We start from the raw sequence: 133,911 nt of genomic DNA on the forward strand, positions 1-133,911 counted from the left end.
AAAACGGCTTAAAAAAAAAAAAAACGGTAAAAGTTCAGCTCTTTTTGTAAGGAACTGTAATGTATTGTTGAAGAATGCTTTAAAGCAGTTTAAGGGTTGTTTAATAGTGTCTAAAAGAATTTGGTATGTTTTTAAAAAAAAATGTATACGTACATTTTTCTACAACGCGAAATTTCGACTTACGCGAGGAGTCTTTTGGAACGCATCCCTCGCGTAAATCGGGACTCGACTGTATCTCTTACGCGATTCAAGATATGTGAAATACACAACATACAGTAAAGGAAGAAGACTTCATTTGCACAAGATTAGACCGTTTGTTTCTTTATAGACTCTTTGTCTTCAAGTAATTAGGGTACTATAATGACAATTCGGAGAAGAAGTCATTATTTTTAGATTTTTTTTTTTTTTGAATATAACTTATTCCCGTTTTTAATTTAGTTGCTAAAATTGTATGTTAAATCAAAACGTATCTGAGAAACACAATAAGTCAGAAGAGATTTTAGTTTTGGAAAAAAATAATGTTAGGGTAAATCTTAATGTCTTTTAAAAAGAAATCTTTGAATTAAAAATTTTCAATAGTTACAGCTTAATTACCCCCCCCCCCCCCCCCCGATCGTATTTCTTCCTTCTTTTTCCAAGATCGTCTGAAAATAAAAGAATCTCTCCTCCGAACCCCCCCCCCCCCCCAAATTCCCAACAAGAACATTACGGAACATCTCAAGTTTTATTTCCAGACCTTCAATTTCTCAAAATTTCCAGGGAAAGTCTCCGAACACCGTACAACATCGCTTAAAACTGTGCTCGAAAATCGTTTAAAATTGCGTTTTTGGAGCTTCAATTTAAATATTGCTGTCCCTAATGTTACCAAATATGGTCCTACAATCGCTTTTTTAAGTCTTAATTTTCAGAAAATATTCGGGAATATGCCCCCGAACCGCCTTTGTTTAATATCATCAAAAAAAAATAGGTTTTTTAAACAGCCGCTTTAAAAAAAAATTTAAGCGGGATAGTCTCTGATACCCTGTTAATATCATAGAATATTGTGTTTAAGGTTTTAGGGTAACAATTTTGAAAAAAATTCCATGGGCGCCGGCAGATTCATATGCAAATGGGTACACCCGCATGTAAATAATTTTTTTACTAGTTTTTTAATTTATTAATTTTTAGTTTTTTTTAAAAATTTAGTTTATTTCTTTTTATTTTATTTATTTCAAAGCGAATACGGAGATGTATTTTCATCTTTGATCAAGTAAATGACCTTCTAATTTTTACATATTTCTCTGATCACAATATTTTTGCACTTTTGTTATTTAGTCTTGCTTAAAACAAAATTAATTTTACTCATTCAAAATTTTCTGTTATTTAATTAATAAAAAATAATATTACTATTAAAAATATTAGATTAATACTGCTTTTTAAAATTTATTTATCTTGAAAAGCCAGGGGCAGAAAGTGCCACCCTTGCAGCCCGTTACACGTACTGCAAGGGAGACGTACTGCAGCGTCGGAAATTCGTACTAGACATAAACTTGAGATTAATAATTTTCGTGATGTACACTGGTGTCCAAAAGTTAAGCATAATTGTTATTTATGTGAGTAATGTGAGAAATATACATTGAAATAAGGGGAAACGTGATATGCGAGTGCAACAGGGTTACAAAATAAGGAAGCTACTCAAAAAAAAAAAAAAAAAACCGGTAATATTTATTTTTATCATCCCAAAAAATAGTTTAAATGAAAATTATGCATATGAGGAGTTTATTCTTTGCACAAAAATTTTTCTTTAAAAGATGATGCTGAAGTTCAATAGTGTGTATGGCCACCTCTGACTGCCAGGCACGCTGCACAACGATTACTCATACTTTCTATGAGGTGGTGGATGAGTTGTGGGCTTAAACAGTTCCAAGCATGCTGGAGAGCTCTTTTTAGCTCCGGAGCAGAGCTTGGCGGGGGCGAATGGGCTGCAAGTTGTCTCCCGAGCATATCCCAGACATGCTCGATAGGGTTCAGATCAGGGGAGTTCGCAGGCCACGTCATTCACTGGATATTTTCTGATTCGAGGAAGTCATCGACCACAGCTGTTCGGTGACATGGCGCGTTATCGTCCATGAATATGAACTCAGGACCAACAGCACTTCGAAACAAGCGAACATAAGGCTCAAGAACCTCGTCTCTGTATCTTTGACCAGTGACTGAGCCTGTCTCAAAAATATGGAGGTCGGTGCGGCCATCCAACATAATGCCCGCCCACACCATTACTCCTGCTGACGCAAAGTGATGTCTTTCTTTTATATTTTGCGGTTGGAAACGAGTCCCCTTTTCTCTCCAGATTGTTACCTGACGAGAATCATTCTGTAGAGTAAAGCGGGACTCATCACTGAACATCACATTAGCCCACTGTCCCAGACTCCAATGCCGATGTTGCAAGCTCCAGTTTGAACGAGCGCGTTTATACGTTGATGTGAGAGGAATGCAAACTGCTAGTCTTCTGGCATACATGGCGACATGATTGAGTCTCCTGTAAACAGTTTGCCTCGAAATTGTTGTTCCTGTGACCGGCACTGAGCGCCGAACCCAGTTCTCTGACACAGCTGTCCCTATGACGTCGAAATTGCCAGAAAACGATCTTGGCATGCGGTTGTGACTCTTGGTCGATCTGGTACTGGTCGGCGGGTAACATCTCCCGTATTTGAAAACCTCTGTCACAGTCTCGAGATTACACACTGAGGCACATTAAGAATACGAGACACTTCAATTTGTGATCGTCCAGATTCTAGCATTCCAACGTTTCTTCCTTTCGCAAACATGTCCAATTGGCGTCTTTGTGCCATTATTAATTCTGTTTCACCAGATCCAATGTTTCTTGGTACAGCAATTGCATGAAACGTGCCTGAACTCTCTAAAGCGTGCGAGCTGTCTTATCTACATTCCGAAACGCGCACCTAATTCGCGCATGACACCATCGACTATATTATTTTGCATAAACATATTGTTTCTTCTTCAACCAATGAATCTCTATAAGTAACTTTATATAATTTTACGAAAATTTACAGATTTTTCTCGCATTTTATGAATTATGCTTAACTTTTGGACACCAGTGTATTTTGTAGCTTTTCCCTATCTGATTAGTTAAATTTTATTTGTGAAAGTCAGAGGTTGAAAGTGCACCACCCCGGTGGCAATCATGGGCTTAAACATGAGATTAATATCTTTCGTAATTTATTTATAGTAGTTTAAGGATTTTGTAGATTGTCCTGTGTTTAAAATGAATTTAATTTTATTAATTTAATACAAAAAATCAATTTTGAAAAGTTTAAATATTTTTTTTTTTTTTTTCAAAAATCGGGAGGGGGGATCCATGATCTGATCCCCTCACTTTTTCACGGCACGAGCCGCCACTGAAATTCCAGCACAAAAAGTTTTAAATGAGTACAACCAATATTCACTGAGATATGAAACGCAGCGTTTTGAAACTTACATCACTTTTCACTCGCCGTCAATAACACCCTGGGGGGGGGGGGGGGAGAATATAGTGGTTAACAAATGTTTAAAATTACATGTGTGCATAAGGTGTAATTTTTCAAATTATTCGAGGTTTTGTGGTGTGTTTTGTGCGTATCACGGCATAACATTTGCATTTATTTTTGAATCGCAATGATAAATATAAATAGTTCGTTTTTTAGCCTACTTTCCCAGTAAAAGTCAGAAAAAGAAGAAAAAAGCATGAAAAAAGGCTCAATGCATCTTAAAAATATCGCGAAAAACAAAAAAATGTCAAAAATAATTAAATAAATATCGAAAAATTAAAAATTGGAAAGTAGGGTATTGAGATGAGGAAAAATGTCGGTCTGTTTGTCTGTCCCCCCCCCCCTAATAACTTTTGAATGAATAGTCCGATTCGAAAAAAAACTTGTTTTTGATCGAAAGATCTCGGCGAGGACACCTCATTCCCATATTTTACTTTTTGATTTGAATTATTTTTTGTTCAATTTTGAACAGTACAAAAAAAACTTAACATTAGCGTCTACGGGGAAATTCAAGGCAATTCCGAACTGTGAGGCGAATTTGCTTCAAACAAGCTTTGTAGGAAAAAGCTTTTGATGAAAAGCTTGTATGTAAAATATCTTTTTGATTTGAACAATTTTCCGTTCAATTTTGAACAATAGGGAAGTTTTCGATTTTTAAATTTTATTTTTATATGATAGAGTAACATGTATGAACATCATAGGTGAAAAAATTTTTGCGATACGATAAGTAGTTTTTTTTAAATTAATTTTTAAAGTTCAAGCGCCTGTGACGTCAGATGGCATAGGAAGTGACGTTATGCGCCTTCCGGTAGGGCAGAAGCCGAAGGTCACACATTCGACTTCGAAGACGAAACGTATAAGGCTATCTCCTCGCATTTAACTCCTCGCGTTTCTGGAACATTAAACCTCTCATCCTCTCGGAAATATTCGAATATCCTCATTGATGTTACATGAGGAAGATTATTTAGATTGTGCTTTAACGAATCCGGTCTCCATAGTGTGTTCAAAAGGATTATTGAATTTCTAAAAAATATAAATATCAGCGCGCTCAAAATATTCCTAGCGAAAACAAGGGATCTTCGGCGGAAGGCTGCCCGTTCGCGCCCTGTGACGTTTCAGAAGCGCGCACTTTTGCGCGTGGATTTTTAAAAATTCATTAAAAATCAACCACGGTGTTTTAAAATTCGGCGATGGTGAATTTTTTAGTTTTGAGGGTCAATTAACAATATCCAATAGCCAAAATATGAACATTTAATAGGTTGCAACTTCCCTATTCAAATCCCTTAACAATAGCGCCTTCGGGGAAACTGAAAGTTAATGTAGATTCTGTACTTGAAGGCGGATTTATTTCAAAAAAATTTTGTTGAAAATAACTCTTGACCCCAACCTTCAAAATTTCACTCCGATTTAGGGGCACTTGACTCCGACTCCTGTGCCCGACAATTAATCGGACTCCGACTCCCCGACTTCGACTCTGACTTCGTAGCTTTGGCAAAAATTTATACACGGAGGACAAATAACTAACTCCGATTCTTAAATATTCGACTCCGACTCCTTTATCTCAAAATGAGATTGACTTCGACTCCGACTCCGCAGCTATGGTTTTAACTGTGAAATAATTATTGTTGATATGACTTGTTTTTATTTTTACGCTAAAGTTTCAATTTAGGTACTCAGTTTTTGGCGAATAAACTCGAAGTCATTTATGTTTCTACATAAAAATATGCGCAGACGATTTTTTTTTTTTTTTTTTTTTTTGACAATGAAAATTATTTTTTTAAGATGACATTTTATGTTTTTGGCAGCAGGGGAAAAAGACGACTTTTTTTTTTTTGATATGATGTATTTATTTTAATGAACTTATTAATTTTAATTATTATTTTTTCGTTTTGAAAGCTGTTAAAGATTTTTTTTTAATGGAAAAAAGTGTATTACCTGCTTTGTTTAAAAGTTGCTGCTATTTTATTTGTTGGTTTTTTTTTACGCATCTAATTTTTTTAGATGAGTGAGGAATATTTTATTCCTAGAAATAAGCTTAAAGTATTTTAAAAATGTTTGAAAAAATTTGCGACTTTAGCTATTTTTGAGAATATTGATCAGGTACTAGAAAGTAGTAAGGGTATACGGTAAAGTAGGCTCGTCTAGTTCTAGACAGAACTTCTTGTCTTACTTTGACGATCTGTCATTCTTATGAAAGAGCGATAAGTTCCAATCTCGTCTTCTGTGTGGTCCCTTAAAACTTTGAACTGGAATATCTCCTTGAGTTTTGGTCGCACAAATGTCAAGTTTTTTGTGTTAGATATAGTTTTCAATGGAGATTATTTCTCTAAATATTAGTTAGGGGACCTAGGGCAAGTATAAAAAGTTAAATTTCGTATTTTTGACTCATTTTTATTTTTGCTTCTAACTTTCAATATCTTAACTCTGCATCTGATTTTGAACATTTTGCAATTGAAAGTATACATCTAGGAGTAACGAAAACAAAGGTCTTGCAGGTTAAAAGGGAACACCTTGTACATTGCTATTACTATTCGCATAAATCCCTCTCCCCTCTCAAATTTATCGCCCTTCCCCAAAAAGCGACCTTTTATTGAAGAGACTTAACTCCTTTTAAAATAACTTGTCTGATAATTTCATTTGTAAATTAATCATCAAGCCCCCCCCCCCCCAATGGGTACGCCTGCTTTAGCTATTATTATTCGAATAAACTGATGGAATATTTTCTTTTCAAAGTGTCCAATGGCATTTCTCTGTAGCATATCTTAATATGCAGATGATGTAACTAGGGATGTGCCCATTGCCCCCCCCCCCCCCGACTGCCCCTTCAATTTAACCAAGTCCCCTCTTCCCTCAAGAATTGCAACCCACTAATAAAGACTTAAATTCTTCTAAAGTAATTTTTCCAAACTTTTCTGTCGTATAAGCTGCCTCATGATCCCCCCCCCCCCCCCCCGACACAAACACATGAGAATCCTTGCTGTAGCTATATTATTAGAATAAATTGCTAAAATATTTATTCACCAAGATGGCCTATGGCTTTTCTCTGTTGTAGATATTTATATAATAGGTTTTGCAGCCCCCCCCCCCCCAAAAAAAAATGTTGAATTTAACTACCTAAATATATCAATATTTTGAAAGCGATATATCGCGGTATTAAAATTCTGATTTGGCCCAGCTCTAGTGACAAGGGTAGTGGAGATGGGAAAAAGTGAAATGTAACTTTGTGATGGGGGGTGGGAGGGGTTGTATATGTTTTAAACAAGTGTGGTATAATTTATGGATAGCTCCTAACTGCCCCTTTCAATTTAGCTCCCCCCCCCCCCGAACCTATAGGTAACCCCTTCACTTGATACAATTTAATAACTTGTGGGATTAAAAGGAAGATATGTTTCAATTTTATGTTAGTTGGTAAGCAACCACTGTATATACACACTTTATTAAGCAGTAAGAAGCAATAAAGGATAAGACAGAACTACATGTAATACACCGATAACCTGGTTATCCCAAGCTTTGCCTTCAATTTACAAGTTGAACCACATTGTGTCTACGGACTCTCACTGGTGAGATAAATTTATTTTATCAACCAGTTTGTTGGCACTCTCAGCTTCAACGAGATGACATCTGCCTCCAGCTCGGTTATTCCCTATTCCAGACTGATAAGCCCATATCAAGGACGAAACTGCAATCCGGATGGGATAACTGAGCTGTCAGTATATTACACACTGAATTGTTTGAAAAAATCTTTATCTTTGTTTTTTATAAAATTTTAAAATTTAACAAAATTTCAGAAGTTTACATATCAAATTGCTCAAGAAATAATTCTAAAATTAATTATGCTGAGGAAAATTAAGCTGCATAAAATCAATTTCTATACATATTACTTATTTTTAAATTTTGAACAGAAGCAAACTCAGCTTTAGGAACACTGGCGTTTATTATTCTTAGAAACAATGTTTGTAAAAGAATTTTTAGGAACTTTTTAAAACTTTTGCAGCTGATATGAAATACACCGCCAGCTCAGTCAATTCCAGCCGAGGACTGCAGTTTCGTGCTTATTAGCACTCATCAGCCCGGCATAGGAGTGACTGAGCTGGAGGTGGAAAACCTATTAAGGAAGCCTAGTGTGCCAAACAAACTGGTAGCTAATACAGAATTAGCACTGACCAGACGAGTGACCGAAACAATGGTTCGGTTCAACTCGAATATTGAAGGCAAGGCAGGTATATTCAGTTTACTGAATATACAATATATAGTGCTAATAAGCACGAAACTGCAGTCCTCGGCTGGAATTGACTGAGCTGGCTGTGTATTTCACGTATTTCTGCCTTAGCCCTGGCACTAGGGCAGTAACTTACTGAATATTTTGCAGCTGATGTCAACTTGTGGGAATGGTTGACAATGAAGAACAAATAAAACAGCTTCAAGATAACTAAAATCTGATTTCTAAGAGGGAAACACAGTCGAGTGCATCATACATTGGAAAATGTCAAGTGCTTCATGACTGAAATAGCTTACATGTTTATTTCAAGCCATGAAAATAAACATGCAAGATATTAGACCTGAAAAAAGTCACTCTCTAACAGACAACTAAAGGACTTACTTTGGCAATTAACTAAAATACTCAACTGTACAAAGATAACTATTACTTTATTGATTCCCTCCCCCCTCCCCACCAAAAAAGTTTTATTAATTAATTTTTTTTTTTTATTTATTTCATTGCACCTAGGTTACCATGTGAAAACGATCCCAAGTTTCAAATAGTATTCTATTTCACTAATCGAGTTTTGAAAAAAGCCATTTTGATCAATAGATCCATCAGGATGAATTTCTGCATAGAGGGTAAAATTAGGGCATAGAGGGTAAGCTAATTTTGAATTCAGGAAAAATTACTACCTCAACAGTCATAGGCATTGGAATAGTTTACCGAAAGTAGCTTTGAAATGGGTTGAGTAATTTTAAGAAGGCTCTAAATCTTCATTGGGGATTGATAAATTGACTAGGATTTGTTTAGAGAAGATATGCACTAAATACTTGGTTGGGATTCAGTATACTGCATATTCGGCACACAAACCGAATACAGACAACTCTCAATAACTTGAAGTTTCAGAGGACCGGCTAAAACCTTCGAGTAATCAGTAGTTCTACTTATCAAAAATTCCTTGCCCAGCCATTTCAAGAATAATTTTTACTTTATTTCTCAGGAATAATGCATAATAGACAGATTATACACTTACAGATTAGATAAAATTAATATTTGTATATACTACATAAAAATATCTTTTAGAAAATATATTTTATTAAGATACTTTGAAAACAGAAGGTATTTTTGACTGCTTACCTTTTTTTTCTTTTAATCACATCTTAAAACGTTATGAAGTTTGTAAACACAATTTGAGAAATGAACGTTTTCGAATTTCTCCAGTAACTGCAATAAAATACCCACAAAATCCTTCTCCCAGGAAAATATTTCAAAATGATCCTCTTCATCAGCCACTTCAGCTTTGCTATCATTGCTGTTTATGAAACTTCTTACGAGTTCTTAATGCGCAATTTTAACTACTGTTTCTCTCATAGGCAGTTTCTGTCCTTAAAGCACGATAATTTAAGTCATTCAGAAAACAAAGGCTACTTTTTTACATTTTTGACTAAATTTTAAGTCACTCAAAGATAAATTGGCAGTTACATTTTTTGCTATCTGCTACTTTCTACTCGATTTTGCAACACTATGCGCATTAAGGAGCGCTATTGTAAATAAATTAATGCAAAAAAATTTGTTTTTCTTCTTTTGGCTGCCTTTTTATGCATAAAATTAAAATAAAACTTTAATAAATACTTCAACTTAAACGGAGCAAATTCAAGTTATATAGAGGCAACTTTGTACTGAAAATATTACATTTTGAGAGCGAATAAAAGCTTAGAGATTAAAGAATATTCAAATTATAAGTTTTCGAGTTATCGAGAGTCAACTGTATTTGGTTCGTCTGAATACTTCAATATTCGGCATCTGAGAAGTAAATAAATTTAAATGCTCCATAATTGGTTAACAAACACTTTTTACATTTTAAATGAAAGTTACTATACAATACTACAGTACAGAATTAATTCAATCTGTTATTTATTAATTTTATCGCATTCAAAGTAATTTTAATGTGTGTGGAATAAAACACTCTGATGTTAAATTTAAATTCTGTTGTTAAATCTTTTCAATTTTTAAAAATCTTATGAGACATTACATTAGCCTTACTATTACAAACCCATTCATTACTACTTAACTGATAATTTTTTATATAAAATACGCAGCTTAAACAAATACTTGGATATCAAATATTCTAATAGTTTAATGCATAAAGTGTTACAACATACGAAACATGAAATATTGTTTAAAAACAACCCATGTTAAAATAATCATTGTAATCAAAGCTTAATAACTCTTTGCACTTAAAGAGAGCGAGAGAAAAAAAAATTAATATGAATTTTGACATCTGGAATTCAAATTATGTTTTTTCGCAATTACGAGTGTGTATGTGTTTGTGGGTGTGTGTATGTGTGCTTGTAGGTGTATGTGTGTAGGTGTGTGTGAATGTGTGTGTATGTGTCTAGGTGCATGTGTGTAGGTGTGTATAGGTGTGTGTGAATGTGTGTGTGTGTAGGATATGGACGCAACCTATCCATTTATTGGAGCAGCATCGTGAGGCTGGTCGACGGTGGTGCAGCAGAGAAAGGCGGGTGGAAAATAAAATCATAGGAATTCAAAATAGTCAAATGAGAACAATAAGCAATGAGAACAATAAGATTGCTCAAAAATTTGCAAATATCTGGTAATGTTTGAATTTCATTCCTTAATTTTAATGATGATGCAATTTATCAGTTACCAAAGAGTTACAAAGCAGAAAATCAGTAAAAAAACTGTAATTTGTAATGATATTTTAGGCAACTTGGGCTTGTATTTTATGTAAGACAAATGCAATATTCTTTATTAATGACTTAACAAGCTGTCATGATTACCAGCTATCAAATCATACATCAGGAAGGAAATTATTTCTCCATGCAGATAAACATAAACCAAATGAGCTATTGCTATTTACAATATTAATTTGTTTTTGCTTTTGGAATGATTTATTTTAAATTAATACTAATACTTAATGTAGATAAATTTACGATGTAAATGTCAGTGCATTTTCATTTACCAATCCGGATTAATATTTTTCATTTTAAAATGGCATAAAATTCAAACATTGGTGAAAAAATAAATAAATATTTGGTTCGAATTTTAATCGAATATTGGGTATTTAGCAAAATATGGTATTTGGTGCATCTCTAGTTTAGATCATGTTGCTGGTCCTCATGTATTTGTATTATGTATATTTGTATCTATATATCTATTTTCGTATTCCTAAATTGTGCAAAAAGTACATTTTCTGTTCAAAATATAACTTTTTATATAATATACACTATATACATTTTTCATTCATAATAATGCAGATTAAAAGATGATTAAATATAATACTTTGTTACATTACATGATTTTCATTTTACAGAGTGAACTCATTTTAACCATTACTGAGCTGATCATTTAATAAGACATCTTCTGTTAAAATTTCAATTTCATGATTTTTTTTAAGTTGCTCAAGCTCTTCTTCTGTCGCTTGAATAACCTGGAAATCCCCATGTTCCGTATGAATGATCTATAAAATATACTGCCATTAGTTTCAGTTAGAAAGAGTTCAGTTTATTTTCTATTTTGTTTAAAGTTAATTAATATAATCGTGCTCCTTAAAATTCAGGTTAAAAAAAGAATCCATCAAGTATCAAATAATTGAAATACTTAGAACACTGTAAACCGGGGTGACCTAGTTTTCAAGTTTAGGGTCAATTAATTTTTTTGTACTTGCTGCAAAAATATTGGAATAATGAACATTTTGTGCTTTGGGGGAAGGCAAAAGGAATCGAGATTGCTAGTGCATTTTATTTTTGACTGACTTGATGCAGTTTTAAAAAATGAAAAACTGGGTGGGCAAAGCCACCCTGCTAAAAGGGGTGACATTGCGCACTTATACTTTTCATAGGAAAACACCTTCAAATATTTTGTTGGGCACGTCAACTTAATCAGGAGTGAAGAAAATCACACTCTCTATTAATTAGAAATATGTATTGAACAAAGGAATGCAGAAAATGAATATAAACATTGAAATGTAGCGGAAAATCGGGGGAAAAAGTAAAACACTCTTTTTTATACACTACAAAGCAAGATAGTAGTTCACCAGCAATGGCATTAGCAAAGATCAGAAAGATACTCCCTTTGGAGTATCTGCTGCAGTACAACTTTGGTATACTGCTTTCATGATACTTCACTCTGTATCGAAATATTATTAATTTAGCACCCAGGTCATCACTGAGATCAGTTTCAGGGGATCAGTTCTGTCGTAGTGTTCAGGTTGTTTTTCGGTGAACCGGTAAACAAGGATTCATACTGCTGATTGAAATAAGAAGATCTAGTGTTAAGACTGCCACTCAGCTCTTGTTTCGGGATATATTCTGACAGCTACTTTGTGAGAGATCTTTTTCGGGAAAATTCAAAAATGACTTAAACCAATCTCTACCTAGATGATTATTCCTGAACTTCACACACACTCTACTAACTCGAGACAAGTAATCTTTAGCAATGAGCTGCATATCCATTAATGACAGAGACATGTCCTAATCAGAGCGCTTGAAAATTTGTTTGATCATTTCGCTTTCCTCTGGCACTGATAGGCTTGTTTTCCACCCAGGTCGTTTAATGTTTTTACTTTGAGATTTCCCTATGTTATTCGGAGAATTTGATGCTTTCAGCCAAATAGACAACCTTGTCAAATCGACAACCCCAGCACACCAACTTCACAAAACGACTTGTCAAGCACAGCATTTGTCTATAAGACAAATTGGCAGTATCCCAGTTTCCATTATATCTGCATGGTGTTTTGCTAACATTGTTTGAAACAAATAGTAATACAGACATACACTGGTGTGCAAAAATTAAGGACGAAGTCGAAAAATTAGCATATTAGCTGAACGAAGAGGCAGAGCGGACAGAAAGACCAATCAGGAGATTAAGTAAGGTGATGTATGGTAGCACATGCGCAGATATGCAGGCAGACAGTGGCGGATGGGGCCGTCGGGCAGCCGGGCAAATGCCCGGTGGGCCGCCTCGGTTTGGGCCGCATTAAATCTTTCAATTGAATAGTACCAAAAAAAAAAAAGAAATTTTTTTTTTCTTCCTTAAAAAAACTAGTGAAAAAAATCTGTCGCCTAGAAGATGTGAAATCAAACCACTTTGCGACACTGGAAAATCTAAAATTGGTTCACTCATTTTTGTAAACGGATTTCAAATCTTCGTAAAAATCTTAGGAAGACCCTTGCCTTCTTTAAAAAAAAAAAAAAAAACTGTCGACTGTTATATGACGAAAGCCTTCTTTTTCTTCCCTTGTGGACCGGCCGACCACGCACTCGGCGCCAGACTAAGCAATCGATTAGCACCCCACCTCATTAGCCCTTTCATTGATGATAGCTGATAACCATTTCACGGCCATCTGTGTACAGGGTACGGGGGGGGGGGGGTGACAGGGACCAGTACAGGAACACTACTTGGGACGGGACGGCAAAAGGAGTTTTCCGAACGGAAACAGCTGTTTTTCATTCGAAGATGCAAAGAGAGAGGTATTTTTCCCGAGAGTGAAGCCTAAGGCTGAAGGGTCGGGATTGTTTCCTGGAATTCTTTTCCATAATTTTTGCTTTAGGGTAACTGAGGATTATACCACACCTACCACTTCCTTTTTTATGGCTTTGTGAATAAAAGGGATTCGCGCATTGTAACTTGTAGGCACTGGCAATCTATTTTTTCTCCAGTTTCGAGGCAACAGGACTGAAAAATGATGGAGTCATTTGCAACACGTTTTAGCTGTCATTAAAAATCCTTTTGAAGTTATAATGAAATTGAAATTCATTTTGATGATTCAAACAAAGGATTTTGAGAGCAAGTTTGGTTCGTAAAAAAATTTACTTATTTCTAAAACTTTTACTTTAGTTATCCGTTACCGCTTTTAATTTGTAAAAATGTTTTGGAGACTTTGTTATTTATACTATCATTTCCAGGGCCGGATTTACATTTTAGTTGAAAGCTATTGCTTATAACGAAAAGTTGTGTATTGTTGTTCCTAAAAAAAATGGAAATATACTTGAAAAAAAATCAATTTCATTTTCAAATGCTTGAAATTTTGCAAAAATGTGGCTACAAGCCTTGAATTTTAAAATTTCTAACAAATTGGAGTTGATAAGGGGGAGGAGTGCCAAAATATGTTAAATTCAGTGTGTGCTTCAATGTATGTGCGTCAAAGTATGCTTCAATTTTATTTCTTACTAAGAGTATAAATTATGAATTGTTCAAATGGGCAGTATATTACTCTCTTGCTACCTATTCTCTAAGTGTTGTACCCTATTTACAAATACAAATACAAATGTGACGACCAGCAACAGGCACTGGGCCCAGCTAGGCTGGTCCTAGTCAATTAATTAGTCCCCAATGAAGATCAATGGCCCTCTTAAAGCTATCCACTCCCTTGCTCATTACCGCCTCTTCCGGTAAGCTATTCCAAGTGCCCACGACCCTGCTAAAGTAGTAGTTTTTCCTGATTTCCAAGTTAGCCTGAGATTTCTTTTAAAGCAATTTATAGATAGGTTGCAGAGATGATTAAAAACTAGCTGTATCGAAAGTCCATGAGCGCAAGTAACAATGCATTATCCTTTCTCCTCCCTCGCTCTATTTCTCTGTCGACTGCCTCATCGATGTGTCGACCCCTAAAAAAATTTTACTGTGTTTTATCTCAACTTGCAAGAGTACATAATTTAAAAAAGTTTTGTTTGCCTACTTTTCCCCCGAATATTTTTGATTCCAATCTTCCTTTCTATGGCTTCAAACTGCAGAATTTTACTATATATATTTTTTTTTTTCAAAATTCCCTCTGGGGGAACCCCTAAATTGGGAGCCCTGCATCATTCTCTCGATGCTATTCCCCTTCTTAAGGGAAATCCAAAAAGGCAGGCAAACACACATTAAAAAAACAAACACAAAAAAAAGAAAGAAAAAAAGAAAGGAAGGAAGGAAGAAAATAATGCATAACTTTATGTGTCTCAGGGGAAAAGACAAATATAGAGCAAAAAAAGTAATAATAGTCATTAAAAAAAAAAAAAAAAAAAAAAAAAAAAAAAAAAAAAAAAACAACCACTTTAGCATTTCCTTTTTCGCCACCGACAAAGTGGTCCGGATTACAAAAAGGGCCCCATACCTGAAATAACTTAAGGCCCCGTCAAGTCTAAATCCATCCCTGATCATAAATGTTTTAGAAATAGTAACAAAACTGGCTTTATATGCTAGTCTATGTAATTATTCTTTTTAATATGGGATCTTCCAAACCACTCCTCTTGTTAATATTACCAAAGATCGTCTACAAACTGAGTTTAAAAAAAAAACTTGTAAAAGTTTCCAGGGGAGGGTCCCCCACCTCTCCTTTTCGCCAGCATCGTTCAAGATTGGCCGATTTTGATAAATAAGGTGTCATTCGTTTCGTAATTAAGACCCGGGTAACATAGGCTATATTTTTGCAGACTTCAGCAATAGGAAAATTTGATTTAAACTTATACATCCTAATTTTAACCAATTTCATTCCTTTCTCTTTTTAGCACGGGTTTCAAATAAATATAACAAAATCTGTAACCATTCTACGGAAAAAACATTATTAGGTAAAGAACAATTTAGGTGTTGATTATTATTATATTCTTATTAAGTAAGAGCAATCTTTTGTAAACTAAGTTGTCTTCCAGTTTGAGGTAATAACACTAATTTAATTTATCTTTCATGTGTTTCAAACTAAGATGCTTGCTTGCAGGTATATAGTGCTCAAACTATTGTATTATTCGTTTTCACCCGACTAAGGCAAAGTCAAAAGAAAGGGTTATGATTTTAGCAGTCTATGTATGTTTGTATTTACGGTTGTTTCACCGCAGCGTCAAAACTATTCATCCTATTTTGTTTTTTAATTGTAACCCGGCTAAAACAGGCTACATTTGAAACTTACAGTCCTGATTCTTTTAAAAATACCTTCGAAATTGAAGATTAGTCCAGTCAATAGGTAGAAAAAAACGGGCTTGGCTTACAAAAAATGGGGTCAAAGATTTTTTTTTTTTTAAATTTGTATATACTAGTGCCAATATGAAAGAACCAAGTTATCCGGTAGTGCGGTAGTCCGTAGTCGTGCGGTATAGTAGAACTATAGTTGAGAACGCACGACAACGGCATTTGAATTGAATTATAATGTTATTAATGTGAAAGTGACAGAGGATTTCAATAGAACTAAATAAATAGGAATATCTAACCTATCAAGTTACTGGTTTTACTCAATAGGACGATGATATTAGACAGCACCTACCTTGTTTCTTATCTTTTAGGGTTTTTTTTTTTTTGCCGTAGTCGGGTTTCAGTTTTTTAATCTTTTATTTTTTAGAGCTACAATTTCCGAGGGAGTGCTCCAAACCTCTTCTCCCCTACCGTTATAAAAGACAAGTAGAATGCATCTTTAAGAGTGCAAATTAGAAAAATTTCTTGTTGCGGGCCCTAGAATCACTCCTCCACGTCACATCACAAAAAGAGCGCATTGAACTCCGTTTTTAGCACTACAATTGCAGAAAAAAATCCGCCGGAAAACCCCCGAACCACCCTCCTCTGAACATTTTTGGACATAATGTTTGCGTTTTGAACGTTTCAATTTCGAAAAACGGGCGTGGGAGGGAGTCGCACCCGAGCGCATAATATTACGAAAGACAGTTAGAATACATTTCTAAGATTACAAATCAAGAAAAATTTCTTGGGATATGAACCGTCAAATCTCTCCTCACTCTAACATCATCAAAAAGATCGCCTAAAACTGAATTAGAGCTACAAGTTCGAAAAATAGACAGGTGAGCGACACCGAACCTCTTCAATCCTAACATTACCAAAGATCGTCTAAAATGCGTTTTCAAAACTAAAAATTTCGAAAAATTTCCGGGGCGGAGTTAATACTATGCTTAAGGTTTGTTCATATCGGCTTCCTTTTAAATCAGAAATCCCATACAGCTGCCACAGAACAAACAGTACTTAGAGAAATACCACTTTGAGACGACGATTATGCATACATTTGTTGAGAAAAAGGCTGAAACCTTCTCAATAATTTTTACTCTTATGACAAACTTGTGTCGCCTAGTAAAAATTCCTTAAAAAATGCTCTGCTGTGAGCAATAAGATGCTTTACTGTGTGTCTGTAAATTCATCGATCGGTCGATAAGATAACTTTGTTGCATAACTGTCCCGGACCTTCTAAGGCCCTAACAGCTGCCTGTAATAATAGTCTGTAGGGGACAATGAACATGTAAAGGCAGGGGTGGCGTAGAACCGTGGCTGCCAATTTTAATTTAGGGATGAACAAAGTAAAAAAGAAAGAAAACCTTCTCAATATTTAAAAAAATTAAATAGAAGTAACAAAATACCAAGTGGAATTCCCGTGACAAAAAATATTTTCTCAACAAAATTTTGAAAGAAAATGCAACCCTTGAATATTAAACCTTTAAATATTATTTAGGAACATCCACGGTTCTTTATTATAATTTACCTAACTAAAGGCAGCTGAAATTTTTCGAGACATTCTGACAAATTAAAAAAAAATCAACCAAAAAAGTATTCAGTACATAGTAAAACCCTGTGACAAGTTTTAATTTAATACAATGAATGAATAGCTGGATAATAATGGCGGTTTCATAGGGGCCGCCGAAGCATGTTTTAAATAGAAAAAAAGTTAAAATGCAGTAAGTGTTTGAATGTATAAGACGAAAGTAAAATAAAACTTTATTAAGATATTCTAGCTGGAGGATATTTAAAGTAAAATTAAGTTGGAAGAAGATCTGGTGTCCCTGAAAAGTACCACATCAGTCCAAAATGTTAAAAAATATTTTAACGAATCTCAAACTCTTTTATTTTCAAACAACTTCAAACATCAGGTTGGAAATTGAAAATTTCACTATGAAAAAAACCAAAGAACTAAAATGATCTCGGAAAAGATATACTGGGGGAGGTTTTTCCATAACATTTGTATCAATAATTTAATAAAAAGATAGAGACTTAGCAAAGAATGCGGAAGGGAGAGACATCCTTTAGCCTTACCCTTCATTTTACACCTCCAAGGTAGATTAGAAACGTGTTTAAAACTTCTATTTTGAAAGAGTGCAGGGGAAGTTTCTAAATCGGAACCCAGTCCCATCTCATATCGCCTATCATTATCAAAGATGGCCTACAATTCGTATTTAGAACTTCAAATTCGAAAAGCTTCCAGGAGAGTGATCACCCAAATCCTGCAGAAGTGCCTCCACCCCATCTTTAAGGATCATTTAAAATTTACTTTTTAGGACTACAATTAAGAAATTTTTCAGAGGTCATCGAATCTCTCCTCCCTCTTGTATCACCAAAGGTAGTGTGAAATTTCTTTTTTAGGACTTCAATCCCGAAAAGATTTCTGAGAAGAGCCCCTGAACCCTTGGTAACATCAGCAAATATCATCTACAACTGCGTTTTAGAATTCAAATTTCGAAAAATTACCGAATGAATGTCCCCGAACAGCTTCACCCACTAACATTACCGAAGATCGTCAAAAACTGAATTTTAAAAGCTAACTTAGAAAATTTTTTGTTCCCTACACGCTCGCCAGCATCACTAAAGGTCCTCTCAAATTTCGTTTTATGGGATTCAATTCCAAAATATGTCCCGAAAATTCCTCGCCCTCACGTCATTGAAAGTCGATGAAATAACGTTTTTTAAGCTTCAGTTTCCCAGAATTGTCAGTCCCCTTTACGTTATCAAAGAAGACCTACAATCCCTTTCTTTAGATTTCAATTACGAAAAAATTCTTGGAGAGCACCTTCGAGCCTCTTCTCTCCCAAACATTACCTAAGATCACCTAGAATGCATTTTTTAAGACAACTAATTGAAAAAAAATTCCCGGAGGGGAGGGGGAGGACACCGGATCTTTGCTCTCATTAACATTGTCAAAGATAGTTTAAAGACGTTCATCGAAATTATACGTTCTCTTTTCACGCGATATCGCGTGAAAAGTTCCTCATCAATCGTTATTGCACATAAGACCTTCAGATACTGACTTTAGGAGAGGGGGGGGGGGGGGTAGGCAATTGATAGATAACAAACTTTTTGAAGAACTTCAATTTCAAAAACCATAGCTCTCCCCCCAGAGATCGTCAATTGTCACCTAAATTGGCTCTTTGGGAACTTCAATTGATAAATTTTGCCCTGAAAGAATTCCTGAACGCCTCCCCCCCCCCCCCTAGTGTTTCAAGACAATGCTTACGCATACGTTTTAGAGCTCTGATTTTGAAAAGTTTTGGGGGAATTCTCCAAATACCCCCTCCCGCAAACATTGCCCAAAATCATTTAAAAAGTCTAACAATGCGTTTTTGAAGCTATAATTTTGAAAATTTTCCGGGGGAGTGCCCCCGAACCTCCCATCATCAGCAAGAATATTTATTTTTACTATGCAGGTGTTCTTATTATTGATTCTTTTTCTCCACATTCGTAAAAGCAGTTCTCCTAATTTAAATACTCAAATTCTAATGGTGACTCCCTACTAAAACTAGAAGATGTATCCGCTCTATCTTTTATATCTGAAAAAAAATAAATAAATAAGGACGGTGGGAGCGTCTCCTCTTCAAGGAGCAAGTCTTAAGGGGACCGGCTGGCCTGTAAATGCCAGGGCCGGTTCATGTTGCCCCATCCGCCACTGCAGGCAGACGTAATGGGGAAGTGTCTGAGTAGTATAAAGCATGTTGTCAGTGTAAGATTGCAAACTGGATGGCAAACTGGATGGTTTCTGGCAAAGAGATTGCACGCCGTATAGCAGTTAAAATCACACCGAGTTGCTGCCTCAGTGAGAAATGGCGAATAATCAATCTATTAGACGACATCTGGATGCTTTTACCCGAGGTCGAATCATTGGGAAGTTGGAGGAAGGCCACAGTGTGACAAGTGTGGCTGCAGAGTTCAGAATTGCTTACAGCATCGTTTCACAACTTGGGAGACAATTTCAAACTACAGGAACAGCTATCCGTGGGTTCAGTAGGGGTCGTCCACGAGGAACCATACTCGCAGATGACCGGTATATTGTCTTACAGGCCAGAAGAAATAGGCGGCAGACAGCGGGAGAAATCGCTAGACACACGACACAGGGGACTGGACGACCGATATCGCGTTTTACCGTGGCAAGAAGACTGCACGGTGGTGGTCTGTTTGCACAACGCTCTATACGGTGTGTACCTCTAACGCCTGCCCATCGGAGAAGAAGTTCTCTGTGGTGCCGGGAACACCGGAATTGGAGAGACAATGAAAGGGGACGAATACTCTTTACAGATGAGAGCAGATTCAGTCTGAGTAGCGATTTTCATCACATACTCATCTGGAGAGAGCGGGGACGCCGCAATCATCCCTCGAACATCATTGAAAGGGACAGGTATGGAGGTCGCGGTGTTCTCGTTTGGGGGGGCATCATGCTTGGTAGTTGTACAGACCTTCACATCTTCGACACAGGTTTAGTCAACGGGACCCCTTATTGTAACAAGATTCTTCTTCCATATGTGCGTCTTTTTAGAGGCGCTATGGGTCCGCAGTTCCTTTTCATGGACGACAATGCACCATGTCATCGCACAGTAGCTGCCGAACAGCTCTTAGAGAGTGAGGATATTGAACGTATGGATTGGCCGGCACGATCTCCGGATCTCAATCCCATCGAGCATGTATGGGATTTTCTAGGCAGACGCTTGGCAGCTCGTACCTTACCACCAGTAACGATTCGGGAGCTTCGATTGGCGCTGCAAGACGAATGGGCAGCAATGCCTCAACAACTCATTGATACCCTCATTCTCAGCATGGACAGACACTGAAACCTGCCTAGCAGTCGGGGAAGATCATATCCCCTACTAAAGACTGGATGTTTCTTGCTGGACACCCATCACAGGGATGTTTCGGCCTTCAGTCGCATTGCGCTCAATGCTACTTTTTCAATAAAGCTTATTTTTATCCCTCTGATTTCTCTTTTAGTAAGTGTTGCTTACATTACACATGTCCTTACGTATTGGGGATCTTACGGTATTAAATGCTTTGATTTGGAAAGCTTTTGTACAAAGTTATATTGAAAAAACCGTCTCGTCCTTAATTTTTGCACACCAGTGTATATTAATAGTAATCGTTCAGTTCTCGACCAAATTTGGCAGGGAGGTACTCAGGCACATGAGAAGGAACATAGTAGGGTTTTCAAACAACAAAACAAATACCAAAACCTTGATTTTTCTGCATCAGATAAAATGTGTTCCAATGTCCTAAAGTAATTAAAACTTTTCGTGCATTTAACTAATTTCAAGCTAAAATGTAGGTAAGTCTTCAGTTAGAAATTCATTGTTGATCACAGAAATTGTTGAACAATACTTGTATTTAAATTTGTAGTGTGAAGAAGATCATTGAGAAAAAAGATCTGTTGCCCTTTTTTTTTCTTGAATATGAACATATAAACTTTGTCTTGAGGCTTTTCCTCTCATGGGGAGATTTAAAATTGTTTGTTTTTTGGTTATTTTTTTGCGATCTGTCGGGGAAATTTTAGATTTTTTTTCTTTCAACTCTGATTGTTGAACATGCTTCACTTGACATGACTTTTATTTTCAAGGTAGCCCGTGCGTAAACCGGTGCGACGCAGCTGGTTTCTTTAATAAATATTTGCGTATGCTAATAAATTAATTTTCCTGCATAACATTTATTATTGATTCTGATCAGAAACTAATAAACAGAGATTTCAAAACTAATGTACCTATGGCTTTTTTGTTCAGTGAAAATATTTTACAAATTGTACTTCTAATAATAATTTAAAGTACTTATTCTGACTATGAGCAATTAAATCATTGTTTTCCTGGATTCAAGCCCAGTTAATGTCAATTTTGCTTGCTTACATTTTATTATTTACTACCAACCGAAAGAGCGCATAAATTTGCATACAAATTGAAAATTTCATACAGTAAATTTCATGAATATGTTCATGCTAATTTAAAATCTCTTTATTTGGAAAGAGAATCAATACAAGAAACGAGATGCAGCTTAAAAAACCCTTGTTGCAATACAGACTTTTCCATTATCCATAAATTAATTTTTCGTTGAAGAAAAAAGTATATGCTTATGAATTAGTTACAAACTAGAAACAGACGAAACTTATTTTCTGTTTTTGTGTTACTACTGTCACTAGTTAATTTAGATGAAAAAATGATTCTGGCACACATTTTCTGATGTGCAGTGGAAGGTTCTTGCCTACAAAATGTAGACATTTGTTGATTGAAAAGGAATCACTTATCTACTGCATGATGTTCTACCTAGTTAAGTGAGCGGCAGCAAACTGGTTTCCTATGTCTATGAATAGAACTTCATTTTTCTCAAGCGATAAAAAATAGAATAGTTAATTTATGGTTTTACTTATTTCTTCCTCATCAACATTGCCGTCAGCGGGAAAGGCAAATATCCAACATGATAAACAGAAAAAGTTTTTTTTTTTTAAATTCTTTGAAATATTTATATTCAGAAATGCAATTTCTTTTTCAATTGCAAAAAATGTAGTATTACAACGGTGCCAAACTTTTTGGTGCTAATCCATAATGTAACTGAATATGAACTGAGTTTGCAGCATCGACTTAGCAATTAGCACCGTCATCTAATGAATATTTAATGCCAAAAGTAAGATTGCCTGCCAAAAAGTGACAACAATGCTATCAACTTATTTATGTGACTTGGGCACATCTTTGCCTCAAGCTTTTCTCACTGAGACATCGTAATCGCTCCCTCCATTGAGTATATTTACTTTGAGGTAAAACCGTGTTCTCAACTAATGTGTCAACAACAAAACTAAATAAGTAAATGAATTAACTAAAATACAGCAACAGAATTACTAAACTTGATATGAAAATTCAACTTTGATCCTTAAAAAGGTTATATTAAATTTATCCATAGATTATAAATATTCTACTAATCTCAAATTTAAATTTTGCTAGACATAAGTTGTTCAAAATTATTTGCAGCGATGTTCTGTAAACTTCATAATTAGTTTTTGAAAACACTATTTGAAATAATATTTGTTTCTATCGCAAGTAAACTGTTTTCAGAATGTTGCATTCGAACTGTACTACTGGAGAAAAAGCAGGGGTTCCACAAAAAAAAAAAAAAAAGGGACATTATTAAAAGGGTGCCACATATCAATGAAATAAAGAAACCCTGCTTTATACAAAAGCATACCTGTGTTTGATTCAAACTTTCAGTAAAGTCTGCATTCAAAGAAACAAAGAAATCATTTTCGTGTAACGATTCATAAGAATGAGGTTCTTTTCCTGGTGAGGTTAAATTTTCATGCTCTTGCTTTTCCACAAGTGGAAGGGGTTTAGAATTGCAAGACTTCAAATTCTTTGGCTTCCCTAGTGAAAGATGTCTAAAAAATAAAAAAATTAATCTATTCCAGAATATAAGAAGTTTAATTACAAAAATGAATACTGCACAACAATGATTAGCTATACATATCTATAAATTGAACATTTAACAACTATCGAACAATTTAAACTCGAGCACTCTCTACCAACAGCAATTTTGTATCGTGATTCGTAAAAGCCCAGATGTCCACTTTCTGATGTGAAATTGTGTGTCAAATTGCTCCATGCCATTTGTCATCCATGCATTTAATTGTAGCACATGAAAGACTAGATACTATTTTAAAGATCCCATTAAATTTGCAAAAGACTAAGGCCTCTTATGCAGTCCCATTGGGAAAGTATTAAAGAAAACACAAACACACACATACAATATGGGCATTGGACCATTTCCATACATAGGACCTTTGCAAACCTTTGTTGGGCAGTGCCTGACACATATTTAAACTGTTATACATTTTTCGTTGATTTAAAATAGCATCTCTACAACATGATCCTAGGATAGTTGTAAGACTTAAAATTGGCAGTGGTGTCACAATCGGTAAGGCATCGGATTTTTTGCCTGATGCTACATGCTCGTGCAAATGCTAAGTATGCCAATACATTGAAATTTTAATTAACGCTCCTAAATGTAAAGTGTGAAGGAAAAAATTTTATTTTGAGTTTATTGAAAAATTCTGTTTAAGGATACTCTACTTCAGGACAATTTTTTGTTGTCTCTGGAAAGTCACTGTAGAACCACTGTCTTTACAAGCATATCTGGTATTATTGTATAAGGCTAAAATTGTAGCACAGGAAAAAAGAACAATTTGTCAAAAAACCTATTAAAAAACAAAATAAAAACCATGTTCCCAAATGGAAGCATGTCTGAAATAAATTTAAAAAAAAAAAACTTATTTTATGTGGATTAGATTACACATTGTTTAAGACTTGACATCTTTAGTTTGTTTTAGGCAGATGAGTTTTAAATTGATGCGGAAGCAGCACTTTTTAAACATATAGAATTTTCCTCTCTTTCAAAATCCAAACTCCTAAGATTGCAAACAACATGCAATGAACGACATTTTGGTGCGCTAATAAGCAATCTTGGGCCACTGGAGACATTTTTTTTTGGGATTGCATCCACAGCTCTTTCTCAGAGGTAAAGTTATTAAAATCACACATTTCAGAGCTCACTGAAAGAAGAGATTTTAGAAGTGACAAAGGAGGATGAAACCAACGAGGATAGCAACATCGATGACACACTACCAAATAATTTCACACTGAATGTTTTGAGTCATTCCTCTTGACATTGGAAAATGATCTTTCTGATTTGATCATGAAGGAAGATCTCGTTAATGGAAGTTACATGAGTGATCATGATGCATTGTTAATGCCATACAAAGAACTACAAAGAAAAATAGTTAATGACAGCCAAAAACTGTCATAACCAGTTAATTTTTTATAAACATATAGTTTATCCCATTTTTTCTTTATGCACATTCTGCATATGTATCAAAATAATTACACATTAAACTTATTATATATTCATCAATGGAGCCTAACCTCTGCTTTAACACTACAGTTAAATCTTATTTTATGAGATTTTGATTTATGCGGCATTTAACGGGCGTATCCCTCGCATAAAACGAGGGTCTATATATACTACAAGGGCCTAACATAATGATATTTTTCATATCTAAAGCACAAAAAAGCAACTTAAAAGACTCAAATGGCAGGAATCATTTGACCTGGTTGACTAATTACTTCCTTTTACAAAAAAGGAAGTATTGTATTCGCGAAAAAATTTTCACTCAAAAATCGCCCTTAATTTCCATTTTGCTCACCCCCAAATGAATGTTGAGTTTTTTTTTCGATTCGACCGCATGCGGAAAAGTGCCTAAGAATGTATAGACACGCGAAATATCCATTTTGACCATCACCGAGGTAATTACAACGACTTTTCTCGTGACGTCTGTATGTATGTGCGTATGTGTGTATGTGCGTATGTGCGTATGTGCGTATGTGCGTATGTGCGTATGTATCTCGCATAACTCAAAAATGGTATGTCCTAGAAAGTTGAAATTTGGTACATAGACTCGTAGTAGGGTCTAGTTGTGCACCTCCTATTTTGGTTGCTTTCGGGTGTTTCTAAAGGGGTCTTTTGCACCTTTTTGGGGGGAAATCATTGTTAATTTCGATGCAAACTCAAGTGGTGTTATAATTTGGCGGTCACTTGGCGATATATCGCCAGTCTTTTGGTTGCCAAGTTTTGTCGCCAACTTGGCGAAAAATTTGGCGATTTTTTTTATTTTTTTTTAAAATCTGCTTTCAATGTGGCCATTGCTAGTGATATTTAAAGAGTTAGAGAGAGAATCCCATTAAAATTGCAATAATAGGGAAATAGCATTAAATTGGTGTAAAAGGAAGTCATGTGATGCACACATCAGCTCGTTTTTGAAATGAAATGAGAAGAGAAACCTATACAAAGAAGCCAACCAAGAAAAATAATTTCTGTATACTAATCAGAAGTCACAATGAAGTCGAAACTTTTCAAGATCCAAAAGATGGAAATTCTTTTTTTACTCTCAAAAAAATTATTATTTAGGTTATTGAATGTTTGGTTTTTGGTCAAAAGAGAAATATTGAACCCTGAATGAGTAACTAACATAATATAACTTTCTTAAGCTTTTCACAAGAGCAATACCAAGATACAAGAGAAGAGGCTAGTTGAGAAATGAAAATAATTATACTTTAGCACTTATCAATAAGCTAAATAATTAACTTTCAAGTGCTAGCGATTTATGTTTATCTTCCCATACTACAAACTGCTCATAAAATTGATTTTGAAGCAATCATTCAAACTAGGGATGTGTCGTTCATGAACGAACGGGTCAAAAAGAACAAACTCTGAAAATGAACGAATCCATTCATTCACTTAAAAAATGAACGATCGTTCTTTTGAATGGTGCGCTGTTTGGAACATTGTATTGATGCACTTGTGATAAAATCACCTTTTTTTAAAAAAATTATATTCATCTTCAAATTTTTAACTTTCAATCAATCTCAAACTTCCTTTTTTCTCAGTGCAGTACAATATAATCATTTGAACCTTTTAACTTTCTGCTTTATTCATCACTTTTCTTTAATCGCTGCAGTTCATTTGCAATTTTGCAATGTATTCATTAGTAATGTTTTGTATAACTTGCGTGGGACATTCCACTTCCTGTCCCACGCATGTGCAAAACCTTTCTCACGCTTTCTGTCGCCAAAATTATTTCGAAAAATACCTTTTATCATTTTTCTAGCAAACTTTTGTACAACATCCCTATCAACTACCATCTATATTAATTAGGCTTTATTTTTTACTGATTATTTCTGTCTAATTTTTTTCCCCCATTTAAAAAGTATAGTTTTTTTTTTTGTTCTCATCGGTAGTATAGAATACTTTTATATCTCCCAAATATTAGGAAAGTCTTCTTTTTTAATTAAGTTGTCCTTTACTCCGGCTGAGCTGCCCATATCTTTGCTGTTACTTTTTTTGTTATGCATGATCATTGGCAATACTAGAATTATATATACAGCACTGTAGCTGGAAAAATTTAATAACTTAATTTTTTGACATGCTGAAATGAAACCTGCGATTTTGGAACAGAAAACGTATCATTTTGCAGCTGAGAAATATCTTACAAAATTAACTATAATTGCTTTGTACATCATAACCTGAATCAAGCTTTTTCATTCATTTTTCGGCATATTTTCTTACTTTTAGATCATTTTAGTAATTTTTCCTTCAAAGAGTATTACAGTCGAACTCACTTACAATGAGCACGAAGGGACCGCGATATTTGCTCGTTGTAAGTGAGTGTTCGTAAAAAACGGTTTCGGGAGAAAAAACATAAAAATGTATACATGCTTGCATTGTTATTTTTATACAGTACTAAAGAAGTTGGTTATTTGATTTAAACTGTCTTATTGTCTCTTTTTTGTTATTTTTTCAGAGGAACATGGAGTCCGAAAAATATCATTTGCAATCGGTGGCTTCAAAATAGTTTGAAGTCTTTCTGCACTTCCGAAGCCAAGTATGTCGAGTGCTATTTAACTTCAAATTCTTTAAATTTATCGTTTTGGTGGTCGCTTTCATTTTTGTTTTCCCTCTCTCGGAATAATTTTACACCTCCCTAATATTTTTAGGTGAGTCTTTTTTTGTTTTTTTTTAAAATTAAGTTGTCCTGTACACCGGCTGAGTTGCCCATATCTTTGCTGTTACTTTGTTCTCCCTTGACTTTCAAGCTGCAATATCCTCAGAAGTATGTCTCGTAAATGATAGCATTCTCTTCAACAAATATGCAATTTTTAAATGCTCTTCTACTCTATGAATTTCAAAAAAAGTCATTGTCATCACTTGTTCTCATGATTTATGTCTTATCTCTAACCTTCAGCTGAATTCAAAATGTTAATGGAATATTTTCAAAATTAGAATAATCTTTTCTGAGGAGGAAATCAACAAACATTTTATAAATTATAAAAATGTTGCTCACTTTAAGTCGGGTTTGCTCACTAAAAGTGAGTTTTTTTTCCCCATACATCTATCATTGAACCAATCAAATCTTTATTTCCTCGCTAAATCTGAGTTCTCATTAAAGATGGGATTGTTATAAGTGAGTTCGATTGTACTGATATAATGAAACAATTTGAACTTGCTTGAGTATGTTGTGCAGAGAGATCACATGCAACTTTTTCAAATGAACGAGCTAAATGAACGGATCAAAAGAATGGTTGATCTTCTGATGAACGGATTATTAAAAAGAATGACACTGCCCATCTCTAATTCAAACTTTCTTGCATTTAATAATTTATTTATCTTTCACCAATTGATCGTACCAAAACTATTTTCAAGAAATCAGAGAAGAGATGTAAAAATTAAGTGAAATTACCTTTCTTTGACTCCTTTACAAATTAAGGGCATTCCTTTATGTTTTCTTCTAAATGCTGTTCTACACTTAGAATCAATATTTTGTTTAATGCGCTGCCAATGCACATTGCTAATGCCAAACATGTATGTAACATGACCTGAAATAAATCAAAGAGTTTAATTTTTTAACAAAATATTTTGTTCATTATTTTATAAATTATTTGTTTATCATAAAAACTTACATTTAATGCCATAAATTTTCAGTGGGTCTAACTGCCTTTTCCCATGTTTTCCAGTTCCAGATATGTTAGATACCGCTTGAGTTTCACGATCAAATAAGTGATCCAACAAGGTCAAGCTCATTTTCTCAGGTGTTGTACAGGAACTGTTGATATCTTCTAATTCTCTACACAAACCACAAATTAAAAAAATGCTAGTACACAATAATACTCAATGAAATGATGTATTCAAACAATGTTTGAAAAATCATTCTAAAGTAAATCAATATAATTGATTAACAGATGGAAAAACAATCGATTTTCTACATGTTTATATTAAATTCTTATTAGCATGTTTTCGTGTTAGTAAGACATGCTGGTTCTGATCATAAGACACATTGCATACTTACCGCATATATGTAAGGCTAGATATGCATAATATACGTGAACATGTAAATATTGTTTGCAGAAAGTTTTTAGAATTATTCAGAAAACAATCCTCACAAAATATTTCTAATGAAAACATTGAAAAATATACACACACGCTCATATATTCATCACAGTAATATACACACATTACTATGAAAGATGAAAATCCGAGAATTAACATTCAACGGTGAAACATTGGAAATATTAGGTCTTTTGCCAATGTCTCTGCTACGTATGTGTTCACTTACCAGCCTTTTACTGTAAAACATACATATATACACACTAGGGGGGTACCACTCCCTGCTTGCTGTCATTCATTAACCCCGGGAAGCAGTTCTATTTGGATCGCTTCATGGTCTAAGCTCACTGCAGTTGTTCATTACATACCATATCACTATAGTCTAGCAAGTGTGGGTTTTACAACATGCTTATAAAAACAATATATTCCAGGCAATAAATTTTTTCAACCCTAGAGATATTGCTAAAATGAAACAATAATTGCTCAAAATTTTCAAACCTAAAATTAATGATTTTCCTTGAAGAACACACTGCCCAGAGGAAACAAAAACAATCAACAGAGCTGGATTTTTTTGAATATGATCCAAACATATGGGAATAAGGAGATGATTACAAACAGGGAAAGTAAATCCCTAGAAGTTGTAAACGATCATGCTGAACCTGCAGTTACTCTTATTAATGAATACAGTGGGTTTCTTACCCATGATGAAACACAACTACAATTTCTATTGCAAACTTGGAGGTGCTTGAGCTACCCCTAAATATTAAAACATATTGTTCAAACTTCACATACATTTCAAGAGACAACGTTTCTGGTCTTATTGGCCGTGGTCTAAAGGAAAAAGTAGACCACGGCCAATAAGCCCAATAAGCCCGGAAACGTTCTCTCTTCATATTGATGCTGGCCGGGAAAGTCTTAAGCAGTTTTTACATATATTGTTTTTACAGTAAATGTAACCAAATAAAAAGGGTGAGACCAGTAAAAATATTTTTTTAATGGCTCATAGGAGACACTTTATAATTTCACGTTTTGTTTGATCTATTGATGTAACTTAAACCTATGTTATATAATAACATAGGTTATATAGGAGTTAACCTATGTTATACAACCTCAAATATTATATCTTAAATATTTGAGCTCTTAGACAAAAACAAATATCATACCTGAATTCAGTGCACTAAATACATTCAAAATCGGGTTCCAAATATCCTGACACCGAAATATCTGTTGCCAGAATGCCTTTCATAAGACCAGAAATGTTTCCTTATTCATCACCATTTTTCATTTTAACACTATTTTTATAATCACTAAAAATACTTCTTTTCAAAAATCTTTTAACTTTCATCTTTCCATCCTTGCCCATAATTAAGAATAAGAAGAATATTATGAGAGCTTTTATATAAGTAACTAGAAGAAAAATACCAGATATATTCAGGGCCGTGCTGTCCCTTTGTGCAAGGTCATGCAGAGCACGATGGCGCCAGAGTCAAAAAGGTGCAGAGTTCTACCGATCAAAAATGCTCCAAATAGGGAGGAAAAATCTCCAATTGAAAAAATAAAATTGATTTTTTCGTTATTTCTAATGTTGGTGGGGAAATTATATTGTTCATTGAAAAAAATCAACCAGTCTTGCTTCTTATCTAAAAGGAAAAATTATTGCCTTTTTGTGTCTAAATGTGCTATTCAAAAGCAGAATTTTTTACACTGAAAATACATGATGCTGATTTATGCATCATTAGCATTTTTCTTCCTAATGTGGAGCCGTGAATGCTATTTCGGCATGTCTGTAGTACATAAGGTTGAGCATACCAGGCGAGCAGCAATAAATTTGCTACTCCCCATTTTGGTTTCTGCGATGAACAGGTTGTATTATAATTTGTGCAATATGCTCTTTTGTGATTTTTAACATTTGCTCCTGGTAATTCAACTGCTTCGTGTTTTTATACAAACAAAAATACGGTAAGCACATTTGCATATTATTTACTTGTGCATAACATTTATATATTGTAGGTAATAATTTAGGTTAACTTTTTAGTTCCGAAAAGTAACAACTTGACCACCGTTACTCAATTCCCCCTTCCCCTTCCTCACATCATTACAGATCATCCCCAATTTGAGGAGAGCAAACACCTTGCGCTCTAACAACATTATAATAATATAAAAATGTTTTGGAGTGCTTCAATTTCGAAAAATTTTGAGGAAGGAGCTCCCCTCTTTCATCACCAAAGAACGACGAAAATTGAGTTTATAAAACTACAATTTCAAAAAAAATAAGAGGGAGAACATCACATTCTTTCTTCCTAACACCATAATGAACGTCTAAACTTCATTTTTTCTGACTTTAACTTCAAAACATAGGAAGGGGGAACTAAATCTATTAGAAACAGTCCCTGAGCCCCATTATTTTCCAAATGGCAACAAATACGGTCTTTAATCACATTTTTAAGAAATCGATTTTGAAAAATATTGGAGAGGTTCTCAGAACAATTTCTCCCCTTTACATCTCTAAAAATCATTCAAAACTGCATTTTTAGAGCAAAAATTTCAAAATTTTCCAGTGGAGAGCCCCTGAACCCCCCTATTTGAATCTGCTTGCATTCGAATAACGTTAAACCAGAGGTTAACATTATTCTACGTTAAAACAGAGGTTTTATCACCTTTCTCTATGCATCTCTCTCTTTACATGCAATGTACAATATTATTTATGAAGCGTGTAGCTTCGAAAATTGGTTATCTCAAATTCCAATTTGGATGCAAATGTTTTCTTCAGTTTTTTTCAGTGTAATACTTAGGGAAGGCCAACAATCTCAGACAGTCGGAGAGTTTCAAAATGGTCTTCTAAATTGGTTTAAACAAAAGAGGAAAAGTTTTTGTGGTTCATATCTTTTTTTAACGACAAACATGTGAATTTTTTTTAAAGAATATCTTTTTGAGTTGCCTGAAAATATGACTTTTCCAGTTGTATGCTTCATATGTTCTAAAAAAAAACTGAGACGAAAGTAAACTCACACACACCTTCTCTCAGTTTTTAACAACCTAGACCTAGAGAGAGCGAAAGAGATGGACTTAACTGCTAAGGCATTGAAGCTAAGTTCACGTGGAAAATTTTTTTAAATCCCCCCCTAAAACTACTTTTTAGTTGCGCTGTTGTGCCACTGGTTTGTAACTGTAAGTCAATAGCGTCTATCAGTTTATTTAGAATAAGATGCATTTGGTATCTTTCAAGGCTATTTTGTAAGAAATAAGAACTTATTGTTCAATAAAGGTATTTAAATGTCCAAATGTACATTTAGACAAAGCACAAAATGTTTGCACACTTTTTAAAAAAGCAATTCAATGCCAAACGTATTCTTTTCCCTATTATATTTCTCCACCAAACTTACTCTAGGTGTTAACTAGATTTTCCTCAAACACCACTGCATAAAGGCGATGGAAAGACATTTGCACGACGGCGCCAATCAGGCTTGGCGTGGGCCTGGATATATTCAACTTTTTACTAACACATTAAAAACTATTTCTGCTGTATCATATTATTAACAATTTATTATCATACTTACAATGGAGTGATTCCACATCTCACACGAAGATCTGGATCATTAGGGTTACCAAGCCAACAACCATCTGGATAAGAATCTAATAAAAATATATTCCACATCAAAATTCTAATAAAAAACATTTGTTGAGATTACACTGCTTACTTGTTATATCATTAGTATCAGCTTTACTGAAACTCCTTTACTAATCGCAACACAATTTGCACATGCAGGCTTCTCGTTCTCCTGTTTCATTCGAAACATATTTTCTATTATTCTCATGGCAACAACCCCCCCCCCCCCCCAAAAAAAAAACAAGTTTTGATTTTTAATCAATTCAGAAGTTTGGGTGTTAATATTACATGATTCATCAAAAGACATACAAGTGAAATTCAAGGAATGTACTTCTTTCTTCTAAGTCAGGGCTTTCCAAACTGTGGTGCAGAGATCCTTGGGGGTACGCGCCAAAATTGGAAAAGAAAAAAAAAAGGTAAATGATATTAAAATATGCTTTGGCATCAGGGGGGGGGGTAAATAAAAATCCTTTGGAGGCAGCACAGAAATTGAATACCCCCCCCCCCTTGATGTTTCATAACGAAGTTTAATGACTTAATTTTAAATGTGTGTTTTTCAACTTTTTTTTTTTTTTAAGGATTCCTTCAGGTCAATGAATCTACTTCTAAGTACATGAATATTATGCACTAATATACTTTGAATGTGGATGGAAAACATCTTTAACGTGTCAAGCCATTTAAATACTAAACCCAATATAATGTCACTGAAATGCTAGACAATGAGCGGCTTTACTTAGGAACATTATCATAATGATTATAACACGAGGGCAATGTTATTAAATAAACCCATACCTCACATGAGTTTTTTTTAATTAATTTATCAAGAAAGTCATAACTTCATAACATATTAGTTTTACTGGAGAATTCAAAAACTACTTCTGTGTGAATTTCAAAACAGTTGCTGATTTGTTCTTAAAGCCATAATACAGTTGAGATAACATATTGATACTACATGCAGTTTCTATTAAAAATCATAGTTTTTCCAAGAAACTGCCAAATGATTTCTTTCATTTTGCATTTTTTATAAGTTGAAAAAGAAATCTATTATTTCACAAATAGGTTCCTGGATCAAAATGACTCTTTTAGGTGCGCCTACACTTTTAAAAAAAATGTTAATTATTGATTCCATCAAAGAAGAATTAGTGGACAAATTGCGATGATACGGTCCCTTGAAATCGAAACCAGTGAGTTCAATGTATTCTCTGGGCCTCTGACTCCAGTAATACTTCTTTAGCAAACAAAAATGTGTTTATTCAAAATAACCTGTGTGTGTTTTGTGATCTTTTTAAATAACTACGTAAAAAAAATGCAAAAGAAAGGTCAATTAAAAAGTAATAAATAAAATAGTGGAATTAATTCATCCTTTTCGGGGGGGGGGCATGCCCCCTCCCTAAAATCTGCTACAGTTTGGAATTTGAAAACAAGAAATGCTTGTCAAAAAAGAGTTAATCTTTCCCAAACTTTCTTTTGTGCTACTCCTTTATTTGCCACAACTTACAATTGTGAATCCATTTTTTTCACCTATGCAGCCACCAAAACTAAATTACGAAAGGGTCTAGTTATTAAATTTGACATTCGACTCCCAGATACCAAAAACCATACTCAATATTTTAAAATTGTGCTAGCTAAAAATTTGATGCTCAATCTTGAGTGTTTTAACGATTTTGTTACCTATTAATTTTTGCATGACCAATTTGATTTTGTATTCCAGAAATTCTAAATAAAGCTCAGTAAGTGTAAATTACTTACTAGGGCTGGCAATGTAGGAATTTCTACATCATGATGCATCGCCAACCTTACATTGCGATGCATCACAATACATTTTTTTTTTTTGGTAACACCAGCAAGAATTGTAAAAAAGAAAAGAAAAAAAGAAAAAAAAAACGAGTTTAAAGGGCAAGATAGCAAAAAAGGCGTGTTTTGAGATTACAATTAACCTATTTTTTTTTAATGCAAAATGAACTTATGGAAGCAATCTCTCCTTGCATTTAAAAGGGGTTCCTCAAAACACCAATACATGTGAATGCAATCTGTGTTTCTGTTTTGCTATTTAGCATTGTTTTTTTTTTTTTTTTTGGTGAATGATTATAAGCTAAAATTTGTTCATTAATATATTTTCCACTAAGAACTTAAAAAATTGCTTTTCCTGCCAATGCTGGGAAAAGTGAAGGTCCTTGTTCGCCTATGATCTTCCACACAAAGATGCCCAGAACTTAAATTTTTGGTTTGAGGGAATTTTTAATTTGACGAATGATACTTATTTTACCCAATGATAAAATACGAGCATGAACACAAACATGTATTTAATGAAAAGAGACATTAAACATCATTATTTTTAAATAAAGCAATTTTAAAATGCAGTGTCCAAATTTACTGAATTGTCAGAAAAAGATTGTTGAGTAAGGACTTTTTGGTAGGTCACAGTGACCTCCTGATCTCCCATCGGGACGCCACTGCTTCCATCAGCATTTTGAAACAATTAAGAGATTAAAACTACAATGATTGTGGACACATGTCTGAACATTGGAGCTTGGATTTTAGTCATTGAGGGTTTGATGGATCGGTTTAGAGAAAAATTCTAAGGCGGTTTACTGATGTGGGATGTGCACCGGTTTTTTGTGATGAATCGCTCAGCCCTACTACTTACCTAGTTTTTTTTGTAAATAGCAATGCTCCCTCTAATTAGTAATGATTAATTTAATTAAGTTCAATTACCTACAAGTATTTACGCACTAATAGCTAAAACGTTCAGGAAGCCCTGCTCTAAGTTAGAAATTAGTCATCCTAACAATAACAGAAAAACAGTGTAATTGATAAAGTTGAGGAAAATGTACTCATATATAAGCAAGTCATCTGGGATTACAGTCAAGGTGCAGTTTTACTACACAGCTAGAATTCAACAAATTAAGAGTCAACATATAATAGTCTCCATGCAGTTAGCCATCAACTAGAGATGGACAATGTCGTTCTTTTTAATGATCCATTTATCGGAAGATTGTTCATGTCATTGACCCGTGCACTGAACTAGTTCATTTGAGCAACTTCATTCATTTTAAACAGTTATAAGTAATCTCTCTACGAGACTTACTCTTGTACATTGAAAAATGTGTCATTGGTTTTGTTACATTCTTTCAAAGAAAATTAACTAAAACTGCCTATCATTTAGAAAATATACCAATAAAAATTTTAACAATAAATATTTGTTTAGGTTTAGATGTATAAAGCAACCTTAGTTCACTTAGTAAGCTATTTCTTGGTAACAAGTAGAAAAAGATCTGTTTTCGATCACAAAAGTCGCAGGTTTGATTTCTGCATGGTAAAAGTTTTCATTTAATTTAAAAAAAAACAAAAAACAATTGATTAAATGGATGTCATCACAAAAAGGGTATTTAAAATTAATCAAAACCAAAGTTTACAATCTTGGAAAATTTAGTTTCAGCAGAGGAATATGAATTACAGTGAAACTTCGATAAGTCGAAGTTGCAGGGAAAGTGAAAATAATTCGAGTTATCCTAAATTCGGCTCATCGAAAACGAAATGAAAAGTATAGAATTAAAAAAAATACTACCACTAAAACTCATTAAATTTGTAATAAAAACAAAAATTGACAGAATAATGTTTGAAGGAGGTTATATATTTACTTGACATAATTAGCATGTAATATAATTACTATATAAATTCAAGAGTTTGTATGGTTGGAAAACAAAATAAATTGTTAAGCTGAAACATAAGTTTTTACTCATTAAACAGAAAAAATTATCTAAAAAATCTGCAACCAAAGAGTCGGGAACATGTGTAGGGGATTTCATGAAAATGCGCAATACATCTGCTGCTCTTCTAATATTTTGATTAGAACATGATTTTATTTATATACATTCTCAAGTTCTTACTTCTCTTCAATACCAGAAAAGTTCTCTTTTTCACTCACGTATGAAAAAATATCTTCACCAGTTGGGGATTCTCAGACTTAAATTCTCTCATCAACAGCAACAAAATCCATAAAATATGTGCTAAATTGAATGTTGAATGTTAATTTTCTTCTGTAACAAAACTCTGCTCAATTTGTAAATTTAGTCTTTATTTTTGTTCATGCTATTGGTGGGGGAAACGACTTCGACTTATGGAGTTACATTAACAAGGGAAATCTAACGACGGTCATGAAATAAAATTTCGGCTTATTGAATATTTCGACTCAACTAAATTTGGCTAATAGAAAATAAATAACATTTATTCCCCATTCAGTTAGATGGGAACAGAAACTCACTTCGGCTAATCAAAGTTTCACTGTACTATTTAAAGATAGTATGCCTACAGAAAAGAAAAAAAAATAAAAAATCAGGGTTGTTTTAAGTTTAAAAGCGCGGAAAAAGGATCTTTTAATTGGCTGGAGAAAAACTGTCCCCAATGTTAAGACTAACTTGCTAACACTAATTTAAACATTTTCAAAATGCATTTAATTTCTCAGAGTGTAAAAGCACTTCCAGATACTAACAAAATAGTGTATAAAAATGTATTTCTATGTGCTTGACTGATAAAACTTAATAGTTAATAGAAATAATTAGAAATATCACAGTGAAGCATATGGCACAGATGAGAAAAACTACCAGAAATTGAAGTAATATGTAGTAGTAATATTATTGCTTACATGTGAAATGCTACAGTTCCTCCTTTGACATATTTTTCTTTTCACGAAAATACCCAGCAATAGTGTACCATCTTTCTTGCACTTGGTGTTTTAAATTAGAAATTCAACTTAAAACTTGAAAAGCATAATTCCTTAGAAATCAATGATACGAAGACGTCGTCTGATACGCAAGCCCACATGATTTGGTTTGTGAATATTTAAAAGGTTACCATATAGTTCAGTCTATTCTTATTATTATTAGTCTATGATTCTCTTCACTCTCATAAAACAAATTTATTTCATAGATTTTTTTCTTTTGGAATTGCATTGAAAGAAGTTACTGTTGCCAGTTTATCAAAAAAAAAGAAACTTTTAAAAACCTTAGCCTTAAAATCAATAAATAAAAGTTCTTCATTTATTGGTATATTTATTCTCTGGCTAGGCCACTCTATACAGCATGATGTGTTCCAAAATAATGAATGTGGGGTTCTATTAAGAAAAACAGACATTTCTTCAGAAAGTTGGAAAATATATAAGCCTTTAGCTAAAAAAAGGTCAACATTTGTCTCATAAAACTTAATTATCTACATAAAATAAGTACCTTCAGTATTGGGAAAGGTGTGAGTTGGAGCTTTACCTTCAACAGAAGTTGGCAGACCTGAGAAGAAATACGGACAATACAAAACTTAAGCTTGTATTTGAATTTTAATGAAATAAAAAAAAAATACAATAAACAGCACATTTAACTTCATTCATACAAAACAAAATGAATTAAAATATACCATGAATAAACAAGCTTTAAAAAAGTAATAATAAACCAATAAATTAGTTTAACCATCACAAATGTAAACTAAAATCATTATTAAAGTCAGTAAAAAAAGTAATTTATTAATTTTTTAAAACACAAGAAAATTAATCAAGAAAAAATGAAAAAAAAAAAAAAAAATCTTTGGATAGTACTTACTAATCACTTCTTTAAGAGAAGACTCCTTAATTTTCAATAATACATTTTCAACTCTTTCACCCAAAACATGGTAGCGAGAGCTGATTTTATCGATCTTCTTTTCTATGGTCTTTAGTTTGTTAATGAATGTAACTTGCATGTTTAAAAGTATCTCCTGAGAGGAAAATATAGGTAAGATTATTTTTTATGCATAACAATTACTGATAAGAGAAAATATGTAAAGTTAAATCAAATCATAAAATATATATTACTACATACGACGGCATAAAAGTAGATAAGCGGTGGGCTTTTGGTTCAATTAAAATGACTCCATTGCATAGTTAGTGAGCAAACATTCTTCCATTACTTTATTAATACTTAAAAAGGTCACAAATCAGATTTAGAACACCATTATAAAAACTGTTAGCCATGAAATAAGTCAGGGATTCTCAAACTGAGTGCTGCTAAGTGTAAGGGTTTTGTTGCAATTTCCTCCAGGGTTTGGAAGGATTATTAAAGAAACATATTATCCATACACAGGGTTTGCTGATATATATCGGTTGATACAGTAGGTGCCACTTAATGTGATCATGATTAATGTTATCAGAACCATGAAGTCCCGGAACACTTATTCAGGGTGTTCCCGTTTAACTTGCAAGACCTCTATTTTTGCAACCATTTAGTCCTAGATGCATACTTCCGAACACAAAAATTTTCAAAATCAGATGCACAGTTAAGATATTCAAAGTCTGCAGCAAAAAATAAAATAAGCCAAAAAATATGAAACTTAACTTTTTATGCCAGCCCAAGGTCCCTTAACTTTTTTTAGGGAAATGATTCACCTTGAAAAATAATTCCAACACAAAAAGTTTGACCTTAGTAATTAGTACGATCAATATTCGCCGAAATATGAAACATAGTGTTTTGCAAACTTACACCACTTTACATTCGCCACCAAAATCAGCTTTTGAGTTAAAATATAGCGGCTAACAAGGGTTTAAATGCATGAAATACACCGCCAGCTCAGTCATTCCAGCCGAGGACTGCAGTTTTGTGCTTATTATCATTCATCAGTCCAGTATAGGAAGCAGTGGCATAGCTAGACCCGACTTTCGGGGGGGAGGGGGGTTTCTTCTTTTATATATATATATATATATATATATATATATATATATATATATATATATATATATTATAATAATAATAATAAAAGTGAAAACTATTGAAAAGACCACACCAAAAGCCCGTAGATGCGCATGTGTACATTTTTTTAGTATTAAAAAAAATAAGAGGGGGGTGAATCTTACATACTTTGGAATGGGGTGCCCCAATTCCGATACTTGTGTCAAACAAAACAAAAGCAAAGAATTTTTTTTTTCAAAATTATGGAAAATTCAACTTTTTTTTTCTTTTCCCTCCATTTAATTTAAAGTGAAATTTTTCTAGCAACGTCTTGTCAAAACCAGTCTATCCAAATCAGGGGGAAATCAAATATCTGATGAGCGTGTTCCGTTCATTTCAGTGTGACTGCTTAATTTAGAGGCTAACACACATCTACAAAAGCTGGCATCCATGAAAGCTAATAGACACTTCCATTTCCGCCTAGAAACTGGATGTTTGACTTTCAATCTCATCGGTGGTCAGACTATAACAGGGGTCTGTCCAGGATTTTTCACAGGGTCCGTTTTTTGTGAAAAATCAAATAATTTTGTGAAAAATTAATTAATTTTGGAAAAAATCAAAAAATTTCGCCAAAAAAAAAATAATTTTTTTTTTTTTTTTTGTTAAAACGAAATTTTAGAACTTAGAGATGGCACAAATTGCATCAATTAAACTTAAAGTTGAGTGTTTTCCTCTTCTATGTCGAGAAAATCATTCTGGATTTTTTTTCTGACATTTGGCGGGGGGGGGGGGGGGGGGGTCATCGCTCTTTCAAGTATCAATATTTATCTACCATTCTACACTATGTTAAATTATACTAGATATATTTCTGTACAGTATTTAAAATAATTGTAACAAAAATATAAATAAATAAAATAAAATTCAGAATAGGGTTCAGCATTCAACTTTTTGACCCAAGACACTCTTAAAAAGCACAGAATTTCGTTCAAAACTTATAAATTCCGTGATTTTAACAAAAATAAAAAGATATTTCAATTGTTTACCTCTTAACAAAGCGCAATAATCATCAAAAAATCGAAAAATCGGATTCCCATATCGGATGCAAAGAGATCGCGATTCTCAAAGTGAAGGCATCAAAAGTATAAAAACTGCTTGTAAAAGAAATATTTTTGTTAAAATTATTTTAAAATTGCATTTTAGAGTCCTATGATAACCATTTCATTAATATCTGTGGACACAGTTGACCCAAAAAATAAAATAAAATAAACCATCTATTCAGCATTTTCATTTTTGACTCATAACAGAAAATGGAATTTTGCTTTAAAAACTTGAAATGAGAGTTCTAACAGAAATAAAGAGACTTTTCATTTATTTGAATCCTAATAAAGCGAAGTTAGCTTGAAAAAAGAACAAAATATGATTCTCATATCGGATGTTAAAAGATTGCATATTTCAAAATGTAGACATCTAAAGAAAAAACAAACGGTAATTAAAAGAGTTTATTTAAAGTTAACAGGGGTCGATCCAGGTTTTATTTTTTGGGTCCCCATTTTGTGAAAAGGCAAAATATTTTTGTGAAATTTCGTTATTTTTGTGAAAAAGCAAAATATTTTTGTGAATTTTCTTTATTTTTGTAAAAGAGACCTTCTCGTGATTTTTTTCTTGGAAAAGATTACATTAAAGCATTTTTAGCTGTCGTATCGTTATAGAAAAGCCCTAGACAGGTTTCAGGGGTGATTGCAAGTTCTTGAAGAATACCTGAAAGCTGTCAAGAGAAAATGCGCTGGGGGAGGGGGGAAGTAAGACCCTTAACATTTTATTCGTAATTTGACACATACATTACATTTATTGCTTTTTACAAATATACATATGCAAGGCACACTTTCTTAAGGTGAAAGTCTCACAACAGATTTCCTGTTTGCCCCTCTCAAATACTTTAAGAGCAATGAAAATTGCACATGTTGCTGAACGTAATGATAACTCCTAATAAATACAAAATGAACAGACTCAAAGATATCACATATTTCTTAGCACAGAAGTGAAATACTCATTAAAGATTCCATGCATGTGTTTGAAAAACTTAAAAGTAATTAAAACCCAAAATAATACTGCACCAGCATTCAGCATTTAATTTTTTGACTTTTGACGTTCTTGCAGAGTAGGTATTTTGTTTAAAACTTTGCAATTTAATGATGTTAATAAATATATAAGAAATTGTATTTGTTTGCCTCTTAACAAGGTACAGTAAACATCAAAAATGCGAAAAATTTGTTTACCATGGCGGATGTAAGGAAATCAAGATCTTCAAAAGAAATAAAAATATAAAAACAGCATGTAAAATAATTTTATTTTAAGTAAAGTTATTTTAGAATTGGATTTTGAAACTCAACACAAATTAATACTAAATATATATTGCGTAATCAAAGTAAAATTTAGGATTTTCCTGAAAACAAGCTACCAATCACAAGTGTCCCTCTCCCATCCCCCCTCTGACGCTCTCAAGCAAAAGCACCTCACGCAGCAAGCAAAAAGATAAGATGGGGGAAGGTGGAAGAGGCTCCCGCGTAGATGCGTACACATTTGCGGTTAAAAAATATTGTGAAAAGGCTGCCTTTTTATAAATTTTTGTGAAGGGGCTGCTTTTACGACGCGGAATTTTGTGAATGGGGCCGCTTTTGCGATGGGGAATTTTGTGAATGGGGCCGCTTCTGCGACACGGAATTTTGTGAATGGGGCCGCTTTTGCCATGCGGAATTTTGTGAAGGGGCCGCAAAGCGGCCCCAATTTGGCGCTGGATCAACCCCTGGTTAATCATCCTTGTTAGCATCGAAAAATCAAAACCCATATAATTTTCTCCCAAAATAACAATTAAACATCGCACCGCACCATAAAAACGCAAATATTGACAAGCTGGCAAAAATGATGAGAATATTTTCTAATCGAGTCATTATAAAGGTTCAACGCCAGACGCTAAGTGGTGATAATTTTGAAGTTGGTAACCCTATCTGAAGCGATCATATTTTTTCCTCACCCTTACTATCCCTTTGCAGTTCTAAGTTCATTTCGCAGATATATATTATTATTGTTTGTTAAATCATGAGCGGAGAAAAGTGCTTACCAATGCCTTTTCAGAAAAGTTTACAACAACACTGCTGCTAATTAGCTGTGATAAAACAAACAACCATTATAAAATACACCTCCAGCTCAGTTATTCCATCAGGAGCTTTAGGGCGGTAACTTACTACAAAACAACCATTAATATTTATTTGGCAGTAGCAATTATCGCTTGCAGGAGCATCGCAAGAGTGCCGATTTTTTATTTTTTTTTCTTTCAAAATTAGCCGATTTTGTATAAGCTGATTCCTCTAATTTGACTTAAAAAAAGGTTCCAAAAATTATTGGTTTATACACAGAAGTATGCGTTATTTTGCTTTCAGATTTGCTCTTTCAATAAACAATTTGTGACAGATCCGATCATGTTTATCAGAATTTTGTGAAGGGTCCGTTTTGTTTGATCCGAATTTTGTGAAAGGTCCGTTTTGTTTGATCAGGATTTTGTGAAAGGTCCATTTTGGTTGATCGGATTTTTGTGAAGGGTCCGTTAACGGACCCAAATATCCTCTGGCCAGACCCCTGTATAAAGATATTATATTTATAAAGATATACCTATAAAGATATTTATTTTTAATTTTATTAGCTGCTTTAGTACTTGCATAAATATCTATTTGAGAGAGCAACAGCAATTTTCGGGTATTATAAACAGAAGTCTTTTTTTATTTTCTACTTTTTAATCCGAACCAAGCTAATAGAAATAATCTAGATTCATCTGGTTTTTAAACATTTTATTCATGTAATGCTATGCAGTTTTTCTTTTGAATTAAAATAAAATTACCTTCAGAAGGGTCCGATGGGACTAACGCTGCTTTGCAGACTGTACGTTTTCTTCAGACGTAACTTTCTCTTTTTAGAGCAATCCTTTTCGTCATTGAAATTTTTTTCTTTGAGTTGAAAAAAGCTTGTTATCGGTCTTGTTCATTTCATTATGCAACAATTTTCACTTAGAATGTACTACTTTAAACAGACTGTACGTTTCCAAAAGAATACGCCGTAAATACTGGCTGAAGAATCAATGTGATTGCAATGGATATTCTGGTTAGCAAAGGTAGTTTTGACTATGACCTATGACACACATGAGACCAGACCAACGAAAACCTCTATCGTCTCGAATTCCGGTTATGCTATCATTTTCGGATTCGAAGCCCAATGATCTTCAAAGCAGCAAACAAAAACATTTTCTTCAACTCAGAAACAGAGGAATTGTCTTCAAGAGCTGAGAAGGCAGTAAATGCGTTCCACGAATAGGCTTTCCAGGAAGATTAACCAAAGGACAGTCGTTTCGAGCACTTTCTTGAAAGAAGAGTTAAGGGGTGAAATTCACAGGTTTGGCACGTTAAGATGAACATTAAAGTTCATAGTTAAAGGACATTCAAGTTAAAAGCCATTTCGCTCTGTTATCTGGATTAGTACTGTTCTTTGGTTGCTCTCTTTCTTAAAATTGTGATTCCTTAGAAAACCGAAATGATAGGAGTAAAAAGAAAGTATAAGTTTTTTTTCAAGTGATGAAAAAAGGAAAATCGTAGACTACTGGCCAAGTTACATTTGCTGCAATTGCTAACCTCAAGAAGATAAATAATGAATCCAAAAAAAAAATCAGGGACCAAAAAGCAATAAAAGACTTTTCTTGAAAAAGATATGCTTAAAGTTTCTTTTACTGTCAAAATGATTCCTTAAACTCGCAATAAAGCACTTAATAATGTAATAATAGAATAAATACCTAACAAAACTAATAAAGAGGAATTTTAATCAAGAGTCCATATTGTCTTTAGTATCGATTTCAAATTCTCACCATAATATTTCAAATTTCTATAAAAAGTTTCTTAAAGCCTCCGTAATTCAAAACCTCTTTATCTCGATTTTTTAATGTGAAATTCGAAATATACAGATTTGACTGTATGCAATATTCCCACTGCGCGGCTCATAAAATTAAACATATTTAACAATTAGCAGATTCTATGACAAAGAAAGGCTGCCTTAACAAACAATCTCATTTCTAAAGCGAAGTGTCAAATTTCACTCAATTATCAAAAAATTGTCGCAGCAGAGGGAGGCGTCTTTATTCTTGAGGGTCACTCATGGAGCAGATTTTCAATGGCATTGGGGGGGGGGGAGCAAAATGAATTTTTGATCTTTGTTACACAGAAAACAGTCGTAGTGATTTTTTTTCTTTTTCTTCTTTTTTTCTTTCTCTTCCCTCTTCTTTTTCTCTTTTTTTTTGAGACTAACGTTTCGGGGGGGGGGGGGGTTGTCCCCAAACCCCCCCCCTTAGCTACGCCCCTGATAGGAAGTGACTGAGGTGGAAAACCTCTTAAGGAAGCCAAGAGTGCCAAACAAACTGGTAGCTAATATAGAATTAGCACAAACCAGACGAGTGACCGAAGCAATGGTTTGGTTCAACTCGAAGACCGAAGGCAAGGCATGATATTTTCAGTAAGTTACCGCCCCATTCAATCTTCCGAGTTGAACCAAACCATTGCTTTGGTCACTCGTCTGGTTTGTGCTAATTCTATATTAGCTACCAGTTTGTTTGGCACTCTTGGCTTCCTTAACCGTTAACAGGGGAGGCGTGGTCTCACAGACCACTCAAAAAGTTCATCCGATCACCCCTATTTTATTTTCAGTCCAATTGAATGGTTTTTCCCAATATATTTTTGTTTTGTAATCTTGAACACCCCCCTTGCTTATCTTTAGGCAAGTGCATCTGGTTTAAATTTCATTGCATTCTTTAGAAGCAGTCTGTGAGGCCACATCTCCCCTACACATTTCGGCAGTAGTAGACATGGATCTTAACGTTAGAACCACATTTATAGGTTCATTTATTTTATTCGCGTTATGCGGAGGAGATGCAAAATATTCTAGATGAGGTTGAGATTTGTTTGAAATGTTCACAAACGTTAAGCAATGATATTCTAGGGACAATGAAGGCTGAATTATTCCTCAAATTACGACAAGAAATACTAATAGTTGAAGGGCTGTCAAAATTTTCCCATTATGTGATATAATCAATTTTTTGGTACTAAAATGTTCTGTATATATTAAACAACTAAAATAAAATCATTAATATATAATAGATTCATTTTTATTACATGTAGTAGTTATTTACTGCAGCATATCATTTTCTTGAAAAATCATAAGACTCTAGCAAAATTTCATCAGAAAAGATATATTGCAATTCAAAAATATTTTTCCCCCGTGCTAGTAAAAGTTTAAAGAACATCTAAAGGAAATTACAAGAATGTATCTTAAATACACGATTTTTTAAAAAATTGTAAATAGAGCTGTCTCTGATATCTCACGTCCCCTGTAACGTCCTACTTTTTCACCTCCCCTGTTACGAGTTAAGAGGTTTTCCACCTCCAGCTCAGTCACTTTCTATGCCGGGCTGATGAATGCTAATAAACACGAAACTGAAGTCCTCGGCTGGAATGACTGAGCTGGCAGTGTATTTCATGTATTCTGCTGTCTGATGGGTAGTAACTTACTGAAAAAAAAGGGTTTAAATGATTTGTGTGCAAAGAGTTTTTTCAAATTGTACGAGCTTTTTCAGTGTGTTTCTCTTATCATGGCATAACATTTGCATTTATTTTTGAATAGCAATGAAATATAAATATAATAGGGCTCGACCGATGGCATTTTTTGGCCGATGGGCCGATGCCGATTGTTGGCCGATGGTTCAAAGATGGCCGATGGCCGATTGTTTTCCTCCAAATGGCCGATGGCCGATGGCAAAAAAAAAAAAAAAAAAAAAAAATCAAACAGAAATAAATTGATAAGATTGTCAGGGATTTAAAGGATCATTGATTTATTTCACTTTACTTCCTTTCTACAAATAAAGAATTGTAATCACAAAAAAAAAAAAATCAGATTTCGACCTAAATTTCCATTTTACTATCACCAAATTTATACTTCACAAGTTTTTTCGGCACATCTGTACATACATATGTACCTAAGAACATATAGATAACCAAATATCCATTTTGAACGCCTCCTCAGTTAAGTATCGCAAATTCTCTTGTGATGTCTTCATGTGCGTAAACTTGCGTCACTCAAAAATGTTATGAAATAGTAAATTGAAAACTCATACGTACGTAGTATGATCTAAAAGTTCGAGGTCAAGTTGTATAAAACCTTACACTGAATAGTTCACATTACCGAAGCATATATCTATCTACAAAATAGCCACCTTGAACGATTATGCACTTCTGCCAACGTTCGTATAGCTTTTAGAAGCACTCCTGGAGCCATTTTTCGCAAATTCCTGTAAGGCCTCCTGCGCTGCTGCTTTAACTTCATTGTGGGGAAGAAGGCGACTTTCATGTTGAGGATGCACGGTTCGATTGGTCAATACTCTGATATGACAAACAAATAACATAACGTTTCATCGGACTTAGCTCCGTGTGACTTTTACCTGTTCCCAGCAAAAAAACATTTGCATAGACGCCGCTTTTTTCTGTCAGGAGAAGATGAAGCTGCATCATAGAAGGTAGCGAAAAGTGACTTCAAGGAGTGTTTCCAAAAGTTATATGAACACTGGCAGAAGTACATAGTCCCTTAAGGCGATCTTTTGAAGGTGGATGTGCTTCGGTAATGTGAACTATTATATGTAAGATTTTATACAGCTTGTCCCCGAACTTTTGCATCGTACTACGTACAATCTGTATAGGGTGTAGTTATGCTTCTCCGTTTTCGACTGCTGTATGATGAAAGAGAAAGAACAATAGCCAAAAAAAGAAGGAAGAAAAACAAAGAGACTGTTTAATAACCAACTGATTTGTTTTTTTTTAATTGAGCATATAACTAAGATTTCAGTAATGTTGTAATAATGTATGGATTTAGGTACACTAAACATAGTTAAAAAAAATTAAATTACGTTGTTTAATCATTCAAAGAAAAAAAAAAAAAGAAGAAGAAGAATAGAACTATGAAACCGTCAACAAATTACGCAATTAAAATGGAAAGATTGCACGTAGACATTTTTTAGTCATCAAATTAAACAAAAAAGAGATAGACAAGATAAATTACAATATTAAATCAAAATAGGAATATTTTTATACTTATTTAAAATTTATGAATAGAAAAGTTTGCATTTTTCATAAAAGCTATAACAGTGACATACATTCTGCTGAAAAAAAATAGCCATGAAAAGAGCAAGGTTCTTAAAACGCAGGTACAATAAACAAACTCAATATTTACACCAAGTTAATAACTGAATACATATACTACTTGATCTGATGTTTGCACACATAGTATTGAACAATTTGATTGTTTAATATTTTATGAAGCTTTACAAACAAGTTCAAATTAAATTTTTCAATTTAACAATAATTTTCTGAAATTTGAAAAATTGCATAATAGAAAATCCTTGAAACTTTTCTATAAAAAACGAAAATAACTTATTCATTGATTTTATATAAATACATAAAAATAGTTACTTACAACAGAAAAAAAATCAATCGCTATTAATGATGCAAAAAAGATGGCAATTTACGAAATATAGGTGAAACAAGTATGAGATATTATATAAAATGACATTTCTTGACCAAAATAAATAATCGCTAAATATTTAAGAAATGCTTGAAATGACGAGGTAGGGTTGGGGGGGGGTCATCCTTTGATTTTTGAGTAAATCACACTTCGGCCCCAACCTATGCCTCATTTTTTTTTAGTACAGAACAGCTACCACCAACGCCTCGGAAGAGTTTCTGAATCTACTTCAGCACTTCCGAAAAAAAAAAAAAAATCAAAAGTCCCTTTGATTTCCGAATTATGTCACCATTCAAAACGTCTTTAATAAATTTCTTACATTAATGCCCTAAATTCTTTCTAAACAATAGATAAAGTTTGAAAAAAAAATCTTCAATTTTATGAATGGTGTTAGTTTTAAACAACTCAGAAGTTCAACTAGAGTTTAATTTCAGAAATTGAGGGAGTGGGAGGAGGGGCACGCAAGTGTTCTCGGAAATTCAAAAAATAGTCGTAAAAATAGAGTTCAAAATAATCATAAACATTAAGCAGAAAACCCTTTCAAAACTTGCACCCGAGTTTGTTTTGACGTGCAATGGCGGATTTAAAATATAGCAAATGTTGCAATTGCCCGAGAAGCCCCATAACCATAGGGCCACCGAAGGAGTTACAAATATGCGAATGATAAATGTTTTACAACTTCTGTGATGCCCAAAATGTATTTCGACGGGTCCCAAACTTGTAACTCCGCCGAAGCGATACAGAAAAGACTGCATTACTGTGATTCATATTACAAATATCGAAAAATTAAAAATTATCGTTGGTTCAACGGGAATCTAATAAAATGACACAAAAATCGGTTTCGCCATCTCATATTTGTTTCCATGGTCTCCAATTCGGCAATATATCACCAAATGATCGTCAGTCTGAGACGCCATATTAGTTTTGCATTGAAATAAGTAATTAATAGCCACAAAAAATGAGTAAACAGGCTTTTCAGAACACCCGATCGAAAACAAAAAGGGAAGTGCACAACTGGAATGTCCGCAGACCCCACATACGAAACTTTAACCTTCTACAGATTATCATTTTTGAGTTATGACTTATGACAGATACATACGTACATCCTGCTGCAAGAAACAACGCAATAATTAACTTGTTTGGTACCTGAATGTAGTATTAAAAACTCTTCTGGGGATGACTAAAAATAGAAATTCATACTGAAATTTAAGTAACTAATTTTATATGAAAACAACTCCATTTACTTTGTATTAAAAAGTAAAACAGCAAAGGTCCTTTTTTTTCAAAAACATCGGCCAATTCCATCGGCTTTTCAATGTTTTTTAAGGCCGATGGGCCGATGTTTTCCGCAAGTTAGCATCAGCCGCCGATGCCAATGGCTAAATTGTTGAACCATCGGCGCCGATGCATCGGTCGAGTCCTAAAATATAATTGAATATAAATACACTTCGTTTTTTAATACTTCGACAGCCTGTTATTCTTCTGAAAGGGTAACAAGTTCCAATCTCATATTTTGCCTGGTCCCTTAAAACTTGGAATTCGAATATCGCCTTGAATTTTGGTTGCACAAATGTCAAGATTTTAGTGCTAGTAATATTTTTAATGGAGATTATTTCTCTAGGTACAGTCAAACCTCCATATATTGATTTTCCACATATGAAAATTTTCTATATATAGAAATTCCAGCAAATTACCATGTCCATTACATAGGAATATTGTTTCTCTATATAGAAAAATCTCTATATAACAAAAAAAAAAAAAAATAATAAAAAAGAGACATTCGTACATTTTTTTCCCCACTTTTGACTGTTGTGTCTCATAAAAAATGAAGGTTAGGGTAGAAAATTATGTTCACTAAAGGTAACTATGAAATTAAGGGTTTGTTTAGAAAGGAAGTTGTTCCGTTCTTAAATTGCCTCAAGTTTATTTCAAATCAGTTTACAGTAAAATCAGTTTCAAGTTATCTCTATTGTCTGTTGATTATCACTACCAGTCATTTTAACTTCAGTGAAAATGATTCAAGTTAAGTTGATTAATTTTTTACTTTTCTCTTGATTACATTGTCAAAACAAAAACCTCATAATGTTCACCTTAAAACATGAAACGGCATCAGTTGGTTTTTTTAGAAACTATGCAGTGCTCAGTAAATGTTTCATATTTATTTTTTTAATTATTAACTTTCATTTGATCCAATGCTCGTATAAGTTAGAAATTGAGTTTCAAATAAAAATTAGCTTTGATTTTAATGTTTTAGGAGATTTTTATGAAAAGCTAAGATCGTTTCTATATACAGTAGGCGCCGTTTAATGTGATCACTTTGGGACAAATACAATTTGATAACAATAACCGAAAAGAATCCAGGAGACACAAAATAATGATTTTTTTTTTCAATTAAGGTGCATTTATTTTGGCAACCTCAAATTAAAATCACAGTGACTCAACTAAATGCAATTTCAAATTATAAATTATTAAATTAACAGAATGGAAATATCTGAATTATAAAAAGTTGAAGCTAAATTATGCAATTTTTAATTACATAGTAAGAGGTGAAGTAAAATATGACCGTTTTCCCTGACATTCGTAAACCAGTTTCAAAGCACATTCAGCTTTTCTATCTTTTCCAGCATGGTTTTGCTTGTTGTTTAAATTTTAATTTAACTTCGCTTTGTTTTCAGTCTCGACACAATTCTTTAATAGTTTACAAAGCATTGGTAACAATGGAGGTCCTACATCAATGCCATGTCCAGCGACTGAATTTTTTTAGGTGCAAAAGAAAGTTTTCTTAGGGGGAGTCTGTGGCCACTGGGGAGGTGAACTTTCTGTAGCTTCATTCCTAGAAAAATTTTGAACTGCTATTGAAAACCACAAAATGCTACACAGAAAGTTAGTCTCGTCAGGGTTTGCTTATGTATTTCTGTTAATTGAGGAACAATAATGGGGGAAAAATTTAAAGTTTATGAAAAAGTGATAACAATAAACAAAGACGCTGATTAAAATATCCGACTTTTTTAACGTGTGTTAACATACAAGTGCTCTAGCACTTCGTTATTCTGATAACATTAAGCGAATGATAACATTAACCGTGATCACATTAAGCGGCGCCTACTGTATCGAATTTTTTACCGGCAATAGGCTACTTCCATGGGTGCCCAAATGCAAAATTGTAAGGAAGGGGGGGGGGGGGGGCTCAGATATCTTAGCCATGGAGTTTAGCAGGATATTTTCCCCATTGAAGCAAATTTCAGGACAGATTTGAGTCATTAAAATTTGGCATTTTAAGTAACTTATTCATTAATGGCTGGAGAAGAAATGTTTTTACATTTTTGCAAAGAAAAAAGTACTAAAAGCAAGGAGGTTCTCATTTCTAAGGGGGCGCCCTTGGCTACTTTGATATATGGAGGTCCGACTGTATAAGTTAGGGAACCTAAGGCCCATATAAAAAGTTAAATTTTGTGTTTTTTGACTCATACTTTTTTTTTTTGCTTCAAACTATCAATATCTTAACTCTACATCAGATTTTCAGCATTTTTGCAATTGGAAGTATGCATCTAGGACTAATGGCTGCAAAAATAGAGGTCTTGCTGATTAAATGAGAACACCCTGGTATTAACATGTACCAAAAAAGTTGAATACTTTAATCAGTAAAGTAAGACAAAACAACGTTAGAAGAAGCACAAATTTGCAAATTACAGCAGACACGTGTTTCGGCGTTACAGGGAACGCCTTTTTCAATGCAAAAAATAATGAGCTTATGGATGAAAAGACATCCGACAAAAGCCGTGAGCAGATAAGCATGCAGCTTAAAAGATAATTTTCAAATTTGTGCTTCTTCTAACGCTGTTTTGTCTTACTTAACTGTTCAGCACAAAGGTATTTATTTATCTTACTTTAATCAGTATCTTCATTTATTGCTATTTTTACATAAACTTTCAATTTTTTCTCCTTTTTTGTTCCTTAATCAGAAATGCAAAGGCAAACCTTGACAAGTAGCTTTCGAGAAAACAAGCTCCCTTCTTATCAGTAAAGCAGAAGAATTTTTCTTCCTGCTAAGTTACACTACAAACTTCACTCTCAACAGTCAAACATTGTAGCCATGGAGAAGAAGCGCAATGATTTACAATGCTTTGACAATTTAATTGTGATGAGTCAAAGAAATGCTGCAGACCAACTAAACATTTTTCAGTCATTACTTTGTAAGTTACTAAAAATCATGACAATATTGAAAACAAAGTAAATGAAAATTTAAAGAACAAGCAAAACCTTCATGGAAAAGATGGTGAAGTTGAATCTGCTTTCAAACTGTGGTTTACGAATGTCAGGGAAAAGGATGCAAGAGTAAACGGTCCATTCATGCGGTAAAAAGCTGAAGATCTTTCTTTTAAAACGGCTAAAATAGAATTTGTAGCATCGGACCGATGGTTTACTCAATGTAAAAAAAGAGCTATTCCATTTTGCTAATTTAGCTATTTACAGTTAAAACTGCATTTACTTGAGCCTTTGCAGCTATAATTCGCAGTTGTAAAAACAAATACAGTACAATCCTGATTTTACGTTTTCACTAGGACAAGTCATAAAAAATGTACCAAGCGGGAAAACATAAAATCACGGGTGGGGTTTATAATCTAAACACAGTGTTGAAAGATTTACACTTATCCAATGAACTAGGGGAGGGAAACGTGTAATATTATTGTTTTTGTCTCTACATACCATTTCATGCAAAACATGTTTATATGTCTAACAAGTTTCTCAAGTTTGCTCCTTAATTCGAATCCGCAAAAAAAAAAGTTTTTATGCTTTGCATCGTTTGATTAGCTGTGGGGACACCCTCATGTAGTCCTTCTTCGTCTTCATTGTTTCATTACTTTCATTAGAAGCGGACATCGAGTTCGATATTGAGAAAATTCATGACGTGATAGATGATACCAAAACACTAAATGGGAAAATTAGCTGTAAAATCAACCTTCGGAACTTCCTAGCAATTACGTAAGATACATGGAAACATTTTTCAACAAACATGTTTTATGTACTTTATGCATTAAAATATGAAGTAAATTAGTATGATATTGTTCAAGAAAGAAAAGTTACCTTAAGATCATTATCTTCCGTCTTTTGCTGTTTTGTTGGAGGCTCCATTTTCAAAGTATTTTCAATTAAAAACAGTGAACCAAAATAACTTTTAAGAAATTAAGTATGCTAAAATCATATCCAGCCTAAAAAAATTTAAATAATTTTACCAAATAAATATCTTAAAAACACTTAGGGAAAAGAAAAAGAAAGCAAATGATACAAAAATCTTTATTCAGAATCAACAAAGTTTTGCAAAATCAACAAAGATCTATATCAAGTCTCATTAAATAAAAAAAAAAAAATGCTTGGAAACAAGAGGCATTTAATGTTAAACAATTTGTTGCCCAGATTCACAATATGGGTTAGATATACACTCAAGAACATTGAAAATAGCGCCCCAAGAAAGAAGAAAGGTATAATTGCGAAATTTTGCATATAAGAAGAGTGACATTTGATATGCAAATGATCCAAGTTTGGTGCCAATGCCCATGACCGTTTACCTTACAGTATCAGTGCAATCGGGAAAAAGGTGCTATATAAACCAGTGCATAATCTAAGATTTATTAATGTTATGATTACATCCCGATTGTTGGAGAGCATTAATGAGTGAAGGATGCCAGGTCGGTGAGTTAGAAAACATTTCTCACAATTAAGTGAATTTGAGAGAGATTTGATCATCGCATGAAAATTGCAGGCTGGTCGACGAGCCGTGTTGCTGTCCGGGTGGATCGTTCAGAGTGTTCTGTTAGAAACTGTTGTAGGCAGTGGACATGAGATGGTACCCACGTGCAAAAAAAACGGGTTTGGAGCAACCAGGAAGTCGACGAGGAGAGAGGATCGAAGGATCGTGTAGCAAGCGATTGTGGATCCCACAGTGACTTGTTCCACCATATAAGCAGAGCTGGAGGCAGCAGTTGTTCCTCGAACAATTTCCAGACGTCTTGTGGCAGTGAATCTGCAGTCCAAGCGCCTTTTCGTACACTCCCTTTAACACCAAAACATAGGCAACTCTGTCTACAATGATGCAAGCCAGAGCGATGTAGGTGGTCACTGACTGGCAAAATATGGTGTTCAGTGATGAATCCCGGTTCATTTTATGCTCAGATGATAACCGCATACGGGTGTGAAGGTGCACTGGAGAAAGGTATCATTTAACCCATTCTATCACACGACAAACTGCCTGAACAGCAAGAATAATGGTCTAGGGGGGGGGGGGCTATTATAGCCGGTCCACTCTAGCTGTAGTACATGGAACCTTAAAGGGCCAGCGTTATGTTAATGACATTCTGCAACCATATATAGGGCCGTTCCTAAATGGTCTGCCAGGAGCAATTTTCCAGCAAGATAATGCTCGTCCGCATAAAGCTAGAGTTGCCCAAGAGTTCTTAAGTCCTTTTGAGACTCTTCCATGGCCAGCTGCTCCCCCGACTTGTCCCGTATAGAACATGTATGGGATCAGCTAAAACGTCTGATGCCGCCATGCTTCTCTGTGCAAGATTTAAAAGTGGCTGTTCAAAAATTGGGAGTCCATCTGTCTCAAGACAACATCAGACGTTTAATTAGCCCAATGCTGGTTCGTGTTGCGGCATGTATTGCAGCAAAAAGGGGTTCAACACTCTATTGAAGTAGCACTGTATTTCTCTTATTTTTAAGCCTGCATCTGTTTAATTGCATGGACTTTCGGATCAAGTGTATCTCTCACCTATATTATAATGTATATTAAATTTCACTTCAATTCAATGCTTCCTTCTTAGGGAGCTATTTTTAATGTTCTTGAGTGTACTTTGATTAGCACAGAAATCTGTGTGAAATTAAGAGCAAACTTTAATATTTCTTGTAGTCCTGCATGAAGCAGCAGAAAAAAAAATTATATATATATATATATGTGCTACTGTAAATAAGGAGGTGTTAATCAAATATATAAAGCATGTTTCATCTTATGACCCAAAAATAGCACTATTAACTTGATTATCCTAAAATTTTATAAAAGGTCAGGACAAATCATGATAAAAAATTTGAACTGCAGAACAAAAACAGCATTTTTAGAATCAGGACAAGCTTCTATAAATCAGTACAGTCATGATTAAAATCAGGACACCTGGACGTCCTAATCGTAAATCTTATTATAAACAGGCCCGGATCGGTAAGTTTTGTGCCCCCCTGCAACAAAATCTACAGGGCTCCTCTCCAGAGGTCAGCAGTGTATATTTATGACATTAATGTCTTAGTGCTTTTTTTTTCAATTTTTTCTGGAATTTCTTGGGCCATTGGGCTCTTCAAGAACATGGGTTCCCCACACTGCGGGTACGCAGATCAGGGCCTGGTTATAAACATATTGAAACATTGCCAGCAAGTTTTTTAAAAAGTGTTTTTTTAGTGAATTTCAAAAATTGATTACCCAGCAACCGTAAATGAAAAAATACTGTTGTTCAAAAAATATATTATGTACAAATTTAAGAGGTGAGAGTAAGATTTTTATAAGTTTCATGAAGATTTGCAATGGTCAGGTTTTCTGCCTTTATCAGGGTCTGAGGAGCTAAGCACTCAGCACAGCACTAAATCTTAAATTTGGGAAAGCCCTGATTTGGCTGAAATTTCCACAGAAAAATTTACTCCCATCCATCCTAAAAATTATGCCTAAGATTGCTGTCTAATGTTTGATTCACTCAGCCATTGCTTGCCACAAGAAATGTCAGCTACACAGTGAAAATTATTGTTGTTAAACTTCTCATTTAATTTAAGTGTGTATGATGCATCTTTTAATGACCAAGTTTTATTTATTTATTTTGAAATTATACATGGTCCTTGATAGAAATTTGCTACAGAGTAGAATTCATTAAAAAAAAGTCAGAATTAGCCTTTCATTTCCTTTTGAAATTTAGCTAAGACTTTTACCATTTGATTAATTTACTGGCTAATAATTTGAAATCGGTAGCACAAGCCCTGTTTATGCATAATTGGCTTCTAGTTTCTAGTTTAAAGTTTTAACCTTGCTTTTTATAATTATTTGAACATGAAAACTCATAACGGTATCTTTTTGAGCGGAGTAACACAAAATCAGGCCTGGTGGGGAAAAAACTGGTCCATTAAATGTTGAGTATCATGGATAAAGTGCTCAATAGTATAACACAGAAAACAAAGCAAATTTATTTAATGTAAGAAAAATATGGACTAACCCAGATAAGAAGAGCTCAACTCTTCAGACTTTTTTTTTTACAGTAAGCAGCTGAAAAACTCATTGTGATTTGTAACATCAGTAATCTCACAGAGAAATAGTTTGGACAAAGTAATAAATTAAACTCATATGTTTAATGCAAATTCATAAAAAATTTTAGGTTGCATAAATCTTCTCAGTAGTAACAATTTAAAATTGTTTAAAATTATATAGAAGTACAGTAGAACCTCAATTGATTGAGGTTCCTGTTAACCGAGCCGATAATGAAGTCTAATTTTTAAAAAGAATTTTAATTTAACATTAGTTGGAGAGTTTTCAATGTGAAAATAAGAATATTTTCTAGAAGTTTGCTTCTTTAAATGCGTTTTTCAATATTTCACTTGGCATTGTAAAAAATAAAACTTTTCTTTTTAAACTTACCAAGTTATTTTCTATTTTAGTTTTTAATTGTAAAACATTGCTTTTTACATGGTCTTCTTTATCTTTTAAAAATATTCTATTATATTTCAATTAATGCTTTTTGAAAATTTGAGATCCTGACAGGTTTTTTTATACGCAGTTTCTATCAACCGAGATTTCCAACATTCGAGGTACTAGCGGTCCGAATTAGCTCGGATAATTGAAGTTCTACTGTATATCTTTAAATGTTAATTCATTAATTCATTGTAAACATTTTTTATTGCATTACATAATTTCATTAAAATTTTTTTTTCTATATTTCTATAAAAGTACAGAGGAACCCCGCTATATAGCGAACCTAGGATAATATGATTCCCCAATTGTAGAGAACCTTTTAAACGGTCCGAACGACGATCATATATCGTTAATGCAATTTCAGACGCTTGTAACAATCTCCAAATGCAAGAGAATTGGTTATAATGATCTGGAAGTTTCTAAAATTTTGAGCTTTTCATCAATTGGTGATAAAAATGAGAAACACATTGTATCATTAGTAAACAAACCTGATTTCAAATATAAATTTACTTAAAACAAATTTTATTGGACAGAATTTTCGACTTTGAACCTATTCAATGAAGCTTTTTTAGATATATCACCTTTGGTATTTTCTAAACAAATCAAAAATTTTTGATGGTAACAACTTGACTGTGGAGTGTGGATTTATCTTCTGATGTTGACAAAGAGGCAGAAGATATTAGTCTTGGATCTTCAACTTGTACTCCAAATGCAGCTGTCCCAATGTTTCTTTTTTTACAACTGAAACTATAGATCAAAATATTGCGGATTGTTTGCAATACTTGCCTAAATATTGATGAAATATATTTTAAATCCAAAAGCTTGCAACCAAAAATAATTTCTTTTTTAAATGCTACACAAAATTTTTAAAGAAGGTAAATTTTTACAGTAAGTTCATTACAGAGTACAATATAATTCATAGCTTTAATTACTAATAGAAACATTGTGCTGTTGAGATACTCATTATAGAAGAATCTGAGTGAGAGAATTAAGACTTTTTTCTTGAAAAATTGGATGTAATAGTGAATTGTTGGACATAGCATTCCCTCAAGGCTATCAGTTGAGGGTTCGTTGTAAGCAGGGTTTGACTGTATTTCCACTCGGTGCTGTATCTACAATTTTTCTGAGCCGGGAGGAGTCCTGACCGCATATACCCATCTTTTTACAATTTTTTATAGCAAAGTTGCAACGAAAACCCCCCCACAGATATAGGGTGAATTAGCCTCCTCCCAAAATTTGCCACCTGAGGCCCTGAGAAACCCTGACTTTCTCCCTCCTAGATCCAGCGCTGAGTGTATTAAAAGAAGGTGGAGTCATACCTAAGGTGACCATAATTTTTTCCCTTAAAACGGGACACTTAAAAATATAAGAAACTACAGATTAAAAGAAAATGGCAGTAATTTTTTAGTTCATGTTTATCACAGAAAAAAGCAGAAATATATATACACATTAAGAAGCTGAATTGGTGAAGTTTTATACTCTTTATATATACATTTACTTGAGTATATTTAGACTTAATTTCTAAAAGAAATTTTTGGAGAACTGGTATTTTACAATTGTGCTAGTCTAAAAATCTTTCATTAGCAAAAATACCCTTTTGGAGGGACATTAACGCCAGAAAAATATAAAACATATATTTAATAAACATGTAAGTTTCTGTGAGTAAGTTATTGGTATGAAAACCCTTTGAAATGATTCAATCCAGGACATTTAGCTGAAACATTCCCAGGTGCTTCAGTCTGTCATTTCAAAAAACGGGATATTTCAGTCCTGCAGCTATTTGCGAGGACAATGGGTCAGCCTACTTGAAAATGGGACTTTCCTGTTTAAAACTGGATAGGTCACCTTAGTTATGCCTTGCAGATAGGAACATAAGATCTGATTAATTGATATTGATTGCAAACAATTTTGAAATTATTTTAAATCCAAAGATATACAAATGATACTCCATTAAATGAAAATAAAATATGCATATGTGCATGGGCGTAGCCAGAGGAGGGCAGGGAGTGGCATCTAACCCTCCCTAGAAGAGAACCTCGACACCCATGCTCTTCTAAATGTCACCTAAGATAATTAAAGGACTTCAATTTCATAAAAATTCCGGGGAAGGCCACATAACTACTTTTTCTGTCCTCATCTGATCAAAAATAGCATAAAATGTTTTCTTAAGGCGAGAGGAGGACTATAAGTTCAAGCATTTTCCAGGGTGTGCAGTAGGGATGGGGGGTGGGACTAAAACCCACTACAGTCGGACCCCCACATATCGAAATAGCATCTTGCAGGAAAAAAATTTAAAAAATAGAAACAATCTTAAGTTTATCATAAAAATCTCCTAAAACATTAAAATTAAAGCTAATTTTTGTGTGTGAAACCCAATTTCTAATTTATACGAGCATCAGATTAAATGAAAGTTAATAATTAAAAATTTAAATGGGAAACATTTACTGAGCACTGCATTGTTTATAAAAACCAACGTAACCAATGTAATGTTGTTTCATGTTTTTGAGTCAAAGTTTTCTGTAAGTTTCAGTACTTTTATTATGGCTTTCCAATTTTTTATAACAGCAGGCACTCTACCTTGTGGAAATACTAAATTTACCAGAAATGACATTTTTGCTCCTTCATACATCTTCATTCTTCGGCAGTTGAACTTGATTTGTAACATTAGGTGATTTAAAAACTCCAGAATGGAACAATGACCTATCTACACACCCCTCAACATTAGGGGTTCCTCATAAGTTTTGTAGCAACCTTTAGTGAACATAATTTTCTCCCGTAACCTTCATTTATCATGGGACAAAGTCTAAAATGGAAAAAAATCCTGCAAATGTTTCGATTTTTTTTCGATATATAGAGATTTTTTCGATATAGAAACTTTTTTCCTGTGTAATGGACATGGAAATTTGTTGAGTTTGCGATACATAGAAAATTTTGATATGTGGAAGTTTGATATAGGGAGGTTCGACTATATTTTGTCGCCCCTATACTTGCCCCTCCCTACGAAGAATTCTGGCTATGTCCATGAATGCATGACAAAATTATAGAGACGTACCGAGTACTCGGTAACTACTCGGTACTCGGCCTACTCGGCCAATTTGCCGAGTACTCGGTACTCGGCCAAATTCTGATCAGATACTCGGCCAATACCGAGTAGTTGCAAAACATTGAATATTGTCCAAGACAGATACTAAAATTTATAAAAAAAGAGCAAGCATTATATTCTGCAATCATTTACAATTAAAATTTATAAGTCAAATTTAAATTTTGAAAATAATGAAGTTTGTAATGCTTCAATGGAATAAATCTTTATTTTAATATCCCCAAAGTTAATAAAACTTATTTATTAAAAAGTACGCAAAAAATGTAAATATAGAAAATATGGAATTTTTATATTAAAAATGGATTTTTGCTACAAACAAAAATTAGTTATAAAAAATGTAGAAATACCTTTGCTTAAAAAATAAAACAACCTTAAAAGTACAGTGCAGGAACTCTGCAGACAGGTGTTTTGGCATTACAAGGAATTCCTTTTTCAATGCACAAAATGGGGGCTCGTAGATTTAAAGGCATCCGACAAAAGTCGTATTTTTTTGTTGAATGTCTTTACATTCTTTAGCTCACATGTTATGCACTGAAAAAGACATTCCTTGTAACGGGGGGGGGGGGGGGGGGAGAAACACGTGTCTGGAGTGTTCCTGCACATTTGTTTTATCTGCTTTTAAAAATTATTTATGTTTGGCAGATTAGAACTATAATTGATTGGTATACAGTGAAACCCCTCCTAACGGACACCCCTCAAAGGCGGACGCCCCTCTTATGCGGACAATTTTTAATTCCCCAGTTCCAATGCAAATAACATTATTAAACCTCTGTCCTGCGGACACCTCTATATTTCAGAAAAATAATTTGTCCTGTTAGTGTCCGCATTAGAGGGATTTTACTGTAATTTGTTTTAATTCCAACTTGATTAATCATACCTTTTATTTATTTATTTCTAATTTAAAAAATTATTTTTTTTTGTAAAATTTTTGACACAAACAAAATTGTATATATATAATGCGTAGTTAAATTTGAGCAGGAATTTAGTTTTAAAAACTATTATATGGACAAGGAGGTTTATACTACTATTCCAATAAGTTCAAAATTCATCACATGTGTGTCAGTGGTTCTTCTTAAAACATAATTGGTACTTGGAACTCGGCCGAGTAGTGAAAGGCCGAGTACTCGGTAACTCGGTACTCGGCCGAGTAATAAAAGGCCGAGTACTCGGTACTCGGCTACTCGGCCAAAGTGCTACTCGGTACGTCTCTACAAAATTATATTTGATCTCATATCAGATAACAATGACTATAAGACATAATGGATGCCATGAGTCAAATATATTTCCATAATGGATTTTTTAATACATTTTCACCATCAAAACCAGCAACTCTTTCATTTTCTCCCCCATTTGACCATAATATTTTTAAAAGTTTGAAAGAATAAGAAGAAACTTGGAGTTGAGCAATTTGCAAAACTTGGTTAAACCATGTGAGAAAGACTGCAGTGAAGAATAAAATATCTTCCCTTGTACATAAATTGATTTTCAGTGCTTCAGTACAAAGACACACTAAATGTTCAATGAATGCAACTTCCTCTTCTTTTGAGAAACTTAGTAAAGGACAAGAGAATAAAATTGCCACATGAAACATTTCTTCAGGAAATATATAGTCATCAAGAGCCAAGTGGGATTTTTTCAGTAATTTAACAAGCTGGTATACTAAATATGCAACAACAGGATTTCCTTCACTTGTAATAAAAGCTTTCTTCAAAATAAAAATAATTTTTCCGAGAATACATGAACGCTCTGTGCATGCATGTACTAATCCCGATTGCAAAACAGATGTTTGAATGTTTAATAAATCAGAAATTTGTGTGACGTTTGAGCACTCATTTAATAATGTCATTATCTCTAACTCAACGGCTGGGGGAAATACTGATAAAACGAGCACTTTTGAAGAGGAGCATATTTTGTTTGTCTTGTATAATTCAATCACTTCTTGAACAAATGAATGATATAAGGGAATCTCAGCGATATTCAAGGAGCGAAATTTATCAACAGCTATCAATACATTTTTTAAAATGGAAAAGGGTAAATTCTTGTGCACGGCATTTAGGCCAACTTTGCATAGAGTAGAGAATAAATGCAATGTGTTTTCGTCTTCTTCAAATAAATGAACATTTTCGACAATTTTTTTAATGCTCTTTATCAAAGTTAGCTGTGTATTCATCACATGAAGAAATAAATTATTACGACATCACATGTTTAAAATCTTATTCAATACACTAATCTCCATAATTGCTTCAGACACAATAGTGATCCACATTTTGAAAAGCAGGTACAACAATAAAAGTTCGTGATCACATGTTTATCACTAAAATAAAATAAAAAGTCCCTGCCTAAAATATACATGACGGTATCACATGTAATAAAGCAAATATTTTTCTCCACAACCAAAGCTACGTGGACATGTAACAACACAATAATAAAATAGACACAATTCAGCAGAATTTACATCAAAAATAAACATTATGTCATGTCTTATTTAGCTTTTAAGATAAATAATAAGTAAAATAAAGGTTTAAAGAAATTCACAATAAGCGCCAAATCATAACAACACAGGATCACGTACCTTCACGGATATCGCGATAATGGCGTCGTTTCTCGCTATGAAACGAGATTCCTGTTCCTGCTTCCGAATGCTTTTTTTTTTTTTTTTTAATTTTCGTTCATGTTGCTCCACTTGTCTAAGAATGTGTGACGATTCTAAATTCATAAAATTCTAATTTTTGATTATATGGAAGCAATAGTTTGCTTCGTTCCAGGGATGCCCACCTGTGTGTGTGTGGGGGGGGGGGGGGGTCATGTCGCATACGCCATTGAAATTTTTAGAGGGGGTTGTTTTGAGGGGTACTTTGCACTTTTTTTGGGGGGGGGGCTCTTGCTTTTTTGGAGGGTTGGGGGTCTTCGCGATATTCAGGGGAGTCAGGGGTGCCCAAAGCAAGGGCGCACCCCCCTTAATATAGCAAAGACTCCCCAAAAAGTAAAAAATAACCCTCTAAACAACCCCCCTAAAAATTTTAATGACACAGTCTGCGCCATGACCCCCCCCCCTAGGTGGACACCCCTGGGGAGAGTGCGTCTTTGCGCTTGGATGGGGGCGAGGGGGAGCACTCCTGTTTTAGTCAAACATCAATTCAGGGAGAAATTTAAATTATTGTCAGAATAAAAATCTTAATTCTTGAACCAAATTGCCTCCAAATCCGAAAAATGTAATCTAATTCGCCATCATCTATTTCTGATAATTTCCTTTATCGGGGGTGTTTTGAGGGGCATTTTTCTTTTTTGGGGGAGGGGGGCGCCCTTTGCTCTTGAGGAGTGTGGGCACCTCTGTCCTAATAATGTTAACTCTTTTCCCATGGACATTTACTTGTCAATGATATATTTATTTACTTATTTATTTTTTTCAAGCATCTTATGGAGCTTGAATTGAAATATTAATTTCCTATTGAATTTTATAATTTTTCAAAAAATCATATCAAATTTGTGCTACTTTTTTAATGCAAACAATTAAAATTTTTAATGGTTGTTTTAACAAATTCAGCAGTTTAGTATTACTATTACACAGCAATTCTATAAAGGGGTGGGAGGGGGACTTAAAAAAAGCGGTTTCCTTCTAGAGGTTTTTTTTTTTTTCTAGTTTTATGAAACAAACTGGAAAAATAATATAGGAGGGGGAAGAAGGAAATGCATCTGTTTTATATACTAAGCACAAGGCAAATTTTCTTTTTTCTCTTTTAGGTAACAAATGCTTGATGCAAAAACCAAAATCTACATAACTCGTATTAGCAGGACTTAATTTGCACATGGCCAACAAGAGGCCAAGTTAGCCTATTCACAATCCTAGGGCTGGCTCGAAATAGCATCAGTTTTATGGGATGGGACAGAAAGCAAACTGACAAGAAGTCAAACTTGACTCCTGGCAGGCCTGGATTTACAGCAGAGCTTTTGGTCACCAGTACCAAGGGCATTTTTAAGGAGCCCGGGTCAGAGGCAGATATAGAAATAATTTTTTTATGTGTGAAGGGAGGAAGAGGAAATTGAAAAGCGCACCCCCTCCCCTCATAAATTGTTTCATAATGAAATTTTCATGACTATCTTTATATGTTTTTTTTTTTTTTTTTTGATCACTCAAGGGGAGAAACCAATTTAGACGGGGCAAAAAATTAACTTTTTTTAATGTCATAAAATGTTGGTAAAACTATTCAAGAATTTGCCAACATTTCAGTGAAAAATTCCAATTAGTTTGGATGCTATAAGCACTTAAAGTGACTGGCTAGATTTGAAAACATTCACAGCATTTTTTTTCTCTAAAAAAGAGTTGTTCTCAAAACAACTTTTTTTCAACTGGCGGGCATTCTAGCTCAAAGAGCTATAGACCAATTCTTCTGAAAATTGATGTTAATATTCTTCATTCAATTATACTCTTCTTGTTATAAAGGAGAGGTTTTTTAATTACAAACCATAATGATTATAACAAAAGGGCAAGGTTATTAAATTAACCCATACCTCATTTGAGTTTTTATCAATTAATTTATATTTCAACTGTTTAATATTATGTAATTGCCACCAGCCTTGTCTAGTGGTCAGAGAAGTCTGACTGCGACAGAATGGTCCAGGTTCGAATCCCGGCTCGGGCATGGACTTACTTTCTCTCTTTTGTCTTTGTCCTTTCTTTGTGTGAATGTGTTGTTATGCTGTGAATGGTTGCCTACCCTATAAACGGGTTCTTATGGCATGTGTGTACTGTAGAAGACTTCACACCAAATTATGGTACAGTTGGAAAAGTGAAGCAGTGCACCCTAAATTGCCAGTCTAGCTGGCACACGACAACAACAACATTATGTAATTAAGAAAATCATTCATATACATGACATAAAAGTTTCATTGAAAATTCAGAAACTATTTCCTTGCAAATTTCAAAGTTGTGGCTAATGTGTTCTTAAAACCATAAAGTTGAGCTAACATTTTGATACTACAAGCTGTTATATTAATATTATAGTTCTGCCAAGATTATAGTTTTTTACCATGTGATTTCTTGCATTTTGCATTTTTTATAAGCTGAAAAGAAATCTAATATTCCTAATAACTACCTGAATCGAAGTGAAGTACGTACTCTTTGAAGTACGTATAGGCATTTCTTTTTTAAATCTTAATTCTTGATTTCATTAAAGAATTAGGTAACTTTGACTTCATTATGTTCCCTTGAATTCAAAATCAGTGAGTTAAATGTATTCTGCTGCTCTGGCCTCTGTCTACAGTCAGGGCCAGCTCTATTAGTTTTGCTGCCCCATACGATGTTAACAAGTGCTGCCCACCTGATCTTAATCACGAGTGCCCATCCCCTAGGAGCAAGGGCGCACCCAACATAAATATTGCGAAGACCCTTCAAAAGCAAGAGCATCAGTCAGTGATAAATAAATATATTTAATGCTTAACTACTTATTATTCAACTTGAAGATTCTTTTGAGATATTTGGTTTTAAGATGACAACAAACAAAAGCAATTAGTATTTAGTTGCATTTCAACATTTTTCAATTTGTTGTTCAGAAGTAGAGAAATAAGGCAGCTAAAGATGTGAACACATCAATTAGATTGCTATGTTTGAATTTTAATTTATTTTTATACTGTATTCAACACAGTCTTATAAACAGGGGCATGCACAGAAATTTTGGAGTCTGTCACAAATGACTTTTCCAGGCCCCCCTTCATATTGTTTACCCCTACATTTCACGCCTAGTTTATAAAATATTGGGTCCCTTTCAGGCTTGAGCCTGGGTCAACAGGTGTCCCTTATCCCCCTATGCACGCCCCTGCTTATAAATGCTACTTATACTCCATGCCAGGGATACAAATTAAGATTTCCAAGCATCCATGGAACCAATTTAACTCTCATTTCAAAGCATGGATTCATACCGTTATGTATTTTTTAAATGTTGGCCTAATAAAATGAAAAACAATGATACAGTTGAATTAGCTTGTACATTAATATGAGATTAAAATAGATAAAACAACTGAAAGTATTGCATTTCTAAATACAACTCACACTTGTCCTGAAAAGTGCATTGTCTTGCACTTATGCTTGCTTCATGGTTTGCACAGCAGCTGTATTCTTTAGAACTTTTGGTAATTTTTTTAACGTGAAAATTATTTTTCATGCAAAAGTTTTAAATTAAATACTAATGTGACAACCCACAACAGGCTCTGGGACCAGTTAGGCAGGTCCAAGTCAGTTTATTAATCCCCAATGAAGATCAATGGCCCTCTTGAAGCTATCTACCCACTTGCTCATAACAGCCTCTTTCGGTAAGCTGTTCCAAGTACCCACAACCCTACTAATGTAGTAATTTTTCCTACTTCCCAGGTTAGCCCGAGATTTGAATAGCTTGAAACAATGACTTATCGTCCTGCTTCCCATGCAAAAATTCAACCCATTAACACTTTTCATTTTAATAAATTTGAACAACTGAATCATGTCTCCTTTGCTCCAGGCTATATGTATTAAGCCTTTTAAGTCTGCTATTATAATCTAAATCTTCAAGTCCTCTTACTAGCCTAGTAGCTCTTCTTTGAACCCTTTCCAATAAAGAAATACCTTTCTTGAGATAAATAAACCAAAACTGAACTACATACTCCAAATGCAGTTCTATCTATCTTCTATATAAAAGCAGAAAAATCTTCTTAGATTTGTTTGAAATAAATCTATTGATTAACTATTAATACCGAATAGGAAATGTAATAACTGAAATATAAAAAACTGTTTTAAAATTTAATATCAAATAATGCTGCTATGTTTGCAAAGCAGGATATAGGAGTTTTTAACTATGAAACTATTTATTTACTTCAGAAAATTTGTGCAGTTTATAGATAATTGTTATAAAGGTTGGCAATTTAAAGGTACTCTACTTTAGTCATTGGTTTTTAAGAATATGAGTTATTTTGTTTAAGAATAAATCACAAGGTTTAAGCAGTTGTTTTCTTTTCAGTTTATAATAAACTTTAACCCTAAAACTTAACGTGTATCAATTTTATTTATTTATTTTATATTTTATTTATTTATTTTGTCGATTCTAAAGAAAATTATTTATGAAATCAACAAAGAGTGATCTTGTGCAAGTGTGACCAAATCCACATGTCAAACACAAACATTCTAAAATTTTTGGATACTTTTGCATTTACTTGAAAAAGAGAGACTTTTATACTTTTCTAACTTTAAATTTATAAAATGTTAATTCTAACACATGCTGAGTATATTTGCTACATCTTTTTACATACATAACAAAGTCTCACTAGGTATTGTTAAAATAACTAACTAGTGAAAGAATGATTTTTTGAGCTTCATTCAAAACAGGGGAACAAAAGTCAAATCAAGTTTAGGCTCATGTTATTCAATTCAAGAGAAAACTTTCTCTTAAACTTTTGTTAAACACTTAATTTTAGTTCTGATTGCTAATTAATAGTTTTATTTTTTTTTTCAGAGAAACCTCCATTCGTCCACCTCTCTATTTGTTATGGTCCTACTCATCATTTGAAAGTATCCTTTGTTATTCGGACAGCATCACTTTATTACTGGTCGAGCCACAGGGTGGCTTCAATTCAGTCTCATCATTCCTTTCGTATGCTACACACCATCACGCAACCTCGGAAATTTTGAGCTTTTTTATTGCTATTTTTATAAAAAATAGTGCAGCCATAGATTAAAAAAAGATTAATGATTCAATGGGTCTAAAAATGACTAGGTATTCAAACTGCCTTTTGGGACAATTTGTGTACGAATAGCAAGGCTCCACTGTGTTTCATTGCAAGCAGCATTGAATTATTTTGAAAGTTAATAAAAAATTTAACTGTTACAAATAAGTAAAAAATATGTTTATTAAGATATAAAATTACACATAAGTAAATATATTATGTACATGATTGAAATAAAAGTATCAAGAAACCTCTTCATCATCTAGTAAAAAATCTTTAATTTCATTCTTCATTTTATCTCTGAAATAGAAAACAATTTTAAATTGTTTGCATTAATAACTTTCAGAATACAACAATTCAAATATGCAAAAAGAAAAAAAAGAAGAATTCAGAAGAACCACATATTTCAGTCAAAGTTGCATAAAATAAAAAAATCAACATTGATGAAAATTTTGGAGACTTCGCATGAATAAATTTAACAACAAAATTTTGTGTAAAAGGGATTTTTTAAATTGAAGTAGGGATTTCTTAAGCCACCATGGGACCTGAAATCTACAATATTTAGGTAATTTCTTTTTAAAAACAGTTATAGTTGATTTTTTCTTACGCAAGATAATTCCTTACAGCAAGTAAAAATTCAGAAAAAAATTGGGGATGTTTTAATGAAATTTTGAAAAATTAAAGTTTCAAAAAAAAAAAAAAAAGAGGGGAATGTAATCAAAATGTTTCAAAAAAGATCGGACACTGAATTTTAGTATTTCTGTATAAAAAGATATTTTTTCGGCAATTGTGAGAGTTACACTGAAGGGATTTTTTTCAAAATTCTAATAACTGAAAAATTCCTTTTCAGAGAATTATGTTGTTTTGATGAAAATTCTGGAGACATTTACTTCATTAGGAAGCTTGCGAGGAGGCATAAAAATGAATCTGGAGAGTTGGCAGCTATGAAATTTAGACACTACTTTGAAATACCTGTGATTTTCTGACCTGGGTGATTTTTTGTTGGGACTTTTAAGAAATATAAAACTTAGGGGAAGCTGCTGTACCTATGGACAAAATTTGCTTTTAATTTTTGCTGGTCTCTGTTAATGGTTAAATGATTGGTAAATTTTCTGGCAAAATCTACAACTTATCATCTAATTTGGCAATTATTGTCAGGTGATAATTTCAAAGCTTTCAATTGCAATTTTTTTTCTTTAAACTAACCTTTTTTATCCATGGGTACAACACCCCGTCAACCCCAGGGACCGGGATCATGACATGACACAACACCCCAAAGTCCCCCGCAACTACCATTTTGATGGTTCATCTGTTTTAAATGTTGGGGAGTTCCCCCGACAAATGGGACTTTAGAGACAGTTAAACGGACAGGGGTCATTGTACCCATGGACGTATAAAAAAATAAATAAATAGGTCTGAGGAACTCAATACATTTTCATAAGCCATTTTATATTGAAATACTTCAAATATCCATTAAAAATAACACTAAACAAAAATTCCAACTGAAATCAAACTTAGAAAAGAAAAAAAAAGTTTTTTCCCTTTTTAATACTATCCTTAATTTTTAACATTAGTGAACTCTTTAAAAGAAATTATTACTCAAGAGAGCCTAATATGTTTCCAAGCAAAAAATTACCTAGATGACTTCAATTTATACAAAAATTGAATCCTTAAACGAAATTAGCCCATACAAAAAAACTCAATTTATTTTAACCCAACAAAACCCAGAAAAGTTAACTTCAAATGAAAACAGCTGGGACTAACAGTCTGTTGGTCCTACGACAGGTGGGGTAACTTCAATACTATATCTCAAGTCCTACTTCAAATTCATCATTATTGTTCAAAGTAAATTTCAGAAGTTGATGACAAGGCACCATTTTGAGGTACTTCACATTGTAAGAAGACTTAGGTAGGCCCAAGAGCACTAAAAATTGCCATCCTTGGGTACACATGGTTATGTGTCCTTGGGGTAATTAAAGGTGTGCCATTTAGGTTTTTTAAGACTCACATCAGCGCAACCACAGTTTAACAATATTAAAAATCAGAAACAACACCTTGAAAACATAGGGCAACATGACACCTATAACGATAATGAATATTTCAATCCACAACGTACAAAAAAAAAAAAAAAAATTGTACATGTTCTTTTCACTTAGATCCTACTACAACCGAAAAATTGTGCTAGAATCTTACTCATTTATTTGATGGCATTGAAACTTCCTGACATACTGGAGAGGGCTGAGACACACATGTTGAACCTCCCATCCAATCTCTCTCGACAATACTTGGAATTTCCCAACCAACGCCATAGGTACAACTGTCTGTGGGTACAGCAGCTTCCCCTATTTAATTATTCTGAATATTTTAATAGAGAGCTTTTATAATTACCTCATTGGGTACATTGCATCATCAGTAAAAGTAATTGCAGCCCAGTGAGAGGGGGTGCAACCAGGAGCAAACTAAACCCCCGAGGGGGAAGCATAAATTATGTAGCCGCTGGCTCCTCATTAGTGGCAGGTTTTCAAATTAAAAAACAGAAATCCATCCGTCTAAAATAATCCTTGCTGTTTTCGGGAACTTTTGTTTTTTAAAAATTAGTTTTTCTTTAATGGCACCGCTGTCATTACATTCATTAGGATACCTGCCAATCTTTGAGAGAAAAAATTCGGAAGAATTTTTTTTTTATCTTTAACGCAAAATAAAATCAAACAGGACACCTACACTCTTTACATTTAACACAATATGAAATTAGTTATGAATTTCAAATCAACTGAACTTTCTTTCATTTAGTAAAAATTATTTGCATTGCTTTCTTTAAAAGTTTGGAAATAACGTTCACTCATCTTAAAAAAAAAGAACGAAGCAAAAACAGCACAATGGCCTAAAACGCACTGACGTGTTCTGTAAAAGTATCGTTAGTGCCAAAATTGGCGAGATACAATTTTTTTCCTACAAAACATTAAAAATCCTGAAGATTTAGCTCATATAACCGGAAAAAGACATGAAAATCTGTAAAACTTTCTGAAAATCAGGAAGGGCTAGACAAGTATACATTAGCATCAGTGGTGCACACAGGAAGTTTTCATGAAGAGGAGGGGTGTCAAAGGTTCATTTTCATATCATATGCTAATATGCAGCTAAACATTATTTTGCTTTTATTGATTGTAGGTAATAAAATACAGTGAAATTAGATAATTACATAGTTAACATTAGTTGATGAAATTAATTTTTATCAACAAATACTTAAGGAAATTACCAGTATACTCCAAAATTTATGAATTTACTTTTCTCATAATTGAAAAATAAAAACTAGAAATAAATTTTAGTCCTAAATTTATTAGTACTTATATTATAGTTACCTATGTGTTCAATTATTTTATGAACTACATATAGGTATATAATTAGAATTAATTGGGGAAAAAATCACAGGTGATAGGAAGGGTCTGAACACCCCCCTTGTGTGCAGGGGCATGCACAGGGAGAGGGACATCTATTGGTTCGAGCCCAAGCCTGAAGGGGCCCAATATTTTTAAAACCAGAGGTGAAATATAGGAGTAAACAACATGGAGGGGGTCCCGGAAAAGTCATTTGTGACGTGCTTTAAAATTTGCGCACCATTGATCAACATATATTCTGGTAACTATTGGAAAAAGTGGATGTTTACATTTTTTTCAGCATATTTCATAAGTTTCACAACTTGAGTTGTATTAGTACAGAATGGAGCGTCTGAAGAAAGTAGCTAATAAAAGAAATTCAATATTTATTTTTAAATTTTTAATATTCTATTTTAATTTTAGTTTCACTTATGAACAAAATTCATTTCACAAGATATAATAAACACGAAAAAATATAGTACAACTGCAGGGAAGATATCAGCTAACCTTTTCACTGGTTGCCTTGATATTACATGATAAAAGTTTTCCTTTGCAATCTGAAAATATTTAAAGCAATAAATAAATGGTAATTTTACAATAACATGAGCATGTTTTATAAAAAAGGACAGATAAGAATTGTAATGATAATTTCAAGACTCCAACATTTTCAAGAGAAAACAAATATGAGTAACTGGAAACATCTTTTATAATCCTTAATTCAAGATATCAACTTTATTTTTATTTATTTATATTGCGTAAAATGAGCAAACCACATAAAGGATAAATAATTCACTAAATACTTTTTTCAGTAATAAAACTACAATCTCTTATTTAAATTAAAATATTTACTGCAAAATTTTTTTATTTTATTAAGTTAATAGTAAATGAAAGTAATAATAAAAAGAAAACTTACAAGTTTTTTGAAAGAGTTAGAACAGCCATGACACAAAAGTACAAAATCACTCCTGAAAAAAAAAAAAAAAAAAATGAAAAAACTACAAAAAAAAGTTATTAGCCTCAATGACGAATAACAGTTACAGTCAGTGGTTGTTCCCATAGGGTGTACTCCATATACGCCGTAAACTCTCAATTTTTTTTTTTAGACATATGGCGTATATCCTCAATTTTCAAAAATTTTCATTTTATGACATACTAGCAGTACCCGCACAGCGATGCCCTTACTAAAAATTTAAAGGAAGTTTGTTAAATAAAAAAAATTCATGTCCCCCCCCTGATGTGAAAGGATCACCTTTCTTTAACTAAAATGCTTACACACCTTTTCAAAAAAACCTATTCAAGTTTATTTGGAACTTAAAACTATTCGCCAAAACATTAAGTTAAATTTACAGTTGCTTTAAAACTCTTTAGCGAGTGAGATGGTTTCTACTGCAATTTAAAATGTTTTTTAAAAAAAGGCATCAAATAGTACCTTTCCAATGTTAAATAATAAAGCAACTCTATTGTTTATTGCCAAACTCGACCAGCAACCCAGTAACCCAATTGCAAGCGTGCGAAGCAAACTCCGATTAATTAGCTATACCAACAAAAGAAAAAAAAATCATGTGGGACATTCGAAAATCATCGTCAGAAAAAAAATTAAATTCTGACATTTTAAATTTAAATTATGTTTTTGGCAATCACGAGTTGCGACAGGACACTACTCATTGGGGTTATTATTTCTAGAAACTGCTCCTGTCTCCCAAAGCCTGCCTTCCTCCTGAGTGGTTACGTGTGTATAGGTGTGTGTGTGTAAGAATATGGTGTAGATGCATGTACTTTGTATTGGCGTGTCAGTTTGCAGGAGTATGTACAGTTTGACCGCGGATTGTATGCAATTTGGCAATCTGCTAAGTAAAGACTATTCCATCTGAATGAATCTAGCAGGGGAGAAGGGAAAATAACGACGGGATTTTGATGCACGCCTTTTATAATGTCACTAGTGCCTTATCCATTTATTGCATTCTCTAAAATAAAATAAGGGAAAACAAAAATAGTTACCATGGAAACAACAGAAAGAAAAGAAAATATTTTCATTTCATTCAGGAACGTAAAAGCAAAATGGTGAGCTCAAAACTTTGTTGTGAATAAATAAATCAATTAATTTTTTCCGTGAGAATATAGGTCAAATATAGTTTAGATTTAAAAAAAATGTTGCTGAGAGCAAATTTTCATTTTTACAAAACTAAGGCTAAATAATAGAGAGGCAAAAGTGCATATCTGTAACTAATCAACTAACGCCTCTATAAACTAATAGATACGTCCATTTCCGCCTATAAACGGGATATTAGCCTTTCCATGTAATCGATGGTCAGACAGTATGTGTGTAGGACATGGACGCCACAGTCCAGGAGGAATGGATTCCAGTGGACAGTGCTGCTAGTGGACGCCCAAGACCAAATAAGCAGCACCTGCTGGGGCTGGTGGACGGCGGAGCTGCAGAGGCTCCCTGCCCAATCTGAAAAAAGGAACCGGAACGTCGAGCATGGTCAAATGAAAACAATTAGCAATTGTGGTTGCTCAAAAAAGTCGTATATTTCATTCAGTTAAAAAAAAAATCGAAAGTTTCTTTGGAATTCAAAACAATTTTCCAAAACATTGAATTACATTTACGGTTGCTTTAAAACAGTAATCCTAGACTGGATTGCTCAGTGCCTAAGCACCAGGCAACCACTCAACTGGAACAAAGTTCTTTTGCGAGTGAAGCAGATGTTTTTCTTTAGCAATAATAAACGTTTCGCCAAACAAACAAATAAGTACAAAATCACATTAGCAGTAGCTTTCAAATGTAAATGATCCTGCAAATCTATTGTTTATCACCAAAATCACCAAGCGACTGTGCTACAGTAACCCACAGTGACTGACCCAATTAGCGAGCAAAGCGAGCTCCAGCAATAAGCGATCCAATTTTTCTAATGAAAACGTTTAACTGAAAATTCCCCAGTAGAAATTATAACGTAATTAAAAACCACAGTACATCTAGGATAAAAAGGAAATCCCCTACACCGTGTCAAAAAGAAATTATCTGTAGAAAAGCTATCATTTGAGAAAAGAAAAAAAAAACCCTCTAGAATTAAAAAAAAAAAAAATCCCCCCCCCCCCCCCCTTCTGATGTCAAATAATCAATAATCATATTCTTGAACTAAAATGCGTATGCGTAAACACCCTTTGAAAACCTAAAAAACTTTTGCAATTTGAAATACCTTGCCAAATAAACAAAAAATACATTAAAATTACATTTACTGTAGCTTTCAAGTGTAAAATAGTTCTGCAACTCCATAATTCATTGCCAAATTCGCTAAGCAACTTTCTAATTTTAAAAAAAAAAATCAATTCACATGCACACAATGAATATAAAATAAAGTAATAAAAGTAAAATATTCATAAGCAGAAATGACAATTTTCCCCAAAATGTTTAAAAAACATAATTGAAAATTTTCTGAAAATAGACCTAGTGTTATAGTTGAAAAGCTTGTGTGGGAAATGGACCTAGTGTTATCAGGGGTCTGTCCAGGATTTTTCACAGGGTCCGGTTTTTGTGAAAAATCAAATAATTTTGTGAAAATAGAATTAATTTTGTGAAAAATCAAAAAATTTCGCAAAAAAAAAAAAAAAAAAAAAAAAAAAAAAAAAATTTTTTTGTTAAAACGAAATTTTAGAATTTAGAAATGGCACAAACTGCATCAATTAAACTTAAAGTTGAGTGTTTTCCTCGTCTATGACAAGAAAATCATTCTGGATTTTTTTTCTGATATTTGGCGGCGGGGGGGGGGGGGGGGGGGTGCATCGCTCTTTCAAGTATCAATATTTATCTACCATTCTGCATTATGTTAAAATTTTATACTAGATATATTTCTGTACAATATTTAAAATAATTGTAACAAAAATATAAATAAATAAAACAAAATTCAGAATAGGGTTCAGCATTCAACTTTTTGACCCAAGACACTCTTAAAAAGCACAGAATTTCGTTTAAAACTTATAAATTCCGTGATTTTAACAAAAATAAAAAGATATTTCAACTGTTTACCTCTTAACAAAGCGTAATAATCATCAAAAATTCGAAAAATCGGATTCCCATAGCGGATGCAAAGAGATCGCAATTCTCAAAGTGAAGGCATCAAAAGTATAAAACGGCTTGTAAGAGAAATATTTTTGATAAAATTATTTTTAAATTGTATTTTAGAGTCCTATGATAACATATCATTAATATCTGTGGACACAGTTGACCCAAAAAAACAAAAAAATAATAATAATAAAATAAACCATCTATTCAGCATTTTAATTTTTGACTCATAACAGAAAATGGAATTTTGCTTTAAAAACATGAAATGAGAGTTCTAACAGAAATAAAGAGACTTTTCATTTATTTGAATCCTAATAAAGCGAAGTTAGCTTGAAAAAAGAACAAAATATGATTCTCATATCGGATGTTAAAAGATTGCATTTTTCAAAATGTAGACATCTAAAGAAAAAAAAAACGGTAATTAAAAGAGTTTAATCATCCTTGTTAGCATCGAAAAATCAAAACCCATATAATTTTCTCCTAAAATAACAATTAAACATCGCACCGCACCGTAAAAACGCAAATATTGACAAGCCGACAAAATGATGAGAATATTTTCCAATCAAGTCATTATAAAGGTTCAACGCCAGACGCTAAGTGGTGATAGTTTTCAAGTTGGTAACCCTATCTGAAGCGATCATATTTTTTCCTCACCCTTACTATCCCTTTGCAGTTCTAAGTTCATTTCGCAGATATATATTATTATTGTTTATTAAATCATGAGCGGAGAAAAGTGCTTACCAATGCCTTTTCAGAAAAGTTTACAACAACACCGCTGCTAATTAGCTGTGATAAAACAAACAACCATTACATTTACTTGGCAGTAGCAATTATTTATCGCTTGCAGGAGCATCGCAAGAGTGCCGATTTTTTCTTTTTTTTTCAAAATTAGCCGATTTTGTATAAGCTGATCCCTCTAATTTGACTTTAAAAAAGGTTCCAAAAATTATCGGTTTATACACAGAAATATGCGTTATTTTGCTTTCAAATTTGCTCTTTCAATAAACAATTTGTGACAGATCCGATCTTGTTTATCAGAATTTTGTGAAGGGTCCGTTTTGTTTGATCGGGATTTTGTGAAAGGTCCGTTTTGTTTGATCGGGATTTTGTGAAAGGTCCGTTTTGTTTGATCAGGATTTTGTGAAAGGTCCGTTTTGGTTGATCGGATTTTTGTGAAGGGTCCGTTAACGGACCCAAATATCCTCTGGCCAGACCCCTGGTTTTAGCTTTATCTCGAAAGAAAAGCCTTGAAAATTGGCTCAATTAGAATCGCTAATATCTCCTGTTCTAATTAATCAAGAGAAATGGAACAAACATCACTTTGTTTGGGAAGGAAAACTCTTTCCAACGATATATAAAGCTGGGGAATAGGCGGATTTTTTAACCGCCTAGGCAAAATTTAGCTTAATTAATTAGAAAAAACTAATTTGAAATTTAGAATTTCTGCTTTGAGGTGCACAGGCCCGGGGTACGTTCGAATTTTGTGCCAAATTTCAGGGCTGCAGATGCTATAGGGTCTTCTGGTCATCGGGTACAAACAAACAGAGAAACAAAAACCGTCGCTCTTATATATATAGGCTAGCAGTACCCACACGGCGATGCCTGTGCCCCCCCCCCCCCATTTTAATGCCAAGTTCGCCGTCTATGGTGGCTGTTCAAATTAATTTGGCAGCGGTATTAATTAATCTATATCTATCTTTTTCGTATTTTCTATACCTATTTTCATTTGCGTTTTGTATCATTCACCTTTTTACTAAAAAATTGCCGCCTTCAGCGGCTATCAACCTATACGATCTACCTCTATTTTTTTTACCCGTCTGTATTTGTTTTAACCTCCCTGCCCATTTTCTAATCTAAACAAAGATCATTCAAAAAACTGCACTTTTATTCATTTAATGAAATAGTGCAAACAAAAAGATCTCTACTAGTTCCCCGTACTTTGCAAACAGTAGCGTTTGCAAAAAAAAGAATCACCTCACTATTTTAATTACATTAAGTACGTAAATATGTAACGTAAAATAGGTACAACGGTCCAGAGGAAGTGACCATGCTACAGTAACTCACCCAATTAGCGAGCGAAACAAACTCTGACCGACAAGCAATTTCGATTAAAAAGCACAGTACATCTAGGACAAAAAGGAAATCCGGTACTCCGTATGAAAAATTTAACTACTGAAAAGCTTTTATTTGAGAAAAGAAAAAAAAAACTCCAGAATAAAAAAAAAATACTTCCCCTCCCCTTTCTGTCTGATGTCAAATAACCAGTAATCATATTTTTTAACTAAAATGCGTGAACACCTTTTAAAAACTTAAACGCAATCCTTTGCAATCCAAAATTATTTTGGGAAATAAACAAATCATCAGCAACTTCATTATTTATTGCCAAATTCTCCAAGCAACTTTCAAATAAAAAAGAAAAGAAATTAACATTCGCACAATGAACATCGGTAAACAAATATGACAACTACGCAATAACCAATCAAAAAACCACCGGTTCTACTATTCAACCCCAATCGTAAGCTCATGCAAAAAAAAAAAACTCACTAAAATCGACACAGCAAAATGTTCAAACACAATCCAGGCATGACGTCACAGAATGAAGAAACATCCCCCCCCCCCCCCGCCCACTCCGAACGACGTAGAAGATAAAATGTGTCACTTTGAATTTTAAAAAAATTGTAAAAAAAAAAGCTATTATATATTTTTGAAAAAAAAAAAATCCAAAGAAGGTGAAATGTCTTGTCGACTACATACTAAATTTTCAGAAAGAAATCTCTCATGCATTTTGTAGGATGGGTTTAGAAATAATTACACCTAGGAAAAAGCAAAAAATAAAGGTTTTTTCAAAATCTCATAAATTTTTCTTTTTAAAAAAGCTATCCCGTATTTTTGAAAACTTTTTTTTCTGAAGAGGGAGACATGTTTTAACTAATAAATAGTAAATTTTCAGAAAGAAATATCTAATAATTTTTGGGGGATGGGTTTAGAAAAAAGTTAAACCCCGGGAAAAAACACAAAATAAAGGTTTTTTCAAAAATTCATAAAAAATTCAAAAATTGGTCAATTTTTAAAATTTTTTTGCTTGTCATTTTTGATATTAAATTCTCTACACTATGGTACAAAAAATATTTTTCTGGCGCGATTAGTTGGGGGTCTGCGACGAATTGAACACAAAAATAGGGCTAAAAATCATAAAACATTTGATTAAGAAAAAACCAATTATAAATTAAGAATTCCGGGTTTGAGGTGCATACCCCCGGGGTACGTTCGATTTTTGTGCCAAGTTTCAGAGCTGTAGGTGCAATGGGGGCTTCTGGCCATCGGGTTCAAACGAAGAAAGAAAGAAAAAGACAAACAAACATCGTCACTCTTATATATATAGATTATGTATATGATCACGTACAAATATTGTGTGTAATGGATTACTGGGAGTATTTCCTCAGAAAAGCTGATGAGTACATCACTGGTTACAATAACAGTATATGTTAATACAAAAATTCAGACAATGTGTAAAAGTGTAGAGCGAATTTCATACAACAGACCACCAGAATACTTCTTCATTACAAGCAGTATATATTATCTTACAAGTACATTGTCTAGTTTACTTTATTAACACAAGATCATCATTTTTATAATTAAAAATTCAAACATTAAATTGTGAATAAATCTCACCTTCCCTCATAGTTTTCTTTATCTGTATTGCCTGTAGATTGAAGATTTGATTGACGTGGTTGAGAGATTCTATCTGACAGACTTAATGCTTCAAGTGCAGAACAGGCCTCAGGTTCAACATTATCAAGCTCTGACTAGAAACACATTAAAAAATATATAGTATAGCATCTGGACGTGTAGTATAATGTCTAGAAAAAATGTTATCACAAAATGTTCAGTCAATTAAATATTATTAATATGAATAAAAATGAAAAATTACTAACTTAAAATAATACACAGATTTTGACTTTCATATACAGAGGACTCTCTCTATCTTTACACTACTTAACATAAACACTGATATTCTGAATGCATTTTGATGGTCCCGGCAAAACTCCATAGACTTAACGCAGGCTGACCTCTTTGTACTCTGAACACCTTATAATATGAACGCTATTTTCAACCCTGTTCAATTATTACCTCTCTATATACTGAACATGTTCACAATCAGCAAGCTGGAATTCCTATGAATCTTATATAAGGGTCATTCTTCAAAAAGTGTAACTTTTCTGTCACACGCCTTTTACAGAAAACATTTTAAGGAACAATTCATTTAACAATGCTTTTAAATTTCATCAAAAATATATCTATTTAAACCTGCCAACAATTTTTTAATAATAATTTTTATTTTAGTATATTTTTGGTTCACGACATGTGAATTCTCACCTCCGTGGCATGCCACGGAGGTGCATGTTTTTGTTGCATGTTTATATTGCGTGTTTATGTTACGTGCATGTTTATGTTGTTTAATAACTTGTTTAATTAAAAGTATGAACTTATTTATTATTCCTTTTACAAGTGTCTCAAATACTAATTGTTTAAGTATATTTAAATTTTTAAACTGTGTTTTAGTTCGTTTTAGTAGGACAAGGAGTCATGTCACACAATAAATTCTCACCTCCGTTACCTAAACACAAAATGCCATTCCTCATTAACAGGTGGCAGTAATGACATCAAATTTTATTTTACATGATACAAGAGAGCCCCCTTGTTTATTTTCAGCCATAGTTGAAGTTGTGAGATTTTTATCAAAAAACAAGAAGATAGATTATGCTTTAAAAACTTAGTGTGGTTACTCTGACTTCTCACCTCCGTGAAATGGAATTTCAGGGATGTAAATTAATGTAAAAAAGAAGTGGATATGCTTTCATATGCTTAACATGTGCAATGCAGATTGTACGAAGAAAAAAAAATCCCTGAAAAATGTATCTATTAGGCCTATATTAATGGACAATTCCTCACCTCTGTGAATCTCACCTCCATGACAGACCTTATGAAAGTCACTATTTCTGAGCGAAAATAAATGATGGAGGGGAAATACATCAATAATAGGCATTCTACGAAAATTATAAATTGCCAATCATCCTCAAATTTCCTAAATACTATTTTTCATCATACATTTGAAAATTACTAATTAAGCTGTACTTTAATTCAGAGAGCATAATATTATATTCCCACTAATCATTAAAATAGTTGATTGTTTGCACAATTACCACTTTTATACTAAATTGGCATTGATTTTTAAATATTAAAAGTTTTTTCTTTTTTTTTTACTTCCGTGAAGAAGGCATTTTTTAATTTTTTATTTATGAATAAGCGGTGTAGTAAAAGCTATTCGTACTAAACAATATACCGCCTGTTTCATCTATCAAATTTTTAATTTAAACTTTACTGCCTGCTTTAGCATTAACATAAATATAAATATATTAAGATGAACTGTAATTTTTGAGCATTATAATCAAGAAATCAATCACTTATTTTCTTGGCTGCTTTAGCATTAATGTAAATATAAGTATACAGTGTGCTCTCTTTTTATCGATGCTCTATTTAATGACTTTCTCTATTTAACGACAGCTTTTCACGGTCCCAGATGGTCCACTATAGTGTTAAAAGCATTCTATTTAAGGATGCTTTCTACTTAAGGACGATTTTTTGTGGTCCCTTGAGAAAGTTGTTAAACAGAGAGCCAACTGTATTAAGATGAACTGTAATTTTTGAGCATTATAATCAAGAAATTAAAAACTTATCTCATTTCATACTTTTTAGTGCGAATCAAGCTGATGAAAAAGTCTTTATATTTTAAATTTTTAAAAATATTTTTATAATTTCCTTTTGCATATGATCATTGATTTGCGCGTTATATAAATTGAATTTCTCCATTTCTTAATATTCTATGCAAAATATTTGGGGGTGCAACCGCCCCCTCTCACTCCCCCTATTTGCCGTCCCTGGTTTACATCCTCCTGAGTTTCATCAGACATTGCACTAGCCGCCAACCCAAAATTCAGCACCTCTATCTCAATAACTGGTATAGCTCACTAAGCAAAGTACTGAACATAGTCCATTAATACAATAGAATTCATATTACATATGCATGCATCCAGGGGCGGACTGGCCAGGTCGGCTAGTCGGGGATCCCCAACTGGGCCAACTGCCGAGTGGGCCACTTGAAGCAATTTTTTATTGAACTAAACACAGCTAAATTCACACCTAACATTCTTTAAAGTGTCATAATATAAAAAAAAGTGTTTGGAAACAGGTTTTTTTTTCATCCCTAAGCAGGGACCAAAGTAAATAGCAGAAGTCCACACGTGCGAATGCTTTCCTCTCATCAACTTTCTCTCTAGTTTTTAGAGCTTTGGGGGCCATGACTCCCACATTGAGAAAACGAAATGAGGCCAGAGAAAATGAAGTTCGACAAGGCCTGAAAAAAGGGCCCGGGATGAAAAAAGAACATTAAAAACTTATGTTTGTACATCTATTAACAAAAATTGAAGGGGCCTGCACCATTAGACAAAGCGGCCATGGCCCTGCCATAAATGCGTGGGCCATGCTTAGGGGTGTTGATCATGAGCAGGAACATGCACAAGGGGAGGGGGAAAGGGACGCCTGTTGGCCCTGTTCCCAGCCTGAAGGGAGCTTGAGATTGTTAAATGAGGGGTGAAATAAATGTAGGGTTGTAGGAGTAAGCAAGATGGAGGGGTCCCGTAAAAGTCATTTGTGACGGGCTCCAAAATCCAAAAGCTTTCCTTCCTTTCTCTATTTAAGTATTTGAAATTCGCATTTTTTTCTTTTGGTTATAATTGAGATATAGAGAGAAATTTCCAAACATATCGAGTTCACATCATGTGCACTCAACATGTTTAGCAATTTCTGTCTTGTCTGTTCATTTTTAACTTGTTTTTTGCTTTCAAGAAAAAATAAAAAGCAAAACAAAATGCAGTACATGTGTTGTGGGTCATGTGTGAGGGGCCCCAAAATTTCTATGCACGCTCCTGGTATTTACTGATTGAGACAGATTCAACTAAATGCTGCCAGTTGGCAAGCTATTTATTTGGTCTATTGTAAATTATCGCTATACGAGTATTTTCATTTTAGAACAGCATACGGGAAAGCAAGTTTGGACTACGATCAGGGGCGGCAGGGGCGTGCACAGAAATTTTGGGGTCCCTCACAAATGACTTTTCCGGCCCCCCTCCTCATTATTTACCCTTATATTTCACGCCTAGTTTTAAAAATATTGGGCCCCCTTCAGGCTCGGGTCCGAGCCAACATGTGTCCCTCCCCCCCCCCTGTGTACATCCCCGAGGGGCGGATACACAAACAGTATTTTTAAGGGGGCCAAAGAAATTGAAAAGCTCACCCCTCCCCTTCTTACCATTTCTCATAATGAAGTTTTTATAACTTTATTTTCAAATGTGTTTGATTCTTTTTTTTTTTTACTTTTTTTTTCAGGATCTTTTAAGACCAATTAATGTACTTTAAAGTAATTAAATAGTATGCACTTTTCTACTATGAATGCGGAAGTAAATTATCTTTAACATTTCAAGCCAATTAAACACTAAACGCTACATAATTTCACCGAGATGCTGTAAAATGAGCGGTTTTTATTAGGAACATTTTCATAATGATTATGACACATGGACAAGGTTATTAAACAAACGCATACATTATTTAAGTTTTTTTAATGAATTGATATTTTAACCATAAAATATTGTGTAAATAAGAAAATTATAACTTTATAAATATGTTTTATCGAAGAACTCAGAAGCTATTTCTTTGAGAGTTCCAAAGCAGTTGCTGATTTGTTCTTAAAAATTTAAACACTACATGCCGTTTCAATTAATATTATGGTTTTGCCAAGAAACTATCATATGATTAATGTCATTTTGCTTTTTTATAAGCTGGAAAAAAAATCTTTTATCTCACGAATAGCTTCCAGGGTTAAAATGACTTTCTAGGAACATCTTCACGCAATTTTAAAAAAAAGTCAATTATTGATTCTATCAAAGAAGAAATTTTAGACGAATCGCGGTGTATTACATTCCTTTGAGTTCGAAACCAGCAAGTTAAATTGCCGCTGTGATCTCTGACTCTAGTATTATTTCTTTAGCAAACAAAAATGCATTTATTCAAATGAGATTTGTGTCTTATGAGTTCTTTTTAAATAACTGTCAAACATTTCTTCATGTTATATAGAGAAGTCAATTTAAAAAAATGACTATTTAAATAAATTTTCCTCTTGGAAGGTGCTCGGGCCCCTTACACTCCCCCTATAAAATCCGTTATTGACTATGATAAACAGAATCTGAAACAGGAAAAATTTCGACTTATTAGAAGGGAGAGCCCTTGAACATAAGTGGAATTAGGGCTGAATTCGGGAGAAGGGAAGGGGGGGGGGGTTTAAGGGTTTTTTTTCTTTCTTTTTTGGGCAACATTAGTTGTAATCAGGGCCAGATTTAGACTTAACGCGGTTCCTAAGGTATTTCAGGTATGAAGTCTCTTTGTAGTCCTAAAGTCACCAGCGATAGTCTTTCTTCAGTCTACAATTGAGGACTTTGATGCAAGAAACGGTTTACGCTCCAACTTTTTCCTCTTTTGATATTCATTTTCACATGTGGAGAATATAGATGTTCCGACTGGTGCAACAACGAGACACAAACGCAAGATCAGACTTCTGCTTTGTAGTCAATTATGTGGGAAAGATAATAGAGTTTCTATTGGACAGGGATGTTATTTGTTGGTCTTACTAAAAATGAATGAGTCTGGACTTACCTGGTTCTTGATTCTTGGTTTTCGCATCAAGGCCCTTATTTCTATTTTTCGGATTCAAATATCGAAAAATCGCCAAAGTTTTCGAACCTTCACCATTCCCTTAAAGTCACTAAAGATAGCTTAAAACTTCACTTATAGAAATTTCCATGGGAGAGCTCGGTAAATCTTTTATCTGCACTAATAGCCTAAAATTGATTTCAACTTCAGGAAAAAATGCCAAGAGGGAACTGGTGTTTTCCTAAGACCAAAAAAAGGGCAGTGCGCTTTCAGATAAAAGGGTACTTTTTGAGAAGTTTTGTCCAATAAAAAAAGTGCTTCTTTTACTGTTTGGTATATTAGGTAAATACAAAGTTCAAGTGTTTTCGATAGTAATTATTTTTAAAATTTGAAAAGCTTTTTGATGTTTCGTTTTAAAGGTAATGCAAATCATATTCAGATATATTCTAATAAGATTCTTGAGTGATTGAAACGAGGGAGTGACGTTTCAAGGACAGGCATGTGTAAATCTTTACCTTTTGAAAAAAATTTGCTTTTGTGAACTTTTGTTTAAACTATTAAGGGGCAAGGAAGGTTGTTTAAGTGCTGGGTCAAAGGTTAGCTTAAAAGCGGAAGGGCATGGCGTCCTCCTAAAAAGTCTTGGGGGATACACTTGGGAAAACTCTCCCATTTCCTTTTAATGTTTCCATTATGTTTTTTAAATTTCAGTGTTGAAAAATTCTGAAGGAGAGTCGCCGGATTCCCCATAGTAACGAAATGTAGTTTAAAATTGGGTCGAGTATACTTTAGTTTTCAAATGCTTCCAAATGAGATCACTGAGCCTCCTACTCTCTCAAACGTGACTAAAGATAGTTTTGCGTTTTTTAATAGTTTAAATTCGAAACATTTTCATTGAGAGCTCCCGATGCTTCCCTGTTCGATTAGTTTTGCCATGTGTAGCCTAAAATTGCATTTTTTAAATTTCCATTTCGGAGAAGAGTTCCCGACATTCTATTGCAAACGAAGATAGACTAAATAAACGGACTTCAGTTCTGAGAAACCCCTTCTTTTCTCACTCCTCTACCTATATAGATCAACTAATTTAAAAAAAATTCCGGGGGATTTACCTGATTCCTCCCTTTCCTCGTGTCCTTCCTATGTTGTCAGTATAAAGCCAAAAGATGTGCCTTTTCAGACTTATAACCATTGATACCCTTTTTCAAGGCACATAAAAGTGTAATTCAGTAAGTTATCGCCCTATAGGCAGGGCTAAGGCAGAAATACATGATATACAACCGCCAGCTCAGTCAATTCCTGCCGAGAACTGCAGTTTCGTGCTTATTAACACTCATCAGCCCGGCATAGGAAAGTGACTGAGCTGGAGGTGGAAAATCTCTTAAGGAAGCAAAGAGTGTCAAACTGCCTTAGCCCTGGCTATAAGGCAGTAACTTACTGAATTACCTGCTTTTCCTTCAATCTTCGAGTTGAACCAAACCATTGCTTCGGTCACTCGTCGGTTAGTGCTAATTCTGTATTAGCTACCAGTTTGTTTGACACTCTTGGCTTCCTTAAAAGATTCTCCACCTCCAGCTCAGTCACTTTCCTATGTTGGGCTGATGAGTGCTAATAGGAACGAAACTGCAGTACTCAGCTGGAACTGACTGAGCTGGCGGTTGTATATCATGTACATAAAAATGTGTCAGTGTTAATTTTATGTTACGTTTCACGATTTTCTTTTTTTAGAACTTTAAAACTTGATTTAGAAACTTTAAAAAAAATAGGAACTATAGCTGTAGTATAATGTCTTTGCTCGACTCGGGAAGAATCGAGATACGGTACTGTTTAATTTAACTTTTTTAATTTACAGAGGTGGGCCAAAATATTGTTTTGCCGACTGGGCCAAAGTCAGCCAGTCCGCCCCTGCATGCATCTAATCTCCCTACACAATAAACACTCTCATCATCTGAACACTTTTGTTCGGTCTCATGAGGGTTCAGAATAGTGAGAGTTCACTGCACAATAGTTAAGCATGTTTGGTTCAATAGTAGTAATTCAAAAAAACATTGCACAAGTAAAATGGAGAACAAAATCATACCAAACCATGCTCAGGGCTCATACAAGCTTTTAAAAACAATTTCATGACCAATTTCAATAAAAAAAAGGACATAAGTAGTAAATGCAGCGCATTAAGGTCCATTCTCTTAATGAACATAATATTCCAATTAGTAATACTTATTGCTCTGTCTCACTCCTCTAAACATCAAGGGGCCCGAAATGTAATTTGATAAAAAAGTCTACATGGCATCTAGGGGGAAAAGCATTAAAATCATCAATTGTCACCCATTGTAGGCAGCGAACGAGGGGTTGGCAAATTATATGAGCAGGGGAAGGAGCCCTAATGCTACTAATTAAAGATTTCATATAACTGTCATTTATATCAATTCTCTAATGCATGTTGAAAAAAATATTAATATTTTTCTTGCTGGATGACATTGATCTGGGCTTAATATAAAGGACTTTTGAAACTTTTCAATCTTTGAAAATAATTTAAGTGGTTTTTAAAAGCTTTTGCTTTTCTTATACTTTTAACTCATTTTTGTTAATAGTACCAGTCTTTGATGTTTTATTATCTTAATGCTAATTTTTTAGAGATGAGCATTTCAAAAAATTTTCCAGGAGGAAAATCGTGAGTCAATCATAGCAAACATTTTATAATTTTCCAACAATATATGGTGTTACACACACACACACACACACATATATATATATATATATATTAGGGTGGTCCTTATTTTCGAAAGTTCATATTTTTTCAAAATTATTTGTAATTTTGTTCAGTTACACCAAAACATTAAAAATACAAAATTTCAGCTCAATCCGATAATATTAACACGTGCCGTATTGGCCTTGAAGTTTCATGCATCTGACTGTCTAACATGCTACGACGAGTCGGCGCCAAGTGCGTTCGAATTCGCTACAAGCGCGACTACAAGTCTCGACAAGTCAATTTTGTTTTTACATATTATTTGTTCAATGCTACATTCGTTTTAGTTTCGTACTTGAAGTGCATAAGAAAAGACGTGCTATATAAGTAATTGATAAAAGTGCTGAAATGTCCACTTTGCGGAACAATATTTATCTAGTTGGAGTGATGAAAAATCAAATCTGCGGTAGTAAATTACCATGTAAACGAGATGTTTTGAGTGTACTTTTTTATAACATGAGAGTGGTAAATTTAAATCTTAATGACAGCAGTGCTTTAGTTATTGATGAAGTGGTCGTTTTTTGGAAAAAAGCAAGAATCCCAGTTCAAAACCGTTCAAACTGTATTTCGAAATTAAAATCTTTGTACGATAATGTCAGAAATTTAGAAAAATCTAAAAATAGAGATACTGAACGGCAGAGAGAAAAAGAAAATGATTTTAAAGAAGCTTTAGACAACCTTTTCGATATTGCCACCTTAAATGCGTTAAATGAGATTAAAATCGCCGAAGATAGAGAATTTTTAATTAAGCAAAGGGAGAAAGGTAGAGTAGGTTGTATGTTGGGAGTAGATATCAAATTATTACGTAAGGAAAAGCGGAAAGAAGAACGCACAGCTGCAGAGTTGAAAAGAAAAGAAGATTTGTTGGAAAATTCTAGTTGTTCGATTGGACATTTTGAAATGGAAGATAAAGAACACGAAGATTCACAGAAAAAAGTGATAAATCAAGACAACAGTGAAGATGACATATATTTCATATCGGAATCTCAACAGGGTCCATCTTCAAACAAGAGAGGACGAAAGACGTTAATGACACCTCGCCTGGCCGCTGCCTTGGACAAATGTAAAGTGAGTGACAGGGATGCAATGCATATTATTTCTGCCGTCCTAGAAGCTCTTAATATAGATATCACCGAGTTTGTTCTCAATAGATCGTCTATCAAAAGAAATAGAGAGATTTTGCGGAAAATAAAATATTCATCAATAAAATCGGTAGGAAATGATGCAAATTTTATTGAAGTGCATTGGGATTCCAAATTATTGCCTGATATCACAAAAAATGAGAAAATTGATCGGCTTCCTGTGATCGCGGTTGGTTTAGATTTTGAACAATTATTAGGAGTACCTGGAATTGCATCATCAGGAGGATCGGAAGTTTGCTCTGCTGTGTTCCATATCACTGATGAATGGAATTTAACCGAAAAAATTCAAGCCTTTTGTTTTGATACTACAGCATCAAACACTGGACGTATAAAAGGAGCTGCAGTTCTGCTTCAACAAAGGTTAGGGCGAGATATTTTGTGGCTTCCATGCCGACACCATATATTTGAGGTCGTTTTGGCTGGTGTATTCACGAGGACAAAAGCAATTGTAACATCCGGCCCTGAAATTGCTCAATTCAAAGCACTTAAAGAAAACTGGAAGAATATTGATAAAATGAAATTTTTAGATTATACCAGCGATGAAGCCGTTTATAATGCACTGAAAGATGTAGCGCCCGAAATTATTTATTTTGTGAAACAGAAACTTGCAGAAGAGCAACCACGTGATGACTACAAAGAGTTTTTGCAATTGACGCTCATTTTTTTGGGAGATAAAACAAATGTGAGTTTTAGGGCCCCCGGTGCATATCATTTAGCGAGATGGATGTCTAAAGCGATTTATTGTTTAAAACTTTTTTTATTTCGCGATCAAATGAAAATGAGAAAGGATAATTCCAAACTGAATGCAGAAATTTGCGTTTTCGTTGTATACTGTTATGTAGAGGCCTGGTTTTCAGCAACGAATACTACAGGAGCTCCCCTAAATGATATATATTTTTTGAGAAAATTGGTTAAATTTAAAAATATTAATGAAAACATTGCAACCATTGCAATAACAAAATTTTTAAACCATTTATGGTATCTAAGTGAAGAGTGTGCTGCCATGGCAATATTTGACGATAGAATTGAGAGAGTTGAAAAAATTAGAATGGCTCAAAAAATTATGGAATGTGCAAGTAAAAACATAGAAACTGTGAATGAAAAAGAAGAAGAAAATGAAGAGACAGAAGTCATTGAGAAAAAACTATGGTTGCAAATCCGAGATGTCCAAAATTTTGTTCAAAAAGATCTACCAACTGAATTATTGTCCGCCAATTCACTTCAGTTATTTAAACGATTCGGTATTTGTGTTGAATTTCTTCAGGACGATCCGCTGAATTGGGAAAACAGAGAGGATTATCGCACAGGAAAAAATATCATTTCAACCTTAAAATGTACAAATGATATTGCAGAAAGAGGAGTCAAGTTGATTGAGGATTACAATGAAAAAATGACAAAAAATGAACATCAAAAACAATTTTTGATACAGGTATGTATAAACAAATTTAATTTTTTGTTATTTTTTTCTTGAACACATTATATAGGCTAGGTTTAGAAAACACATTCAATATTATTTTTTTTTATTCAGGTTGTTCAGGAGTACCGGAGAGAGTTCCCAGTCGCCACAAAAGGAGGCTTACTTAAATCCAAAATATGTATCTGAAGTGGATGTATCATTTCAATGAATAAAAAATATAGTATTAGGATAAACTATATCTTTATTTTACGTTTTCATTTTAATTAGTATGTTTTTATACTAAAATTTAAAAAAAATGCGTAATTTTATGTTTACAGTCGAGCGTACATTGTCGTTCTTATAGGTAATAACTGCCTTACATTGAATCTCACAACTTCAGCGTCGATGCGGCACGTGTTAATATTAACCGATTGAGCTGAAATTTGTTATATTTTCATGTCTTATATAAAGGTACATTCTGGCAAATAATTTCTAAAAAATTCGAAAAAAAATTTTTTTCCTTATAAATAAGGACCACCCTAATATATATATATATATATATATATATATATATATATATATATATATATATATATATATATATATATATATATATATATATATATACAATTGTTTTGCAATTTGTGTTGGTTAAAATGTAAAACATTTTATTTTTTCATTTTTTCTAAAGTTTGTGATAAATCTGAACCAATGTAAACTCTGAGTACATTTTGTATACTAGTAATAAATATGTACACCAAGGATTCTTGAAGGTTTATTTCTTAAAATTGTAGACACAGAGGACAAAGTTTTGAAAAAATAGATGCACATACCTTGCAAAGTAGACAAGTATTTGTTTCTTGTGTTGAACGAAATTCCAACAATTTGCCACCAGTTCTTATCAAAATAAAAACCAAGGAAAGGAAACAAAATAGAAAGTCAGTTAAATTTAAAATTGAATACAGTATTGTGGCAATTAATTGGGAAAGGCATTTTTTTCAAAAAAAAAAAAACGGTTTTATTCCAGTTTTTCATGAATACAGTAGAAACTAATCATTAATATGACCTCCTCGAGACTTAATAACATCACAAACACGTTTTGGCATGGAATGTACAAGACTGGCACATTTAGTTTTAATTTCAACATCATTATACCATATGTCAATAACAGATGAAATTCGCTTTTCCATCGTAGTACTATCAAACTTATGAAGATGTTTTTTAACAATAGCCCACAAATTTTCAATCGGATTTAAGTCTGGGGAGTTTCTGGGCCAATCCAGTACAGTAAGTGTTTTTAGAGCAGAAATTAAAAATTTGCTTCAATGTGTGACATCGCGCCGTCTTGTTGAAAAACGTAATCTCCGTTCGACCAAAGTTAAGACATGGTTGGAAGCACATTTTGGGTCAATATCAATTCTCAGCTGGCACTGTTCATCATTCCTTCAACGGGAACAAGGAATTATGCCCCTGAAATGCAGAAACGACCCCAAAACCATCATTTTAGGTGGATACTTGGGTGCTTGAGTAACGTTATGATGATGAAGAGGTTCTCCCTTGCTCCTTCTCACGAACCTGTAACTAAATCCCTGAACCACAGAAAATAAAAACTTATCTCAGTCCTCCTTAGTCCATGTTTTATATTTCCGTTCCTATTTTAACCTTTTTTTTTCATACGAGGCGTGAGAAGCTGCTTCTTGTACGGCCGACATGCTTTCTGCCCACTTTCTAAAAGCTTGTATCTCACTGTTGGAGGTGCAATGTCAATACCAGCTGCCACCATGGACTTGGACAGAACAAAACTAGTTAGTCGAGGATTCGTTACACTCATTCGATGTAAACTTTTGTCGCCACGAGCCAAAGTTGACCTTTTTCGGCCGAATTTTGAAAAACGGTTGGTTCCAGCATTTCCTGTTGTCTTAAACCGCTGCCATATCCTCCCGACACTTGATATACTCATTCTGCATATTTTGCCTATTTCTTCTAACGTTTTAGAAGTGTGTTCTCTAAATGCATATACTTTAGCACATGTTTCAAGACTGATATCCATGACTCTAATTACTCCCACAACAAGAGAGCAACTAACACTGTAAACTTCTAGTCACTTGGCGAAAGAATTGATATGCCCGCTACTTACCTGATGCGTACAAACAGCTACGATTTTGACAATAACTGCCATTTGAACTCTGAGCTGAATTTGAGTGCTTATTCTTTCGCTTACGTGTGATAAAATGAAAAAGATAACATTTCCCAATTAATTGCCACAATAATGTATTTTAAAATGCATGTACATTTTAAAATTCAACAAAACAAGCTACAGAGGCCACCACTTATAAGTGAATCATGTTTGTTCTAAACAGTTTTGATTCCATAAAGCGGCTGATTCAATAAAGCAGCTAGTTCAGTAAAGCTGGATTTTGTTCTGTTTTCGACAGTTTGATTCATTAATGCCGTTGATTCTATTAACCGGCATCCACTGCACTTGAAAAAGAACATCTGTGAGCATCTTTTACTCTGTACTGAATGCAAACTTAATAAATTACATAGGTTTGACCAGGGTAATCGCAAATGGTTTTCGATATTTTCAAGAAAAATCAGTAATTTAAAAAAGTTTCTGAAAATATTACATTTTAGAATTTATATTCAAACTTGTTCATCAATCAGGATGTACCACACAAATTTTTAAAAAATTCTTATTAAAAATAAAAATTGTATGAGGGATTCACAATTACCAGCAACGGATAGGTAAATTGCAGGATTTTTGGGGTAATTGTGAATGGCATCAAATACCTTTTAGAATGTATTACAATAGAATTGTGGTAGACGTGAATGAAGTTCAAATCAAGATGTTCACTTTTACCCTACTTTGGAAATGATACTTTCATTTTTAGCGTTCACAACTCCCCCTTGTATAACACTGGTCACAAATTTCTCAAATTTATTAAAAATAGTAAGTGGGAAATAATAGGAAAAAAATTATAACAGATATTTTCTACAAACAAAAAATATGAAAGAGATACAAACTTAAAATTGTTAACTCAGACTCTGTTTTTTCATACAAATATAAAAATAACAAGTCTTTTTAAAGATATTAAACATAATGGTCTAAAAAATACCTCTTTGGTTTATTAATAACTTTAATAACATGTTTCACTTGTTAGTGAAACTTAAAACATAGCCCTATTGTTCATTTACATCCACAAATTCATGAAAAATATAAGTTATTCTTGGGTTCTTGTACGTTTCCACAGGAAATGGTACAACAGCAACAATGTCAAAAATAGTGACTGAAAATATCTAGTTTTCTTTACATACAAATTCAGTTTTTGTGTTATTAGCACAACAGGATCTCTGTACAATAATTTCGCCATCTTTTTCATCAAGGTCGCATTTCGCAAACATACTTATAGTGATTGTGAACAGCATCTACAATAATCACTTTTTTTAAAATTCACATTCACCCCAGATTTTCAAAATGAAGGGGTAATTATGAATGTCTAGTAAAATTCTAAAATGAAAAAAAAAACAGGAGGAATAAATATCTGACCAAGTCTGCCACTTCAAAAGAAGTAGGTTTATGTATTTATTACAATAAAATTGAATTTCGAAAAAAAAAAAAAAAAACAAAATAGGTATCCAATACGTTGTCAAACTGAGGCACTAGAAGAAGAACTAGATTTCTTTCAGTAATTAAATATATGTACCAGGAGTTTGATTATTGTTTCCAAGATTTAATAGCATATTAAAAAAAAAAAAACTAAAAATTATATTATTAGTTGTTTTTTCAGATCGTTCACAATTCCCCCAATTGACAATTATCCCAGTTAACCCAAAGTCTTCATTAGTCATAAAACAAATTACAAGATCTTGAAATCAAACAGTACAAAATTTATGGAACAATTCAAGTTTACACTTTAAGAAAATTAATTAGAATTTCAGCGATGTTTTCAAGGAAGCAGATTTTTTTTAAACCTAAATTACAAAACCTACAGTTATCCAAAACACATATTTATTTAGGCACTATGGGGGGATAAATGTGAAGCTTTTATCTTACTTAAAACATAAATAGTTATTTTATTTTAATTTACTTTTGAAATTGATAACATTTTGACACTTTCAACATGATGAGATCGAAGTAGTATTAGGTGCATAAAAAAAGTGAACTTGTCGTTTACTTAACGCAAACAAATTAAATGCAAATAATTAGGAAACACAAAGCAGCAAGTCTTGAGAAAAGTTTCAATGTTTCTTTGGTTATAGCCCAAACATCCTACCCTTACCGGGTTTAACTCACCATCTTATGTCCTAATATTTGGCTGAATAAGTTGAGCATGAAATTAGGGTTTCCAATTCTGAAATCCGAATCCCACATGATATTTAGCAGGATTAAGCCCGATTATTTAGCGGGAATCAAGTCAATCCTGCGGGATCCCGCGGAATTGGCTCCTTAAAATCCCGAAATCCCGCGGGAATGAATACGGAGCGGAATTGGAAACCCTACATAAAATGCCTCCATGAATCCCCAAGGGATTTGAAGTTCAAAGAAGGATTCAAACCACTAGGACGGGGCAAAGGGTTCGGAGGAGCAAGAAGGTTTTGGGCAGTAAACACCAAAGAACTAGCTTTGATTAAAATTATTTATCACTTTGAAGGGAAAAAAATCAAAAATTGAAACTTTCTTGTACTATAAAGCATGTCAAAATTAAAGATGTAGTTCAAAAAAGTATTAGTCCGTACTTTCTTTTAACAGCTAGTAAAATTTAATGTGCTAAAAAATTACCTGAAAATAGTAAATATTGTTGCTGGAAAGTCTTCTTGCAAGTTAGTAATGAATGCTTCTGTCAGCCGATGAATGCTACCATTGGATTTTGTCTTTAAAAAGAAAACAACAATGGCAAAATAAAGAAATAAATCACAAGGTATTTTTTTTTTCATAGACAATTTTTTTAAAAATAAGAAAGGAAGAAAACTGAAAGTGCATGATTTTTAAATTGTGCTTATAAAATCAGTGGGGTGTGACCACTTAAAAGTAATTTTTCTGTTCTGGAATACAGATGAATAGCGAGTGGACAAAGCTGCCTCTTTGATAACAGCAACTTTACTTAGTTTATCCATTTTTAATTTTTAAGCAAAATGTAGTTTTTATTTATATAAACATAATTAATTAATGGCATCCATCAACCCTTGCACATATGAGGTAGTGAGAAGCAAAGGCATGCAAGTGGTAAAATTAAAAATTTGGAGATAACCAGTACAAATGGTGAGTGAACCCATCTTCTGTTTTGGGGGGCAAGAGATAGTACTAGCGGCCCTGGTGCTGCTGTATAGCATGATTTAGAAAGAAATTCAATGAAAGCCTACCTAACATGAAATCTTTATACGCATTTCACTCAAAACTTGAAAATATCCACTTGTACACCCCTTTGCTTCTCACTGCCTCATATGAGATAATTTTTCCATAAAGTTTATTCTAGAGATACCAGTAATATGGGAAGGAGAATGAAAAATAGGTAAAGACATCCAGCTGGTAATAGATTATAATGCATGGATAATCTTTTTATTAACAAGCAGTTATTGTACAATTTCCTCTCCTAAATTAAATGAACCATTATTGTGTTAAAAATTGGAATCTTCAGGCAATACTCACCTTTGTTAAAAGATTAGGTAACACTTTATATGGAGTATTTTTTAAATGATTAAACAAAGCAATTTCTTTGTCCAAAAATTCCCTGCAAAATATAAACATAGAACAAGTTAGACAATAAGTTTTTAAATCGTTTCATAAATAATAAGTAAACACAGAAAAATTATTTATAACACAACATAACTTACTCTCAATTTATTCCATGTTAGACTTCTCATTGTATTATTATTTTTAGTTTCATTAAACACACAAAAAGGAATATTTATTAAAACTGTGTTTTTAAAATTAGATTTTAACAAAACCATTAGTTAAACTAAAAGAAATAAAACATGTATGTGTGAGAGAGAATGAACAAAAATTGCAGCAGAAACATAAATAAAGGCCCATGTGCATAATTTTCCTGAAATTTTTTTTATATTTAAAGGCTTTAATTTAAAAGAAAAAAATTATTTTTTTCTGCTTACCAAATATATGACAAAGTATTAAATTCATTAAGATTATAACTTCAGAAATTTAGACAAAGTAAGTCATTGTAAGGGGATTTATTTATTTTTTGTCCTTCTAAAAAGACTGGTGAAAATCTGTTATCAAAGATACATTGTTATAATAATGAAAGTAAATTCAGTGCAAACAAAAATTATTAACATTTTAAAGCATAGTAAAATATGTTTAATAACTCATTCATAACGGGCTAAGGTTGAAAACTGTTTAATATTTATGCTTAAAATTTATTTAAAAATTGACAGTACTAACTATTCTTTTATTACCTCCTCCCTGCTCATGAGCAGAAATTAATAGACTTAATAAACATATTCTAAATCCACGTACCGAATTGGTCTGCAGACAGGAACCTTGTATCGAGTATCATAAAAACTCTGAAATGAGAAAAAAAAATTAATGAAACAGAAAAAACTATTTATAGCACTGGGATTAAGTAAAAATAAAATGTAGAGAAATACAGTAAAACCTTAATTAACTGCAGTGATGGGGACCAGACCACCTCTTTAATCAATTTAAAATTCCGGAATTTAAAAACTGCTGTCAGGAGACCGCAGAAACTTGAACATTGAATTTAAACAAGTACTCAATAGCAAAATAACTGCTAAATGCGAAGCTTAACAAGTATGTTACTATTATTAGAAATAATAAATTTGTTCAATAAATGTCAAACAAGTCAGAAAATGCAATATAACTTAATAAGGCATAATATAGAAAACTTGAAGCTCTATTGAATAAATAATGCAGAAACAAATGTGCAGAAAAATAAAATTATTAAATTAAAAAAAAAATGCTTTGCTTTCAGATTTGATTGTGTTCAAAAATATTTTTCTCTTTCTAAATAGGGCTGAGTGTATTGGCTACTAATCATTTGCAGTTCTAGTGTGCTTGAAACACATGGCATCCTGTCTTTCATGTGCCACCATTAAAGTGTGGATGTCAATAGTACAAATAATTTTGATGCCCAGTTTGCACCACATGAAGATCCCTTGGCTTTCTTTGATGCAAAACAGCACATTGTTTTCAAATTTAATAGCAGTTTAAAAACTGAAATCATTCACAATGTTCCAAAAGTTTACTGGCAAGTTTGAAAAAAAAAAAGAGAGAAAAATAATATAAATGCAATGTAATCACTGTCTACGAGATTCTTATTACGGACTTAATTTACTTCCAAAAATTACAAACACTTTATAAAAACTTTAGCAAAGTAAATGCATTATTATTTAAATTACCGAACAAAACAGAATTACCTAAAATAAAAAACATAATTTGCATTTGTTCATGAAAAAAAAAGTACACGATAGTGGGGAATAAAATTTTTGAATATTTTACAAAAACTTCAGAAACAAGGAAAAGTTTGAAAACAGCTGAAAAATTTGAAAAAATATCCGATACTTCGAGCTTTCCAAGTAAACTGAATGACTTGAGGCTTCGGCATTAAAATGTCCTAACACCAAAACATTAATGACGAGGCATATTAAATAACAATCCAATTCTTGCTCTTTATAGAACATATTGAATTACAAGATTAGATGGTGCCATTAATGAATATCAAGTTGTCGAAAGCCAGTAGCCATCACATCCAAAGCAGCAAGAATGTTGAGGCATCTATCAGGGAATGCCGATGAGTAGAAAAGTTAACTGCTACTTAAAAATGTGAACAACAAAGTTAAAAACTCCCAAAATTTAAAACAAAAAATTCCATTTAATGCAAACATTGTATTTTAACCTTGTTTTTTCATTTTTTAAAATTAAAGGAATCATTTATTCTTTAATTCCATTTATTGATAGTCCAAGAGTCCACGAGTGCCAGATCTACGTCATAGTATAAATGCCCAAAATGTTTCTGCGTAAGGTCATTGCATCTCGTAAGAAAGTCTCGTTATTATTTATGCTGAGTTGAGCAGGCTTTTGCAGGAAACAGGTGGCAAAAGGTGCATAAAATTGCTGCAAAAACAAAACATTATAGATTCATTCCACGTCACGTGATGCGGTGGTCTCCATTCAACCATCTCCGTTCTGGAGAACGTTTTAGAGAGTGCAGATATATATCTTTGAAACCAACCTACGCAAATGTTCAGCTTCCAAGACACAAATCGTGAGGATCTAGGATACCTCAAAAAGTCATATTGTAAGGATCACTTTTTACTATGAAATCAGTATGGTTGAAGATTTAAAATAAAAGTGTTTTGCAAGGACTGTCTCCTGCTTTATGTACTATTACATTGCCGAGTAGATTTATTTAGATAGCATGAGATTTGTGTTATAGAGCAGAGGGAATAAGTAGCCAAGTTGTGATAAGTAGTTAGTTGTGGTAGTAGTTTATTGAGCAGCAATAAGATAAAGGGGACATCTAATGTATCAAAAGTATTTGAGCTTCAACAAAAAAAGAATAATAAAGCCAGGTCCAGATGTGTTCTTTTTGGTCCTATTAAATCTATGTGTGAGTTTATTCTGTCATACTTATGTCAAAAAAAAAGTGAAGAGTATTTTTATAATTATTTTAAGCAAAGTATATTTTGTAACAAAGCAAAATGACTATGCCATTAATAAGTTTTCTGTGAAAATGGACTCTTCATAGATTTAACATGGTTCATACTCAACTTTGAAAATTAAAAGTAAGGAGTTTTTAAGGAGTTTTGCAGGAGTTAATTTTACTTTTTAAGAACTAGCTTCTTGTTTAAAGATGCATTTTTAAAAACCTATTTCAGAAAAACATATGCATAACTCTTGTATTATTAATTTATAGTAAAATATGCATTTACAGCTTCTTAGACTTGAGCCGACTCAGAAACAAATTCAAATATGGGGGGGGGGGGGGGTGACCACTGAAACATGTTTTGTTTTGAAAATGAATAAAAAATAAGTGAAATTGTTGGAAAATCAATACTTTATCAAAAACAAAACATGTACTTACAGTTTCCTGACCAAAAAAACACCTTTAAAAACTAAATTAATTTTTCAAATAAGAACTATAATAAGCCGAATGAAAGTAGTAGAGGCCAAAACAACTTTCAACTATCAAAATAATTGAAATATTTAAGGATACAAAAGGACAAACTTCAAACACAACAAACAATTTTCGGTGAAGCTTGTGTCTGATTTTAACATACGGTTACTCATACGAGATTGAAACACAGAAAATTTGATCAAAATATTAGAGATCCCTTTGAAAGAATTGTACAAATTATTTTAATCTTCAAAAAAAGATCAAAATTTTGTAGACCATCTCAAAACTTTTGAGTCTTTTTGCTGATAAACATAGAAAACTGCCAAATTTAAAGAATTTTTCTTCTAAAAAGTATGAAAATTATAATTCTAGGAAATAGCAGTACCACTGTTCAGCTATTAAGTTGCTCTTTCATCTACTCCATAAAATATACAGTCAATTCGCGATAACTCAAATCTAAAGGGACTAACGAAAAACTTCCGATTTATTGGAAGTTCGACATTTCACTAGTTTCGGTTTCCGACATTTTAATATTAAAAACCATCGAATATTTTAATTAATATGTACATATAACGGACAACATTACAGAACTTAAAAGTTTTTAAGAACAATATGCACAGTTTAATCAATAATATTGAGAGAAAAAAATCAAAGGCATGGTTTTGATTTTGATACTGATGGAACCGCTTGAATATAGATGATTCTACTTCAGGAAAATGTGTACGTCTTCATTCTTTTTTAAATCGAATTCATGGATTCTACCGCTTTAAAAGTTTCTCTTTTTCTTTTAATATCATTAACAGAGAGTATTTGCTTAGGCATCTTTAATAGTAAAGAAAACTCACCTCTCTCACAGGAACTTACAGCAAATGATCAATGAAGGAATAAAGAATCAATGTAAAGAATGAAGGGTTCTTAACTTAGATCAGCCTTTAAATAAAGGTACAATCAGTTGACTTGACAGCTTAAAAGCAAGTTCGTAGTCCAGCAACATGTCAAAGTGTAAATGATACAGTACAACAAGAAAAAGCAAGCTAAAACTCATTTCTGCACGTGTAACTCCTTTATCGCAATTTGGCTCAACAGGTGCTCTTCTTGCTTTAGAGGTCTATTGTGCAGGAATTGCAAGTGAAAATGAATTATTTTTTCTCTCATAGTCACTTGTTTCTTTCTTTCTTTCTCTCTCTCCTCTCTCTTTTTTTTTTTTTTTTTTTGCTTCTTTCGAAATAAATTTCGAGTCATCTTTGAAAAAACTTTGAATTAAATAAAGTTTACTTTGCGATATTGAGAACAATTAGAATGGAATTAAAGACAAAGGGATCAGGACTTGATAAAAACTTTGAGTTACAGTAATATTCGAGTTATTGGACTTTGAGTTATCGGGAATTGACTGTATTATGTTTATGAATGTTAAATAATTAATATCTACAAATTTTCAAAATTTTAACAAATCAAAAAAATAAAAAAACTAATTTAAATAAAATTTTAAAAAAGTCAAGATTTTTTTTTAAAGAAAAAAATTACAAATCCTGCAAACTACAGATATTACATATGTATTAATTAAAACACTTAAAATAGTTGAAATAAAAATTAATTTTAGCCAGCCATTCTATACTTAACTTTCTGACATTCAACACTCTTAAAGAGCATAAATTTTGTTAAAAGCTTTTAAATTTAATGATTTTAATAAAAATATAAATGAACTGAATTCCCTTTCCTCTTCACAAGGTTAATAAACATCATAAATGCAAAAAATCTTATTCCTATGACGGATGCAAGTAGGTTGCGATTTTCAAAGTGATTGTGTTAAAAGTAAAAAGAATGGCACATAAAAGAATTTGAGTAAATTATTTTAGAATTGCATTTTAGAGCTCTACAACAAACGCATTATTCATAACAATCGACGTAATTGAAGCAAAAATCAAATTAAACTAGCAATTTAGATATTAACTTTTTGACTCTCATAGAGGACACAGAATTTCGCTTGAAAATTTCAACTTTGTGATTTTTATAGGAATAAGAAGAAATTTAATTTATTTGGCTCCTAAAAAAGCATAATAAACATCAAAAATCAGGAAAATTCGATTCTCATATCGGATGCAAAGAGATTGCTTTAATCAAAATGAAAGCATCAAAAGTTTAAAAACGGCAAATAAAAAATTTATTAAAGCAAAAAAAAATTAATTAGAATGGTACTTTAACGAGGCTACAAGATGTAATATTATTAATTATTATTGGCATAACAGTCAGAAATTTAGAGTAAGGGAATAAAACGGATCTGGGGAAGAAAATAGTCTAACAAAAATATCGGATATTTGGTATTAACAGATGAAAAAATACTGGAATTCTTGTAAAATTCGGTATAACATAATCACTTGTATTGGATTGGCAGTAGAAGAAAATCTTTAAGGCCATGTAGAATAAAAAATAAGGAGTTTGTAAGGAGATAATAACAAAATTCAGGAGTTTTAAGGGCCTTTATTTTCTTTTCTTTTAAAACAGAAGTTTATGAGGAGTTTGTAAGGGTGTACGAAATCTATTTAATAGTCATTTTAGCTGTTTTTCCCAACCATTAATATACCTTGCAAGAAAAAAAATAAGTGGCAAACTTTTAACACTTGACATTTTGCCTCTAGTTTCAAAAAAAAAACTTACCGTGTCAGGAGAAATTTGAGATCCTCTTCCAAGAGCAATGTCACACAATAATTCACCAGCAAGACTAGTAGCAGAGTCACCAACAAACAAATAGCTATAACCAGCATGACTGGCAATTTCTGTCATTAAAAGCATCCTGCACATTTGAAAAGAAGTAACTTAGTCATACATTAACACTTCTGGTGGCAAGCCCAAATCTGTTCAGGCTGGTGTATGAAATTAAACATCTCTAGTGTAATTGACATATTGTTTTGCTACTAGGTCTTAAAATATGAAATTAAAATTTAACAAACTACATAACTCATTATGAATATCCAGATAAATGTATGGCTAGCACAGCTTGAACTTCCTTAATATTTTTTTATGCATAAAGTAAATAGTCCATTATATGTCCATTTTTTTTAATAATCATATTGATTTTTGGCTATTCTACGGGAATAAATGCAAATTTGTCTTTTGATTTTTAAGTAAAATGCTGAAATATTATCAACAAATACTATCAGTACACAATATATTCTAGTGGCTATTTGTAGTTATAAACAGGAAGGCATTTTCTTCGAATAATTTTTTCCTGGATGGAAAATTATTATCTTTGCACTGACTGCAGCTTGAAGAAAGAGTTCCTTGCAACTTAGAAGCATATATATCAAAATTTTAACACAAATTTTGTTATGTTGTAACTGGCAGAAGCAGAACTTTGTAATAAAAAAAGTGGAGCAAAAACACAGAAAAGAAACCACTAGTCATTTTGCGGCGACTTCATATAATAATAATAACAAGAATAATTAATAGTACTCTCCATTAATGTTTTCCAAACTATGGTTTAGTAATTTCCAATTTCCTGAAGTGAGTCCAGTTTTGATGATCTTAATGAAATGCTTAGTGTTATTGCTAAAAGAGAATTTTACAACTTATTTTATTTTCTAAAATTGTTTTTGGAAAACAAAATATTATGAAGCATTTCAGCAAAGTTTTGAATTTAATTTTTAATTGTAGAAGTTTTCTGTTTGATCTAAAATGGAAACAAGTTAATGAAAAAAAATCCCGAGACTTTTGAATTTTAAAAGGACAGTAACTGCTTATACAGGATGTTCCGTTTTAACCTGCAAGACCTTTATTTTTGCAACCATTAGTTCTATATGCATACTTCCAATCGAAAAAATGTTGAAAACCAGATGTAGAGTTAAGGTATTGTACGTTTGAAGTTAAAATAGAAATGAGTCAGGAAATAAAAAAGTTAACTTTTTATACGGGCCTTAGGTCCCCTGACTAGTATTAGAGAAATAATTTCCATTGAAAACTATTATTGACACAGAAAACTTGACATTTATGCGACCAAAACTCAAGGAGATATTCCAGTTTAAAGTTTTAAGGGACCATATAGAAGATCTGATCGGAACTTATCACTCTTTCAGAAAATTGACAAGTCGTCCAAGTAAAAAAAACAAGGTATTTATGTTTTTCATTGTAATGCAAATGTTGTGCCATCATATGCAAAAACACTCTACAAAACCTCGAACAGCTTGAAAAACTACACTTTATGCACACATATAATTTTAAACCTTTGTTAACTGCTATATTTTGCCCCAAAAGGTGTTATTGACAGCGAGTGAAAAGTGGTATAAGTCACAAAATGCTTTGTTTCATATCTCGGTAAATATTGGTTGTACTAATTTTAAAGTTTTGGTGTTGGAATTATTTTTCAATGAAGATTATTTCCCTAAGCATAAGTTAGGGGACCTGGGGCTCATATAAAAAGTTATTTTTTTTTTTATTTCCTCACTCATTTTTATTTTGACTTCAAATTTTCAATATTTTAACTCTGCATCTGATTTTGAACATTTTTGCAATTGGAAGTATGCATCTAGGACTAACAGTTGAGAAAATAAAGGTCTTGCAGGTTAAAACGGAACACCCTGTATAGCTCTGATTTATATGTCATTTTTACACTTGCATGTATTTTCATCAGTAAAACAATTCATTTGTAACAACTGTAATATAGTATACTTTGCTTATATGACAAAAGTATTGATTATGCAAATTACTAAAGTACTATTTTTTAAAAAACTTGAACACAAAAATGAAGAGGGGAGGTGATCTAAATTAAACTGTCTTGGTTGTCATGCTTTGTTCACTGTTTTAATGAGGGGGGTGCGGGAACCTCAAGAAAAAATTAACTAAACCTATACAATATAATTGCATACAATTACTATACAATAACATTACTTTGGATTAAAAACTATGTCATATTTATCGGTTACTAATATACAGCATTGAAATTAACAATAATTCCAAATAACAATTTAAAAAGAAGCCAAATATGGTATCCTTTTCTCCTTGTGCTGATTCTGATTTACACATTTAAAAATAACACTATTAACTATTTGGTTTGAACTTTTTTTTTTTGTTATACTGTATATCGTTACACTGTGTATCGTTTTAAGTAAAAACTGCATTTTAACAGACAATCAAATTGAAATGAAGTATACATTTTAATTTTTTAAAGTACAACATAGCCTCTTAAAAAGAAAACATCAAAAGTAAAGGGCTTAAAATTTTTTGATAATAAGACTTTATGATAACCTTAAACTTTGATTACCTTAAGTGTTTGATAAAGTCGAATTTCGCAGAAATCGTTAAATCTGACATACTGTCCATAATTTTCCTTCTTAAAATTGGACAACTTTCCATTGTGTTTGAATTAATGTTTTCAGATGACCAATAAAACTCTTCTTGTGTATTAATTCTAAGCACCTGAAAAATAATAGCAGCTTTAATTTTCACAATGAGCCATAGGTTTTGAAATAATGCACAAAAACAGTCATTTTTTAACTGTATAAAAAAAATTAATCATAAACCAACCAATAGAGTCTAAAAACAATAATGTCACGTAATGAATAATCTCAGTATCTTAAAATATCACTCAATTACTGGTTATTTTTATTTCCTTTTCATCGTTTTATTTTTTGCCATGTTAACATGACATCATATTGATATTCAAAATGATGAAAAATAATAGATTTAATATGTTAACTTTATAAGATTTTGTTACTAATAATCATTCAAAAAAAAATTAACTACTAAAACATACTAACATGCAGAGGAACAGGAAAAATATGAAATATAATTTCAAAGAACTAACAACGAGAGATGGGGGGCAAGTTAGATTTTCAGGGAAAATCTTTAATTTTTTACATGGATTGGATAAAATATTAATAAATTCAAATACTTGGTACAGTAGAACGCCAAAAATTCAAAACAGACTCCCACGAGATTTTAGAAAAAACTTCCATTTTGTTCAGTAAATAATGAGAGCTTTTTTTAAAAAAATTATTTTTTAATTTAACTACATATTTAGCATTATGTTCTGCATTGCATACTACTCACATATTTCACAACCATTTTATTTGTTTAAATAACATGCTACTTCCAAAAACGGTATTTTCTTAGTTATTTTAAAAATCTCAACTACCTATAGTTCTAATTGGTTCAGATTTTCGATGCTCCACTGTAAATACATCCTTTTCAAGTTGAAGTAATCTCACAAAATCAGTTAAATTGTAAATACTCAGGCATGAAAATTTAAGCGATATGTATAACACATGGAGTTAACTTTGAGAGATAAAAAGTAAACAAACATAGAAAAGAAGCTTGACTAACATATTTTATTTATTTTTTTATGTCCAGTTCCTCACCATTGGCATAGAAGTGGACCTGAATCTAGTGGCTGTAGGAAAAAGCTCAATTTGTTTCCCACAAATGTTTCCAATAATTCTTAGCTAATCATGAGATGGATAGAGGTTTCTAGTTTGCAATTAGGAAACTTTATGAATAACACCTTGAAATTCGTATTTCAGAAATATCTTCAAAATATTCCATAATGAAAACCTTCTCTTGTGCTATGATGGATAATATAATAAGACATTTTTTTCTATAATAATGAGTAAGTGTAAGAAGCTGCACAAAAAGTGAAACTATATATATATATATAATAATAAAAGGGAAAAATATTGAAAAGACTACACCAAAAGCCCATAGATGCACAACGCAGCAAAACTAAAAAGCCAAGTAAATATAAAATTAAGCAAACAGAATTTCAAATATTAAACAAATTATAAATAATTAATGATGATAAAAAGGAAAAATGCAAACAGCTATTAAGTAGGAAAAGATAAAGTGTGAATCCAGAGCTCATCAGCCGTGGAGGATTCATTAATTATGGTCAAAAGACCAAAATTTTAACTATGAACTAAAAGAGAATGTTTAAGCTTCAGTACATGCAATATAGAGTAACAATGGGCAAAAGCACCACTTGCTAAACTAAAAACAATAAACTAGAGCTCAAACCTAAAACTAAAAGCAGGGGGTTTCTCCTCGACTAATTAGGAAAACAAGTTCCGATAATTAGCCTTCCACGGGACAGTATCTGCCTATAACAAAATTGTCTTACCTTGAAATCCATGTAAAGAAAGCCGATTCCATTGTTCAACCTGATAAAATTCCATTCCAGTTGTCAAAATAACAATAAAATAAAGATAAAAACATATCCAGAGGATCAGTCCATAGACATACCGAGTCGCCTGTTTCCCACGTGTAAAAATTCATCCACCTCGGTGATCCATAAAAAATGGTTTGTCACGGTTGTATCATACATTTACACAGTTAAACAGTTTCAAAAGAAGCGAAATGCTCATCAAGGCTATACTTAAGCAAATGTTTTCAACTAGATTTTTAGGGAAGTTATTATTAAAAAGTTAGTTTTTGAGTACTGAAATTTCTTGCTTAAATGCAGAAATGGTATTGCAAATTCTTTTTATTCTGATAGCTTGCGAAACAATGATGCCAGTAAAAACCTTTTTACTTAAGCAGGAGGAAAAATCCTGTAAGCTGTTAACTGTGAAATTAAATTCGCGTCTTTTATCATAGATTGTAGCGGAACAATTTGAGTCAATTTGTATGTTGATATCCAGGAAATTAAAGCTTTTTTGATTAGAACTAGTCTTTTTGAGCGTTAATGAACTATGATAAATAGTTTTGCTAAGTTCAGAAAAATTAGGAAAATTTATACACAAAAGGTCATTGATGTATCTGCAACAAAGAGGTGTAGAGGAAGGATTGTCAATTAAATATTTTCTCTCATAATATAAAAGAAAAAGGTTGGCCAATGTAGAGCTAAAATTAGCTCCCATTGCAATGATATTAATTTGTAGAAAACATGAATTACCATTTTTGAAAAAAATTATTGAAAATACAAAATTCAAAAAGACCAAGAAAAAACAATTCATTAAAATCAAGGGAATCCTTGATCGAATTAAAAAGTTCTGACACAGAGGAAAAAAGTTCAATGAGTGGGATATTGGTGAAGAGGTTTTCAAAATCAAAAGTTTCTAAGTTATTTATATCAATCATATTAAGTAAATTGATCACTTCATCACTATTATTAACAATCCAAAACCAATTCATTTGGTGAAGTTTAAGTTGTTCTAGAATTTTTTTGAGAAACTGTTCAAGCTTTACTCAGATTTTTTCCGATGGTGTTGGTGGCAGAGCATATAAAATGAAATACAACAGGTGTTTTATGAAATTTTGGAATTGCATATAAGTAAGGTAAGTTAACAGAATCAGGACGTGGCAATTTAAAAAGTTTGTTAGCAGCAGCAAATTTTTTGATGATGGAGGATTCATTAAGTTTGGAGGAAACATAAGTGGTGGTTTTTTCTAGTTCATTTTTCAAAACATTAGCATACATTTTTTTGCAGCAGATAGAGTAATTAGAACTGGCTTTATCAACAACCGTAAAGACAAAGGCTTTTTTAAACTCATTAATGGCATTATTTTCATCAGCAGAGAGATAGAAGTATGAAGATTCTGTGTTGACAATATCACGTAAACGTGATTTCAATTCAATTAAAAAGTAGTGTCTATATTCAAGAAATGCATTAAGTGGAACATTAAAACTATATGAGATTTTTCTTAAAAAATATTCAAGTTCAAATGTAAGCTTATTATAAGCTTTCAGGAAATTAATACGAAAATTAGGCCGATATTTAGCACCCAAACTAAAAAGTTTAATGAGTTTTTTGTTTTGTAAAAAATTTAAATCACCGGTCAGAATATGACCTAGATCAGAGTTGAAGAAGATGGAATTAGAGAAATTAGCACAATTGCAATCAACGTCCAAATATTTATCAAAGTTTTTAGCAACTTCTTGATAGTTTAGAATTTTTTTTCGAATTTGTAGCTGAAGACAATTTGTAGATCCTTGATGGGAAAAAAATCCAAAAGTTTACTGTGTAGTTTTGAAAAGTTTAAATAGTTGAAGGATTTTTGCAAAAAACTAAAAGTACAGTAGTAGGTTTGATGTTGTTGAGTATAACCAACTTTGTATATCAGAAGATCATAACAAAGAAATTCAAAGTGTGAATTTTTAAAAAGGTAGTTTGGAAGGAAATTTTTGAGTTTTTTTTAGAAATTTAAGTTTTAGACTAAAAAGAAATTTCCTTACATATTCTGTGTCATAAGGATGACAAAATGAATTTTCAAGCTTATCTAGAATATCAATGGGCGAAAAAATGCAGAAACGAGGAGGGGATTTTCCTGATCCTCTATTAAAACGAGAAGTACTAGTATTATTTCCGAATCTAAACAGAGAATAAATACTAAGATTTTTAGATGAGTTATGGTATGCTGTATATAATTTATTATCACAGGAAGAATTTAACCCATAAGGAAAAATAGATTTGAATTGCAGAATAAAATGAGATTCTAGTGAAAGTCTCTTCTCCAGAGAGTATTCAAAACCTAGAATTGAAATAGAAATATTATCAAAACTGTGAAATTGAAAGTGCTGAAGTTCTTTGTCTCCTCTACACCTCTTTGTTGCAGATACATCAATGACCTTTTGTGTATAAATTTTCCTAATTTTTCTGAACTTAGTAAAACTATTTATCATAGTTCATTAATGCTCAAAAAGACTAGTTCTAATCAAAAAAGCTTTAATTTCCTGGATATCAACATACAAATTGACTCAAATTGTTCCACTACAATCTATGATAAAAGACGCGAATTTAATTTCACAGTTAACAGCTTACAGGATTTTTCCTCCTGCTTAAGTAAAAAAGTTTTTATTGGCATCATTGTTTCGCAAGCTATCAGAATAAAAAGAATTTGCAATACCATTTCTGCATTTAAGCAAGAAATATCAGTACTCAAAAACTTACTTTTTAATAATAACTTCCCTAAAAACCTAGTTGAAAACATTTGTTTAAGTATAGCCTTCGATGAGCATTTCGCTTCTTTTGAAACTGTTTAACTGTGTAAATGTATGATACAATCGTGACAAACCATTTTTTATGAATCACCGGGGTGGATGAATTTTTACACGTGGGAAACAGGCGACTCGGTATGTCTATGGACTGATCCTCTGGATATGTTTTTATCTTTATTTTATTGTTATGTTGACAACTGGAATGGAATTTTATCAGGTTGAACAATGGAATCGGCTTTGTTTACATGGATTTCAAGGTAAGACAATTTTGTTATAGGCAGGTACTGTCCCATGGATGGCTAATTATCGGAACTTGTTTTCCTAATTAGTCGAGGCGAAACCCCCTGCTTTTAGTTTTAGGTTTGAGCTCTAGTTTATTGTTTTTAGTTTGGCAAGTGGTGCTTTTGCCCATTGTTACTCTATATTGCATGTACTGGAGCTTAAACATTCTCTTTTAGTCAATAGTTAAAATTTTGGTCTTTTGACCATAATTAATGAATCCTCCACGGCTGATGAGCTCTGGATTCACACTTGATCTTTTCCTACTTAATAGCTGTTTGCATTTTTCCTTTTTATCATCATTAATTATTTATAATTTGTTTAATATTTGAAATTCTGTTCGCTTAATTTTATATATATATATATATATATATATATATATATATATATATATATATATATATATATATATATATACACAGGGATCAAAGCGACCAACTGACAAAATATAGGACATTTTTTGAAAAAAATATAGGACACGTTTTGAAAAAATATAGGATTTATGGGACGTTAAAAAATATTAAATTTTGCATACACATCATAAAAAAATTACTTTTTAGTACCACTGATGAAATATTATGTATACAAAAATTGTTAGACATACCTTATTGATTCCTTACTGTCAAAATATAAAAATTTAAATTTCTCACATACAAAAAAAAAAAAATTAAATAAATAAATAAATAAAAACAATGACAATATTATGGGAAATTTATTTCAATTAAAAATTAAAATGGTTTAGCAACAAATTAAATAAACTGCTTGACTCTTTCTGAGCAGCTTTTAAATTTTTTATTAACAGTGTCTATTACGGCTAGCCCCGCCTCAATGTCAATCATGCATTTACATTTGAGTCCTATTTAGGTTTTATATTTTGCCTTCTTAGTTTTTCCAGACTTTTTCTTTCTGTTCCTTATATTTCACGTGTGCTCTGCTTTGCACAAATGGAACTTTTTTTTTTATTCACATCAACATTTTCCATGGTGTTTTACTGAGTCTTTTATCACTCTGAGAGCAACCATTGTGTCTAAACTCATGTTTGGTTTGTCACTAGTCACAATTCTTTTGTTAAACCTCTCTCCTTGGAAGTTAGGCCATGAGAGAAAGTCAGGACAGCCTCAACAAGTTTGATCTAACTAGGGTAGTGCAGCTTTTTATTCTTCAGGTAAAAGATGAAATCAAAATACTTATTAATGGGGTTACCTGCTACATTCTTAGGAATATCTTTGTCATTGATGTACATTAGGGTGTATCCAAAAAAAAGAAAGGAAGTTTTGTTTTCTCAAGTTGCACACCCTCTTATATTTTTCCTTTTATGTCAAAACTAAATATTTTTGTGCCGACTTACGTCTGACATTGTGAACCAGCACTTATGTACTAGGCTGAATCAAGAATTTTTTTTTTTTTGGAAATTCGAAATTTCATCTTGATAAACGTTGCCCCTATAACCCTATATGTACCACAAAAACATTTATCCAAATTAAAAAATATTTAGGTACACAGCAGGCCTTTTTTCAAAAAATTGATTTTTTTTTCTATTTATTTTAAAAAAAATTATACATAAATTTTAAAAAATCAATTTCAAAAATTATTAGCAAAAAAACATTTAAATCAACATTTGAAAATGAAAAATAAAAAAATAATGTATTAAAAATGAAAATTTAACTGAAACATAAAAGCCCATATTTTTGAGTACTATGTGGGAGACAAATATTGCATGAGAGCAAAATCTCCTACTTAATGCTAATTACCTACTTCATTGTTTATATTTTTCAGCTTTATAATTTCTGAAAATTTACTTTGCATTAAAAAAAAAACATATAGAAAAATATAAGTTTTTTGAAGAAAATTATAAATTTTAGGCCACGTGCAGGATACTTTATTTCTTAAATTGAATAAATGTTTTTGTGGTACATTTGGGGCTATCGGGGCAACGTTTTACCCATATGAAATTTCAAATATTTTATTGGCTCTAACCAAGTAAATTTTCATCAGCTTTCCCTTTAAGAGCTTCTTTTTTGATGAAGCAGGGCATAATTTTCAATGAAAGGTCACATAACTCGTTATGCATAAGGTGTAGCATTCCTCTGGGGTACCAAAAATATTGGATTTTTTTTTTGGAAATATAGGATTTATAGAAAATATAGGATGGTTTTTGACCTTTTTTGAAAAATATAGGATTTATAGGAAATATAGGACTATACTGCCAAAAAAAAAAAAAAACACCTGGGTAAATAAACATATAAAATCAACTAAACAATTAAATTTATACTGGTAGTGAAGGCTTCTATTTTGTCATTCTTTAATTTTACATTACATAAAATATTTTTCAAGGGGTTTTAAAATTAAGCTTAATAATTTTCCCTTTTAATTTACTTTTGAGGTGAATGTGCTATGCAATGTCACCTTTTTTCAATGCAATAATAAGTTTGACAAGCAGCACTCGATTTTACTACAGTATATTACAAGAATAAGTAAATACTAGCATCTTGTTAACATTTGAAATAACAACCAAGCTCTTTTACTGTTAAAACAAAGAACAGGTTGATACAATTTGAATTCCTTCAAACAATGTATAAAACTATAATTAATGAGTTGGCAAAAATAATTGCGCAATTTAAAATTACATGAATGTTTGATAAAAAGGAGAAAAATATGGATAGTATACCATTTCAAGAGATGAATATAAAATATCAATTCCAGACTGTTTAAGAATATCAATTATAGCAAGTATTTCCGCTTGTTCATCTTTAATGTCTGGTACAAGAAAAGCATCTGAAATTCAAACAATTTACTAGGATTTTTGAAAAAAAAACTGCTCATCACTTACATAATGCAACTTACAGCTCATCTGTCAGAACAAATGAGCTATAAGTTGCAGCCAAGATAACCAGGAATCCATTCAATCGTGGAGAAAAAAAATACTCATGAATGTTTTCCTTGTCATCTATTGTATAAAGTAAATTCTATAAATTTGAAAAGTAATGAATCAAATACTGACTAGACTATACTGCATCTAAAAAAAAATATGAAAAGGATGAAAGACATTTGGGGTCAAGGATAAATCAGAAATGAATTAGTCTTCTAATCAATATGAATCAGCTCTTCAGCTTTTGCAGTATTTATTAATTTTCTGCTCAAACGTATATTACTTGCTTAGGAAGTGGAACATATTGCTAACTGCAATATGTTCCACAAGAACATGCATCAAAATCTATATGAATAAAACAAAGAATATGTGTGCATATATGTATACAAATCTCTACAAATCCAGTTTTACGTCGGATCTCGACCAAATTTGGCAGGGAAGTACTTGGACACTCTTGAAGGAACGTAGGGAACTTTTCGAACACTAAAAAAGTACCGCACCCTTCGAATTTTAGTTTTAGGGCCCTGAAAATGGCATTAAATGGCTCTTTCTACCCAAAATGATTATCTGATCTGTTTGATTTTAGCACCATTCAAAAGCTTGCAAAAAATATGCCTGGAGTATATTTCCTTCCTTCGAATTTCAAAAAAAAAGGCTGTAAAATTTCCAGAAGAACAGTTATAAGCATTTTTAAGCCTAATGGAACAGCATTTTCATATCGGAAAATTAAAAAATTATTGTTCCCGGGATCGTATTTTAAATTAGTATGAATAAAACAATTAAGAATGTTGCCAATTCTTTTTCTCGACTGTGAATAAAAAAAATTTTGTTTTTGTTTTGAAATACAAATTTTCCCTTTTTATTATTATTTGGCAATTCGCAACTCCAGAGCTTGAATACGCTATCTTGCAATGATTAATAATACTAAAAAAAAAGGTAAAACATTACATTCCACAAGTTTTCCTTGGGGTAAATTATAGGCTTCAGCAGAGGCGTGTCCAAGGGGAGGGTTTTAGGGGTTAAACCCCTCCCATTGAAAAAAAAAGTATGTCAAATGAAGAAAACGATTTACTTAAATTAACTTTAATGTAAAAGCCTGCGTTTAACGTTCCCCTTCCCCCCCCCTTCTCTCTGAAGTTTTTCTGTAATTTTAACTCAGTAATTCTGTATTTTTTCCCCCCTAATTCAACTCAGTTGGACCTAAACGCTTGCATTTCTTTCTTCTTTTATAACTTAAAAAATTTTGCATAACATTCAAATGTTATGTAATTTACAACTGTTAAAGCTTTGCCGACTGAAATAATATTTTGGAAAAACTGTGGTGGTAAAACCGTCGAATTATCTACCAATACAAAGCATTAATATTGCTTATTGTAGGGAGGTAATGATGAATTTGGCATGTGTTGCAGCTATGAAGATGTATTAGTGATGGTGTTTAGTAATGTAATTTGCATTTACAATTCGCTCGTTCTAAGCCTTATTTCAGAACATAAAATCTGATATGCATTCTCTTACATAAAAAGAATTCGTTGAGAGTTTTTAATACTTGTTGCAATAAACCGCATAGTTAACAGATTTAATTAAAAAGAAACAAACAAAGTTTGATAAAAGTGAATCTGTAAAATGAAGGAATACTTTGGTTGAGCAGCCAGAATTATTCTTCTAGGGGAAGACGGGGGGGGGGGGGAGGTTACAGCAGTACTTACAGGTGCATAAACGCCATACTGGGATCGATAATTTGTAGTAAAACTAATAAAGGTTGTGAGGGAATGAATTCTCTCCCCTCCCCAGGTAAGATTAAAACCCCTCCCTTTATGAAAATCTGGACACGGGCCTGGGCTTCAGACAGTTTATGGTGTAATGTAATTTCAGAAGAATAGAAAAGAAAGCTTCCCACAAACACGATGAAAAATTACTGTCATTCACTAAGCATCAAAGCAAGTTATAAGTTACAGCATTTGTTTGTTTTACCCTTTTTATCTGCCATCAGACAGTGGCTGCAGCGCCCGCAATAGTTTATTGGAGTTGTGAATTTATATTCTTTCTTCTTTTTTTTTTTTTGTATTGGCAGCAGAAGGTGATTGAGGATTTTAGTTGTATTTCTGGAGGGTTGCGTTTAATTTATTTGAGAATTTTCATTTGCCATTTTCTTTCTTTAAGAATGATTATTTCGACAGGAAATTTCATAGTATTTTTTTTTTCTCTAATTGAAGCCTGATTGTAGAACATGCATCATTTGACATAACTTTTATTTTTGAGGAAGACTGTGCAAAGCAGGGCAATGCAGCTCATATCATAAAACACATAATTAAAAATTTAAACACATGCGGACTACATGAATTTTTCTTTTAATCAATATGAATCAGCTCTTCAACTTTTGCAGTGTTTATCACTTTTCTGCTTAAATTAAGAGGTGCCCACCTAGGGCGTGTCGTGGCGCAGACTGTATCATTGAAACTTTTAGGGGGGGGGGCTCTTTCTTTTTTTGGGGGGAGGGGGTCTTTATGATGTTTTGGGGTGGTGGTGCATCCTTTCTCTTGGGGGGGGGGGGTTACCCTGTCAAACTTATAGTGCTTGCTAAGGAAGAGGAATAGATTGTTTACTAAGGAAGTGGAACATATTGCTAACTGCAATATGCATCAAAATACATGCATCGAAATATATTAGAGACGTACCGAGTACTTGGTAACTACTCGGTACTCGGCCTACTCGGCCAATTTGCCGAGTACTCGGTACTCGGCCAAATTCTGATCAGATACTCGGCCAATACCGAGTAATTGCAAAAAATTGAATATTGTCCAAGGCAGATACTAAAATTTAAAGAAAAAAGAGCAAGCATTATATTTTGCAATCATTTACAATTAAAATTTATAAGTCAATTTTTAAATTTTGAGAATAATGAAGTTTGTAATGCTTCAATGGACTAAATCTTTATTTTAATGTCCCCAAAGTTGATAAAACATATTTATGTAAAATTATGCAAAAACAAGTATAGAAAATATGGAATTTTTATATTAAAAATGGCTTTTTGTTACAATTAAAAATTAGTTATAAAAAATTATGAAAATACCTTTGCTTAAAAAATAAAAGGAAATAAAACAACGTTAAAAGCACAGTGCAGGAACACTGCAGACGCGTGTTTTCGCATTACAAGGAATTCCTTTTTCAATGCACAACATGGGAGCTCGTAGATTTAAAGGCATTCGACAAAAGTCAGATTTTTTTTTTGTCGAATGTCTTTACATTCTTGAGCTCACATGTTATGCGCTGAAAAAGACGTTCCTTGTAACGGGGGGGGGGGGGGGGGCAGAAACACATGTCTGCAGTGTTCCTGCACATTTGTTGTATTAAAATTATTTATGTTTGGCGGAATAAAACTATAATTGATTGTTATAAGTTTGTTTTAATTCCAACTTGATAAATCATACGTTTTATTTATTTATTTTTAATTTTAAAAATAATTTTTTTGTAAAATTTTTGACACAAACAAAATTGTTTATATAATGCGTAAATTGAATTTCAGCAGGAATTTAGTTTTAAAAACTATTATATGGACAAGGAGGTCTATACTGCTATTCCAATAAGTTCAAAATTCATCTCATGTGTGTCGGTGGTTCTTCATAAAACATAATTGGTACTTGGTAACTCGGCCGAGTACTCGGTAACTCGGTACTCGGCCGAGTAGTAAAAGGCCGAGAACTCGGTACTCGGCCAAAGTGCTACTCGGTACGTCTCTAAAATATATCATAAAACACAAGCTTAAAAATTTAAACATATGCAGACTAGATGAAAATAAAAATTAAATTACCATTTATAAGAAGTACTCCAGCCTTAAAAGTTATTTGTTTCAAGGATAAAGATCCCAAAGTCTATAAAAAATAATAATAAATAAACAAATAAAACAACTTCATCAAATTTTTAGTAAAATACGTTTTAAAAAATTAAAGGAAGAAAGTATTGAAGCTGCAAAATGTAAATTGATAACAGTAAAAACAATACTGCTGTGGGCAGGTAAACGGCAGTATCTGCATAAATGAGTTTTTGAGATATTTGAAGGAACGTGTTTTTGGATTTAGTACCAACAATAGGGAAATAGACGTTTTTTTCATGCCTTTTTTTCAGCACAACCAAATAAGCAAGCTTGAACAATAAAGCTAACGTACAACAAAAGACAAAAATGAAAAAAAAAAATTAAAAATTTGCAGTTCTGCCCTTTACCTCCCACTGCAGAATAATTCAGTACACTACATTTTCCAACAATTAAGGATTTGGTGAATAAGTGACCGTTTTTAACATTCATGTATTTGTGAAATAATATTCATGTATTTGTTACAATTTTAGAGATTCCAATATGAACAAAAAATTTCGGTTCTATCAGTGCAGTTTTATAAAATTCTCAAATGGATGTTAGAGGATAAATTTTACATAACTTTAACTTTCTAAGTTAAATTAAAGGAACTGATGTGATATACCCCACCCTTGGCGACTTTTTCCTGTTAGCGCCAAGAAAGCGTCGCCAAGAAAACGATGTATGACGACATATGTCATACATCGTTCTTAGCGATATTTTTTAGCGCCAACAGGAAAAAATGAGATAAAAAATATGATCAAAGCACTTCAGAACACAATATATATAAAAACAACATAAAACCACAACAAAAAACACCACGAATATACGCTTCGAAAATACCAGAAACTAGAAAGTTTTTGTACACAAAGAACAATTACTAGAAAGTATTTAAAATGCTTAAATTGATAAATTACTATAACAGCTCACCAATGAAATATGTACCAATAGAAATAAAAGCTATTTTCTATCATGCATCTCATCGAACAAAAACTTTTCTCATACTCAGGTAAAAAAGAGCAAAGCGATTCAAATTGTGATGTTTAAAGTGGGAAACACCCCCAAAATCAATAACTATTTCAGCCAAAAAAGTGCTTAGTTACTCAAATTTCGATGTATGAAAAGTAGAAATGTTTTAACAAAACATCCTAAACATAAACAGTACAAAAGTACCATACATTTATTTGCTATCCAGACATGCTTTCAAAATACCTATTATATTTTACATAAAATAACACCTTCATATTTTTATAAAATGCTGGAGTCAACTTATTTTCAGAAATTCAGTACCTAAAGGAAGCACGTTTATAGAATGTCTAAATAATTCGTAGCATCGATAAGAATTAACTTTTAGAACAAAATAACCGTACTATTTTTGAAAAATTAATTTACAAACAGTGAAAATAAAGTTAAAAACTACAAGAACCCCTCAAGGATTTGTAAAAACAAAGAATTTCGGAAGTGAGAGTTTTTTTTTTTTTAATTCTAAAATGAAGAACTTACCTTTTTATGGTATAAATCCTCACACTCAGTCTAAAACAATATATCATATGACAATGGCACGTTACAGATACACACCACGTTGGAGTTAACTTTTAATTAACGTTCAAGTATGAAGAAACTGGCATTTTCTAATGTTTTTACTTCAAAACACAACTACTGAATTTAAACTAACACAAAATAAGCTTTCCTGTAAGGTATATTGTTCGAAACAACACGTATCTCTCCTGCGTGAAACCAAGTAAACAAGTTTGAACAGATCTAACTAGCTTGCCTTCAGGTTACCAAACACAGGTTAATTTCGCCAGGGATGCCATGCTTAAAAAATTATCGCCTCATTGGCGAGAAAAATATTTCAATTTTGTACAAAAAATCAGATGTCGCCAAATGGGGGGGTATATCACATCTGTACCTAAATTAATTTACCTATTTCATTTATTATTTTTAATTGACTTCTCTATAACATAAAGATTACACAAAAAACACAAAGCGTATTTGAATTAAAGCATTTTTGTTTGCTAAACAAGTAATACAAGGCCAGAGCAGCAGAAAGCTTTTAACTCACTGGTTTTGAATTCAAGAGAATGTAATACCGCAGTTCATCTGCTAATTCTATTTTGATGGAATTATAAATGTCATTTTTTTAAAAATGTGTAGACATACCTAGAAGAGTCAGCTCAATCAAGAAAACTATTTGCAAAACAATAGATTTTCCTTTCCACTTATAAAAATGTAAAATGAAAGAGATCACATGATAGTTTCTTGGCATAACCCCATAATATTAATGAAAATGGCATGTAGCATCAAAAAAGAAATGCACTCTCAACTGCCTCATGGTTTTAAGAACAACTCAGCAATCTGATTTGAAATTCAGAAAGAAATAGTTTCTAAATTCTTCAATAAAACTAATATGCTATAAAGCTATGATTTTCCTAACTACATAATATTATACAGTTAAAATATAACTTAATTTATAAAAACTCAAATGAGGTTTGGATTTATATAATAACCATGCCCTTGGGTTTAATCATTATGACAATGTTCCAAACTAAAACTGCTCATTTTATTGTATCTCGCTGAGGGCATCGGAATTGTGACCAGAAGGTTCCGAATTCGATCCTAGCGGGATCGAAGAGCCATTATCTTCATTAATGGTGACTGGGGGGATGTTAAATATGCCCATGGTCATAAGTCCTCCGAGTGAATCAACACCTCTGGGAGTACTGGACCAAAGATTGCTCAACTTCTGGTCTGGATTCAAAAATCACAGCTGTCTTCAGGGTCTCCATTCAACTGGTTGAACCACAAATAGTGATAGGTACGGGGACCTCCGGAGTGAAAAAAAAAAGCAATTGGTGAAATTATACAGGGGCTTGAAATGAGGCAGTGAGAAGCAAAGGGATGTAAGTGGATATTTTCAAGTTTTGAGTAAAACGTGTTTAAAGATTACGTCCTTGGTAGGCTTTCGTTGATTTTTTTTCCTAAATCATGCTGTACAGCAGCACCTACCAGGACTACTAGTACAATCTCTTGCCCCAAGACAGAGGAGAGGTTCATTTACTATTTGTACTGGTTATCTCCAAATTTTTAATATTGCTACTTACATTCCTTTGCTTCTCACTGCCTCAAATGTTAAAGATATTTTTTGGCAAGATTCAAAAAAAATTGGGACATAACATTTACGTTACTTAAAAGATGAATATTTGTTCTTAAGGGATCCTAGAAAACCATTTAAAAATGAAGTTATGAAAACTTTGTTATGAAACATTGCACAGGGGGGGGGGAAGGTACTATTCAACTTCTGGGGTCCCCTACAAAAATTATTTCTGCATCTGCCCCCGTAAACAGCTGACAAAATTTCAAATTTTAAAACCTGGAAATCTTAATCATGTTCAGTTTAGGGTAAGCTGTATAGAATTCTTTAACATATAAATTGTATTTAAGAGGTAATAGGCAAAATTATAAAGTTCCTGTTTATGGCACACATTTCTAACTAACATGAGAACTTGGTGAATGGGGTTGCTTCCACCAGTCAAAAGTACTACTTTTAGTCACTGAAGTTGATAGAATGAGAAAAAGAAAAGAAAAACCATGGAGTGAGGAAAATCTTATGTTCAGAATGTTTAATTTCTAATTATTTTTTTTAACCTCTGATTCTTCAAATAAGGCGTGGTCTTTATGACATCACAAGTGATGAATTTTGGCGCTCTACTCCACTGAAGCAAGTGTAAGCTGAATGCTTACACTTGCTGTCTACCGCCTTTCCACGATACGATAATCAAGAAGCAAAAATTAAATATTGGGCTCTATGCTTGCTATCAGCCATATTGTTGCCAGTACATGTGAGTAAAGAAGCAAATTAAACATTGTGCTCTGCGCTAATGGCATCAGGGAATGACTTTTCATCACTTGTGATGTCATGTGCTGACAAGTAAAAATCAATTTTGAATCTGTGCACCAACTAAAATAATTGTTAAAAGATACTAAACTTTGTCAAATTATTTTTAAAATGGTCAAATCCCATGTTTTCAAGTATGCTCTCAGAAAAAAAATACTTTTAAAATTTTGGAAACAAACCCATTAATTTTATGTTTATAGCACACATTTCTAACTAACATGGGAATTTGCAAAGACTAGGGAGAAGAAAACAGAAAACACATATAAAGCATACATTTAGACACTTTATAAGACTTTTTTTACAGGCTATAGAAATTAAACAACTGTCCATTTATGCACAATTACATGCTTTTTTTTCTTTTTTTTTTTTTTTTTTGAGCGTAAGAGAAAAAAAATGACAATAAACCTGTTGAGTCATGGACAAAAGTGCTGCTGATTTCCTGCCACCTGAACATCCAAGTAAAACTTTTTCACCATTCTTGATCAGTTTGGATTTGCCAATTGTGGACCTAAATTTGTGATTGCAATGCTCAAAAAAACAAGACCTACGGGAAAAAAATTTATCACTAATAAACCATAAATTAAATGTAAGTAATAAATAATTCTCCAAGGTTGTTGCACTTTTAGGAATTTTCAAATTAAAGAAAAGGAGAATGTTATACAATATATGAAAAACATCTTTTTCAACTTTATATTTGTTAGATTCCACTCCAAGAAATATTTTCTATTTGTTTCTAAAAAATTTTAAATGATCATGCTTTATTTAAACAACAAAAAGTATTTGTAAAGAAATAATGTAAAAATTTGTCTTGGTGGTTTTTTTTATTCCATTCAAAGTATTCCAGGTAATTTTGTTACCAATTATAGTCTCTTGTTGAATTGCTAGTCTGCTTATTTACGAACTTATTTTGCTTGCTACCCATTCTACCCAGAGCCTGAAAGTAAAATGATAGGCCTAACACAAAAAACTATTTTATCAAAGAACTTATGCAAGAAAACAGTCAACTCGGGACAAATCAAAGCCTTATAATCAGTGACGGCAATTGGGAGGGGCACACTTTTTTTGGTTAATTAATTAATTTTATTTTCCAATTTAGAAACCAAAACTAAGAATTACAAAAAAAGCAGAAGTGTCAAAATTTTCAGATCATAACTACTTGTTTTACTTTGTACATCTGTTTACAAAACATTATTTAGCACAAGCAGTAACTTTTAGTTTATGTATTCATTGTTTAGATATTACTAAATTCATTGTTTTACTTTAAACAAGCCACACCTGCTTAATGAAATTATTACCATGTGTTTGTGGCATCTCAAAATGCTTTGGGGTGAATAATGCTAGTCTAATAGTTAAGCTGTTAGATTTGCATCAGTTACCACTCATATACTCCCAAAACCAGCTTTAGTAAAATTTTATACTTTTTTAAAAATCTTTTTTTTTCTTTCATTTTTTTTTTTTTTTTTTTTTTTTTTTGCTGCCACTAAAATTCCTATGGCTTTTAGTTGTCTTTTATTTTTATTATTATTATTATTTTTTTTTTTTTGCCTCCTCCCCTTTCCAGGCCCGATCGCCGCTTCTGCTTATTACAATAATATTCCTTTATCTCTTAGTTTTCAATGGATCCTAAACTTTTGAAAAGGCTGTGGGAACTTCCGGTGGCTCTAACTGCCAATAATGGGAAGGTTGTGTTGGGACATCGACTTATCGAGAATTGACTCCACTTTCAAAAATACATCATGTTATTTTCCTACTTGCAAAATGCATCTTTCTTCTGCAGAAGAAGTATGGACTTTTCCTTACATTTCTTGCAAAATTGGAGCGACCTGTAATGAAAAGAATTTGAAATGAGAGCACGACATACCTAAGTTGACTAAATATGGACATTTATTCAAACTCACTCACTGCGGCCTAGGCTAACCAACATGAAAGCCTGGAAGCCTATCACACAAATTAAATTACACCCCAGGGGGGATATTTCGATAATTGGAAATGTGGCGCGGTAGCATTATTTTTGGAGTAAATAATTTTATTTTGGTAACCCTGCTGATTTATAGTAACCCTATGTGAATAGATGTTTCCGTTCTCTTTGTTTGGATTAGCAACGAAAAATACCTATCGCGCAGGCGCTGAAGCCGAAAATTGACGCCAATATAAAGAAAGAGCGTCAGATTCCCAATTATCGAAATATCCCCATGATTAACACCACAGTTCAAAAATCATTTCACGGGAATAATGGTACACTTGCGAGCCATCCATCAAAATAATCTGAATGTATAGATATTATTTTGAATGTACTCTGACAGAAAGATAAAACCGTTTCAAATGTTTCATATACCTTTTATCTGCCAAGCTTTCTGGTTTGGAAGTGCATTTAGAGAAATCTTCAATATCGTCAGTCACAGAACACATTGTTGTTTAAGTTGAACGGTTTCTATTTCAATACATAAATATACATTCAGACTTGAATATTTAATCTCGTATATTATTATTTATATTAAAAAAAACTGTATAAAGAATAAAAATAGTTTGTTTATTTACGTAACGTCAAGACCGAAAGAACGTGTGTTTTTACATGTTGCCATTCATAAGGAAAACTTGCACTCGATGTTTTAAAAAAAAAAACCACTTGATACACTTTTGAGAAGTCAGTCTCTCTGGCATAAAAACTAGAGTCCCTAGGAACGCTTATCAAAACAAATGTCACTAACGACATTTAAATAAGAACCACCTCTTACATCACAAGTTGTTTTACGACCTTACTCGTTGAATTTATTGTTTCTACAAGCAGTTTCCGTCCCGCGGAATTGACTTCAGCTACATCCGAGCCGACCTAAAGTCCCTCCAGACAAAAATAGCATCCAGCACTCCACAAACTTCCGGGAGCATGTCCCTCCTTCTTGGCAGTGGCGTCCATGTCTTCTGGTCAAGGCGGAGGCCTCGGATATGTCCCTCCACCTGGGCGTGGCGACTACGGTTTAGGAAGATTGGGCGCCGAGCATTTTGGGCGCAGGGAACACTGGGCGCCGAGCATTTTGGGCGAAAGGAACATTGAACGACGAGCATTTTAGGCACCGAGCACATAGCACATTGGGCCTAATAAGAACGCAGTTTTAGACGGTGAAAGCTTCAGGGCACCTCCTGAGGAAATTTTAAGAAACAGAATTCTTAAAAACGCGATTATAAGCGATATGTGTTTGAAGCGTGATTACAGGCGCTTCGGTGCTGTCTTCGATTTTTTCCCCCCCGAAAGTAGAGCGATTAGCTCTCATCCATAGGCGGATTTACGGGGGTGCCAGGGGGGGCGCCGCACCCCCAAAATTTTTGGTTGGGTTTTGAAAAATATTAGTTTAGTATATTTCACTCAGAAACCCAGTTGGGGGAAAAAATTCATAGTTGCTATACTAATAAATTTGCTTGAATCCAGTGTATTACAACACGTCGCTAGTGCAAGAAAAACATAATTGTGCTCATACTAAAAATTAAAGTAATTTTATCCATTTGGAAAAAAAAAACAAATAAATAATTTCATGCAAATAAAGAAACTTCTCAAACAATTTATTGTTCAGTGCTGTTATTTTATAGAATAATTGCATGTTCTGTAATTGGGTATTTATTCGTATATCAATACCAATTCTTCTATTTTAAAACAACAATGGCTAATAAAGTTCAAAAAAAAAAAAAAAAAAACATGGCTATTGCAAGAAACTTGATCAATAAAATCTACACCGAAATCAACCGAAAACCAACATTTTTAAGGTAAATTTTCAAAAATTTTTGAAGGAGGACTCCCGGACATTTTGCTGCAGTGGTGCATCCAGGGGGAGGGGGCACAAGACTGGTGACCCTCCCCACAAAATGCTGAGTAGATGTTTTTTAAAAAAATATTCTTTATTATTGAAGAGAAGAAAAGATGTCATTTTGGGAGAACGCATTTATTTTACGAAAAAAAAAAGAATGTTGGGAAAAAATTTTAATTTCTCTTTCAAAAAGAAATATATTGACACTTTTTTTTTTTTTCATTTTTTTTTCTATTTCGTTTTCATTTTTTTCTATTAGTCCTCAAAATTTTTCTTCTCCAAAGCCCTTTCTCCAGCCAAAGTTATTATAGAGTACCTCAAATTTCGTTTTTTGGGCTTCACTTTCGCAAAATTTCCAAGGAAGATCTTCTAATCACCTAAATACATCAAAAATCTTTTGAAATTGCGTTTTTAGAGCTTCAGTTTTGAAAAACTGCAGTGTCCCTAACGTTACCAACTTCAATTATGAAAAGTTAAAGAGGTATAGCGTAGAGGAAGGGAGGAGGGTACGTATTTCTATCTGCTTTTCAAAAAATCAATTGGTGACAGTCTATGAGTCTCATTCCTAACCCAAACTATAAATATGGACTGGAACCACATTTATAAGATTAAAATTTCTAAAAATAGCCTTGGAGCCACATGTACCTTTCTTGCCCCTAAAATATCACCAAGAACTGTAAAACTGCGTTTTCAAAACTACTATTTCAAATTTTTTTCTTCAAAATGGGCGTGAATCCCATTTTAAATCAGTAGCTGGATTCACCCATTGATTCTAGTATCGACTTTCGTTTAAGACTTTTTCTGCAGTTCGAAATGTTAAGAATTTCCCATCTCCTAATCTTACTAAATATGGTTTACATCGCGTTTTTTAGGCTTAAAAGTGTGTCCCGCCCTAAAATTATTTTCTGATTTCGCCATTGCCTTATTATTCCGGGAATAGCCCCCCCCCCCCCTCCCCAGATCCCTGTTATTGTTGCACCCCCAAATATTTTGGCCTAAATCCGCCTATGCTCTCATCCCAATTTTTCGACATTGAAGTTCCAAATCGCAGTTACCGACAAACTTTGATGAACAGCCCCCCGCCCCCTTTGGGGGAAAAAATTGAAAGACAAAAGTCCTAAAAAGCGAAGTTTTTAAGCGATATTCAGGACTCGGGTGAGGGTTTAATTGTCTCACCTTAATTTTTTTGAAATTATAGTTTTTTCATTTTCAGATTTCATACGGGAGTATCTTCTCACTTTATTAAAAGAAAGGACTGCCTAAGCATCTCAACAAATTGTCGTTTTTAAATCTATTTTTTGATGATTTGGATGACATTAGAAGGAGGAGTTTGAGGCGCGAGGCCTTTGTCCGGAGGTTTTCCGAACTGGTAGTCTTAAAAACGCGACTGTAGAACACCATATTTGGTAACGTTAGAGGCTATGCAATTTTTCAAAATTGTAGCTGCAAATAAGCAGTCTTAAACGATTTTCCATGTTGTTAGAAGGCGAGATGTTTAATATTTTTTCCCCTGGAAATGTAGCAAAATTCAACCCTTGGAAACAAGATTTCAGATGTCCTTCAAAATGATTTTGGCTGAGGGAGGAGACTTCCAAATCGTATCATTTTAAGGATTTTCTTATTTTTGAACCGTAGGAAAGAGAGAGAGAGAGAAAAAGGAGAGAAGGGGATGAAAAAAAAAGAAATATGAGGAGTGGTACGTGATTAACTGAGCAATAATCTGTAACTATCGAAAAAATTAATTTTAAGGCTCTTTTAAAAAGAAATAGAGATTTTTTCACAACATTCTATATATTTTTTCCTATTAAAATTATTTCGTTTTCCCGAGGGGCGTTCGTTTCTTCTTTTTAATAATACGGAATATTTTTGCAAAAAATAATATATTCAGCCTTCTGGGGGGGGGGAGGGGAGCCCTGCGCGGGATTCAAGTCCGGACTGCAGAATGTCAAAAACTGGACCACCAAAAATGCATAATTATTTAAAAGTCGTAAATAATAATTATTTGCTACGCTATTGCCAGGGGTACCACCTGGGGGGGGGGAGGATGATCATGGCGCAGACTGCGCCATTTCAATTTTTATGGGGAAGTGGGGTTAGGGGATTTTTTTTGGGGGGGGCTCTTGCCTTTGGGGGAGTCTTCATGACATTTAAGGGGTGCGCCCTTGTTCTTAGGGTGGGTGGACACTAGGGTAGAGTGAAAAAAATAAATTTTCGAATTTCAAAACGCCTGGGTCTTCAAAAGTTGCCTTTTAACATCAATAGGGTACTACTAAGGATACTATCTTTAGGTTCCAAAATTACCCCAAAAAAGTCCAAAACTGCAAAAAAAAAATCGATTTTTTTAAAACTTCTTTTACGAAATTTAAAATATATAATTTTGAAAATGCTTAGAGGTGCAAATTTTAATTCTATGAAAGATTAATATCTCCTAAAAGTTTTAGGTTGATGGAGTAATTTCTTCTTATTTTCTATAAACCACAAAATAAACCAAAAATCGACTTTTTTCTTCCATTTTCCCACGACCTTGTAAAACAAAAATAATTCAAGTGCACACAATATAAGGTAGAATCCATGTCAATTTAACAAGGGTTGTAACATGATGGTCTCGGATTTTTTTGAATTTAACATATCTTAAAATTCATAAAAAATTAAGAAATACGTTTTTTTTTTCCAAAAAAATTCCTAGGCCTAGATACAGGCCGCCAAAGACGGCGGTCCTGTCATGATTTCTCACTTCGGATTTTCGTCAAAATCTTTAAAGTACATTATCTCAGGAATGGTAGAGCATATTTTGTTGCAGTTTGTTTCACTGAGAGAAAAGGATATTTGTTCTTGTTTAAAAAACATATGCAGCATTTTGAAATATATGCTTTAGTTTTTTTCCCAGAGTCTTTTGAAAAGAAAAAAAAGTTTAAAATCATATTTTTTTCTCTCTCAAATATGTCAATTTCAAAAATTTTCATTTTTTTTTTTTACAATTTATTAGTACCATTGAGCACTACATTTCCTGAAAAGGAGAGCTTCCATTTTTTCATTTAACAGATTTTAGAGGCATTTGAAAAAATAAGGGTTTTTAAGGAACTCTTTCCGTAATTGCAGACCTGTAAATTCAAAAAAAAAAAAAAAAAAAAAAATCGAAACAAGTGGCCAGAAAACACTTCTAATTAAGTTATATAGAGAAATTTTCATTTTCATTTTGAGTCGTCATTTTATTCAGGATATGAAATTTAGTGACAACATTTAGCTTAACGATTCTTTCGGCGCTACGACGCTGAAAGGTTGTTTGCGGAAATACAGCGAATTGGCAGGAGATCACGTTCTAGTTTTCATAAAAAATAAAACTCCTGCAGAAAGTAGAGACTCAAAATGAAAATTTCGCTATATAAACTTGTTAAAAATGTTTTCTGGCCACTTGTTGAAGGAATTTTTTTTGAATTTTCAGATCTGCAATTATGTGAAGAGTTCCTTAAAAACCCTCATTTTTTCAAATGCCTCTAAAATCTGTTAAACGAAAAAGTGGAAACTCTCCTTTTCAGGGAACGTAGTGCTCAGTGGCACTAATAAACTAAAAAAAATGAAAATTTTTGAAATTGACATATTTGAGAAAAATCAAAAACATTATTTTAACATTTTTTTTTTCAAAAGACTGTGGGAAAAAAACTAAAGAACACATTTCAAAATGTAGCATATGTTTTTAAACAAGAAAAAATATCCTTTTAAATAAAACAAATTGCAACAAAATATATTCTACCGTTCCTGAGATAATGTACTTTGAAGATTTTGAAGAAAATCGCAAGTGAGAAATCATGACAGGACCGCCATCCTTGGCGGATTATTTCTCGGCCCAGAATTTTTTTTGGGCAAAACAAAACAACAAAACGTGCTTTTAAATTTTTTATGAATTTTAACATATGTTAAATTTACAAAAATCCGAGACCATCATGTTACACTCCTTGTTGAATCGACATGGATTCTACCATAAGTATTTTTAACACAGAATCTGAACTTATTTATGAGTTAAAAAATTTATTTTTATTATTAAGATAATTTATTACACTACATTTAAGGGCTTTTGCTACGTATCACTTTTGTAGTTTTTGTATACAATGATGGTACAATCCAATTAACAAGCACCCAACAAGAACAATGATTTTTTTACCTTTTAATTTAATTAAAATTCTTCGATTATAAAAATCTTTGTTACCGAATTTTCCATTACGCGAGTTCGTATTAAATCTACTTTACTTGTGAACAGCGCCGCTTTCTTTGTAGAGTAGACTGAAAAAAATGAATTTCCGAATTTCGAAACGTACAAAAGTTATTCTCTTCGCAAATGAAAAAAAAAAAAAAATATTTTACAGCTAATGTTGAATATCATTATACTCTGATACAAGAACCTGGCTCAAAAAACACAGGACATATAACAATTCCGTGCAGAGAAGCTAAAGTTATAGAGTATAACATTATTAATTTCTAAACAAGTTATGAGCATTTAGCAGCCATTTGCCAACTTGGTTGTTATTGGTTGTCACGGTACCAACACCATTACTTCCGTGGCAGGAGGTATGATTCGACGTTTAAAGTTAAAACTAAACTAACCCATTTAGTGGTTTATTTTGTCTGCTGTATGCTTGAGACATTTGATGTAACATTTGAACCAGTGGCGGCTGGTGCCTTGAAAATGTGAGGGGGCCAGATCATAGGTGCCCTTGCCCCCCCCCCCCCCGGTTTTTGAAAAAATAAAAAAGAAATGAAAAAAAAAGTTTAATATTTAAACTTTCTTAAAATAATTATTTGAATTAAATAAATAAAATAAAATTCATTTTAAACACAGGACAAGCTACAAAATACTTAAACTGCTAAGTAAATCACGAAAGATATTAATATCACTTTTATGTCCATAACTGCCGGCAGGGCGGTGCACTTTCACCTTCACCCCCTGACTTTCAAAAATAAAATGAAATTAATCAGATAGGGAAAAGCTACAAAACACATCATGAAAATTATTAATCTCACGTTTATATCCAATACGCTTTCCGGCGCTGCAGTATGTATCCCTTGCAGAAACGGTAAAGAGCTGCAAGGAACGCACTTTCACCCCCTAGCTTTTCAAAATAAATAAATACATTTTTAAAAGCATTATTTTTAAAGATCTTTTAATAACTAATTATTTTCAATGAGTAAATTTAGTTTTATTTTAAGCAAGGCCAAATTACGAAAGTGCAAAAATAGTGTGATCAGAGAAATAATTAAAAATTATAAATTAATTAATTTTAACAAAAATGAAAATGCATCTCAGTATTTGCATTAAAATTAATAAAATAAAAATAGAAAAACTAAATAAAAAAAAACTAAAAATAAATTTAAAAAAACTAGTAAAAAATTTTTTTTAGTGATTTACATGCGGGTGTACCTTTCCGTACATGAATCTACCGGCAACAGTAGGCCAGATTTAGAATTTTTGTGCAGACAAAGAAAAAAAATATTAAAATATTTCTATTTTTTTCGAATTATTGATAATTTGTCAGATTTTTTTCAACTACATGAGCAGAAATTTAAAACAAGTAATAATTTCTGTGTAACAATGGGAAGATATTTTTTGAATCAAAAAAAAAAAAAAAATCTTGTAACGATATATGCACACATGTACAATCGTACATGCTACACAACACACAACAGTGGCGCAAGTAGAAAAACACATTTTATGCGGGGGGGGGGGGGGGTCACAATAGGGAAAAAAATCTTATCTATTTGATTGATTTGATTTGCTCATTAAATCCCTCAATTTTGAAACCTTTAGTTTTAAAAACGCAATTTTAGACGGTATTTGGTGATGTTAGGAGAAAGAATGGTACAGGGGACTCCGCGGAAATTTTTAGAAATTGAAGCTTGAAAGCGGCCACTTTTATTGACGTTAGAGTAAGAGATGGAGCTCCGGGAATCTCCCCGATATTTTTTTTCCTTGCAGTTCTAAAAATGAAATTGAGGACAAACTTTGAAGAATATTACGGGAAGGAGTTCTGGAGCTCTTCTATGGATTTTTTTTTTCAAAATTGAAGTCCTAAAATCGGCCTGAAGAAAAAAAAAATCTTCGTTTCATCCGCTGTGGCGTATAATAAGCAGCAAAAAAAAAAAAAAAAAAAAAAGAAGAAGTTTTGATTTAGCATACAATTTTAGCAACGAAATTAAAAGCGTGAAGAAGTACTAAATTTTAAGGTACTTTCAAAACTAATACAAAAAAAAGAGTCCAAAAAATAATGACCTCTTCTCTGAATTTTCATTACAGTACGCCAATTACTTGAAGACAAAGATTCAAGAAAAGAGCAAACGTTCTAATCTTGTGCGAATAAAGGCTTCTTCCTTTATTGTATGTTATTTACATCACTGAAGAACATCCAAATTGTGTAAAATAAACAACATATAGGCCGCAACGAAAAAAAAAATATATATTCACCCACACAGAAATTCTGCTGCAGCGTATAATCCGTGGATTATACGCAGGAATATATATATATTCGGTACAATAATTCTTTTTTTTTAATTTCAAGCACGTACGCACGAAAATAAAAATTGTACTTAAAAAGTTATAAATTATTGTCTGAAAAAAGTGAGGGGGCCGGGGCCCCCTCTGGCCCCTTCCACGAGCTGCCACTGATTTGAACGGAAAACCAAAAGGACTCAAAAGTCTTTTTAGTAATTATCAGAAAATATATCAATACCAGAGAGAGAGAGCGAAAATTTACTACTAGTGAAGTTAAAGAAATACATTCTTAGAGACGTATTTTCAACTTTGACTGGAACAGATCTTAGCCCACATGAGCAATATATTCGTGTGAAATTTGCCAAGATGTTTCATCTAGAGATTGCTCAAAGAGCAATATACACTGCATACACAGCGCGACCACGCGTTTTCACTCTGATTCTCTGAAATGTATAACTCTTATAGACGGTGAGCAATCTCCAAATGAAACATGTTGGAAAATTTCATATGACTGTATAGTTGATGGGAACCTTAGATCTGTTCCCCCCCCCCCCCAGTTTAAGTAGAAGGGACATCCTCAAAAGAATATATTTTTAAACTTCACCAGTGGCAGATTTTCGCAGGTTTTGATACATTTTCTGTTAGTCACTAAAAATATTTGAGGGGCCCCTTCGTTGTTCCGTTCTAATTTCGCATTAAATGTCTCAATCAATAAACGCTCATTTGCATACCGCAGACAGTGGCGTACTGGGCCGCCGGGATACCGGGAAAATTCCCGGTGCGCCGGTGCCTTACTGCGCCGGGGCCTGTTTTTTTTTTTTTTTTTTTTTATGAATTTTGTATCGGATATTGCGGCGCCTGGTACCATACGATTTATCGTATGAGATGAACAAATAAGACGACTTAACATCATAAAACTACGTATACCATCCCTTTTTAAAATCAAAGTTACCTCCATTTATCGGTTTAATCAAAATCGTTAATGTAAAATGCTTTTTTCATTCCCATCCAAATCTACCTCCTTCACCCAAGGAATAAAATGGCTACGGAGTTTCCCCCTCCTTTTTTAAAATAAAAGTGACATCAGAGGATTTTTTTCTTTTTTTTAATTTGAAGTATCAATTCGCGAATCTGACAATAAATAACCATTCAGCGCCGACTTGAACTCAGATGAAACTATAAACCTTTCTCCTAAAATTTTTGAATAATGCCGTGGTTTCCAGATTTTTTTGAACCATGGCGCCTATCTCGGACATCTAACTTTCGTCCGGCGTCCATCTTTCTATAACTCGGTGACAAAGCCAGGGTTTTTAGTCCTGGTGGGGGAGGTTGGACTAAGGTCAAAATTTCTTATGTTGTCCTGATGGCGCTTCCAACGAAGCAAAAGAAAGGCAAAAACTTCGGTTTCACTGCGGACGGGAAGTGAGGCTGCAGCCTCATATACATACACACACACACAGCTTCTTTCCTAGATTGATCACTGATATAACTGATCATAACTAACAGACAAAAATGAATAAAACTGGTATGCCTTCATTGCATAGCCCTTTATTTTTATTCATGATTCAGAAGCGATGCGAATTTTTTCAACAGTTCATAATTCTCTAATAGTGAAGAAAATGAAAATTTCGTGGAGCCGGCGCCCCTATGAAGACTTTACGGCACTCTAATTTACCCCCCCCCCCAGCAGACTGAGAAACAAAATTAGAGGTAGGAGCCATTAATTTTCAAATAAGAGATTTTTTTTCGTTAAAAGTATTTTCTTTTAAATCATTATTAAATGTAGCGCATGTTTACACAAAATTGTTATACGCGCGTATTATACTTCTCATTTTCAACTTATCACACTTAATAGCGTTAAATTTGGGCTTTTTCATTGGATCAGATTATCCTTTTAATCATTTCATTTGACACTTATCACACTTCCACATACCTTTTCCCTTTCAGGTGCTGCTACTTTTTTTTTAAAGGCGGCAAATGTCACTACTACTCAATAAATTTTATTTTAAATTCAAAACGTGATCAGGAGCGTAACTAGGATGAGCAGGGGGACACCAACCCCCTCCCTACGGGCGCGAAATTGAAGATATGATTAAAAATATTTCTCCCAACTTTAAATGAAAAAGAAAAAAAAATCAATCGAAAATCAATTTTGTCGACTAAATCAGCGGCAACCACCGTTGGGGTACGAGAAACATAACTCGCCGCCTTACCCCAGCATTATTAAAGATCGCCGAAATTTCCATTTAAAGTACTTCAATTTTGAAAATTTTCAGGGGATAGCACCTAGATGACCCACATCATAAAAGATCGTTTAAAATTTAGCATATTGGATTTAAATTTCAGAAACTTACTAGAGGAGCCACCCTAACTTCAGCGAAATTATAATTCCCGAAATTATAATAAATTGTCTACAATTTCGTTTTAGCTCTTCAATTTCGAAAACTTTCCAAAAGAGAGTCCCCGAACACCATCCCGTCCTCTAAAGTTATCAAAGACAGAGCATACAGTTATGCCATTTAAGATTTCAAATGCGAAAAATTTCCACAGAAAAGTTTTGAAACGCATGCCTTTCTCTAGAATCAGCAAAAATGGCCTACAAATACGATGTTTGAACTTTAAATTTCGAAAGCTTTCCGGGGACGAACCACCGCATTCACTTTATTAAAGATGATCTAATAAACCTCAATTTCGAAACTTTTTCGAAGAAGCGCTCAGGGCCGTCGCCAACATCCACCAGTTTTTCAGAAATGGAGTCGCCAATTTCTGAAAGTGATTAAAAACAGCAAAAGAAAAAGAAAAAAGCAGAAAACCTTCGTAATCTTTAAGAATTGAAATAGTAATAATCAATGAACTAAAGGAATAAAAGTGATAAAAAGTATTTTTTCTGCCAAATTTAAAAAGAAAATGAAATCTTCGCATATTATTGAGAAACATCCAAGATCCTGCATTATAATTTACCTAACTGAAGTCCGCTGAAATGTACATTTCAAACATTTTTGATCGAAAAAAAATAGCGTATCGTTACAAACCTATTACGAGATTTAGTTCAATAAAAAAAAGAATAGATAAATAACATAATAGCATTATGTAGGTCAAGGCCGTATCCAGAAATTTTTTCGGGAGGGGCCCGGATTAGCACATTGCCCTAACACACATACATATAGTATATATAGACACACCAAACGCATAAAAATGTTAACATAGAAAACTTTTTGTCTCGATTTTTAATGATTCATCTGTTTGGACTGCTGTTAATTTAATTTCTTATTATTTTTCTTATTCACCTTGTAGTGGTTAGGATAACAGGAGAGTGTCCCTTTAAGTCGGATGTAGAACATCCATAATTTCAGAGGGTCGGGGGTTTTCCCCCGAGAAATTTTCGAAAAAAAAGTTGTATTTTGAGGCCTTATATTAGGTAATTGTGACTACAAAAATATGAAAAAAAAAAAAAAAAAAAAAATAGGCAAACAAAGTGTTTTAAAAGTTATACATTCTTTTGCAAATCAAGATCAAACAAAATAAAAACTGCTTGCTCGACAGATCATGAAACTTAATGGACAGAGAGGAAAAACGAGAGAGGAAAAAAGAGAAGCACTTCGTTATCTGCTCATATCGGCTTTTAGTGAAGTTTGTTTTTGATCACTCCCCCTCCCCATTTTTTTTTTTCATTAAATGCCCTACAGTCAAGGCCGTATCCAGAAATTTTTTTCGGGAGGGGCCCGGATTAGCACATTGCCCTAACACACACACACATATAGTATATATAGACACACCAAACGCATAAAAATGTTAACACAGAACACTTTTTGCCTCGATTTTTAATGATTCCACTGTTTGGACTGTTGTTATTTTATTTTAATTTCTTATTATTTTTCATATTCACCATGTAGTGGTAAGGATAACAGGAGAATGTCCCTTTAAGTCGGATGTAGAACATCCATAATTTCAGTGGGTCCGGGGGGTTTCTCCCCCCGAGAAATTTTTGAAAAAAAAAAATCTGTATTTTGAGGCCTTACATTAGGTAATTGAAACAACGAAAATATGAAAAAAAATAGGCAAACAAAGTTTTTAAAAAGTTACACATTCTTTTGCCAATCAAGATCAAACATAATAAAAATTGCTTGCTCGACAAATCATGGAAATTAATGGACAGAGAGGAAAAACGAGAGAGGAGAAAAGAGAAGCACCCCGTCATCTGCTCATATCGGCTTTTAGTGAAGTTTGTTTTTGATCACTCCCCCTACCCCCACTTTTTTTCTTTAAATGCCCTATAGTATGAAAATTGTACAAAATAGTTTGAAAGAAATAGTGTAGACATGTAGAAAATAAGAACGGAAGAGTAATATTCTGGCCATTTGGATAATTCATACTTTATTTTCTTGATAAGATACTAAATTGAAGAACTTTTCAAGGAATTTCAAAAACTTAAATAATTTTCAAAGACTCGAATAGTTGTAATTATTTGAAGCTCTTATTACTTTGTAAGACACACCCATTTTAAGTTAATAAATGCAACGAAATATTTCTCGAAACAAACTTTTTTTTTCAATCAGAAGTAGTGCAGAAAATGAAAAAGAGTAGAGTAAGTGTTATTTTTTTTCTCATATTTAAGGTATTAACAATATGCAGTAGAAGTAAGAAAAAAAAAAGCAACAACAAAAGAACTTCCATGATACTGAATTCGGCATTAAATAAATGTAAGACATGAAACATATCAATCACAAAAATGATCTTAAAAATTAAGCTACAAAAACGCGAGAATCGTGATTTTTGCATTTTTTACTCAGGATGTATCAAGGAGCAGAATTTGACACATCTTGGTAACAAGATACTCGCCTAATCGGAAACTAGGGGCCCAGCCTTTGGGGAGTCCCCGGCTCGAAATCAGTACAGTGTAAGTTTTATAAGGGTTTTAGGGGCAGGGTCGTGTACAGAGGGGAGAAGGGACACCTGTTGGTCCAGGCCCGAGCTTAAATGGGGCCCAATATCTTTAAACCTAGGGTTGAAAATATAGGTAAACAATACGGAGGGGGCCCAAAAAAAAAGGCATTTGTGACAGCCCCGAAATTTCTGTGCCCGCCCCTGGAGGAGGAAGTGCACAGAAGTCAGTTCGGTAGACTTGAAAACTGACAAAGGGCCTGCCTTGACCCTGGACTGCTCTGAATTGAATTGGGAAAG

General features: G+C 33.1%; 2 protein-coding genes across 6 annotated transcripts; both read right to left on the reverse strand.

Annotated features, from left to right (window-relative positions):
- Positions 1-10,419: 10,419 nt before the first annotated feature.
- Positions 10,420-61,982, reverse strand: LOC129220191 (protein BANP-like). Of its 3 annotated transcripts, none has more exons than XM_054854552.1 (9): positions 61,948-61,982; positions 52,645-52,769; positions 37,858-38,011; positions 37,495-37,551; positions 32,220-32,295; positions 28,239-28,402; positions 28,019-28,154; positions 22,918-23,107; positions 10,420-11,212 (listed from the first exon to the last, which is right to left on the reverse strand). In XM_054854552.1, exons 2-9 carry the CDS (start codon positions 52,690-52,692, stop codon positions 11,078-11,080), a joined length of 960 nt encoding a protein of 319 aa, XP_054710527.1. In that variant the 5' UTR covers positions 52,693-52,769; positions 61,948-61,982; the 3' UTR covers positions 10,420-11,077. The 3 variants fall into 3 exon arrangements, with proteins under 3 accessions (XP_054710527.1, XP_054710529.1, XP_054710528.1); XM_054854554.1 differs by lacking the exon at positions 61,948-61,982 and adding an exon at positions 56,857-57,119; XM_054854553.1 differs by lacking the exon at positions 61,948-61,982 and adding an exon at positions 55,803-57,119.
- A 5,247-nt stretch (positions 61,983-67,229) lies between these two features.
- Positions 67,230-121,015, reverse strand: LOC129220493 (cytoplasmic tRNA 2-thiolation protein 2-like). 3 transcript variants are annotated; one of them, XM_054854916.1, is made up of 15 exons: positions 120,788-121,015; positions 120,253-120,275; positions 118,858-118,996; positions 114,516-114,576; positions 110,507-110,613; positions 102,892-103,046; positions 100,293-100,428; positions 95,018-95,064; positions 94,193-94,274; positions 93,326-93,417; positions 89,379-89,442; positions 78,174-78,307; positions 71,352-71,403; positions 70,946-70,995; positions 67,230-67,364 (listed from the first exon to the last, which is right to left on the reverse strand). In XM_054854916.1, coding segments are annotated over exons 2-15 (1,179 nt in total). In that variant the 5' UTR covers positions 120,255-120,275; positions 120,788-121,015; the 3' UTR covers positions 67,230-67,306. The 3 variants fall into 3 exon arrangements, with proteins under 3 accessions (XP_054710891.1, XP_054710888.1, XP_054710890.1); XM_054854913.1 differs by having other exon boundaries at positions 120,204-120,275; XM_054854915.1 differs by lacking the exon at positions 120,788-121,015 and having other exon boundaries at positions 120,253-120,765.
- Positions 121,016-133,911: the final 12,896 nt, after the last annotated feature.

Source organism: Uloborus diversus, chromosome 4 (assembly GCF_026930045.1).
Source record: "Uloborus diversus isolate 005 chromosome 4, Udiv.v.3.1, whole genome shotgun sequence".
NCBI classification, from domain to species: Eukaryota; Metazoa; Arthropoda; class Arachnida; order Araneae; family Uloboridae; genus Uloborus; species Uloborus diversus.

Bases quoted from the DNA above. Each gene is read 5' to 3' on its own strand.
- LOC129220493 (XM_054854913.1), bottom strand. From the start codon at position 120,861: ATGTGTTCTGTGACTGACGATATTGAAGATTTCTCTAAATGCACTTCC. The intron at 120,276-120,787 runs GTATATGAAACA...TTTTCATTACAG, and splicing joins GAAAGCTTGGCAGATAAAAG to GTCGCTCCAATTTTGCAAGA. The intron at 103,047-110,506 runs GTATACTATCCA...ATTATTTTTCAG, and splicing joins TATATTCATCTCTTGAAATG to GTGCTTAGAATTAATACACA.
- LOC129220191 (XM_054854552.1), bottom strand. From the start codon at position 52,692: ATGGAGCCTCCAACAAAACAGCAAAAGACGGAAGATAATGATCTTAAG. The intron at 32,296-37,494 runs GTACTTATTTTA...TATTTTTATTAG, and splicing joins CACCTTTCCCAATACTGAAG to ATTCTTATCCAGATGGTTGT. The intron at 28,403-32,219 runs GTAAGTATGATA...TGGTTTGTGTAG, and splicing joins AGATGTGGAATCACTCCATT to AGAATTAGAAGATATCAACA.